Source organism: Thamnophis sirtalis, unplaced genomic scaffold (genome assembly GCF_051295495.1).
Source record: "Thamnophis sirtalis isolate CommonGarterSnake01/CBP01778 unplaced genomic scaffold, rThaSir2_p1.2 scaffold_1, whole genome shotgun sequence".
Taxonomy (NCBI): domain Eukaryota; kingdom Metazoa; phylum Chordata; class Lepidosauria; order Squamata; family Natricidae; genus Thamnophis; species Thamnophis sirtalis.
Window position 1 is genome coordinate 21,466,955 of NW_028261381.1, and position 112,500 is coordinate 21,579,454.

The 112,500-nt window shown below is 37.5% G+C and overlaps 1 protein-coding gene across 6 annotated transcripts; it reads left to right on the forward strand.

Moving 5' to 3' along the window:
* The first annotated feature begins 26,847 nt into the window (after window positions 1-26,847).
* LNPK (lunapark, ER junction formation factor) lies at window positions 26,848-87,691 on the forward strand. Of its 6 annotated transcripts, none has more exons than XM_087708733.1 (13): window positions 26,848-26,999; window positions 35,233-35,323; window positions 38,286-38,330; window positions 39,604-39,791; window positions 43,675-43,733; window positions 52,916-52,956; window positions 61,508-61,591; window positions 61,672-61,723; window positions 63,455-63,682; window positions 69,530-69,635; window positions 71,017-71,087; window positions 76,551-76,721; window positions 86,737-87,691. In XM_087708733.1, the coding sequence occupies exons 2-13, from the start codon at window positions 35,297-35,299 to the stop codon at window positions 86,934-86,936; spliced, it is 1,272 nt and encodes a 423-aa protein (XP_087564859.1). In that variant the 5' UTR covers window positions 26,848-26,999; window positions 35,233-35,296; the 3' UTR covers window positions 86,937-87,691. The 6 variants fall into 6 exon arrangements, with proteins under 6 accessions (XP_087564859.1, XP_087564873.1, XP_087564851.1 ...); XM_087708747.1 differs by having other exon boundaries at window positions 38,289-38,330; XM_087708725.1 differs by lacking the exon at window positions 26,848-26,999 and adding an exon at window positions 27,049-27,243.
* Window positions 87,692-112,500: the final 24,809 nt, after the last annotated feature.

A 112,500-nucleotide genomic window follows, 5' to 3' on the forward strand; every position in this document is an offset into this window, starting at 1 on the left:
TTTAACATTTCCTAAAATATTTCATTTCTCTAGGAGAGGGGTGGGTTTTAACTTCCAACAGTTTTAAAAATGTTTATGTAATTGTTAGATTATCAATGGGCTGTTATTACTGTTAAGCAGGGTGGCCTGCTTAAAAGCCCATTCTGACGAAGAGAATAGAGTGGAAAGAAGGCATGGCTATGGGTATGAGCCCTCCCACCCCTCCATTCACACATTAACAGTGACAGGAGTTGTACCTAAAGGATGCCTGCGATCCCTCCTTCATTCCTAATGATGCTTCTGCTTGCTGGTGGATCAGACTGTTAATGTGAATGAACAAAAGCAAATTAATGAAGTAGGGGATGAAATGAAAGCTATTGAGCATCAAATAATCTCTAGCTATTGTACGACTGTTTAGCTTGTTAACCTCATACCAAGCAATCAATATTTTGAATTATTTCCCTGTTGGCAGCTTTAAAGAGAACATCTTGAAAAATTGATTAGTGTCAAAATTACAGCAGCTCTTTCCAAACCACCCCAAAGCCTTTTCTTTCTTTCACAAACTACCCAAACGGTCAATTTCCCCCTCCATACAACATTATCAACTTAGCTCCAGAGATGGGTTCCTATCGATTCGGACCGGTTCAGCCTAATAGGTAGTAATTCGGCCGGACACATGACCATACCGGTTCTATCCTGGGTGCCGCCATCTTTATTTTCTGTTCTGCACAACAATCTTCTTTGAAAAAATGTAATTTCCCCCCCCTTTTTAATGGTGTGCAAATGCACAGTCTTTTTTAAGTGCAAGTGTGCATGCGCGCGGGCAGCAAACCGATAGTAATGCTGGCAGAAACACACCCCTGCTTAGCTCCCAATGCAAAGTCTGGAATTTCTAAACACCTTGTGGGAGAACAACTGCTTGTAATCTTTTTCTTTGTGTTTGCATATACAATACATATTGTATCAATATAAATTCAAACTTTTGGGGTTGCCTTATAGTGATCAACTTTTTTAAAAAATATACTGTATTTCTTCTCGACTACAACAGCGATTCCTAGCTATAAGTCGAAAGGACATGTTTGGTTTCTTTGCATTTTGTTTTCTTTCTCCATACTCTTGCTTGACGATAAATCTGCTTGAGATGGATGGAAGTTTGTTTGTAAGTTTGTAAGCATGCATAGGTTACATACAATAAATAAGAAAGGTAGGGATCAACCCCACAGTGGTCTGGTTAGCAAGATGATGCTTTCCCCCCTTCCATAGGATCATTATTATTAATTGCCCAGTATGAAGGTTCTTAGATAATTCTTCCTTATTTCCAAATATTATGTATTGTATTTGTATTTATTACATGTTGTATTTGTATTTATTTGTATTTTTATTTTTATTTACAACAGCTTATATTTTCGAAGCTACTTTTAGGTCCTGAAAGTCAAGATATTAATAACTGAAACAAACAAACAAACAAACAAATAAATAAATAAATAAATAAATAAATAAATAAATAAATAAATAGCTGCTGGTAATCGTAAGATAGAAATTCAGTGAATAACACTACCTTAAATAAGAAATGAAAGAATTCTTGTACATATTAGAATCACTTTAAAAAGGAGGAGATTAAGGAAGATTAGCACAATATTGATATGCATGTTATTTAGAAGGAATTATAATATTTAAGAGAATCACTTTGGTGCAGTGGTTAGACTTGCAGGGGTGTCAAACTGGTGGCCCGCGAGCCGGATGCATCACGTGCAGGCTACGCCCCCCCTGGCTCCACAAAGGCAAAAAACATTGTGATAATATCACATGACATTATGTGAAGCAACTGAGTTTGGCATCCGTTGTTAGAGCACCAGGCTAGAAACTGGGAGATGGTGATTCTAGTAGTACCATTTTAGCAATGGTGAAATTTATTTTTTTAACTACCAGTTCTGTGGGCATGGCTTGGCGGGCGTGGCAGGGGAAAGGATACTGCAAAATCCCCATTCTCTCCCCACTCTATTCCCACCTCACTCTGGGGCCAGCCAGAGGTGGTATTTGCCAGTTCTCCGAAATACTCAAATTTTCCACTATTGATTCTCTGGAACCTACTGAATTTCAGCCCTTAGGCACAATGCCAGCTGGGTGATCTTGCAGCCCTAGGAAAGAGGCAATAGCAAATCTCTTCTAAAAATCTGTTCAAGAAAACTGTAGAGACTTGTCCAGGTAATCTCCAAGAATTGAAGACAATTGAACGGAAGAAAAAACAAGTATTTAAATAAAAAGACTGTAATTTAAATATCAAGACAATATCTATAATGAGGAAGTTTGTATCAAGATGATTTAAGTTAGGTCTGCAGTCCAGGTGCTCAATGTGAACGGGACACTTCTAGGATTCTGTTCTCCAGCTTCATGACATTTTAAAATATTTGGGATACTATCTGGGTCTGAAGACAGCTGTTTTCTGGCATATTTGGAGGGCATCAGTCTGTTTACCTGTGAAATAAAGATCTGCTTTCTCACAACCTTTATAATTGGTGTATAAGTAGAACATATGGCCATCCTTTCATTTTTACTTCATTTCAGTTTCTCATTGCTAAGCAACTTTTTCCCAACAATAGATTTTCTACAAAATAAGCCAAAGTATTACTGAGCCATATTGATCACACAGAATGTTACATAAGTTAAACTGGCAATAGGTGGCTCTCCAAATGTTGTTGAATTTTATTTCTGAGCAATTCGCAATTAATTTAATTTTATTAATTGATTTAGATGCTGTTAGCGTCAGAGTGGTTGTTGGTAGGCTCAAAATACGACAAAGGGGGGGGGGAATGCAATACAAGTCAAAGAGACAAGGCCAACAAAAACAAATAGGATAAGAAAAAGATAAAGGACAAGATGGCAAATCCAGTGAACACAAACACACAAACACACACTCAAAAGCAGCCCCAACCACTCTAGCCCAGGAAGAACACGATTAACATGACCAACAACTATGAGGCACTCTACCTAGGCATTGAGAATACTTGCATTCTCTATCCAAGAAGATAAGATAGTTTTCCTTACAAGGTCATATATATTTTCTCATCTGATAATGAAAAGTAGGTAGCAGTTCATTGAAACCAATCTCAGAACACCTTATTTGCCTCTGTTGCTCTTCTTTAGAGAACTAGAGGAGTGGCTTTTCAAAAATGGAAGGTTTACTAAATATTTGTGTCAACCAATGTCAGCATAAATTGGGGTCAGAGTTCTAGCTAGAGCCCATTATGTGGTTACCATTTGTTTAGATTGGCTTAGTACCTCTACTGTTGTTTATGTTTTACACAATGTTTAGGTATTCATTCATTTTCATTCATTCCATTTATACATCTGCCTACCACAAATTCCTGACTCTGGGTGACTAACAACAGTAAAAAAATCATTAAAACACATAACTGTACTGAACTAATGGAAGAAAACAGTGCAAGTGTTGCTTCTCAAAGCCTAGAGCTGTTTTTGGGAGATGGACAGTTACATAAATCTAATATGTAAATAAACAAGCAAATAAGCTACAAAGCACGTTCTGTTGGACCCACCAGATTTGTTGAACATGTTTTCACCTACTACAGTAGTCACTTCATTTACTTGGAAAGTAATAAGGATTGGCAACAACAATATACACACCAATAGCAATCTAAATGCTTTAAGTGCTGTTTCTTATTAGTCAATAAAGGTCCCCCAAAATGTTCAGAGGGCACATGTATCAGCCGGCTTGGGATCTTTCAAGTTGGCAGATTCTGAAAAAGCATTAAACAACGGGAAGAGGGGCAAAAACGGTTCAGTGACAATTGGCGCTCTTCCATGCTGTTGGAAGCCTTGCCGATCGCGATATGCCTCTCTATTGTGTTACCATTGGTCCCCAGATTTGGAGAAGAAAAGATGAACAGATAGAAAGGCCTCCAGGATCACCAACCAGTGACCTATGCAGATATCTTCACTTTCATGGCAAAGAAAGGAAAAACACTATTGAACATGTGGAAAGAGCAACAAAATTGTCCCTGTGATTTGTCTAAAGAAAGGGAGAGGTTGATAAGATGCTATGGCATGTTGGCTTCAGCAAGAAAGAGGAAATCCCAAGAGAGCACTTCCCCAACCCTCAGCTTCAGTGGAAATATTACACAACAGCCTTGCAGCATTTTCTCTAGAGAAGGAGTTGAGTATATAGGGAATAAGGATCTACAAAGTTTCAGATTCAAAGCAAGAAGAACATCTGGGTACATGTATTGTATAGCCAATCTATAATTGCTTAAATCAAAAGCATTTTTTCCATGGTTGTGCTGCAGGGATAGAGAAGGGAGGTATGTTGTGGTGTGTTTGGTAGGTCCAAGAAGAAGAATGATTGTTGGGGTGGAAGATGTTAATGGAATTTAATTCAATCTGCAATCTAAAAGAAATTTAAAAAATACGAACATGACTTATATGCATAAAATGGGAATAAACACAACAATACTGATTAATATTTGAACTTGTCAAGTTAAGCAAAAATATTTACAGAGAAGCAAGCCGCCTTGATTTATTCTTCTAAATATGTGTGTTGAGATCACTGACTAGTTGAATCAATTTTAAATTTGAATAATACCCTGTGTAAATTGAAGAGACTAGTATTGATAGATCTGGAAGGTACAATAAATATGAAATAGGAGAAGAAGGAAAAACATGCCATTTCAAGAACTATGAGCAGTGGTGGGATTCAGCCAGTTTGCAGCACTTCAGAAGAACCCGTTGTTAACTTTCTGAGCAGTTTGGTGAACTGGTTGTTGGAAAAAATCATTAGGGCAGAGAACCGGTTGTTAAATTATTTGAATCCCACCACTGACTACAAGTGAACAGTTTTAATAACAGCTGTAAACAATATAACTATAAAATGACAAAACTTTTGATTCTATGATAATTGAACTTAAGGAATTTCATTGAAAGAAAACTTCCTGTTTCCTACACCTTGCTAGGTTCCCTAAAATATATCCCAGGACTATAAGGATCCCTTCCAAACACTATGGAATGGACTGCGGACAGCTGCTGGGAGAGTAAAGAGTCCTTAACTGATTTGGCCTTAATACCTTGGTTTTGTGACAATCTCCATTATCTTTTCTGATCTTCTATAAACACTTGTTAACTTCCAAATCAGTACTAAGTGGAAATCTAAACCATTAGGAAAGATTATTATTTTTCAAGAAAACTTTTCCCGATCTGAAACAAATTAGGTAAAAAGAATCTGGCCATAAAATGGTGCCGGATGGAGTTTGAGATCCAGCCACCATATCCTCTTCCAATATTCTCTCTTTCCCTCCAATAGCCAGCATTCTGTAGGCATGGAGGAGGAATATTCTGTCCTTGTCAGTCAATTCCAGGACTTTTGATCTTCTCCTTGTACACATAGAGAGGGTTCATATGCACATATAGTCCACTGATGTCTCTGGTCATCCTTTCTGCAGGAGTTTAAACTGTTTGAGAAAACTCTCAACTGATCAAACTTGCTTGAGATAGAAAGTAGTCCTACATCATATAGTCTTGTATGAAACAAGAACAATGCTAAACACTAAAAGGCAACTATATTATATAAAAATATGCATAATAATATCCCCCCTATTTCTTGTGTCTGCATCTATTCTAGTTCCTAGTAAAGCTAATCTTGTGCATAGCAATATTGCCTCCTTATTTTCTATCACAAAAATAGCAGATATATTTAAAATAAAAGATTTATTCTGCATCACTAATTTAGAGGGAACCTAAAGTCCTTCTATTCAAGTGGCGAAATGCTCAGTATCTTTCATCTTTTTTTTCTTACGGAGAAAATGGCTCTTAAATGATACAAGTTGTTTTAACATTTACATTTGCTTTTGATTAGCCTTTGTAACACTTCGATACTCTCATGTATGGCTGATGTTTGTCCAAGAACTGCAAGTAAAATGACACTCTGAGTCACTCGGGAAGAATTTATGGGAAAGATCATGGCAAAAATAGTATCCCTGTTGAGTGGGCAGGTACTATAGAGTTTATTGGTTTGCCAGAAATACATAGTTAAATTTATCTATAAAACTTGACTTTGATCTTGTTCTTCTGTTCCCCAGCCTTGAGCAAATAGGCTGTTCCTGTATTCTACCTTCAGAAGTACTTGGTAAGGGGTTTGGGGGTTTTCTTTGATGATGACCTAAACTAGACTTCATCAATCTGACACCTTTCAGATATGTTAGGGGTGCAACTCTCAGAAGTCCCAACCAATGTGTCCAGTAAAGACTATACTGATTGAGAGCAGTGGTGAAATTCCAATTTTTTACTACCGGTTCTGTGAGCGTCGCTTGGTGGGCGTGGCAGGGGAAGGATAGTGCAGAATCTCCATTCCCACCCCACTCTTGGGAGAAGGATATTGCAAAATCTCCATTCCCTCTCACTCTGGGGCCAGCCAGAAGCGGTATTTGCTGGTTCTCTGAACTACTCAAAATTTCCGCTACCGGTTCTCCAGAACATGTCAGAACCTGCTGAATTTCACCCCTGATTGAGAGGTTTGGGAACCACAGGCCCAGTGTAGCTGGAGGGATACCAGGTTGGAGAAGACTAATTGAAGCGATATTTCTTCACTAGCATATATAATTAATTATGCAGTTGGGTCCGCTACAACAATTTGACATGACGTTATAAGTTCATTTGACAGTTCAAATTTTTTTCATATGATTGGTGAATGGAGACCATTGTTCTACTTTTTTAAAAGAAAAGTTAGAATTTCTTTAAAAAGGAAACCTCCAAGTTTACACCATTCGACCATTGGAATATTTAGCTCTTTCTCAAAATTGAAAACCCTAACTCCTTCTGTGAGGGAGGCTGGTGGTTTGAAAATGTAAAATAATAATAATTAAAAAAAACCCTCCATGATTTCTGGCTACACCATGTTTCTCCGAAAATAAGACAGGGTCTTATTTTCTTTTGACCCCCCAAAATGAGAACCTTATTTTCGGGGAGGTCATTATTTTTGAGGTGCAGGAGGCAGTGAGCGTGGTCACCTCATGGCTGCTGTTGTGTTGCAATATTTTCAGGGAGGGCTTATTTTCAGGGGAGGGCTTATTTTAGCACATGTGCTCAAAAGCCTGATTGGGCTTATTATTTAGGGAGGTCTTATTTTCAGGAAAACAGGGTACTATAATAATGACTTTGAAAAAATTTACTTTTCCTTATGGTCATCCACTCTGGAGAGTCAGAAGACTCTGATCCTGTTGGCCTTCTGAAAGGCCTTTAAGACTAGGCTTTTTCTCTGGGTCCTGGTTGAGACTGTTTGTAATGATTGGAATACTGAATGTTTGTGGTTGGTTTTAATTTATATTATTTTTCCCCTCTTTGTTCTACTTTGTAGGTCTGCTTTTGGATTTATTCCTATGTAAGCCACTCAGAATCAGAGTTTATGATTCAGGCATCCATGTAAATGAAATAAAATAAACAAATAAAGCAATCAGGTCTGTCCCCACATCAGAGCACTGGATATATGCTTATTACAACTGCTTACTTCATTTATTTCTCATCTTAATTTGTATCGCTGTCCATTTCAAATTCATGACTCTGGTTGGCTAACAGCAAGTAAAACTACACATAAATAGGTTAAAAACATAAAACCAGAACACATATAATCCATAGCCAAGGTAAAAACAAAACCAACTATGACAAATGAATACAATCACCACATGGGCTCTGCCATGCACCCACATCCCCGGCCCAGTGACAAAACTAACTAACTAACTAACTAACTAACTAACTAACTAACTAACTAACTAACTCTCTCTCTCTCTCTCTCTCTGTGTGTGTGTGTGTGTGTGTGTGTACATACATATACATACACACACACACACACAGACAAATACATATATACATACACACACACACACACACACACACACACACACACTGTTTTCTCTTTAGATCATATACAACTTTCTTTTGTTAAAAAAAGAATCATGCAGTTTTAGTAAGGGTAACAGATCTTTCAAGAACAATGTAGGGAAGATTTGGAGAGAAAAAAGCTATAATCAGAATGAAAAGGGACAACAGTATCGATTCAGGTGCAGGCTAAATCTTCTTAGCATGAAATGCTATGTCATCAGCATTTTTACTTAAGCATTTCAAATCAACTGGATAATTGGGTTAGTTCTTTCCCTCTTCCACTGTAGCTGGTGTCTTGCCTTTTAAATCAAGGCCCCCTTTCTCTATTATCTGAACTGACTCCAACACTGAATGGTTGAAATGGAGTGCAGAGCCTCAGTAACAAAAATGTTCTTGCTGTTTTATGATTAGGGCTGTATGCTTTAATCAGTAGATTAATCAACTATAGCATTAGTTAATTAATCACTGGGGGCCAAATCTGAGTCGGTGTGGAAAAATGTTCATTGCTGAAGTCAAAGCTGTTGGGCAATCTGAGGACTTAAAAAAAGAGAAAAATAACTATCAATTGATCTGTTGTGGTTCATTCCTTGGGAAAATACACACATAACCACATGTATTGGTTGTGTTACATATGTTTGTATGTAGGCAGCTGAATCTATATCTATATATCTATCTAGCTACACACAAACACTTATTACAATGCCTCTTTGTATATTCATCTGTCATTTAACTCTTCCTTAGTTCAGAAAGCTATATTGTGAGTTTGGTAATATGAACTGCGTTCAATTCTTTCTCCTACCCAGCCATTTAACTAGGAAAGATAGTAAATAACTATATTTTACCTACTCACTTATTGTAAGTAAAATGTGTTGGTTTTGTGTGTATGCGGAGAAAAGGGGGTCGGAGGGAGAACAAAAGTATATAGGGCATTATGAAACATTTACAAATTCTATCCAAACCTGCTACTTGAAGCAACGAGCCCAGTTCAAAGCTTAGTGAACCTGCCTTGAGAGTCTTCCTATGTTCCTGATGGCAATATACTCATTTAGACGGAGAAGAGATTTCTGCTAGTATTTGCTCAGCTGAAATTTCAGCGAAAGTATCTTCAATTGATATAGTGAAGTCCCCATGTACACCTTGGTGCTTCCAGCAGCTTCCTAAAGTGCCCTTGCGAATGCTTTGCTGAATCCTGAGAGTTCACATATATGGAAAAATGGTTAGAAATTCATTAGTTATTTGCATATTTGAAACATCTATTTTAAGTCTTCTAGAAATCTGTACATGTGAGCAATCCATTATGTCCACTATATTAACTACATATGCAATTATAAGTACACAAATATGTCCAGAGATGTGAGCAAGATTACACTGCACTTCAGCCTCATGTATAGCGCTGTGCGGTGTGACAACAGATGGAGTAATGATAATATAATAACAATAATAAACAACAATAATAAAATATTTATATAAATATACATCTTTAAATAGAAGAAACTGGGAGAGTGTTATAAATAAGAATCTAGAGCAAGTGTATCTAATCCATGGCTCGTGGGTTGCATGGACCCTGATAGACCCTGCACAGCTAGTAATGCTGCCCCACAAGATCATAAACTTTTAACATTACTATGTGATTTATATACATTAACTATATTATACGGTATATGGATCAAGACAATTTCTCTTTACTCAATGCAAGCCAGGCAAGTCAAAAGGTTGGACACCTATGATTAGAGCAATCAAAGTATAATATTATACTAAGTATAATATTGTGTGTGCTAAGCCGATACCTACCATCATAATCCTAGTCATAATCTTTTTTAAGAAATGATTTTAATTAACAGAAAGTAAAGTAAAAATGAGTCACCAAGCATAAAATTGAATGAAACACAAAATGAACAATTGTATCCATAACGCTTTTTGAAATAAATCATTTAAATTCCACACTGCAATAGAATTCAGAATAGAATCAAAATGGAAAAATCTCCCCTCATAATTTAGGTTTTAAAAGTAGGGATCTGACTGGTCCTTAAAAACGTATATTTTGAAAGTACTCTCTGCTTTAAAGTATTTGACAGCATTTCCCTTTTTCCTTTACAAAATCTTTCACAACATGGACGTTTTAAGATTAGTATTTAATGCCAGAACATGGCCCTGCTGAGAATATAGAAAGCTTGTACTTTGCTGGCAGGACCAATAATGGCTGGAGGTGCTGATCTTGCTGAAGCCCTGACACTAGCTAAGCTGATAACATTGAAAGTGATTAATGAATGATTGAAAATTCAATCACTGCAGCTCCAGGAAGAATCTCTTATTTAGAGGCTGTGGCAGAAAACTAGGCAGCTTGTAAATGAGCCTCTGATCATTGTATTGATAGGTACGCTACTGTTTTCCAAGGCTAGATGGAAAAGGAAAAAGTATAGGCCAAGCTTCAGTAGGTAGCAACCAAGCTAAGAAATATCTTTCTTACTGCGTACAGAATGCCTGTCACTTTTCACCTCTTCGTTTCTTGCGTCCAGCTTTTGCTAAGAATGTTATTGTCTTAATACCGACATTCTTCACCAGCCTGAAGTTACTGCCGAGAATCCTTCATAGGTTTTCTGTGAAAGGTAAAATGGAGAGGGCAAGCTATGGTTTCATATGATGCCACACGAGAAATGTGAAAGGGATTGCAGATAAAGGTTAAACCAATTTACCATGTTTGGCTCTCAAATTGCAAATAGTTAGTCAAATGTGCAAATTCATTTTCAGTATTGTATACCACCTCTAAAAACATTCCCTTTCTGCCCTTCTAGAAAACAGGAACCATAACAATTTTTTAAACAAACAGTTCACTTGGCCCATAATTTTATTTTCAATTCCAATGACTTAGATAATTGTTGGGATGTTCTGGTCTCTGTAGGTAGGTAATGCTAAGCCCATCTATTGCAAATAAATGTTATAGATCCAATGAAGATAATTTCCAAGAAAATATATTTTGTAAGCAATTAAATACATTTGGTTGGAAATTAGCTCCACTGGATAATCTTATCTCGATTTTAAAATCCTAAACCTAAAAATAATTATTTATCGGACCTAAATAATTTTATCAATAAAACTTAATACTTAATGAGGATATAAACTATTTTGATTTCAATACATTTAACACCTCTTTCCTGGCCATATCAGAACTGAAATATGCAAACCTCATCCCACCATACTATTTTATTTCCAGCAATATTAGTTCCTCAGATTGCTATGTTATTTTTATCATTGTGTTATTCAAAAATTATGCTGCGGAGCAGGCAAGGAAGCATAATTCCCCCCCGTGATAAAAGTTAACATATTAGGAACAAAGTTATTTCTCTCACTGATAAATTAGTTTACTTCATGAAAGGTATAAATTTCTCAGATGTATGATTAGAGTATTATAAATCAAAATTCTATCAATTTAATAGAACCCAAGTTTGCATGCCAGATAAAACAAAGCAGTCCATGCTCAACTTGTAATAGTTCTCTATGATTAAACATTCCAGTAAATGGAATGCTTATACATGTAGAGAAAGTAGAACACTATAGCAGTAGCAGACTCCTTAGATTTTATAGTTTGAGGATTTGAAAATATGCATAGTATGCTAAGGTAATAAAGTGTTTTTTTTTTTACATTTTATAATGATTTCCCTCTTTTGTTGAATATTGTTTTCCCCCTTACAGTTATTGTCAATAGATGTTTTTTGTTTAGTTTTTATAATCTCCATTGATAATATTTATTACTGGGAAAACTGAAAACATACAGTACTTCTCCAAGGCATCCAGACAGAGAGATATTTTGATACATGGGTGCATCAACTAAGTTCATTATATTTACGGTATTTTGAAACAACACGGCTGCAGTAGAGGATTTAAATACACGACTGCCTGGCACGCTTGGATTAGCTCCGCTTGTCTGGAATCAATTCCTTCCCATGGCATAGATCTCATCTAATTCATTGTGGGTACTGTTCCATTAAGATAGAGGCAGACAATCATTTGGGGCCAGAGATTGCATTTTTCCTTAAAAAAAAAAATCTTTGGCTTCCAATGGTTGCAGCAATCATGGCAGATAACCTATCTCTGTCACTACAGGTAGTCCCCAATTTATAACCACAATTGGGACAGGAATTTCAGTTGCTGAGTGATGAGTTTGTTAAGAGAGACATCACACATGATTTTACAGCTATTTTATGCAAGCATTAAGCATATTACACGGTTATTAAGTGAATCACACAGTGATTAAATGAATCTGGCTTCCCCTTGCCAGAAACCAGCCAGGAAAGTTGCAAAACACAATCATGTGACCACAAGATACCGCCACCATCATAAATGTGAGCCCACGTGGTAACCACACGACCAAGGGATGGTATAACAATTATAATTTTGAGGCAATTCATAAGTATGGTAACTTTTTACAAGGCTGTCATAATTTTGAACTGTTGTTAAACGAACAGTTGTAAGTCAAGAACTACTTGTAGAATGGGCTGGGAGAAATGTTCAAACATCCGTAATGCTTATATTCCGTAATGAATATAAGGGGCATAATAGATACAATGAGCCCACAAAAATTGCAAAATCTTTCCAACATTTGAAATACCCCCCCCCCCTTTTTTTTTTTTGCCAAAAGAATCAGTTTTGATTTTTGGTTCGTTATTAGAAAATCACAAAAGATATCCTACAATCTACTCACCATTGCCTTAAAATAAAAATAAAAAAAATGTTTTGTTTTCACTTTTTTCAAAGAATAACCACATATAATCTTTGGGCTTCAGAACATTAAGGTACTTATCTTTTCATGAACACACTGGAGAAAAATCAACAAGCATATTAAGGTTATCACAGCCCTGTGTGTTTAAATAACCATAGGTGTTCACCATGTTGGAGGGCAAGATGGAGAGCTCTTGAACATTATGGTGGAAAGTCATCTTAGAAAACAGAGGAAATAGTTTTTCTCTGATGTACCCATTGTCTGCTTTGACCTTATCAAATCCTCTCTTGTGCCACTCATGTGGAGTGGTTTTTTTAGTGGTGAGTGGTTAGTGGTTTAGTAAACAAGGTATGCTTATCTCCTGATCGTGAAAAACTTGGACTTTTGTGGCAAACATATATTCTTCTCTTGTGAACTATAAATCATATTTGTAAAAGAAAGTCATGAGGAGAAAATAAACTAAAATTTAATTAAAAGAAACCTTAATGGAAGGGAGAGAGTGATCAGCTGTTTAAAAATAAGCTACATGGAAAAATGGTAGCAATGGGAAAAGTAAAAACAAAGAAGAGGTGAAGCTATCTCTATTCTTTGAAAAATGTGAGCATGTTATAATATTTATATCTAGTCATTATAAATAAAACAAGGTGGCATTGTTTTTAAGACATACAGACACTTTTCTATCCATTCCTAATCTTTGTTTACCAAATTTTACCAAAATGGTTTCTATTGTTCCTAGGTAGAAAGTAGGTTGGTTTTTATTTTTATTTTGAGAAGAAAAGTCTTCTGACTTTATTTGAATGTAGGTATATTAAAAGAGGCATCCCCAAACAAAAAAGGAGTCTTTTATTAAGGTTTCACTGGGAATCCCAAACTATAATCAAACATAAATTCAGATGTGGTTGTTTCCTTGTTAAGCTTTCAACATTTTACACTTCTCTAATGGCCTGAGGATATAAGCAAGAGTAAGTTCTCAATTAGAGAATTTAGACTGGTTGCTCACATGCCTGATGGCAAATTATGCTACACAGATGCAAAACGGTCCTTATAAAAGAACTAAACAATATTTCCTGTTTTTTCCCTCTATCTTTTTTTGGCAAGAAGTGAATGGATTATTCCATGGATTGAACATCTTAACACTTTATGATAACAGTTCTTTTTTTTTTTAAAGGGCAACAATTTGGTTTCCACTCTTCTACTATTCTGCTGACCCTTAGTTGGCATGTAGAAATATAAAAATATAAAATGGTTTTCAATAAGTTTTTTTTTATTAAAAACAGTTTCCCTTCTCTTGTCTCAAAGAGCTCAGACAGAGTGAGGTATCCTGTGTTATCATGATAACAGATACTCTGCGTGTGAGGCCCTTCTCAAAGTCCAGGGCTGTCTTTTATCATGGACTTTCTCCTCGGTTATTTCTTTCATTTAAAGGAGGAACTGTTTCTCCCAAGCCATAAACACCTATTAAATATTCCCCACCCTTTCATACTGGGGCTGAGGGGTCTTAACAGTCTGCAGCTGGGTGGATCATTTTATCTTCATTTCAAAGGCAAAGCGCTCCAACATATAAGCCAGCTTATTACCAACTCCCCTTAATGGACATTATCTTCAATAAAAAAAGCATGTGATTATGTCTGCGAAGAGAGAAAGGTTCCTGTCCTGTAATCTATATTCACAAATGGGGAAATCAAGTCCTGGCATTCTGGGGTCCAGGAGGAGTCTGAGTGCAATCAAAGTGGACCAGCTGGGAAATAGATTCGGTGTCCTGCTAAGTTAACCTCTTGGGTGGCTTACTTTTCACCGGGAATTTGCGGAAGGGAAAAGGCCTGGTGGATCGGGGTGGCCTTGCTTAATCCGATGAGAGGCTTAAAGGTGCTGACATGGCTGCCATCTCGTGATCTGGAAAAAAAGAGAGTCCTATTTCATTATTTCATTAAGGGTATGTATGTATGGGTGTGTATATGTGAATGGATGGATGTAAACTTAAGGGATCGCTTTAAGATTGTTTGACTTTTTAGAAAATAATGCCTTTTCTTTCTTCATAAACTGTTCAATTGGCATATTCATGTTTCTTAAAAAGGAACTGCAGTGTACCTAACAGTTTCAAGGAACAGCAAAAATATAGTAAAACTCTTGCTAGCATAACTCATATAACAAAATGGAACAGAAGTTTATGTTAACTAAAGTCCAATCGAGTTATATGGAACTGCTTGTCTAGTTTTATCTTTTAACAAATGATAAAAGTTCAGCCTGTGCAAAAGTCTGCCTTATTGGAAAAAAATCACAATTAGGTAGTATGACATTAAGTTATAAGCAAACAAACCCTGTTTAGAGTTAGTGTGATGGCTGAACCAATGAAATAACTAGAGTTAGCTGGGTGTAAGTATAACAAATATAGTGCTGAAGAAACTGTTGAGAAAATTCTTGTCCATATCCATGTTATCTTGATTTCTTGAGACGATAGAACAGGACCTTGTGTGTTAGGAATGAGATTTCTAGATTAGCAGGTATCTTGACATCCTGGAAGGAGAACCAAGGCATTAGAAATTGTTGGACACATTATCTCTGTTCACCAAATTGCGTTTTTTAAATGATAAGATATCACCTGGTGTCCTACTTTCCATTCCTATTCAGCTGTTGTTATATACATAAAAAGGATTAAATAACAATCAAAGGCCACTCCCTTTGGATTTGCCAATACTAATTATCCTCTCTTATTTGCAATGACTTTGGAAAGTTGTATGTTTCTTGAAAGAAATAGAGATAAAGATTATAGTATGTCATTTCCTGTTGGTTGTGTCTCTCTCATTTTCTATCTCTCCATCTGCTGGTCTTTTATCCCACTTTGCCAGTTAACTATTTTGGTAGTTGCTGATGGTTAATATATAAATATCACACTATATTTTTACTAACTGAATTCTCTAATTTTGTTATAAACTAAACAGAAAATTACTCACAGTAATTATTGAACAAAAGAATTATGGGCCCAGTATGGAGCAAAACTAAACTCTGATCACCCCAGTAATAAAAATATTCCAAATTTCTTTCCAGGCACTTGATATAGCACACAGCTCAACAAGGTCATAGATTGTTGATTTTTATTTGGACTTAAAAATCCTAACTGAGGAACGTTTTTTATCCTTACAAATATAACAAGAGTTTTAAAAATGGCTGTGAATAATGATCAGAAAATCTCATCCTTGAAAATGGGAAAGAATATGGCATCTGGAACATCAAATGGAATTTGAAAAGCTGGACCTCTCAAGATGTCAAGCAGCTTTGATGAATAAGGGTGGATTGCTGAAATCTGAAATAATTCTGAGGTTGAATTTAACAAACTGTAAGCCAATTGTTCAACTGTACTTCAGGAAAGAGAATAAAACAGATTGAAAATGTTTTTACTAAAACAACATTTCAAAGAGTAGATGCACAGTTCTGATAAAGGATACATCCCTTTTAAGTCCTCTAATAACATACCGTATATTGATCAGACTGATTACTATGGTTTGGCTAAAATAAAATCTTTGAGAGATTATAATCTTAATGGATTCAAATATTTTTATAGCAATAGGGAACCTTTCGATAAAGATCAGATTGAGTGACAAATAGATGATAAATTACCACGGCTTTTCTGGCATCAATTTAAATCTCTTTTGTGCAACAGCAATTTCACATTCAGCAACATGAAGCTACACCAATTCTGAGAATTTAATACTTTATTATTTAGAACCACCAAAAGGAACACTTTCAAAAATGTATAGGTTATTATTGCAATCAGAAAAAGGGGAGCCATCATATGATTTAAAGGAAGTTTGGGAAAGTGATCTTTGTAATTCCATGGAAGAAGTTGTGGAAACTGGACAGAATCGCTTCAACTTTGATTCAAAAATATGTAGTAAAAGATTATACATCATTGGTATTTGACTCCTGTTAGGCTGGCATGTATTAATCAAAATATTCTTCCCAATGTTGGAGAGGTTGCAAAAAAAAAAAAAAGATTTTTCCCCCCATTTGTAGTGATCGTACAATAAAGTTATAGCCTTTTGATATAACATTTTTGAGAAGATAAGCACCATCACTACTCAAAGAATTGAATGCTTCCCAGAGCTAGGCTCGCTACATTTACTTACAGAACCAAATCATAGGCTTAAAAATAAAGAACTCATAATTTATTTAATCTTAGCAGCCAAATTAATAATTGTGCAACATTGGAATAGCTCTCGATAATATAAGTGTAAGTATAATCTTTATTATCATAGTATTTAAATACAACAAAATTGGTTTTAACCTCACTGGTGCAAAATTATAGCAGAAATGAAAAAAGAAAGAAAAAGAAAAAAACTAGTGTGTGCATGGAGTGATTGCGGTTGTATTTAAAAGTCTGACAGCCCAAGGATAGAAACTATCTTTAAACCCATTTGTTCAGCTAGCTATACTTTGATGTCTTCTGTCCGATGGTAGAAGTGCAAAGAGACACTGACCAGGATGTGAATCATCTCTGAGTATTTTCCTTACTTTGCTAAAGCAGCGAGATCTGACGATTACAACTGAGTTGTGGATTACTAAGACCTTTTAAATTGCTACATTAGAAAAATATACAAAGTTAAATTAATAAGACAGAGGTAGGAACTATCAAGCTTGGATGTTTTTTATGGTTTAATTTATTAGCTATGGATTACAATCTGGTATTCTACACATACACACAAACAGAGCATTTTTTAAATGTATAGTACTTGTTCTTTTATTCACATTACAGTAGATCTCTTCGGCATTTTTGGCATTTTTTTACTTTCTGATTTTTTCTCTATTTATTATCTTGAATTTACACAAATGTAGTACCTGATTTTGTTTGGTAAAACTAATACAGATAATTAAAAAAAAAGAAATGAAAATGGTTGGTTAATCAGACAGGCATATTCCGAAATGAACAATCATACTTTCATCTTAAATTACTGGGGAATTTAATGGAATGTGCACCAAAATATCTCTCTATTCCGGAGACACTAAAAATATTGTGAATGTTTCTAGTTATTTAACCAAGAAAGTATTATTAAAATCATGACCAGAATATTACATATACAGTATGTATTAGAGTTAATCAAACTTTATGATGAAATTTCTCTTGAGAAAGTAATTGCAAAACTGGAGGCATAGAGCATAGTTTGAATAGTTTGCAATTGTACAGAATTCCTTAACATAAAGGAAAGAAATGGAACATCTCATTATTCTAATAAAAGATGACCTATTAAAGGAAAATGGAGATTTTATAGAACTAAGACTCATATAAGAGACATATAATGAGATCAAATATCCTAAAAAAAAAGTCAAGTCTTTCCAAGGATTGCAAAAACAAAGTGTAGACAAATAGAGTATTTATGTTCACATGCATGAAATTGGCTATGATTCTGAATTTAAAAGGATAAGACAGATTTTTGTTGGTTAGTGGTACATCATCAATTTGTCTGTAACAAATATATTTTTATGAGCATTGACAAATTTTACTGTGGAAAAGTTAATTGAGTAAATGGAATGTTTATAGACATATGTGGAAAAGTCAGCATTAAACTGCAATGCCTGATAAATCATAATGAAAGCAGAAATACTCTAAGAAGCATATTATGCACCTGAATCGGATGCAAATGATGTACGTCTATGTTATCTATGTAACATGGCTGCAAAATAATGCTTAAAAATAGATTTTGCATTGTTACAAAGGACTGTGAAATCATGTTGGTGGGAAGGGAAATTGAAGCCAATTTGCTAGAACTATGCAACCTGAAGCAAACAGCTCCAAGATGTATGCATAATAATAAAATGGCGTAGAATATTTAATCATAGATACGGACTATTGGAGAAGAAAGTCCAGTTTCTTAGCATTCTACTTCCTTCTCAGCCACCCAAGTGATAAGGTTCAAATATGTTCCCTTTATTCAATAAAAGGTACTAGATTTGTAAAATCTCTAGTACCTTTATTAAATGTGCAGAGTTTGGTTAAGCACACAAATAATATGTTTGACAGGGCCTTCTTGGGCAAGACCACAAGCATACATATCAGCAAGGTTTTATAATCATTTTCACACAAAGAGTTAAAGACGATACAATTGCATTGGCCAATGATTTCATATGTGATCATTTTCTAACTAATTTGGAAATTCGCTGCTTATAGTTTATCTAGCGCATGCATAACTATCTGTAATGCCCTGGAAATATACAGTGGATAACAATGGAAATTTTTAGATTCTGTGTTGATAATACCAGTGGTTTTCTATGACTGTGACCTTTTCGTGGAAGAGGGGAGCTTGCGCATGCTATTATATATGATATTTTTAAAGCTATTCCATTCCTTTCTCGTCCTAGTTTTGTATTTCAGAACAGTTACTTTAACCATCAGTGTCAGTGCAGTACTAAAACATTATGGCAGCTGTCTTGCCCTTTTATTCCATGCATCCTTTATAGGACCGGACTCTATATTTGTCCTTACAAGAAATAAAAGGAATCAAAATGTGATAGCTGCTTAAAAGAAAAAGAACAAAGAACAAAGTGAATTCAAAGAATTGGACCTTAGTTCTTTTGATGATCGCCAAAATCAAAATGAAGGACAGTAGTGCTTTGTAATGTTTATGCACTGTCATTCAAAATATGTCTGCATATCTTTTAATGAGAATAAAGTGTTTAAGAAACTCTGATTGCAGTACACTTAAGAGGAAAACAAGTTTCATAGAAAAATTAAGAGATCAAAGTCTAATAATGGAGAAGAATACTGCAATCAAGATATTTTGGGAAAATACAGCAGAAAATCATAGTCTTGAACAAAGCAGGGCTTCAGAAATAAAATAAAAAAGATTGCTAAGCACGAAGAGGTTCAGTTCAAGGTTACTAAACAATTTTGAGAGAAAGCAACACAGTTACTTAACACTACACCTGTGATGGCGAACCTTTTCGGCACTGAGTGCCCAAAAACCGGAACGAGTGCATGTGTACACGCCGGAGAGCCAGAAACCCGAAGATCAGCTGGCTGATGGACATGTGCGTGCCGGAAACCAGAAGAGCAGCTAGCGATGGCGCAAGTGCCCACAGGGAGGGCTTTGTGTGCCACCTCTGGCATATGTGCCATAGGTTCGCCATTACTGCACTAAACCATTTATGAACAAAATAACTAGATAAAATCCAACTTGAAATGGAATTATGGAACAGGAACCATTTCAATTATGGAATGGAAGCAAACCCTATCTCTCATACCTCAAGGTATTTGAGTGCAAAGCTTATACATATATCTCTAAAGAGAAAATGAATGAACTAAATTGTCTAACTCAGTTATGAATAATGCTGGGATAGCAAATAGGAACAAGAGGCTGTGGAGTTTTGTTTTGAACAATTAGAAATCACATACAGTCATTTGAATGAAAAAAGGATAACTGCAATATTTTGATATTAGAGCAAACCAGTCTAGTTTTACCAGCCTGTAGCACTTGACTCTATTCATGAAAGTTACAAAGGAAGCAAATAACAACATTGCATATTTGGAAGAAGTTATAGAAAATTAGTCTGAAGAACCTGAAATAGCAACAAATTCAGAAGGGACTGCTGACACACAGTATGACCCAGGCCCAGAATCAGGTTAAGAAGATCCAAAAGATCTAATAAAGGAATTCTTCCTAGGAGAATGGGTTGCACAGATAGCACAAGGGAGGTGTCAGATCTCAGTTGATGGAAAGTTGTAGAGAGATTGCCATCAGCCAAGGTACAGAAATAGAAGACAGCTGCAGGGGAAGAAATGAAAACCTTGCCTATACCTTGCCCGCTTCCACAAGATGAGAGAAGCGTTGGGACTCATTGCACAAAACAATGTGTGGTGGTACAATCCATTATGGCACACAGTTGAATGCACAAAGCTGCCAAGGATTGGAATGTTGTATACACCATCCCTGTCCATCAAATTCTTTCTTTAATGGTGCTGAACAGAGGAAGGACCACCTGGTGTCCTACTTTCCGTCTCTATTCTAAAGGCACTTTCTTTGAGACTATTTATGCTAATTACCCACTGTGTTCTTTCTTATAAATGTGATGTAATTAATGCACTGTAAATCCATGCTTGTTCTTTGTGTCTCTTTCTCACCAGTTCTTCCTGCTTTCCTTTTGACTTTGCCAATTAATTCTTTTAATGTTTGCTGATAAACATTAAAGCACATTTTTTTCCAGGTGAGTGGTGTGTGCATGCTTGCTTTGATCTGGATAAAGAAACTGACATGGAGAGTGTTGGTTACAAACTCAATTACAAATTACCCACAGAAATGAAGATCTACACAAGAGCCAAGGTGGCGCAGTGGTTAAATGCAGCACTGCAGGCTACTGCTAGATCAGCAGTTCAGCGGTTCAAATCCCACCGGCTCAGGGTTGACTCAGCCTTCCATCCTTCCGAGGTGGGTAAAACGAGGACCCAGATTGTTGGGGGCAATATGCTGACTCTCTGTAAACCGCTTAGAGAGGGCTGAAAGCCCTATGAAGCGGTATATAAGTCTAAGTCTACTGCTGCTACACTATAAAGTAGATGTATTCATATAACAATATACAAAATAGGACAAATCCTATTTTGTATATTGTTATATGAGTACATCTACTTTATAGTGTAGATCTTCATTTCATGATGAAATGAGGCATGATGAAACTGCTACTCAGGAAACAGTTTACCATAGAAAAAACATTGATTATACCACAAAAATGTAAGACAATATCCATGTTTCATAGTGTTTTACCAGGAGAAACATTTGCTTTAAGTTAGATGCACAAATAAGATTATCAGCTGCTGCAAGATATTTTATTTTATCTCCCTTCCTAGTGTTTCATTTATTTATTCCAAACATTAGTATTATTATCATCTAAGGCTATACTATAGTCCCCATTACTTTTCATGTTTCTCCATCCTTAAAAGGATTTCTTTTTCTCAATAATATTTTGAGTAAAACAGATCTGCTGATACAACCACAATATGCAGGACTGTTTGAATCTAAGAATTCTGTCCAAAGAAAATCAGCTGGTTTCCCCCCCCAAAAAAGAACATGATCTTTGTAAATAGCTTCTTTCAGGATTGAGCAAAATACACACTAGCATTAAATAATATAACTTGCAGTCTTACCTGTACAGATATTTTCATTCACTGCATAAATTATTTTAGAGGCATTAAACAATTATACCAATATTTGCTTTTTAAAAAGACTATATCAACACAATACAAAATCAAAACTAAATCAATATACTATTAGGGATTGTCTTTGTCAGGGGGTGGTGGTGGTTATTAATAGCCAAGGATGGCAATGGATTCTTGTTTGTGTCCTGGTACTAAAAAATCTGGTACGTTTGATGTTGACTAATTTTATGGTGCTCTAACTTTTCCTGATGGTTTCAATCGTAGATTGAAATATTAGGCATCAGACATTTTGGGGACAGAAGGAAACAACAAGGGTGTAGTTCATTGAAAACAGATAAGTCTGCTTTTTACTACATTTTGTTGGACACACATACAGTAATCTGGTTATTGTAACATTTGCATTGGCAATCTCAGAATCAGATTCATTTCATCTGATCTGGTATTTCAGTGGACCCAGAATAGTGCAGATGCTGACTAGCATACTATGAATATGAATGTGTTAATTTTATGTTTTACCGACAAAGAAATAAAAGTAAAACATGTTTAACACAAAAATAGTTTGTTATGAAAGTGACTGCTTGCGAAGGCCCCTGGATTGGGGCTGAAAGGCGAAAATGGAAGCAGTATGCTCCATCCCATAATTGGGTAGACCAGGTTGCCCTGAGAGACCTGTCCCACTGAGAAAAAAAACATATATCACCTGGCCAACATTACTATATGCTGAGGTGTGCAGAAGGCAGTTACATTCCCACTGAAGTGGTACCTATTTGTTTACTCAAATTTGCATGCTTTCGACTGCTAAGTGGATAGGAGGTGGAGCAGGTAATGAGAGGTCACCCAGTTGGCAAGCTCAGCATCTTTAACCACAAAGCCATTGTGCCCTCCAATCTTTCAATAAAGTATTATCTAAAGAAAGGGCACCGATTTTCTTCAAAACTGACCAAAATGAAGATACCTGCTTGTTGAACTTGAAATAGGGAGGGGGCTTCTTGTCAAGGAAAATAAGTCCTTTTAGGATTGTAAAACATTTTATGCAGTTTTGTAAAACGAAGGCCAATATATTTAGCATTCCAAATGTTAAAAGACTAATCAAAATGCAATATTTGATCTTTGTGTGTTCTGCATGTTGTGCATCCTATAATTTATATGTATCTTACTGTACATATGTATGTACACATTCTCACACACAGAATAAGAATGGTAAACTCAAAAGATATGGTAGAAAGTAGAATCTCATCTATAAAAAGTTTTTTTTTTTTACTGTTATGGAAAAGGAGAGACAGCTTTCATTTTTTTTCTTAAAGTTTTATGTTGACTATAAATGAGATGCTTTCTGAATTAATATACTTTTTTAAATAAGGAAAATATGTGGTACTGATTAAGCATTCTGTAAAAATTCATAAAACACCAAGAAAATAATATAAATATTTGGGGACTTATGATTTGGTATAAATAGTAGGGGAAAATACACAAAACCAAAATCCACAGTTTCCCCCATGCAATTTGATTAAAAGTTATTGGACTTAAAGCAGAGTTTTTAATTTTATGGACCTACTAAAGCTACAATTGAATTTCATATGCAAAGTACATACAATTCTGTTCTATATTTGCATTGTCCCCTCCCAAGATATATTTGCATTTTGTTTAACTGAAAAATGAAGCAAGTTAAATGCCCCTCTGCATGCCTCAGTCCTTTATGTGAAGCATGCTTATATTATCAAGATATTTAAATGGAAGAATATTCTTGGGTAATTTGTAGATACTTTAATACATATATTTTGGATCTATGAAAATTAGGCTTTGTGTTTTGGGCCAATTTATTACCAGCCCAGTAATAAAAAGTATGACAAATACCATTTAGATTGGAAGCCTTCAATGCAGGACCTACAGTCTTTTCTCTAATAATTACCAAGTCTGACTTCTAAAAAGCTTTTCCCAGTTTGTAAGAAATTAATAATTTACAACAATAAAAAGGTGAATACATCATGGCAACAATTTTATTGTCTTAGAATTCTTATGTTCTTATATTGGTGAAATTTAAGTTTTAAAGATATAATCACTAATGCATTTGGTGTAACAAATAATACAATGGAAGTTAGTATTCTTTTTTATTTTTTGATAATGCAATTACAAAAGGTTTAATCCTAGTGGTGAATTGTGTTAAACTTTAGTCTAAATTTTTGATATTACATACAGCATATTTTCCAATTCATTTTTTTTACCAGTGTTTATATTTGAAAAATTCTAAAAATTTGCTGCAGGAGAAAATATGTTATTCCTGTAAAGTATTAATGAGTTTTACCTGGGTTACATGGATTTTTTTTAAAGCACAGAACATAATTGAATAGATAGAATGGGGTTCATTGAATGGACATAGAGAGGGGAATTAAAACAGAAGATCGGAGCTAGGGGAATGGATAGACTTAAGGTTTGTGTGTGTGTGTGTGTGTGTGAGAGAGAGAGAGAGAGAGAATTGAATTGAATTATTTATTGCTCAAGTGTGATTGGACACACAAGGAATTTGTCTTTGATGCATATGCTCTCGGTGTACATAAAAAGACAAGATACATTCATCAAGAATCATAAGGTACAACACTTAATGATAGTCATAGAGTACAAATAAGCAATCAGGAAACAATAATTATAAATTGTGTTATAAGCAACAAAGTTACAGTCCTGCAGTCATAAGTGGGGAAGGTGGGTGAGAAGACTAATAGTAATAGTAATGCAGCCTTAGTGAATAGTTTGACAGTAGTGAGGAAATTATTTGTTTAGCAGAGTGAGGGCGTTTGGGACAAAACTGTTCTTGTGTCTAGTTGTTCTAGTGTGCAGTACTCTATGCAGTGTTTTTCAACCTTTTTTGTGCAAAGGCACACTTTTTTCATGAAAAAAATCACGAGGCACACCACCATTAGAAAATGTTAAAAAAATTTAACTCTGTGCCTATATTGACTATATATAAAGTGTTTTTCCCACGGCACACCTTACACTATGTCACGGCACACTAGTGTGCGGCGGCACAGTGGTTGAAAAACACTGCTCTATAGCGTCGTTTTGAGGGTAGAAATTGAAACAATTTATGTCCAGGATGCGAGGGGTCTGTAAATATTTTCACAACCCTCTTTTTGACTTGTGCAGTGTACAGGTCCTCAATGGAAGGCAGGTTGGTGTTTTTTCTGCAGTTCTAATTATCCTCTGAAGTCTGTGTCTGTCTTGTTGGGTTGCAGAATCAAACCAGTCAGTTATAGAGATGCAGATGAGAGAGAGAGAGCGAGGGAGGGAGGGATGCAGATGTCCTTACCATAAAGCTCTACCATGGTAGATCAAGAGAATAAGTAATCCATAAGCTATCAAAGATATTAAGGTAGATGGATAGACAGATAGACAGACAGTCAGTCAGTCAGTCAATCAATCAATCAATCAATCAATCAGTAAGTAAATATAGCCTTTAACATTTTCATTATTTTAATATTTTTTTACTCTTTGTAAGCCACCCAGAGACATTAATTAGAGAAATGGGTGGCATATAAAATAATAAATAAATGAATAAATTTGGTGATGACTTAAAAGAGAGGGGGTAGCACAGAAATAGCAAGTTAAAGCCAGTTTCTATTTCTGCCAATTCAAAGATGTCTAGATAGCACTTTATTTCAGTTTATCACTAATATATATGATTGTGTATGTAGATTTTTGTATTGCCTGATTGTTTTTAATTTTGTTAAAAAAGAGAAAACAAAAATAAAATGACCCACTTCTCCATCTCTCTTGTTCTTTCCACTCTTGGTAAGAAAAGTAGAGGGTTCCGAGAAAACGGGGAACTCTGTCTCTTCTCCACCCCTTTCTTCTTGTCTCCTGAGGAAGAGGAACTGCAGCAGCAGATAAATTATAGAAATGAAAAAAGGTGTTTTTTTTTCTGGTGCAATGCTCCAGTTCCATCCAAGGAAATCAGATAACTTAACAGTACCAAAGATGTTTTTGGCTCTCAGCACAAGTTATTTTGTACCATATTTGCTTAGGGGGGGGGGGTCCTAAGTATGATTTTCTTTCTTCTGGCCCCCATGAATAATAGCAGCACTGCTGTTCTGTCAAAATGTGCTGAGGCAACCGCCACATTGTTGAATGCCTTTGGTGGACAAGGTGGACAAGATACAATATCACATGTGAAGACTTGCATGTCCTCTCCCATTTAACCACACCTTATTATATTATATTATATTATATTTGTTTTGATCTTGGATTGCAAGCTGTGTCTTAATAGCTGTGTCCTCGTAATAACAGGAACGATTTTATTTATTTATTTTTTATTTGATTTGTCAGTCGTTTACAAGATAATAGATATAAGAATAAATGAGTATGAATGAAATGGGGACAGTAGGACAGGGACGGTAGGCACGATGGTGCGCTTGTGCACCCCTCTTACAGACTTCTTAGGAATGGGGTGAGGTCAATAGTAGAGAGTTTAAGTTTCAAGTTTCGGGGGTTTGATGTAACGACAGAGTCAAGTAGTGCAGCTGTGTGTCGTGATAGCTGTCCTCATAATGGGGAACGATCTTCCACCATTCCTCCGCCCACGCAAAAGCACGTCTCCATCTGTGCACAGACTTTATCAATCTATGCTCATCGGTTGGATATATGTTCTTTAAACGAACCCTTGTATCTTCAATGCTTCGGCAAACCAAACACAGGGTTGCAAAGCCAGGCTCTACTACTCCCTTTGGGTCTCCTCTCTTCCCGCCCTGTCTATAAGAGACACCGCCAGTTCTCTGCCTGTCACTTTCCGCGCTTCATTCTGATGGTTAAAAAAAACACGCCTAGGATTCTTTTTAAGTACTTGAAGATTTAATTATTATCTAGGTTTCTACGACCGCCCGTTCCGAAAGTCGAGTCTTAGAAGTAGAACTTTCTTCTCAAATCCAGTACTAGACCACTCTGCTTTCTAAGGCAGGGCAAAGAGGCAATCATCTCTTCTTACAGTTGGAACTTGAAAGCCCGCCTTAGCGGAAGAGCGGGCGAATCACCAACGCCAACAAACGTAACCATGCCCGAACCACTCGTCCTCTTCCAAGATGGCCGCGCAGGGCGCGGCGCCTGTCTTGCGTCATAACCGCCTCACTGGTGGCCTTGCCCTTTTCCAGAATGGCCGCGCCGCGAACGCCGCCAGCCTCCTCGGACTGAGAGGCAGCACGAAGGAAGTTCGACGGGAGGGGAGGGGAATCGCCTCCTTCTCCTCGTCCCGCGTCGAGCCCGAGCGCGGCGGAAGGAAGTTGCAGCGGGGCGGGGCAGGTGCGTTTCCACCTGGGCGGGAGGAGGGCGAGTAGGGAGGAGAGAGAGAGAGAGAGAGAGAGAGAGAGAGAGAGGGGCGTGTGCTCCTGCTGGCCGGCGGACGGCTGGCGATTAAACGAAGAAGGAAAAATAAAACTTTATAGAGAAGGAGCGACGAGACAGGGGAGGCGTTGGGGCTTAGTGGCGCCCGGAGGGACACCTGCCGGGGCTCTTTGAAGTTTAACGCAAGGGAGAAGCCAGGCAGGTGAGTGGCTTTGCGGGGTTGGGGCAGGTTGCCCGCCCGCCCTTGGCCTCTTATATAGCCCCCTTCCTCGAGGTCCACCTGCGTCCTGCCTTTCCTTTGTGAGAGGCTGCTGTGGGTCGGTTGGGAGCGCCGGGCAGAGGCTGCCTCTGCCTCCTGCGTGGGATGCCAGGCTGTTACGAGTGGCACGGAAGCTTCCCCTGCGGAGCCTGCCGCAGTAACCACTGAAGGATGGGCGGAGGGCGTGGAGGCGAGCATGATGGGCTCCCTTAGGCGCCCAACTGGGGGAATGTTGGTGCACCTAGTCTAGCCTTCTGGAACATATTAGGCCTCAAAGCCTGAGTAGATGTGTGGCATTTTTAAGCTGAAACTAGCACTTTTCAATCTTATTCCCCACCCCCTGTATACATTATATTAAAGAAGTCCCCCTCCTTTGTTTAAAAAAATGGTTGGTTGAGAATAAATGATCCTTAATAATAGGAATAAGAATAGGAATAGAATAAAATTCTTTATTGGCCAAGTGTGATTGGACACACAAGGAATTTGTCTTTGGTGCAAATGCTCTTGGTGTACGTAAAAAGACAAGATACATTCTTCAAGAATCATAAGGTACAACAATGATAATCATAGGGTACAAATAAGCAATCAGGAAACAATATCAATATAAATTATAAGGATACAAGCAACAAAGTCACAGTCCTGCAGTCCTAAGTGGGAGGAGATGGGTGATAGGAACGATGAGAAGACTAATAATAATAGTAATGCAGTCTTAGTGAATAGTTTGATAGTGGTGAGGGAATTATTTGTTTAGCAGAGTGATGGCATTTGAGGCAAAAACTGTCCCTGTATCTATTCAGATATGTCCATAGGAAGCCTGAGTATAAGAGTTGAAACTGTAAATTTTTGAGTTATGCCACAGATACATCTTAAAGTTGTTAAGAAGGAGGGGAGATGTCAAATAGTTCTCATTGTGGGAAAGTATGCAGGGTGAGCTGCCTCTTGTCTTACTTGTTTGTGAAATTGTCCGTCTAGTTTCGTTGTTGAAATCAAACAGGAGTAAAGTAACTCTGCAATTTTTTAAAAGTTCATAATGTTACTGTTGACCTTCTGCAAGAATCTGAAAATGTGGATTAGTGTATAATCTAGTTTTTTTCACTTAAGGTGGAGGGTGGGTGATGGAGGAACCAGTTGCATATTACAGTGGAGAAAGGGAATGTTGATTTCTGCCTAGGAACTTGTAAATATTATTCTGTTTTTTTCTTTAACATTATTTATTACAGAATCTGTTCTCAAAATTTCATTTTTGGTGACACTACATAATTAGGGTTCCACTTAAGATATAAACACGCAGGACCTCATTGCTTGTCAGTATTTGGAAATGTTTGGCAATCCAATCCAGACACTATGTTCCTTCTCTGGAGTTTTAACATTTCATAATTAAACTATTCTGTCTATAACCCTCTAGCTCCCGAGATAGCAAGAGAAACTAATAGAGTTTCATAGAGAGCAACGAAGTTCTTCAAGCTAAATGTCTGCAGCTGTTGCTTCTCTGTGAAGAGGTTAAAAAGGAATGTGTGGGGCCTCTGATAGGGGAGCTAGAAACAAAGTTCTATTTCCCCATCACTTCCATCCCAAAATAGGGAATAAAAGCCTTGAGCTCAGAAGGTTATATACTTTATCTTCTGACCCACTTGGAAAATGAGGCAATAGGAAGAGAAGAAACTAAATTAAAAAAAATCCATCCTACCTTTCAGCTTTCTAGTGAAATTAGTAATTTATTTCCCCTATCCTTTTTGGATTGCTCAGTTAAAGGCATATTCATCAGTCATTGCTTCTTTGCATTAGTCATTTATCTAGTTCACCATTTATTATCTAGCCAAAACATTTGGACAAGTTGTGGTTTGACAATGATTTAACTGCTAAAATATTTTTTCAGTGTCTCAAGAGTTGTTTCTTGATTAGATAAATATAGTTGCTCCTTGAGTTCTTGCTGAAATTGAGTTTTTTCTTGAGTAGGTAAAAACTGAAAGGGGTGTTATGTTAAAACAATTAACTCCATTCTCTGCCAATAGCTTTTAGTTCCAAAGTAGACAATATTTTTCTTTGCATGATAAGATATGACAAGAAATGGATATTTAGTAGAAATGCCACCCAGGGCTGTCTCTTTTATTTTGTTTGTGTGTGTGTGTATTTTGCATTGCTGAATTTATTTATGTTAGATAAACTATGTTTTAATGACCCTTGTGTAGAGTTAGGCTCAATAGATATTAGCTATTTTCTCTTAATTTAGTATTTTTCAATGAGGCAACTTCAAGATGTGCAGACTTTCAGAATTCCCCAGCCAGCATGGCCATAGTTAATAATGCTGGGAATGGAACTCCACACATCTTAAAGCTGCTCAAGTGAGGAAAGGTTACTTTAGTTCTTAAAAGTATACACTGCTGGGCCTAAATGACTTCAGATGCATAGGCCTCTCCAGGGAGAATGAACATGTGAGTAGCATGTTGCAATGACAGCATAGGGCTAAAAGTTTGTTCCCAGTTTAAGTCATTTTGTATTCTAGAGAGTACGCTATTTGAGATATATCCTGATAGTCATCTTATTTTTGGGGTGGGGGAAAGGTTACCCTGAAATTAACTTTTTTTTGCCAATTCTGTGCTCTTTCTAAATAGGACTTGAAGTTGTAGGAGATTTCTTACTTGGATATGTCTTTTTGCATTATTAGTGGTTCTTCAGAGAATGATTTTCTCTCTGGTTCAGCAACTGGGGAAGCACTTGGATGGAAAAGGAATAGCTGCTCAGAAATACTTGGTAATAACCATTCTAGTGGCCATAGCTCATGTTTTCCATGTTAAAGGCATCTGGATCAAACTGGAACATTCAGGTCTTTTATCATTTGCTTGACATCTGGATTTAGCAGATTTGAACCCACTTGTGCACTACTGTATATATTTGGATTTCATTTGAAACATAGTGTCAGAAGCATATTGTAATTGAAATATATTACTTTTAAAAATAATTTTAATACACATTTTAAAAATGATAAGGTAAAATTTAAAAAGATAAAAAGTAATACAAAATAATATGAAGAAAAAAAGAGCCTGTTTGATCTGATTAGGGCAAGGGTCCCCAGCCTCCAGGCCCTGGCCCACTACTGGGCTGTGGCTATTCAGAACTGGACCATGTGAGTGGCTAGCCAGAGTGTGCATGCACAGTTCAACTTGCATGAGCAGTGGGCCGGTGGGTACCTACACGTGTGTTGTGTGTGCCTGCTGCTCGCACAAGTCAAGCTGTGGCCAGCCACCTCCTTGGCCCAATTCCAAATAGGCCACATGGCCTAGTTTCTCTCCTTCCCCCAGCTGGGCCACCAAAATGCAAAGATTGGGGATCGCTGGTTTAAGGCACCAGGTTACAAATCAGAAAACTATGAGTTAGTTTATTTATAAAATTTATTGGCCGCCCATCTTACCACAGTTATCTCTAGTCCTGCTTTACGCATGAAAAACATCTGGTTGATTTTGGGTCAATCACTCTTTCAGCCCAACCCATTTCACAGGATGTTGTAAAGAAAGTAGGAGTAGGGAGGATTATTAGGTGGCGCAGTGGTTAGGGTGCAGTACTGCAGGCCACTTCAGCTGACTTATCTGCAATTCAGCAGTTCTAATCTCACCGGCTCAAGGTTGACTCATCCTTCCATCCTTCCGAGGTGGGTGAAATGAGAACCCAGACTGTGGGGGCGATATGCTGACTCTGTAAACCGCTTAGAGAGGGCTGAAAGCCCTATGAAGCGGTATATAAGTCTAACTGCTATTGCTATTGCTATTTATAAAAGTAATAACGGCATGATATAAATAAGGGAAAGAAAGAAAGAAAGAAAAAATAAAAGAGAAAGCTAAAAGTCAAGAAAGGAATAAAACTAAAAATAGAAAAGAAAGAAAAAGATACAAAGAAAAATATAAATTGAACTTTTTCAAAGCAGTTGTAAATAGACAGATCTGCTCAGAGACAATTTGGTATATAGTGGTTAAGGCATTAGGCTAGAAACCAGGAGAATGTGAGTAATCCTGCCTTGGGCACAAAACCAGCTGGGTGACCTTGGGCCAGTTAACCTGTCTCAATCTTAAGAAGTAGGCAGTGGTAAACAATTTCTGAAAAATGAAAACTTGCCAAGAAAACTGCAGGGGCTTGTCTAGGTAGCCTCTGAAAATTGGATACAATCAAAGGAAAGAAAACTAAATCTTTTGTTCTTGCTTGGAGAAAAAGCTATTAATTAAATAAGATGCTGAACATACATCCTTTCATTTTTTTTATAATATACCCTTTGCTTTTTTTTTTTTTACTAATACATGTTTTCATGTATTAGGATATTATGAAATAGCTCATTCTTTCTGCCCTGAGAAAAATCTTTTTCTCATGATACCGCAAGACCTACTTAAACTTCAAGAATTAGGAAGTGAGGCAGTCTTAGAATCAATCATTTGTAGCTGAGTTCTAAAAATCTCATAATCTTTTCTGTGAAAAGTACTTCTGGCTGCAGCCTGGTTTTCTCTGTTGCATTGTATCTTATTGTGGTACAATTGTGGCCATGTAAATTGCAAGGGGTGTGTAACTCATGGCTGTCTGTACATTACCACAGGTTGTCTGTGTTTCAGCAACAAATGAAATGATCAGGAACCTCTGGCGCATGTTGGTAAATATAGAAGGTGCTATTCCAGTTTCACTGAAGCATGGAGATGTTTTTAATGATTAGGACTCAATCAAGACACTCCCAAGAGCTTCTGCAAATATTCTCTTTCTTCTGGTTAGCTCCCTTAATACTTCCCATCATCTGATTAACTTGTAAAATTGCAGACGTTGCTGGAGGGGAAAAAGTAATCACCAAGTAATATGCTAATTTGAGCTTTCATATTTAAGCCAAAAGGGAAGAGGATAAGTGTGTGTTGTGTGTTTTTTGTGTGTATGTGTATGCATGCGTTCATGCATGATTCTCGTAAAATTCTCTTTAGTAAGATTTATTGAGGTAAGAAGTTCCCAAAATTCCAGAAACTGAATTCTTTTCCATTTATAACCAATGTGTGCCCAAGTACACTGGGCTGAAGACTTTTTTCTTTCTTTATAACAGCTCCCCTATGATCTAATGCAGTGATGGTTAACCTATTTGGTATCAAATACTGAAACTGGTGTGTGCACGCACAGGCCGAAGTGCCAAAACCCAGAAGAGAGCAGTTGGCTGATGCGCATGCGCCCGGCAGCCAGCTGCTCTTCGGGGTTCCTTCACGTGCATGTGTGCTCCAGAACCCAGACGAGCAGCTCATGACGGCATTCATTCCCACAGAGAGGGTTATGTGTGCCACCTCTGGCACCCGTGCCAGAGGTTCGCCATCATGGATCTATTGAATTTACTAAATTCTCTCAAGAAAAGTATAAGCCACTCAATAAATCAGAAGAAAACACAGCTTTCTTTTGGGAAATTCCTCTTTTTTTCTGTCCCTTTATCTAAAAGAAACTAAGCTATCACACCAAGCTAGCAAATAGCAGCCCAGTTTTGCATGGGAAGCTCACTTTTTAAAAAAACTTTCTCAGTTTTTAATTTATTTTCTCAAGAAAGCAACTTTTACATTAATCATTTGTTCTCTCTTTTTAAGCCAAGCTTTTCACGAATCTGCACTTTTAACACGCAAATGTATGTATGAATGCTACATTTCTAAACTTATTGATTCTTTGTTGTGACAAGAAGCTTTAATGGTGCAACTTATTTTAATTTTCCACTTTTTTCTTCTATTCCTAACTCTGTATGCCATTTCTTTAAATTCTCCCGTTCTTCCTTGACCTCTTTCTTTTATTTATTTTTTATCATTTCACTGAGTATATTAATTTTTTCTTAGATGATTAACTAAAATTTATGTTTAATTGAATTGTAACTGGTGAACATAATATGCTTATTTGATATCCAGCAATCCCAAGTTTTATTCAATAAATTGGATTGGTTACACTTCCATTTTTTGGATTTTCAACAGCTGTTTAATAAAATTTATTAATCTATAATATTCAAGGATACAGAATTAATACTGGAGGAGGTCCAAGCTTGTAGCAATAGAATTAATAGAAATATTGGTTCGTGTTTTTAGCCTATCCATATTTTTAATTCCTGGTAGATGAAAAAAGAAATAGAAGTTTTAAATGTTTATATTTAATGAGGTGAATGGGGGACGTGAGATGCTTTCATGGCTACTTAAATTAAGTAGAGTTAACTGACCAAGTGTCTATATCTATATCTCTATATCTCTATATCTCTATATCTCTATATCTCTATATCTCTATATCTCTATATCTCTATATCTCTATATCTCTATCTCTATCTCTATCTCTATCTCTATCTCTATCTCTATCTCTATCTCTATCTCTATCTCTATCTCTATCTCTATATCTGTCTGGGATGGCAATTTCCCCAGGGGGCCATATGAGAACTGGGACTGTTTTGAAACCAATAGGCTGTTGCCCTTTGGCAGAGATCTTATTGGTCCCTGTTGTGTTTGGAGTTGAGCTGCTTCTTGGTAACTTTGATGGCTGGCACTGGCATGTTCAGGAAGGAAGGAGGAAGGAGCCTCACCTCACCTCACTTCACCTCATTTTAGGCCAGCCAGACCCAGCCACCACTCTTCTGCTGTGGCCACCATGCTCCTGCTCATTTGCTAGCTCTTGGCTGTACTAGACCTTCTTGCCTACAAGGACACACTTTGACTGTATGGCTGAGCCTAGGTCCCCTCATGTGATGATCACCATCACTGCTTCCTCAGGTTGCTGTAGGTGAGGGGTGAGCGCTCTGAAGGTACAGAGAAGCCCTTTCTCCCCTCACCTTCCTGTGGCCCCCAGCCGACTGAAGGAGTGCACAGTGATTGCATAGAACTGGACCCAGCCCTGTGGCGTTCTTACTTACATTTGATTTCCAATTTCTGATTGACCTCATGTGGGCTGGATAGGGACAAAGGGCTTGGAGGTGCCTTGGGGCTGTAAAATGCTCAGATCTTACACACACACACACACACACACACACACACACACACACACAGACACACACACACAGTTTGTTGTTCAGCTTGCAGTAATTTTGCTTAGTCCATAAGATCTATTCCACAACTTGAATTATGTACCCTCACTTGATTTTTTTCTATTGTTGAAGGCATCTGTCAGCAGGAGAGAAAATGGAATTTTTAGTGATTTCCTTCCAGACTCTCCAATGGCTCCTCTCGCATATCTCTACAAGGATCTGAATCTTTGGAACAGATGAAAATGTAGGGAGTTGCAGTGAGGGAGGGAGAAATTGCTGAAAATTTTGTACCTCCCTCTTGATAGAAGAAGCAAACTTGCTTTTGTTCCTGCCCCAGATATTTTTGATTTATGCCAAGCAACTGTAACACCATTAAAATATTGGGGAGGGGGATGTAACCAAGTTAATTTGAATTGTTGTATCTTATACCATATTTGCACGGATGGAGGTCTTTAATTTCAATAATGCCTTTCTGGGATTTGAATGAAGTTCATAATATTCACATTGAAATTCTATTGAAATATTAATCAGCTCTCAGACTCTCCATTCTAAAACTACAGTTGCTAATGATAGTCATCTAATTGATAGTAAATGTTTTATTTTTATTTATCTAGTATTAATTAAAGAAGGGATGGAACTTTATCTAGTTTCCATGGCTACTTGAAATTTTACAGTGGATTTCTTTTGGAAAGCTTTACATAATAATTTAAAATTCACATACAAATGTATACTCTAGCACAAAACAAATGATATGTATGTATGTATGTATGTATGTATGTATGTATGTATGTAAAGTAAAAATGTGTAAGTGTATTTTAAAAGTATCCTATGTGGTTAGTGATGAGTCATTTGGATGACTAGAATATAGTTTGAAATATCCTAATACTTTTAGAGTTACACTGTGGGTGAATTTTTAATTAAAAACACAAATGCTTTACTTCTAGCTGTGAATTCCATTACAAGATTGGTTATAAGTTACCAAAGCAACCCATCTCCACAAATAAAGCAATGGGTGGAATGATTTCCAGATGGCGGGTAAGTAAATCTTCTCAATTGGAGGTATATATTTTTGTACAGCAGGAAGGAGGGTGTCTCAGATGAATTTTTAAGTTGTTCTGTAATGTAGAACAACTTGGTGAGTTTGGCTACAGGAGAATAATATTTTTCAGTGTATTAATTGCTCTTATTTCTATTTGTATGTTGAGTCTTCCAGTGAAGATAAGCAGCTGGAATGTTTGGGCTGCAGAATGTAATCCATCTGTTAAAATCAGAAGGCTATGCTTATCTTTTATACAGTATTAAATTGTGTCTATCATGGAATGAGATGCCCCAGGTCAATGGTCCCCAACCTGTCTGGGATCAGGGACATATTTCAGAAGAAAAAGTGTCTTCCATCTACTGAGAGGTTAGGGGATGGTTTCACATGCAACCTAGATCCTAGACATGTGCAAATGAACCTTTGCTCGCTTGCCCGCTGCTTGCATGGCTCAGTTCCTAACAGGCCACAAACCGGTAGTGGTCTGAATGTTGGGGGGAGGGGGTTGGACCTCTGCTTAGATGATGCTGTAGAAAAAAATATGTCGCTAATGACTAAGGTGCTGTCTAGAGAAAGGGTGACATTAAATCTGTTATGTTTTAGCATTTTGCAATACGAGTTTTGCTTAATGAAAGACCAGATATAACAGGCAACTTAGTTCATGGAGTTTCCACCTTTTTTGGAATCATTAACAAGAACAGCATTTATTTCCTGTTTCCTTGAATTTAGAATGCATCTCATGGAAAACTTTGATAAGAATGCACAAATCATAAATCATATCAATGAATTTCCAAGTTGGAGATGGTAGTCAAAAATAAGAATAGTAGATTGAGTTTGAAGAATTTTTTTTTGGTTTATAATGAACTCTGCCTGTTAAAATGTATAAATCACATACAGGGAATCATGTTTATACTTTAAACATAATTTAATAATCTTATTAGCCCTGCTTTAAAAAATGGATGCCATTAGGTTGTATTTATGTATAAGGAATATGTTTAGTTTTAAATGCAAGCAAATGTTATTTTTCAGATCTGTATAATCTAAGAAAGACCCTTCTATTTAAACAGTTTCTTTGTATATATAGAAAAAGGATTTTTTCTATTTATGTGCAAATGTACACGGCTGTGAAGTATTGAAGATAATACAATGGGGTGTATCTGCATATATTTTTTGCTACGTATACATCACATTTATATCCCACCCTTCTTTTTAAAAGCTCTCAGAGCAGCATTTATAGTATAAATGTAATGTATTTGCACATTAATCCTGGGAAGTAGGTTCGGGTTGACAGATATTGAGTCACTGAAGGCCACCTGCAAATTTCATGACAGAATTGAGATTTTGAACTCAAGTCTCTCTGGCATACTACACCACCAGTTTATTGCACTGATTGCACTGTTGAAGAAAGAACTTAACATTTACTGCAGTTTGATCTACTGCATTGTAACTGGAGAGACTGGAAATTTCTGGGACTGAAATTTGTCCTCAATCTGATAGAAATGCACAGAAATCTATCGCTAAGTAAGTATTGCAAATAGCTTTCTGTAATCCCTCACCTCCCTCCCTCCCTCTCTCTCTCTCTCTCTCTCGGATTCGGATTCACATATATATGTATGAGCCTAGGATACACGTTTGTGTGAGAATTTCTGTGTAAAGATGCAATGAACATAAATGTTTATTTGCATTCCCATCATTCTGAAACATTTCCTTTCCATTATAAATTTGTCTATGTGAATGTGAGAGAAAAGGAGGGAAACGTTTTCAGCATATATACCATATTATTTATGTGGTTGCATACAATATTTGTTTTTCTTAGGTGGTTAGAGCAACTTCTTGTCTTCTTTTTTGTTTTCTCACTATTGGAGGGCTGGTGTCCTATGGCTGGAGGGCCTCCTTCAAACCTGTCCTGGCATGACCCTTTTTGTTTCAGCTTCATTGGAGCACTGATAACAAGTGGAGCAGTGACAGTTTTCTTGAGACTTTTGGCCATATCCTATATTTATAGTTTCCAGGCTTGCAAAATCATCTTGCTACTAGTGTGTCCTGGGAGAGAGAGAGAGAGATAAAAGAGGACAGATTTTATCTTTAAATAAATTTATTTATTTCTTCATAACTAGACAAACCTGTTCAAGATTCAAGATGACCTTATCACAATCCTAACTGCAAAGTGGAATCTTCTGTTTGTATTTATGTAAAATATAGAAAGATAATTAATCTGTACATTGAAGTTTACTAAAATTTACAACTTGATTAATTAATTTTTTCTATAAATAAAAAGCATTTATTTTTTTACCCTTTTCAAAATTCTCAATAAACTTTTCCCCCCACTTCTTAAAATTTCTATTAAACTTTAATATATTCTAGTCAAAGAACATCTCTTTCTCTGTCTTTTCTTCTACCTCCCTCCCTCCCTCCCTCCCTCCCTCCCTCCCTCCCAGCATTTGCCAACATTTTAGATCACCCAGAAGTCAAAGTTACTTTTCTACAGACCTGGGCAACTGCTTCATTTGGGATAGTCTCAGTCAAGTGAAATTAGTTACTTCAGTGATCTGTTCTTTTACATTGTATTATTGATTTTGAGGGTATATGCTCAAAACATGCAGTGCCAAGCAACATGTTATGCAATTGGTCCCCCTTTCTTGCAGTTTCTGCTTCCTTACTGTATTGCATTTCTTTCTCATGTGATCTGTGCAGGCAGTTAAGGTTACAGGAAAAGTTACAGTGCATGTGCTACAAATGCTTCTTCGTATTTGCACTTTGGTCACTAGTAATATTCCACCTTAGCATGAGGTGGCTAGGGAAGTAAATTATATCAGCAGAGAAAGAATTTGCAAAGGAGTCTGCTATTACTCAAATTATTACATTTCTCTCCTCCAAATTTTTATTTTTTGTTTGTTTGATAGTATTTATTATCTAGTCTTTCAGGGTAATATTTCACAGCTTTTTCTTTTCATTCGTAAGCAGGCAAAACCTTCCACTGTAGAAGTGTTGGAGAAACTTGATAAGGTAGGATTTTCTTTTAATGCTGTTTTTAGGAGCCGAGAGGCTTTAATTATCTTTTTAGGTGTCACGTTATATGTAGTTTAAATTGGAGAATATGAAAAAAAATGTGGATGATTAAGTTAGTGTCTTATCTATGTCGCAGGCAAGCTATTTGAGAATAAATAAAAATGGAAATTTCTAAAATGCTGAATTTTAGGAGGAAAATGCTTTAGAGAGCGGAAATAAGAGAGACTATACATTCTTCTCTGTTGCCAAAGACTCCTTTTTTCCTAGAGTGGGACAAATGATTAACAAATTAATTCACCTATTAAATTTAATAAAAATAATTCCATGTAAGTAATACTTATGAGAGTCAGTTTGGTTCAGTGGCTAAGGTATCAGACTAGACAATGGGAGACCATGAGTTCTAATTCCATCTTGGGCCCAAATCCACCTTGGGCCAGACATAGTCTCTCTGTGCCTTATGGCGGAGGCAATGGCAAAATATTTCTGAAATTTTACTAAGAAAACTGAATGGATTAGTCCAATTGGTGACCAGGTGTAAACATTGACTTGGTGCCATAATGTAATAAAAAATAATAGTTAAGATATTAGATTAATGTATGTTAATGCTTATTCAGAATTTCAGCTAGTCCTTGTTTAGCAACCTCAATTGGTTCTGATGACATGGTCGCTAAGTGAACCACACGACTGAGAGACAGAAATGCTATGAAGCTTACTGATTGTTGGCATCTCATTTAGATAAAATTATTCTCACTCCAATGTGTGTTTTTGTCAGGTGCAAAAATTTAGGCGTAAATTTGGGTATTTGTCAGAAAATGATTTTTTTTTTACTAAAATGTATTACCAGCATATTTGCAAACAGTTGCTATCTGAGGCAGCTGCTAAACAAGGACTACCACAGTCAAATGCAGTTATTTATTTTTACATAATAAACTATATTTAAGAATAAAACTATACACTTTTAAGCTTTCTGGTTTCTGCAGACATGTTGGATATTCTTGAAGATAATTCTTTATAACTTATTCCCTTTTAATATAGGAGAATGTAAAATGTACCTCATTATTTTCATCTTCTTACACATATGTTTCTCCATACTGCCCCTCTCCTTTGTATGTGTACAAAGTGAGGTTATGCATATGTTTCTGAACACAAACCATAAACAGGTTTAGAATGTTGTTCAGTACATTATCTCATTCTTAATTTTTCAGATGAAAGTTTTAGAAAGTTAAAATGCTGCCATGATACTCAACTATAAATATTTTTATATTTACAGGATATCCAGTCACTGGAAGAGTTCAGGGAGAAAAATCAGAGGCAGCAGAAGCTATGGGTTGGAAGATTTCTCCTCTATTCATCTGTCCTCTATCTTCTTAGTTGCTTAATTATTTATTTGTGGTATCTTCCTGATGAATGGACTGCTCGATTTATTATGACTCTTCCACTTTTTGCATTTCCTCTGATGTAAGTACAATATTCCTGTTTCATAGCATTCCAGTTATATTTACACACATGTAGAAAGAGTTGAAAAGAATGCTATGGGTTCTCTTTGAAATAGAGCAGGGTTGTCAAACTTGCGGCACCATAGTAGCCTCATGGGATATCTCGGGACTTTCCCCCTCTTTGCTAAACTGAGCGTGGGCATGGTCAACATGTGATGCATCTGGCCGCAGGCTGCGAGTTTGAAAGCCCTGAAATTGAGTGTTATCCTGAGCTCTCTGCAGCTATCCAGAACTTGTAAAAAAGGAGTCAGGAAACAGGTTTTTTTCCATAGCTTATATGGAACAGCTTATATCCTCCGACGTTACCTTAACAGTTCCTAGGTCCTTGGTTAGGACCCGAGCTGTTGAGCTACCAACCAGCCCCAAAGGCTGTGAATCTCACCAAAGATTTAACCATATAATAATTTTCCCACCTAAATTAAATAATTCTAAAATTGCAGCTTTTTCTACATGATGCTACTCTGGACTTTAGAAATCTTTTTGATTTTTGATTTGAGGTACAAAATCCATGCTCTGCATACTTTTCACAAGATATTCACATCATAGATTTGTAAATTTCTGCTAGGAAGGAAATATTTGTTCGGGCTTAAAAAAAAGAAAATAAAGTTTCCTGAGACTAAGAAAATAACCTTCCACACAGAATGGGAAACTGTTTGGCCAGAGCATGTATATGATCCTAGAGAAGTCGCGTCCAATCTGTGGGCTGCATCCGTGGGCCGTGGAAAGCTAGTAACAGCTCTATAACAACATAAACTTTTAACATATTACATGATTTATATAGATTAACTATGTTGCATATTGTATGTGCAGCCTAAGACTATTCCTCCCCGCCCCAGTTTTTTTATTTTTTTATTTTTTTTTACAAACATATCAATGTGTGAAGAGTGGCACCTAAGTGTCTTACATTTAGTACAAATAAAATAATATTCATCATATTTACTATGACAAGCTTACATAGTTCTGGTATTAATACACATATTTTTGTTGAGTTATAATCTTTCATTATTTAGTTATTCAATATTTTAATATGTTATTTCTATGCCAATCACCATATTATTCAAGCAAGCTTAATACTATCATTGTTCAAGTTCTGATTTTCCCTCTTGTTATTACTTTACTTTATTATATAAAAATGTGCATTCCATTAATATCCCTCTCTCTAATTTCCATCCCTATTCTAACTTTTAATTATGCCAATATTATATTTAAAAATATTCCCTTTCTATCCACCGTATCTTGCCTGCTTTAAAGCTTTAATTGTTCATTTTTTTAAGCTTGGCTCCCATATTCCTCTCTTGGATCTTTATATCTATCTGCTTCCACATCTTGACTAATCATTTTAAACATTTCTCCCTTCTCTGACCTGTTTCCATTGTCTAATTTTCAAAATATCTACTCTTGCCCCTATCTCTCTTCCAAAAAATCTTACTGCTACTCCAGTTCCTTTTTAAATTCCTTAAAATTCACTCGCCTCAGCTTGTTTCATCAGTCATTATTATTTGTATTGTTATCTCCCTCTTGTCATTTTGTTTTATTTGTTGGTTTATCTGTTCTGTTTTTCATCTACTCTTTCAATTGGATCCTCCTCTTCCTAGGCGTCTTGGTCACTCCTTGTCCTTTGTAACATGTTTTCCAGCTCTTCATCTATGCATTTTATTCATAATCTCCTTCATAATCTAGTTTCTTGTAAAAATATCCTTAATACTTTGACTTATTGACACTGTTTCTTCCCAAATTCCACTCATTTCTTGCTGGTGGAGCATCTCGTTTAGTTTTATTTTGTCCCTCTTTTGTCCAACAATCCAAAAACCATATATTCAATTGCCTAAGACAGTGACGGCTAACCTTTTTGTTGCCGCATGCCAAAAATGCATATGCATGTACCCATAATGCAATGTGCACATGACCCCCCCCCCAAGTATGCGTATACATCTCTTTTAAAGCCTCTGGAAAGGGAAAGAACCCCCCCCCCCACCACCACCAAATGCTACTCTTTAGTTTTTTCTTGCTTTTGTGGTAGTAGGTTACCTACTTTGCAAGATCAGATAGAATTAGTCTCAGTTGTTTTTCCCCTGCTAGGAATGGCTAGCTGTTGTCAACTTGTTTTTTATTTCAGTCAAAATGTGAATCTATGTGGACTATGTATTTTGATCTGGTGCTAATTCTGGAGTCTTAAGCAAAGTAAATAGTGCTTGCCTTTCTTGGCCTGCAGTTCCTAGAAAAATGCTGCCTTGGGCTACTCTCCAGGGGTCTGATAGTGTTACCAATGCTGGCAAAGATTCCTGGCTTTCAGGAATATATTTGCTGCCTAGCTTAATGCATGCATTCAAATTAATTTTGAAAGTAAGATAATGAAGGCATTTTCAGTGATTTTGCTATTTATATCTAAAATATTGAGCTTCTTTTAAATTCAAAACATTTATAGAATTGCCAAACACAAATGAAAAAAATATAGAACTATCAGAAATATTTATATTCCTAATAAATTTTAATATGTAAAGTTCTTTATGTATTGCAAACAGGCTCAGAAATTATAGAGTAAAATTAGGGCTACTCAAAGATCATGGTCTAATCAAACTTCAGAAAAGTTTGACAGTTTCAAAATTATGTTATTTTTAAAAGTACTTTTATTAAACATTTTATATTTATTTATTTAGTATGGCAAAAATGTTTAAAACATTTTAGAAAAGGTGTACTATGATTGTATTATTTCTTTATTGTTGAATACCAGTTCCATACATTCCAATAAAAACATTCTTTCTCTCTCTGCAGAACCTTATAGTTACTTTGATTGTACTGTTTAAGCCTCATAATATAGGCTGAATTTAATTATTTTCACTTCAGATAATGTAGCCCAAGTACACAGTGTGGACTGTGGATGTTGAGATGATTATGCTCATTATACCTATTTACATAGAAAAAAATTCCAGAACATTTTCTGATGCTACATTTTCTGGAAATTGCACACTTCTGGAAAAACAATATCTAAGGTGAAAAGTTCAGATGGCTGCAAGATTGCAGCAAATATAATTAATATCTATATTTCTGCCATCCAGAGATAGACAACTGAAATGATTTGGAAAAGTATTGATTCTGAAAAGCTTAGTATAGTTTTTCTGTTAATCCGTCTGTATTGTGAGATGGCTAAAATGAAGTATTACATTTGCTGACATTGTATTGAAAGCTGTTCGACATTGCCACCTTGTTCATAGTTTCAAATACAGCACAAGGGTGAACCAGTTTTACTCATACTAAAGAGCTTGCTATTTGGTTCACCATTCACAAAAGTTTGTAACTGCATGTTTATAACATAGAAATTTATCTTATTTGTATAAATGTTTCTGTAAAAGAGAGGAAGAAATACAGAAACTGAATTATCCTCCACTTGTCTTAAATTCTGGTTTCATTTGACATATAGTAATGGAGCTTCAATAAAGCCAAGAATAAATGCAACAGTCCCAAAGTCTGAGGCAGGATATCTTCCTTCCATAGAGCACCTTAATTGGATGCAATTTTATTAAGATAGGGGATGGATCAGTAGTTGGTTTTTGCCTTCCAATTGATAGTCTGCGGTCTTTGCCTCTAATAACATTTTTTTCTGTCTTAATGCCCTTGCTTGAAACAAGCTCTCTCAGTGAACTTATAACATGAAACGAGGTGGTTACCTAAGCACATGACTTTCTTGGCATTAGTTTATTTTATTAAAATTGAGATAAGTTATGATGCATTACAGATAATAGTTAAATTCTTACAAACAGTGACAATATTTCAGTTTGCTCTTGTCTAGATTTTAATGCTGGATGTTCTTTCTCTCTTTTACCTTCTAACTTTTCTCTTCTCTTTAGTGTTTGGTCTATAAGAACACTCCTCATCTTCTTTTTTTCAAAAAGAACAGAAAGAAATAGTGAGTATCTTATTTTTCTTTTTTCTTTTCTAGATTATGTAAGAATAAGCATGGTATTAATAGAGTGACATTGTATACAGATAGTCCACATTTAATAAACCTAATTGAGATCAACAAAACTGCCCCAATGGTTGCTAAGTGGAAAATGGTGTGACTATGATTGTACTTTCTGGTTGGAAAGAGACAAGACTACTCAGTTAAACACCTTCAGTGTTTGTTTGCCCACTAACTACTACTCCACCCTTTGGATGCTCAAGTGCCTGCTAAGTCCACATCAAAAGCAGTGCAGTTGTGCCATCTTCCTGGGGCTGGAAGCCATGGGCATGCTACGCAAACAGCTATTCTCTTGAAACCTCTTCCTCTCCCATCTCTTTGCTCTGGGGAGTTGGGAGAGGGGGAAAAAGCAAGCAATATCTGTAAAAAAATATCTCCTTTACCTGACCTTTCTCACTGCTGTTGTGAACTCATTGCTTTTGATGTGTGAAAGAGCAAATTACTGTCATGAAATCCCTTTCTCTCCAGTATCTCTGCTGCGCTGTAAAGTTAAATAAATAATGGAAAAATATACGGTCTTGTTTCACTCCTTTGTCAACCTGAAGATACTCTGTTTTGCCGTATTCTGGATTATGGTTTACTGACCAATGAATAGATTTTGCATGAAGACAATGAGATTTTCTAGGATTTCCATTTTTGTAAGCAAATTCCATAACTTGATGCAATTGATACAATCAAAGACCTTTCTATAATCTATGAAGCATATGTTGACCTCTTTTGAGTATTCTTTGGCTTTGTCAATTATCCAGCATGCATCAGCAGTAATGTCTCATTCTCCTCAACCTTTTCAAAAATCAGTTTGAATATCTGGCATCTCTCTTCCCTTGTCAAGCTCTAATATGCTTTGAATAATTCTATTCATTATTTTGATAGTATCTGAAATTGAAGATATTATATGATAGTTTGCATATTTTCAAGATTCAAGATTCAAGGTTTAATTTATTTGTATGCCGCCCTTCTCCGGGAGGGACTCAGGGCGGCGAACAACTCCAAAGGGGAAAGGGGATACAAAAACAATACACGTAATTAAAATACACAAGAGTCATACAGCCATACAAGTCGAGAGGGGAGGGGAACTCATCAACCCCAGGCCTGCTGGCACAGCCAGGTTTTGACAGCTTTCCGGAAGGCCTGGAGAGGGGTGAGGGTCCGAATCTCCGTGGGGAGTTCATTCCAAAGGGCCGGAGCTGCAACAGAGAAGGCCCTCCCCCGGGTGGTAGCCAGATGGCATTGGCATTGGCATTGGCTGGTAGACGGAACCCGGAGGAGGCCGACCCTGTGCGATCTAACGGGTCTGTGGGAGGTAATTGGCAGCAGGCGGTCTCTCAATTTTGTTAAGTTTCTTTTCTTTACTATTGGAATAGATTGACCTCATCCAATTTGATTGGCAACTATATTGTTCTCCAGATTTGTTGTCATAGTTTGGTTACAATCTCTATTGATTCTTCTGTTGTTTGCCATATTTCTATAGCACCTCAATTCTTTTAATCTTCCAATTTGGTTATGACTAGAGGGCTGATTTGGTTTTGTGGACAGATGTCTTTGATTTTGAGATTTCTATTGTAGACAATTTCAGCATTTCCCATCTGAAATTTAAAGAATTTTTGGAAAACTTTTCTTGTTTTTCCATTTCTCTTTCCATCTTTACTGCCTTTATAGATATTGTTATAATACTGTTTCTTGTCTCTTCTAACAGTTTTTTTGAAAGTGTGTCCAATCACACTTGGCCAATAAAGAATTCTGTTCTATTCTAAGTTCCTTCCTGAAATCTTTGGCTTCATGTCTTCTTGGCAATTTCCACTGTTTGTTCTGATATCCAGTGTACTTTCTTTTGTTTTTTTTTAAAAATCTTTGGCAATCTCTTTTTACATTCATTTTTAATGACTTTTTAAATTCATTCCAGAGTTTCTCTGGTTCCCGATGAATGAGGTTTAAACTTCAAAGTGATTGTTGATGTTCTCCTTGAAAATGTTGGGTATATTGGGAGTCCTCCTGGATCCACAGCTATCCTTTGACCACCACCTGACGGCTGTGACCAGGGGGGCATTTGCCCAGGTTCGCCTGGTGCGCCAGTTGCGACCCTACCTGAATCGGGAGGCTCTCACAACAGTCACTCGGGCCCTTGTGACCTCTAGGCTGGAATACTGCAATGTGCTCTACATGGGGCTGCCCTTGAAGAGCATCCGGCGACTTCAGCTAGTCCAGAACGCGGCCGCGCGAGTGATCGTGGGTGCACCTCGGTTCACCCACATAACACCTATCCTCCGCGAGCTGCGCTGGCTACCTGTCGATCTCCGGGTGCGCTTCAAGATGCTACTAGTCACCCATAAAGCCCTTCATGGTAGTGGATCTGCGTACTTGAGAGACCGCCTTCTGCCAATTACCTCCCTGCGACCAATTAGATCTCATAGATTGGGCCTCCTCCGAATTCCATCTGCCAGCCAGTGCCGGCTGGCAACTACAAGGAGGAGGGCCTTTTCAGTAGTAGCTCCGACCCTTTGGAATGAGCTCCCCGTGGAGATTCGTACTCTCACCACTGTCCAGGCCTTCCGCATAGCCCTTAAGACCTGGCTAGCCTGTCAGGCCTGGGGACAAAGATAGCTGCCCCTCCCGAATGATGAATGAATGTTGCTCATTATTTTTACTTATGTGTGTCAACGTCATTGTTTGTATTCCCCTTTCCTGATTTTATGTGAGCCGCCCTGAGTCCCCTCAGGGAAAAGGGCGGCCTATAAATGTTAATAAACTATAAACTATAAACAACTATATGCTCAAGATCATATCATGGGAAATGGTTGGCTTTCTTCTTCTGCTTTAGCTTAACTTGGAAATTGCCCATGAGTAGTTTGTGATCTGTTTCACAATCAGTTCCTGGCCATCTCTTTGCTGTTATAACTAACTACTACCTCCTACTACCATATACATATACACATACATATACAATTTAATTTCTCTTAACTCCATCTGGTAATGTTTATGTTTTGGTATTGTTTTGGTTGTTTGAAGACTCTCTTGTTAGCAACAAAAATCATTAGACTGGCAGAAATTGTTAATTCATTCTCCTGCTTCATTTTGGTTTTTTTAGTCCATATAGTTCAAATTTCTGTGTATACCCTGTTTCCCTGAAAATAAGACATGGTCTTATTTTCTTTTGACCCACAAAATATGGCTTGGGCTTATTATCAGGGGACGGCTTATTGTTTTGGGGTTGCCGGGCGGCTGTTCTCTTGTGAGCGGGCTCCCAAGGAGCCGTGCACAGCCCCGGGGCGAATGGCCTGGCTCCTGTGGCTTGGCACCTTCGAAATGCCAGTGAATGGCGCTCTGCACGGCTAGAGAGGGGGTTGCGCAAGTGGCTGTTCTGCCCAGCTCTCCCTGCAGAGCCAGAACACCTCCGCTGTCGCCGCCGCCGCCTGCCACCGCCATCCCAGCATAGCTTTTTCGGTGGCTTCCAAACTGAGTCTTTTGGCAGTGGCCACTCTGGGCATACACTCTATGGTTGTGGGCTGGCTGCCGGCAGAGCATACTCCCAGAGTGTACAACCATGGAGCGTACGCCCAGAGTGGCCACTGCCAGAAGTCTCGGTTTGAAAGCTGCTGAAAATGCCATGCTGGGATGATGGCGGGGAGCGGAGGTGCTCTGGCTCTGCAGGGAGAGCTGGGCCAGGGCGTCGTGAGGCTGGGAGGTGTGTGAGTGGGAGCGGAATGGCCACTCACACAAACCCCCTCTCCAGCCATGCAGAGTGCCATTCACTGGCATTTCAAAGGCGCCAAGCCTCATGAGCCGGGTGGTGGAAAACAGGTGCTCATGCGGCTTGGCGATACCCCTAGGTCAGTGAATGGCGCTGTGCCCAGCTGGAAAGGAGGTTTGGCGGGTGGCTGCTCGTGAGCGTGGTCTGTGTGTTGTGCTGCGACAGCGCAACACAGCTGTTCACCCCTGAACTGTGCCCGGCTCTTTGGGAGCCCGTTCACAAGAGAGCAGCCATCCAGCAACCCCCCTTTCCAGCTAGGCACAGCGCTGCTCACCAACCTAGTGGCATCCTGAAGGCACCAAGCAACACAATTACCTTTGCCCCCAGTGATGTGCGGTGAGGTTTATAGCTGGTGAGGCACTGACACAGTGGTGGATTTCAATTTTTTTAGACTTGTGGACTTCACCTCCCAAAATTCCACAGCCAGGCATGCTCAGTTCCGATTTAAAGCGACAGCATTTGTTTTTCTCCATTGCGAAAAAGTTTCCTTCATTCTTTTTCTTCTCCCTCCCTCTCCTTCCTCCCTCTCTCCCTCCCTCCCCCCTCTCTCAAACAGTCATGCACACAGAGAAGTTGGATTGGACTAACTCCTTCCCTCTCTATCACTCATTCTCTCTCAAACAAACACAAACACAGAAGTTGAATTGGAGCCGATCCGAGCCTTTGATTGCAGGTGGAAGCCACGTTGCCTTTTCAAACTTGTAATCAGTGAAGGTGGGCTTGTATAGTTTTATTCAGCTGTTTGTGTGTGTGTGTGTGTGTGTGTGTGTGTGTTTGAAAAGGCAATGCGGCTCTGCCTGCAATCAAACTACACTCGGGGAGGGATCTACACTTGAGGATGAAGTTTGAATTCCTCCCGCTCCCTCCGACCCACACGTACCTTTTCCAGCTGTTTCAGAGAGGATTTCAACTCTGCTCTTGCCTGCCATCATGAAAAGAAAAAAAATGTAAAAGGAAAAAGGCAAGAGCTGAGGTCAGACTGAGCTAATTGCCGCCAGAGTCACCGTGGATGACTCTGCTTAGTGCTTAACTGTTTAAAAAAGCCTCTAAAAAGCGCCCTCTACAGGAGGAGGCAGGAGAACAACGTGCCTCACCTATGTCAGGAATTTTTAGGCTTTTAACCCTTGCTTAACTCTGCTCAAGTGATCATAAAAAGACTAAAGTCAGACTAGATGAGGCACGTGGTTCTCCTGCCTCCTCCTGTAGAGGGCGCTTTTTAGAGGCTTTTTAAAACAGCTAAGCATCTTAAATACAAACTTCACAATATTCACAAACTTAAATTGGGATTAATGAGCAATCAGTGTAGAGTATGAGTCACTGAATGTTATAAAGCAACCTGCTTGTTAAACATTCAGTCGTAAAACTGAATTATATTATATTTATTCAAAAATTAAGAACAAAATTAAATCCTACAATTATTTTTTCAAGATATTTGGGGTTTTATTCTTATATTAATAACAAAAAGAATGTTATTAAATTCTGCTTTATTTTTGAGATCCTGTTTATCCAAAGGAAAACTTGTAAATTTGTTTGGTATCAGAGTTCCTTATATAGTGTATGTCTGCATTGGTTCACACCAGCCTGTAATCATGGTGTTTTTTATGGAAATATCTTAGCATGGAACACTTGCTTATCTTTTGGAATATATGAGAGGATTTGCCAAGCTGTTTTCAGTCTATTCAAACATATTATTTACTAGTATACATGATCCTCCATTGCCCATTTGTTGAGGAACATGAAATATAGGCATTCAAATGCACATTATTTTTATTTTCCTGCACAATATTTTCTAATATCAGTTTCTTCATGCATTTTTTAAAATGTTCATAATGTGTGCTCTTTTCTGGATCATGAGATCAGTCACTTATATCCTGCCCATTTCTTGTTTGGATTACCACAATGTTCTGTATGCATACTCGAAGAGTATGCTCATATTTGTGACCCTGAGAGGTTTACGATTAAAACATAAACAGTATCAAAAATCACATAATAAAATAAACATACAAACTATACAAAACATTAAAACAATTAGAACCATGCAGTTCGGTCATCAGGAGAGCACAGTTGTTCATAAATAGGACAACTATTTTCATTCTGATGCTTATTTGTATATATTCTTATAGAATTGTCTCCTTGTATATGGGTCAAAACTGCAGATTTTAAGTTAAGGTTGAAAGTGATTTGCAATATTTCAGTTTGCTTTCCATGTTCAGTGTGAGACCAAATAAGCTCCATACTATATTATCAGACAGTTAAAAAAACACAACCCTGGTCTCCTTGAAGTTAACAGCACTTATTATTATTATTATTTTGACTGCAATTAGCAGACTGTGGAGAAGAAAGGCTGATGGTAGTGGATTAGAAGAAAGGCTAACTCTGATTGATCAGAGTTAGCATAATGTGAAAGGACTAACCTCTTGACAAGCCATAATGTAAACTTCAAACAAAGGAGTTGCTGCACTTTATTTTACTAGCCCTTCAGATCTGGTTGCCAAAAATGCTTTGGAGAAAGCAGAAACAGATATATAGCACAAATCTGTAGCATCTTAAAGTAACTATGCATTTTCCCAGGATCCACAGGAAAAGCAGTTTTTGTGTGAAGCATTTTTTGAAGATTAAATTTTATGTGCTACACAACTATTTTCACTATTACATTATTTTTACTATTATTTGCTATTGTTGGTACAGGCTAGCACTGGGAGCAGGGCACGGATGTCATAACATCGTAAAGATGACCAGGGTGATTCTCTCCCCCCACCCCAGTGGTGTTTTTAATGGAGTAATTTGGTATCCCCAAACAGTTTAACATATAATAAGCACTGAATGCATATACATATTTCCTCTTATGGCTACAAATTTTGAGAGTTGTACCTGACAGGCTGTTGCCAACAGGTTATCTGCTCTTAGATAAATTTAAAGTACACTAAAAATGTACAGCAAGTTGAAATAAAGTACTAGATATTTGAAGGATACTTAAAGGAATTTTAAAACATATTTAAATGAATTATTTTTAGAACAGTCGAACTTTACTTGTAATGTCTCTTAGGCTACACAAAATCATTTGGCCATATCCTGATTGTTTTGAGTTTTCTGTTGGAAGACTGCATTCTTTTCAGCGTGACATTATATATGTTGGAGAGCCAGTGTGGTTTGTTCTTAATATATCCAGCTAGAATAAGGGTGTCAAACTCAAGGCCCGGGGGCAGATCCGACCCATGGGGTACTTAGATCTGACCTGTAGGGTCACCCTGGAAACAGCGAAGGATCGATCCATGGTGCATCTGCCAGTGAAAATGTGCTCCTGAGCTCTGTTTTTGAATGCCACAGCCTCCTGCAGCCCTCTGCCAGTGAAAATAGAGCCCATTTTCACCGGCAGAGGGTTGTAGGAGGCCATGACAAGCAAAAACAGGGCTCGGGAGCCCGTTTTCACTGGCAGAGGGTTTCAGGAGGCCGTGGCAGCTGAAAATAGAGCTTGGGAGCCCATTTTCACTGGCAGAAGCACTATGGGCCACCACAGATGCCCCTCGACATGAATGACGTTTAGCTGGCATGCCCACCAGGGCCATGCCCACCCCGGCCCCCCAAGGTCAAACACAAACCTGATGGTGCATTCAATGAAATCGAGTTTGACACCCTTGAGCTAGAAAGTGGGACACTGTGAGTTCTAGTCCAGTCTTGCGCACAAACCCAGCTGGGTGATTCTCTCTTAGCCCTAATAAATAGGAAATTGCAAAATCTGAAAATTCAAGAAAATTGCAGTGGCTTGTCCAAGCAGTTGCCACAATTTGAAAGCATAAGTGTTATAAATGTTACTCTTGAACATGATTAATTTTTCCAAAGATCATCTTTGAATCCTTTGTTTTCTTGGCAGTACACATTTTGAGGTATTTAAATCTAATACAGGTGATGCTGAAAAGCAATTTATGCAACAATCTCTTCAGCCAAACTATGTGAGAATAAGGAATATAAAAAATATACTCCAAAACAGGTGTTTTACCATAGCACCAAATATGTTGTTTTAAGCATAATTTGAAATTGTTTCCACTGAGAAATGAGTCTGAGGCATTGGTTTCAAGTTGGTGTGTGTATTTTTTCTTTTTCATTTAAAAGATAGTGGAATTATTGTTGGCTGAGTTTTCTGCAGGCAAATATTTTAAGACATTGTTGACAGGAGTAATCTTATTATAGAAAGGAGTTTAATCTGAAAGGAATTCATTATGTTATTTAAGTTCTTACGATGTGTTCCTAATTTTGGTGGTTTAAAACTAAAACTAAAATCTGTTGTGGTTTTGGGAAAAGGAAGTTGTGGTATTTGTACAGTTCAGCTAATCAATAATTGAAGTTTATGCATAGAACAACTCTTTTCAAAGGAGCCTAAAATAGTTTGTAGTACTTTTGTGAGCTCATGGTTTACTCGATCCCATTTCTTGAACTTCTTGTTTAACTGGTGATGTGAAACTACCTTTCCAAATTTATTTAGCATGCAATAATTAAGTTATAGTAGCATTCTTTCTTTATAACCAGTCCACTGCACTTAAATAGATTGTAACAGCTGTTTATTCCAGAATTTGAAATTCTGTGGGTGCTCTTGGCATAAATCTTGCAGGCATTTGAGCCTCTCAGTTCAGTTCTATTTGTCTTGACATTAACTTTGAAGAGGCCCAGTGACGTTTTGGGGCTATCTATATTAGAACTCTGTTATTATACTTCAATATTTTTTTCAGTTGCTTGGAGTTAAACATTTATGTTGCAGGGACTTCATAAAAAATACTTCAGACATTTAAAGTTATTTTTTCTTTTTTTTTTCTAGAAGGGTTAAAATATTACAACATTATTATACAATCTGTTATATTGCTGCTTCTCTTGCATTAGAATTCTTGACAAATCTGTATTTCTTTTAAAAAATGGGCTTATTAATTTTGTATAGCATTTAGTATCTGCTTAATTCTGGGATTGCTTTTGAATATTTTAAAAGTATATTTTTATTTAAACTTAAGCTCATGTTCTTTTCCCAGTCTATAATGTTTCTGTGATAGTAGCTTCATATCAACTTCAATTTCTTGCCTTGGTTATAAAGATGTTATGACATTTGAAAACAATATTATTTTTAATAATAATTTACTTGATACAGCATTGCATAAAAACTCAGTTACCATATTCACTTGCAGCAAAATTGATAAGCTGCTGATTATGAATAATGATGTATCTTATTAAATATCCCATCAGTTAGCCAGAAGAGAATGGGTAAATACTCCATTAGAACTTTAAGCTGATCAGGGTGTGAAGAAAATACTTTTTGTATTCAATATTTTCTTTATTGTGGGTGTGGATATGCTTGTCCCATTAGTATTAAAATATTATTATAAATATTATTTTCTAGATGAAGCCTTAGAAGATTTAAAATCCCAGAAGAAAAAAATAGTAAGTCTCTATATAAATATGTTACTTGAAATTGTATCTCATGTTTTATAAAACATTCACTTGGTTGCAGATATTCTTAAAGGATATGTGAAATGCAGTTAATATGTTCAGCTGATTGAGCTGTTATTATCAACTGAACATGGAGGGAGAAAAATATCTTCTAATCCACAATATATTTTGATGGACATTCATCAACAGGATTGGAGTAGTGGGATAGAGACTGTACCATTTTTGTATTTGTGATTATTTAAGTTTTATTACAATCAATATAATTTTAATAAGATTTCTTTATCTGATTATTTGTGCATTTTTGGCATATCTCCATTGAAAGTTGTGTCAGTGACAAGTCAATTGTCAAGTACCAGGGAAATCAGAAGATCCAGGCAGTTCAAATGTGCATAAAGATTTATTGTAAACATTACATAAATCTACATTAATTTGAACTATTAACCATCAAGGGAAATTAGCAGGAGTTTAAGAATAGAAAGGAATTCAAGATGGGCTGGACTTAGATCTCTTGTGGGCATGAATGACTAATGATGCATTTGACTCCTCCCTCGGTCTCAGCCTGGTCATCTCCTACATCAATTGTGACATATTTCTGTGAGAATAAAGTCTTGATCTGGAGCTGTTTGTTCTTTATTCTTTAATGTTTATTTAAATGAATAATAAGTTATACAAATTTACCAACTTTTTTTCTAATGTATTCAGCAAATCATGTTTGTATTAGTAGCTTAGCAAGATTTTGCCTTCAGAAGTGGTTAATGTTGGTTATAGTCAAGGAGATGTGAACAAAAAAAAAAGAATAGTAAGCTCTTACATTTTATAAGTTGTTATAAATCCATGAGATAAAGACTAAATTACACCTATCATTGCCAAATTAGATCATTATCATCCAGAATTTAGTCTGAGATAAAAATGCCAGCCTGTGGTGTCATGGGCCTGACAGAGAGAAAGAATAGGGAGTTAATCTCTTCCAGGTCTGTCTTCCATGTGCAATACAGTAGGTTTGGTGGATAGGGAGGAGAATAGCAACTGTTTAGCCAGTTCCATTGTCCCATTTAATGGAGAATTTGAGCAGAGTGAACCAGAAGGAGCAACAGCTTGAGTGTAAATAGCGGCAAATTTAGAATGAATTGCATTGAACATGAAATAAAACACATTTGGAGCAACATCCTGTAGTGTGGCTACAGCTAAGAATGCGTACTTCGTAGATTCACTGTATATATTTGTGAAGTAAGTTTGTATTGCTTTTTCATACTGAGGCATCTATTCTATGAGGATGTGAGAAAGGGAAAGACAGAGGAGTTAATGAATTGGTATGTGCAATCTGTAGCATTCCTTGTGGATGAAGTAACTTGGATAGCCTTAACTCCACCTTAACCTGAATTCCAGTGTTGAAATAAAGTGGGAGGATACAGCAATAACCAGTGCTTAACCTATTGTTTTGTATTATTTCTAGCTAATAGACTCAAAGTTGTAGACAAGTGTCTAAAAAAATGAGGGCTGCAACTTTCTTGGATAAGCTTGCCCTTCCCAACTCCATTGCTTCCTGGAGAAGAGTGGGTTTATCCATCCTTATCTCAAGGAGACAGTAATAAAACTGTCACTTAATATATATTCCATTGGCAGATTTTACTTTGCTAGTTGTTGCCATCTATGGGGGCGGTGCTCATCTCAATTTCAAGGGTCATTTCTGCTGTCATATGGCCAGCATGACGTCACAGAGTGCTGTTACCTTCCTGCTGAAGTGATCCCTATTTATTTACTTGTATTTGCACGTTTTTGAACTTTTAGATGGACAGAAGCTAGGGTGAGGACAGGAGCTCACCCTGTCGTGTATTGTTTGGGTTTTGAACCTGGGCTGTGTCCTTTCCAGACAACTGCTGAGCCATTGTGTCATCTTAGGTACTATTAGCAAGTCCCAAATATATGTTAGAGATTCCTGCAGGTGATTTATGGCAAACCTCTGAATACTTTTAAATAAATGTGTGAGATTGGCGTTAACTTGAAGAGTGAATATACCGTAGTACCCAATAACATATTCTTGTGCAATTCCTCACTTGACATAGCCAGATGCATATATTTTAATTAGCAGATATAAAACTCAAGTCACTAATGAGTTAATAATTAGTATCTTTAAAAGTAACCAGAATGATTTTCTTCATTTATAATTTGTTGTGTACTTGCTGTTTTTACATCCTCTTTCTTCTTCATGCCCAGCAAATAAGCACCCTGTGTCAACTCTAATTTCATACTTTTCTCTACCTTCGATTGTTTTCTGTGCTTTGTCACAGCTTGATTAATATTTTGTTATCTATTACTTTTCTTTTTAAAATTATATATCATTTTTATTCAAAAAATAATTTCAGTAATATAATCTAATTCAAAGTAAATTAAAAGGGGTAATGTCATGAATTAAGGCAAATATATGTATCCAAGGATAATGTTGCAAGATCCAAACTGAGTTGATCACCAGGATTAGAGGTTTAGTCTTTCTGTCTTGTGCTGGAGCCCATCCTTGGGGAACATCTCTCTTTCCAAAATGGATGCAATGGGCTGCTCTATGCATAATATTTATGTGGAGCCTGGTTGTGCGTGGATTTTAGTTGTTAATTGGGGGATTGTTGGCCAGTTATTAAGTTGTTGATTGTTGTTTCCTTATGCTGCGCTGCCCTCAGTTCCTAAATTCCTGGTAAACTGATTTAAATCAGCACTCCTGTTGACTGGCAAGGGGCCCCATTTCCCCAGTTTCAATCATTAAGGGCAGGTTTCTCTCCCCCCCTTCCATCATCAGAAGAATGTAAAATGTAAGAAGTGCAATACCTTCCAGGTTGCAGATAATTTCTTCCATAATGCATCCCTTTAAGCAAATCCATAAGAATCAACTTTTCAGTCCTACTGTCAGCAAGGTGTCTGTAAAAAGTTATCAAAATTTCATTAAAATGACTTATTTTAGCTTTAAAAACCAACTTTATAGTCCTGTGATTTACTTCCAAAAATATTAATCTTAGTTCATTCGAATATTGTCATAGGAATTGATCTCTCTTCAATTCTTTTTTTTTTGTCCCATTGCATAGGGGACAATTACTCACTATTAAGCCTCTTTTGTAAATCCAATGAAAAGACCCAGATCATTCTACTGGTTTATCACTTGCATTTCCCCTTTAATTTTTAAAGCCAGTTCATTTGAATATCCAGTAAAGAATTTTTGAATGGGTTATTATTTTGGCCTACCACTTTAAATATCTTTGTAATCTTATAATTCCCATCTTTTAAAATCCAATATTTCTAATTTCTGCATTAACCAAAAATGTTTCATCTGTAATTCCGTTCTTAGCATCATTTAAACTTAGTGTATCTATAAAAGCCAAGATTATTACTATTTTTGTTATTGTTTACTAATTTCTGCTTCTATTCTTGGAAGTCTTTAATATAATAGTTCAGAAGTTATAGTGTTTTGTGTCATTTTATAAATCTCAATCTGAATCCAAATCAATTTTTTTTTAGTTTTTTCTAACATCCATTTTAAATAATAAAGCCTCTAATCTCTGTTATGATTTACAGTAAACAAAACAATTCTGCTTTCCATTCAAAAGCTATTTATTTTATATAGTTTATATAGTTCTACAATAAATCTTATAGTTTCAATATTCCAAATTTGTCTGGATCTTTAATTTATTTATAAATTACTCTTGGTTCAAAAGCTTATTTAGTCCTTTGCCATTTATTTCAAATTCTTTCTTAAACTTGTAATTAATTTTCTTTTGCTCAGAGATGAAGATAGACTCATCAGGTGGCTTTTTAAACTTATTGTTCTGAAGATCTCTGGTAGCTTCATAGTAACGTATTTTTCAAAGTATAAGACGCACCAAGATTTTGAAGAGGCAAATGAAAAAAAAAGTTTTTGCACTCTGCAGACCTCCCAAAAACGGTCCATTTTTCACGAAAATGAACCCATTTTTTTTCAAAAAAGGGGCATGACTAGCCTTTAGGAGGCTTGTAGAGTACTCCTCAGGGGTGGCGGGGCTCAAAAACGAGCAAAAAATGGCCCATTTTTTTGTCAAAAAAATGGCATGCATAGCCTTTAGGAGGCTTATAGAGTGCTCTTGGGGCTGGGAGGGGGCAAAATTGAGCAAAACATGGCATTTTACAACCTTTTTTGCCACAGTTGTTAAGTGAGGCTATCCAAGGCCTTATGTAAGGATGTGCAGATCTTTTCACATGCATTTTTAAATTAGGGACAATAAGGTGATTACAAAAGACACTAAAATACATTGGAGGGAGTGTGCATACTTAAAAAAGACATTAAAAATACATTGGGGGGAATAAAAGAAAAGAAACAAAGTGGATAAATAAGCTTCTACCCAGATTATCTGTTTCCATAATGCCTGTCAAATATTTTGAGAAGCCTTAAGAAATTTGATGGTTAGATAAATATAGGTGTCACTTTATATTTGTGACTTCTGATTGTATGGCCTTTTAAGAGGATTAGAGAAACAGTTAGTATAGCCTTTGATAAGAGGTTTTGAAAGGGCAAAAATGTTTTGTGGAAACATTCTCAGTAACTTATAAGAATAAAACCTATGTTAAAAGGTCAAGGAAAATAACAGTATGTGAGCCAATGAATTTTGTATGACCTTTCTTATGTACTGTAGGATTTGACTTCCAAGAAACACTTGCACATACTGGCTAACTTGAGCAATGTGTTCCTTTCTTTAAATAAATGTTACACTTTGGCATTGGCCAAGAGCTCCACTGGGTTGCATGCAATAGCTGTCCAGTGCTTATCTCGAGGTAATGTCTAGAATCCTTTTCTGCTTTCTCCTACCCCACATATGTTTGATGCCATCAAAGCTAATAAGGCCAGCTATATCTTTGGCAATACATGTTCAACATAATGCCAGATTTTAAAAAATGTGTCCATATAGGAAATTATAAAGGGACGTGGTGACTCCGTGGCTAAGACGCTGACCTTGTCAATAAGAAAGGTTGGCAGTTCAGCGGTTTGAATCCCTAGTGCTATGTAACGGAGTAATCTCCTGTTATTTGTCCCAACTTCTGCCAACCTAGCAGTTCGAAAGCATGTAAAAATGCAAGTAGAAAAATAGGGACCACCTTTGGTGGGAAGGTAACAGTGTTCCATGCACCTTCATCATTTAGTCATGCTGGCCACATGACCACTAAGCGTCTTAGTGCTGGCTCTTTGGCTTTGAAATGGAGGTGAGCATCACCCCTTAGTGTCAGAAACGACTAGCACATATGTGTGAGGGGAACCTTTACCTTAACTTTATAGGAAGTTATATTTTTTCTGAAGACAAAATCCATTCTTGCACACAATGTAATTCTACTTGCATGGAAAGAAAAGGAAAGGAGAAAGTTAAAAATACGGTCCAGGGGTTTGCAGGAAAAAGAGAAATTGGCAGAACTTACCTAGTGAAGAGCCTCATTCTACGTGACCCGTCAAAAGTGCGGACGACAAAAGCGCGATCGACAAAATCGCGCCTTTGACGTCATCACAGCGCGACGAAAAAGATCGAAAAATTCAAATAAAAATTAATAAAAATTAAATTAAAGCAAGCCGATTCACATAAAGGTAAGGGTTAGGTTTAGGGTTAGGGTTAGGGTTAGGGTTAGGTTAAGGGTTAGGGTTAGCTTTAGAGCGTTAGCGTTAGCGTTAGGGTTAGGTTAAGGGTTAGCGTTAGGTTTTTCGTTACTTTAACGGTTAGGTTTAGGGTTAGGTTTAGGGTTAGGTTAAGGGTTAGGTTTAGGGTTAGGTTTAGGGTTAGGTTTGGGGGGCTTAGGGTAAGGTTTTCGCTTTATTTTTACATTTTTCGAACTTTTTCGTCGCGCTGTGATGACGTCACAGTGCGCTTTTGTCGAGCGCGATTTTGTCCTACGCGCTTTTGTGGTGGAACCTCATTCTATTCTATCAATAGAAATAGCACTTCTGTTGGTAAACATTCAAGCTCTAACCTACAGTTAGTTGTTAATAATCTAGAGTTCATTCTAATGTTGAGATGCTTAGTGGGGTGAGAAATATAGTTATATATAATTCTTCACCAGACCTTTCAGCAATGAATACTACTTGAATGGCTTTTATTTATATTTGTCTTTGTGTTTTTTAAATTAATGTTATTTTTATGAAGTTCCAGTCTACAGTTTGCTTTCTGTATTTTAATTATTCATTGAGAATCACTTTGAGATTTGGAAAATTCAGAAACAGTGTAGAAGTACATTTAGTAGTATTAACTGAAAAAGAGATGCTTGGGGAATGGTTCAGTCAGGGGGAAAAAGATAAAACAGCTGAAGTATGAGAAAGAAGTAGAATCTTTGTCTAAAACGTAACTGCAACTCATCCGTATCCATTAAACTGACATTATTCCAAAATAACCTTCCCAAACTCCAGATGGTTTGTACACTAATTCCCATTATTCACAGTTACATTTGGGAGCCATGTTAGCTGAGTTGACTTCTTGGGTATTTAAGTAACCAGGTATGTTAATTTAAAATATTGTCAAGACCTAAAAATCTGGAGTTCTTACTCTGAAGTTTTCTTTATTATATAACAAATTTGTGATCTTAGCAAACAGAGATTTATAAACTTCCATTTCAAAATGTTTTGAGCACAATATTTCATGAAATGCCCTAATTTTGAGTGCAAAATGGGCTTTCAGGCATGCTGTAAATATTTTATAATGCTCAAAACTCCCCCCCCCATTTTTTGTTGCAAATTTGCAAGTTTAAAATGAAATATTGCATGCTTGTAATTTGCACTTTATTTTTTAATTTCTAATCATGTCAGAATTCACTGGCTATCATGTGTTGAAGCAAGAACTAGTCAAAGAATAATCAGATAATCAGTTATGTTACCTAGATGTACTAATTTGCCTTGTTACAAAATCTTAAATACTGGAAGGATTTAAACCAAACTTTTGGTTTTAAATTACCCGTTGGAGAATTCTGGCATCTACAGCCATCTTCTGCAAATTGGTTGGTCTTAATAATGTAGATAATTTTTTCCTTACTCCTTTCAATGTTAGCTGCATATATTATTTGCTAAATAAATCCTTGATTCCTCCTTTGGAATACTATCCATACATAATGTTTACATTTAAATAATATAATAATGTAATATAGGGCAACTTTTCCCAGGCTAGCACCTTCCAGAAATATTAAAATTGCTAATATTGCTTTAAAGCCTACTGTTTGGGAATCCTGTGCCAATGCTCCTGGAGAGTGCTTGTTTTGATAGGAGCCTTGCCAAAGGGTATCCGGTACAGGATCATCTTTTTCAACCTGCATCTTTCCAGTCACCCTTCTACGCCCCATAACAAAATAGTTTGATCAGTGTTTACACAGAGTAATTTTGGTGCAGCAGTGAACATGAAATAATAGCTTATTTGAGTGGGAGAGGAAAAAATACTGGATGTATAAAGGGGAAGTAAATTTTAACACTGAGAAGAACCTGAGGAGAGGGGAGCCATCAAAACGCACTGTAAAATGCTTCACATTCCTTGTGTATATTAGTCATCTGTCATAATTTTAGAACACAAATATTCATAGTTAAACTTCTTCTGATGCTGGCTATTAACTGCTAAAATGATATTTTACTAGTGATTACTTTTTTAATTAAGCCCATGTATTAGCCATAAAGCTGCTTGAGTGCATTGTAAATAAAATGCTGTAATAATGAAGTGCTTTAATTACATTCCCTAAAGTATGCATAGTACTCTGTAAATTTTTTATTTAAATTTTTAACATGTTCTATTTTTTTTTCCTGAAAGGCAGTTTGAATCTAGCCGTAAAGGCTGAAGCGTTAGCCTTTAAAGTCATTTGAGCAAATTCCATGGCTGTTCTCCCAGTTAGTGAGTTTTCATGGCATTTGCAGCAAGCTAATTGCTTCTGCTAATAAATAATCTAAAATCAATGCTGACAGCAGTTAATTGGCAGAGAGACTTTATTCTGTAAAGCACTTGGCTAACGACCTCCTTTAAATTAATAGCATTAAGTGCTATGAGGAAATAAATCTGAGGAATTGCCTGTCATTTGCTTGTCATGTCTAATAACTTCCAATAATGATAGCTGATAGATTTTTGCACATTCTATTATTGAAGTTGGTGCATGTAATTATTCTCCTCATTATATGTAAACAATTAGCAATATTTGGTGTTTCCTTGCAATAAAGCTGTTGAAGACAACTAGAGGTTAGAAAATTCTTTTTGAAGCTAGATTTTGTTTCAGCTGAGTGCAGACATATGCATGTCTGTAATTGCATGTATTCCAGGGTTTCTCTGGGTCCAATCTGTGACTGGAACTGTGAGACTTCACTGCTCTAATCTCTCCCGCATTCATTTTAATGCTCTCTCTCACCTATTCTGGGGGATTCCCCAAGTTTGAGGGATGAGATTTTGGAGGAGGGAGAAGCAGGACAGTCTGTTCTGCTAACGTTATTTTGTTGTACTCTTAATTTATGCACTAAAAGAAATGCAATGCAATGTAAAATCTAAAGAGGCCAATCTTGACTAACAGAACCAAATTTTATTTTTAGCTTGAAGAAGTGATGGAAAAAGAAACATATAAGGCTGCTAAATTAATCCTTGAACGATTTGATCCAGAAGCCAAGAAGCCAAAGGTAGCGTCTGATCTCTGTACTAATTTTCTAGAAAATGCACCATAGAGAAAAACACTTTATAATATTATTATAATTGACAGGATGTTGAGCCGCCATCTGCTGGAGCATCTGCAGTTCCAAGACCTGGCCAAGGTAATAGCTCTACGAAACTACTGCTTCTCATAAGGAAAATTATATTTACACAATGTAATGTTTATTCCAAGAGGTTTTGAATAATTGGAAACATTGCTCCGTCATGAAGAAGATCTGTTCCTCAGCAAGAATTAGAGTAGGAGTGGTTCTTTGTGGATGAGTGAAGGGAGCATGGCTAAAAGAAGCAAAAGATTCCTCTCTCTCTCCAATAGGCACAATGAAGCCATGAAGTTAGTGGACACAAATATCCAAGAATGTAGGTTTTTCTGCCTGGCTTGACCCTAGATCCCAAAAGGACTCAGACTCCAGGAACAGTAAACCCTTTGGCTGCAAATAAAATGACTTAAAATCTTTTTTCTATTAGCCATTTTTTCATATGTCCATATACTTGACAAAATTGAGAAATTGTTATACACAAATATAAAGACGACTCCTGTCTTTTCGGCAGTGAAATGATATTTTAAAAAAATATTCATATACACCCGGCAAAGAAATAAGACAAAGCCGGTTGTATTTTGAAGTCATAGAGAAAATATGTTTTCATCCTGCCTTTTCCTCTAGTCATTTGAATTTTTACATTGATAATTTTCTTAAGGAGCTCTAAATAGGATGCAGAAATTTGAAAATAAGTTGGCCTGAAGTAGAATAGTTCAAGGCAGAATTTGAATTGTGTCCCAAATGATACAGAAATAATATAAATTCCTGGACCTTTGAGTGCTAATGCAGTTCTTATCTACACTAGGAACATTTTGTTCGGAGATGGTCCCTCCATAAATAATGATACTGAATTCAGAGCTACTCATTGCAGCTTTGCTGGAAGGGCAATTCTAGCTCAACTTGTATATTCCCATGGTTGTAATTCTGTATGACTTAATACTTTATCAGTAACAAATGTGCACACTGTATTCAAGTTGGAGTCTGCTGAACTATCATTTTGGTCTGGTTTTGATTCAATTGGCTGACTCCCGTCTGATCCTCAGTCACACCAACAAAATGACAAGGTCAGAGCAGAGCAATATGTTGACAGTATTTCAACACCTACTTTGGAACTCATTATCTATGGCAAATTCCTTCAGAGCCAAAGGCAGTTTTATGTATTAAGGATGATTTAACAAGCCTCCCCTTCCCTTTGAATGAGAGGTATTATGATAACGAACAACTCATTACTAACTAGGTATCTGATCTTTTTCTGCATGGACTTGAAGTTGCTGTTCAGCCCTCCCCAACAGAAATGTAACCACAGCATCTCAGGGTTCCATTATCTACTCAGAAAAATAATCCAATATTTTTCTGAAGTCAAAAATTGAAGCAACCTGTTTATTTCTACACTGATCAGGTCTGATAACCACAGGAGAATTTCGCTGTATTTGGTAGATTTTGAATAGGAGTGGGTGGGTGATAATGTTTGAATAATTATCTAGTGGTCCAAAGATCATTTGATTTATACTTGAATATAAGAGATTTGCATTTAAACATAGGTTACGTCATCTGTACACTTACTCAAAAACGCCAAGAGATACACCATTGCTTCATTGTTGTTCAGGTGAGACCCTCTTGTACAGTGGTAGGATTAAGTGCAAGAATAGATTGATCTGTTAACTTTAGTGCACTCTTCTGCTACTTTTGGAGCGCAACTTTCTTTCTCCTGCTTTGGCTAATATAAATATGTTGCCGGTTCTTGAATCACGTGGAATGCTGTTCTCTAAATTAAGTGTATGAATGTTCTGTTAGAACTTCGCCATCGGACCCCAGTGCGAGAAAATGTGCCTCCACCTGTCCCAGTTACATCAAAACAGGGATCTCCAAAAGCTATGGGTCTAGTGTCACCACCACCTTCTGGCTTGCCAAGAGACATTTCAGCACCCGGGGGACCTCCAGAGAGAACTCTGTCATCAACCTCACCGCCGAATATGTTACCGCGACATCCTGGATCCCGTACTTCCTCAATGCCTGGAATGGGTAAACAGAGCACTTAATGTTGTTTACAGTTTATATTGTTTCCTCTAGTTACCAATAAAACAGGCCATTTTCAGACAGTATGGAAATAGCATTTTGTTGGGAAATAGAAGAGCAGTTATCTGATTAAGCAGGAGTTCCATATTCAATTAGCCATAACTCTTTACAGCTGGCACCTTATGATAGCGAAGCCTATTGCTTGAGCTCGTTTAACTGTTATGGCTTCTTTGTTTAAATGGCAATAAAACTTTGCAGGATTCTGTAGTCAACAATATAGCATACCTTTTTATGTTCTTGCTTTAGGCAAGCTCCAGGCTTATATAAATCAGGTACATAAGAAAACACTTTCAGAATACGTTCAGTTTCATACAAAGCTCTGGACATATTTTTAATGCATGTTTTGACATTTATTTAAATTTTTCTTCCAAGCAAAAAATACAGCGCTGTAAAGATTAAAGCATAAAATACTCAGCAACTGAAAAGGATTTTTCCCGGTTAGCAGAACTTTCCAAAATAACAAGCTGATAACTAGGAGTTAACATCACTTAGCATCTTATTTGAAACACTTGACCTCTCAATTTAACAACTCAGAAATTTCTGTTTTGTAGATGCATCTTTTTTCAGATGTTTATATAAAACTTCACAATGAGTACTTCTCATTTATTCAACAGCATCTATAGGCTACCTCAAACTGTGTGGAATTAGGTAGCAAAAACAAATCAGTGTACAATAAAATTAAAAAATCAGAAACGTTGCAGTATTTTTTAATTAATCCATGATGATTACCCAAACCATACTAAATACCAAAAACATAGCACCAATTTTTCTTGTGTTCAGAAAGCAAGGAAGTTTGCAATTGCCCATAATTCAAGTATTCCATGGAGTTGGACTGCTGCTCAGAGAAGTCTTATCACCTGATTCATATGCTTCCTGCATTTAATGCCAGTTAATTCTCAGGGTGCCTTTGTCCATCTTTTTCTGTTTCTGAGCAATGTCCAAGTATTAAAGCATGAGGTTACTTTCCAAGATGGACGGCTGGCTCTCAACATACTCTGTACCTTGTGTTGTTGTTGTTGTTGTTGTTGTTGTTGTTATTTGCCTGTCTTGCTTTAAATTATGATCTACTTTGAGTCCTCTGTTTAATTTCAAGCTGTGTTTATGTAACATACTTCCAGTATACAGCATGCTTGATTTTCCACATGATTATCCTGGAGACAAAGTTATTAACTTTACTATACAGAGGGTGACATTGTCTAAGCCTGTCTTCCCCTACATTGCACAAACTCAGCTCCACATCTAGACATGTTTATGTTGTCAAGCTAAGTGGTAGCTGACTATATCCAAAGAAGCTAAGTTAAACAGGAATTCTTGGTTCTTTATATAGAATGCTAGAATGTAATACTACAGTGGAAAGAAATAAACTGAAAGCACTTCATGCAAGAACATTTCTCCTTGAGAAATGAGAAGATCTGAATACCAAGTTCTTGCCATCAAGAACTCCGACTATAGAAGTATTTAGATTGGGTTAATTCTTTGTTTGATTCTACTATGAATAGGAATCATTTTACTGGAGCCAATTAGCAGATGCAAGTCTGTGTATCCACGGGAATGCATTGGTGCAGTAATGGGAAAAGGAAGGAGTTGAGTCTGTGCAGAACTCTTGCAGGATAAATGAATGATTATGAACCCATGCATCAGGAAACTTTATATTTGCTTAGTTGGCACTGTTTTGGGCTGTTGCTGATTTGGAATGGGGACATTTAGTTCTTAATTTATTTTTTATTTTTTTTTGTATTTGGTGGTGGTTCCGTTCTCACAACCCCAATAATCTCATAGGTCACTACTGGTTGGCACATACTTCATAGCAGTATAAAATTATTTTAACTTTTCTAACTGAACTGTATTAATAAAAGTTCAACCATACATTTAGAGAAACTGATTATTAATAATACAATAATCATTTAATATAACAATATAAATAGGTAATGCTATAACATTATCAATCCTAAATGTAGACTGTGAATTCTTTGAAGACAGCCCAAATACACAAGTGTCTTCCAGCAAATTGGCAGTCTTGCTTCTTATTTCCCAATGATTTTTCCCAGCATTCAGTACTAATTTTGCTGTGTGTGTGTGTGTGTGTGTGTGTGTGTGTGTGTGAAAAACAAATTGCTGCCCTACTATAAAATTATTTTTTGATTTGAATTTTAAAAAATCAAGCTCTGCCATAAGCAAGTGATAGAAGTTTTCCCCATTTCTCTGACTTGATGTACTGATCCTGTGATCCATCTAATGTTTGTCTGTGATAGACAGAGGTTAACCTATGCTTTACTTTGGAGGCATCCAGCAACTGGTTCTTTCCAGGATTCCATACATGTTTGCAATTCTAATGGGTGCAGCTTATCTTCCATGGATTTGGGGCGGAGGGGGGTATATGTCAAAGATACATTTGAGGCAGGCAAGAAAAAACCTTAAATGGAAGGGAATTGTTGATAATGTTGCTGGGTGGAATCTTTTGGTCTTTACTTTGTATGGGTACCTTCAGATGTCTCTAGCAGACAGATGTAAGACTTAAAACAATGGAGGGAAGAAACAATGCACTCTTCCTTTTTTTTAAATGACCCATCTCCATTAATGGTAATCATTGTTAATGATAATTGTTAAATGTGATCAATTTTAAGTATATCTTTTGGCAATTAGGAAATGAACACCCTCAGTTAATTCAGTTTTGTAGCTATACAATGACAATACTGGTGATGGTATTGGTACAGGAATTTCATTGATCATTAACACTATATGTAATATTTAACATAATGCATATTTGCCTGCATAAAAATAATCAGGTTTCTTGAGCTACAATTTCCTATCTTATGAGAAATAGCAGTCAAAGTCCATATGACTGCATTTAATTAGCTTTAAACTTGAAAAGATCATTCATTTTTTCATTACATTATACTTTGTGGAAGAGAATCAATTTAACATGTATTATTACAGAGCTTCCATATGTCTAAAAATTAATAACCAGCAGGTAGTTGAGAGTTTGCCAGCTTTGCAGAAATAGCCAGCCTGCCCACAATTATTGCTTTTGATGTTCCTATTAATTACCGTTGTCCATATCAGCATGAAGAATAAGAAGTGTGCTTAGATGGTTTGTTACTGTGCCAAGTAACTGGAGAGATTCTTGGGGCACATGAGCTCTTGTTTTAGGCTTCCTAATTATAGCTAGGCTTTACCTTGCAATAGGCAGTTCTAATTGAGGTTGCATTCAAAATGTGCATAATAATAATAATAATAATAATAACAACAACAACAACAACAACAACAACAGCTAATTTGTTTTTTGTTTGTTTTGTTTTGTATTCATTCTCTGCTCCTAAAAACTATTTATTTCGAAAAATATTCCTTTTTTGGCAATTGGACATTGTTGTACTCTTATTAATCTGTGTAAAATAAAATAGAGTCTTATTCAATTTGTCTAATAATTATAATAGAAATTAACATTTGCAGTTTATAGCCTTAAATTTGTTTTTTTCTATTTGTGATAGTAAAGTCTGGCAGAGTTTGGGCCTTAAGAATTCTTGTCCACAGTTCTCAGGAAGTAATTCCAAAATATATTGTAGTCTAACAGTGTCTAAGAATTGACATTGTTGCTAGACCAACTTGCAAAGGAATGTGCCTTCATAGATTTGAATGGAGAACATCACGAGGAACCTACTGGAAGAAAGTCTATCAGTATTGCTTTGCTTGTGTGATAAGAAATAGCCATGTAATTTAAACATAAATTTTTAAACATTTATTTACATGATATTTGATCTGAAGCCTGTTTCTTCTCAAGAAGTTTATGCACAACAAATTTCCATGTATTTCTCATTCAGTATCCATTGAGAAACATTCATATACAGTCACCCTAAATAGTTTGATTTTTCTGAATAAATATATTATGTGCTTGTTTGGTCAGTCTTTGGTCCATCCATCTATCCAGTTTATATTGTAGCCACTCACTTGTCAAAACTGCAATGACTGTGGTCAACTAAGATTAAAAACATCAGCTGCAAAGGAAAATTGTAAAAATAATAAGACATAAAAAACTAAAAGATACTGCCTTGGGAACTGGTCAGCTTACTCATAATTGCCACAGGCTTGTGCACCATCCTGGCTCAGTCTCTAGTTTGAAAACTATCAGGCTTCCATTTAAAACTGTGTATGTTGTATGTGTTACACTAGAGCTGGTAGTCCTTTGGGACAAGTAGTAAGGCAGATTGTGCCCCAAACCACAGTCCTTTAGAGAACAGCCCCACCTCCTACAAGGCATGGATAATAGCCATCCTTCACCTCTAAATAAGATGCTTGAGAACACTCTTGACATTACAATTTGATTATCAGAGCACAGCATGTTTTGCCAATCCTCAACAGCTGAGCCATTCTGTGGAGCATAATGGTAGCAATTGTAAATTAAGCCTCTTCCTTTCTGAATTAACATATTACACATTTTTGATACCTAATTGTTGCTTGATTTTTTTTTAAGTATTAGAGTAGGCAGATCTTGAACTGATCTAATGTACTTAAGTATATTCTTGCTTTTTAAAAAAAAACAAAAAGAGAGGACAGCTATACTTTAAATATTAAGGTATTTGTTAATGAAACATCCATTAGTGAGCTAGCCTTTCTGATTTAAAAAATCCCAAGGTTTAAAACCATCACTGCATTGGAGTGTGACACTGAAATGGAAGTTGAAAGCAGGGATTTATAAATATGCTGAGATTGTTTGTTAATATTAAAAATAATTATGTTTTATTTGACACAATAAACCAAGTTCTTCAGGCTGACTAGAAGATGAGCTGCATATTAAAATCACTAAAACAGTAGAACACAATAATAAATACTCTAGGGAGGGAAATAAAAATATATAAAAGCTACTAGTCTAATATGGGCAGTTAAAAATCAAAGTTATTTATAAAACACTTAGGAGAAGAAAAATACTTTAGTCATTAAGATTTGCCTTGGAGTAGGAGGGAATGGAGTCTTCAAGCTTAGCATCCTTCTGGATAGGCGAGAGAGAGAGCGCTCTTTGCATCCTTATGGGGATCTTGTCAATGATGGCTGGACTACCTCCTATGATAATATTGGGGAGCAATTGTTACCTGGCAGTGATTCTAATGTAGTACTGTTTAGACAGAAATAGATGCCAAAATAAAAGCATTCACCTGAGGCATGGTCAAAAGCAGTTGCAGTTCTCATGTGTAATCCAGTGCCTGAAGTGAAGTGTTTTTTCTGCTCTGAATTCTTGTTTGTTGACAGAGCTAAAGCTGACTCCTTTCTATGTAGCTTCTTCCTGTTCCAGGGGCTGTTTCCCATAATTAATGATAAGGAAGTGACCATAGGTCCATCTAGCTCAGTATTGTTGGCACTGATTGTCAGCTGCTCTTTAAGACCTTAAATTGGAACATTATCCATTCTTTCTGGAAAGGCCAGTACAGTGGGATATAATCAGGGTTCGGTTTCTGCCGCCATTACTGCCGGTTCGATGCACACGTGCAAAGCGAGCACACATGCGCTGTTGCCTGTAAATAGGACTGTGCATGCGCAGAACATTAAAAATGTCACAAATGCAAGCTGCGGTGACAGGGAACCAGTTCAGGGGTGTGGTGAGCCTGCCATCCCTACCGGTTCGGTGACCCAGACGCATTTTCCACTACTGGTTGTCCTGAACTGGTGCAAACTGGTAGCAACCCACCTCTGGATATAATGTAATTTCTAGAATATGTATGAGCCATGTGTGTGTCACATGGGCTGAAACATTTTTATTTCTAATGAAGTTATATTAGATTGAAAGCTACTTTTGTCTTCCAGGCCTTCATCCTCCAGGACCTCCGTTGGCAAGACTTATTCTTCCTCGAGAGAGGGGAGCCTTAGATAGAATTGTTGAATATTTAGTTGGAGATGGTCCACAGAACAGGTAAAATGTTGCTCATTACAATAAATGAATTTTATAGCCATGGCATGATATAGTAGCAGTCTATGTCTGCCTACTCCATTTGAAATGTCCCTGAGACTCCTTCAGTTCTTCAGTTAAATTCCTTAATTCCCTTGCCACCATGCCCATTATTGAGAATTCTGAGGATTGAGATCCAGATTTACAGAGAGCATCTAGATTGGTGCTCGGATAGACTGCACCCTGCCAAACAACAGATATTCTTACTGTGGTTTTTCTCCTTGGTTTTCTTGTCTCTTGCATAAATTAGGGAAATTAAAGAAAGCCATGTGGAATCCGGCTCCTTACGGTGTCAACCTAGATACTGTACAGATGGTTCTCACTTAACAAAACAATGGTTTAGTGATGTTTGAACGTACAATGGTGCTGAATGAGTGGCAATTACAGCTGGTCCTGGTACTTAGGGCACTTCCATTGTCTCTACGACCATGTAGTTGTAATCCAGGCATCTGGCTTGTAATTAAAATGTCACAGCATTTCATGGTCCTATGATCATCATTTGCAACCTTTCTGGCTGGTTTCTGACAAGCAAAGTCAATGGTGAAACTGGCAGGAGTGGTACATGGTAACCATGTTACGTTCTCGCTTAATGACTCACTGATTTGCATAATTATGGCAACTGGAATTTCCATCGCAAAGCAGTGCGGTTACATAACATTGTGCTTTATGACTGCACTGTTTAGTGATAAATTCCAGTTCCAGTTATCATAGTTAAGTGACAACTAACTACCTGTATACCTAGTTAGAAGTCAATGGTACTGAATTCAATTAACTTTAATTTGATTACAGCCATTGTGTGTCTTTCTAATAATATTTGTAAATAGTTTCACAGCAGTTTTTTTTAATCTGAGAAGAATAGCCCCAAATTGTAATAATATGTAACTGATGAGGCCAGATATGTCAACTATTGTTTAATATAAGCCTTTACAAAAATTAGTATTGCGGCATGAGTATGAGAGTTCAAAATAATGATACTTAAGAAACCAAATTGCAGATACCACACTAAAAATATTTAGATGGTCCCTGGAATTTGCAATTATTATTGTATATTTATAAAGAACAATCAGGCATATAAATCCAATAAACCTAAACCTAAACCTATCCAGGGTCCTATTTTGTCATCTGCAGACATGAATTAAAGGCAGGAAATGATGAGGAGGGAATGGGCACTTGAGCTTTCTTCAGATATTATACTAAATATGCAGATATTGTGGAGTGGAGTCCAGAGATCAGGTGCAATTTAGAGGACACATGGGAATAAGCATATTTCTGAATTTTAATGCTGTCTGATGTGAGACTACTTGAATTGTTAAACTGATAATTTTGGCTCTGATCCTTTCTTTAGATATGCCCTGATATGCCAGCAGTGTTTCTCACATAATGGGATGGCTTTGAAGGAAGAATTTGAATATATTGGTAAGAACAAATCTATTTAGTCCGCTATTTCAGTTCTAACCAAGGTGCACTTAGGCTTATATTTATATATCATATTGGTTTTTCCCTTAGATTAAAAACTTCATTCTGTGCTCTAAAAGTTATTGAAATTGGTTTAATTTTTTAAAAAAGCTTAAACAAAACTAATTATTCACCATGCACATAAATATTTGCTACACTGTTTGGGGGAGTAGGAGTCAAATCTATCTGGAAGGCACCTGATTGGAGGAGACAGTTTTTCTGGGACCTACAGGTATCCAAGTTGGCTGTAGAAATATAGTTTCTTATTTGTACTCTTAAGACTATTTTGGTATAAATAATTCCCTGAAATGTTTTGAAGTTTTAGCCCCTATTTTGCCAGTATTGGTGGAAAACACTAGAAATGAAACAGAGGCAGACTCCAGGGGTATATTTTAATTTTATATTAGTAATTTAAGGTAAGCAGAGCCTTCTGTAAACAGAGGGGTTAGTTTTGCTTCTTATCAGCAAACACAAATCAGCATGCAAATAATGCAGATACAGGATCTTTTGTCTTTTATGTGGATGTACCCTCCCATGTGCTCTTAGCTTTGTGAATATGTTCAAGACAATAATCAATGCATTTATGATGTTCCTGTGCTATCAAGGTACTAGAATATTTTGTTGAAATACACCCTCATTCTCTGTGCATGTACAGCCAAAATATTGACTTTTCCAACAGATTTCTTTTTCAGCTACATTGATGTAAGCTTATTAGTTTGTATCAGTTATACTCTGCATATAAATGACATATTAAATTTTATAGGCTGACATTTGCTTGCTTGCTGTAACTCTTTGGTTTGGGATAAGTGGTATTTTTCCAGGAATATATAACATAGTATTTTCCCAACTTTATCTAAAAAAACTCTTTATTTCATAAAATATTAACAGCAATGCTTGGAAACTAAAATTTAACATTTTAGAAATATTCAGAATATAGATGCATACTAAAAGATGTGTGAATCAACTTATTGTTGAGTCCATATCAATTTCAGTTTTTCCTCATTTAAAAAAAAGAGGTTCATTGTGATTGATAGAATTTATCAGACACTACTGCTTGTATGATTGAATTGATAATTTGTCCTAAAAGTATGTTGATAATCTGTAACCTGTAGTCTACAAAAATGTGTCATTTTAACTTTTAAAAGTTATTAAGTTTCAAAAAGATTACATATAATACTGTATTTCCTGAAAGGCACTGATTATAATATGTAGCATTATATATAAACAATATACAGCTATAGACAACTATCAAAAGGTAATTCTATTGTAAAAAACTACACAAAACAGAAGTTAGTAAATAATCCTAATGTTATTGTACAACTTCATGATATGCCATCATCATTATTATAAAATATATATAATACCAAGAAAGAGATCCTGGGTATTGAATCTTCCATAAAATAAATCAGTATCTTATTAAAATAAAAATAACCAGTATCTTATTAATCTCTTTAAAATATCTAATTGAAACAAGATAGATATAGTTCACATAAAGATGTTAGTTTTTATATTATTTTCATATTCATTTTGTATATAGTATACACACACAACATACACACATTCTCATCTACCTTTTAATAACAATTTTCATCTGGGCAATACATTTTGAAATGTTCTTAATCACTGAAATGGATATTTTCATGTCATGTAAATATTACATGCAGTCTATTTTGATTTCCCCAAATAGGTAATTTTTGAGCATAATTTTTAGCTTGGAAACAAGTTCAGATGGATACTTGCAGATTCAATTTATGTTCTGAATTTTTGCAGAACAGACTACTTGAAGAGAAATCTATTACAGGTGATTCCCACATGCCTAGTATAAATACCCCCACAAACACTCAGATTTGAATCTAAACCTAAAACTATAAAGTTACAGAATGTGAATACATTATCTGTTGTCTTCAAGATCTGATTTTGCTCTTCTTTAATCAAGAAGACAAAACAGATTAGTTTTTCTTCAGTAGACAACATTTCAAGCCATTAAAAAAACGCAGATCTTTTGTTGACTCAGTTTTTATGTGAGCAATATAAATATAGCAGTAGATGTGTTGATGAAGAATGTTGACTTACTAATTTAAGTCATCTTAAAATAACTTCATATAATGATCTTTTACCCTCGTGTCTTTATTGTCTGATATTGTCTCAAGAGATCACATAAATTCCCTTTCTACCACATCCAGTTGAAAGTTAACATATAAAGATTGATCAGTGCAATTGTCCTACAAAGTAGCTTTTACTGTTTAAGTCTTAAAATTTTCAAGCTGTGGGGAAAACCCCTATTAGGTAGATTGCCATCTTTTCCCCCCTTGAAGCTCAAAATACAGGCAACAGTAATCAGTATACATTTGGGAGGTAAGCTAGAAACAGAATAGGGTTTTCTGAATGAAGTAGAGGTTATTTCTTGGGACAAAAAGCACCAGGCCTCTAATCAAGCCATTTGTCCTCTTCATCACTATGCTTCTGTCATCAAGATGGCTCCCTCTGCTTATTATCATTCCTATTTTACTCTTTTCCTCTTATTTGCAGAGCTTTAACGAGAAGAGATGCATAACTTTTAAATTTAAAGATTAGTTAAATTGTAACTGCTTACCTATTTCTTCCCTCTGTTGGGACTACAGCCAACGACTAGCAGAGAATACTGATAAAAGAATCTTTACTAAGTCAATATTTCAGTAGATAGATGGCGTATTAAAGAGGTGGCCTCCAGACATATGGCTGTGCTCATTTTCTATACAAATGGCTTAGCATAGGCAAACCGGTTAAAACAGTAGGTAAAAGTGGCCCCAAAGCTGCTTTAAGATTCATTTGCCCTTCTTTTCATTCTCATTCATGGAATCCATACCCTTCAGTTGGGCAAAATTGGAAGGTATCGAGCAACAATTATTGAACCAAAATAACTCAGATTGGCTAACTTACAGAATGCTGGAATCCCACAACTCCTATGGAAAAGAAACTTGCGAAAGTTGTGGTCCCTTTAGTGCCACCACTGCTTCTGGCTACACTTCTTAGACGTCTAGGTTGCATGGTACAAGGTAAGATGGCAGGACTGTATGCCTGACCATCTTTCCTACCTCCCTCGGTCCCTGCACGCAGTTGGATGGTGGCAAGATCTGACAGGCAAATTGTCTATTTTGGAACTGAGGAGGAAATTTGAAATATCTTAATAGTGGTGGGCAGTGAGAGAAGGATGAGGAAGTGACTTGAATGCCTGATGGTGAGGTGGGGCTAGCTGGAGAGTGCCAGCAGTTGACAGCTAACTCCTCTTCTTCCATGGACAGCAGAGATGTTAGGGACATGTTGAGATGGGGAGTGGGTTGGGGAGTGGTGGTACAGTATTCCTCATGGTTTCTGGCTCCCTTTGTTTCTTTGTCGTCGTGTCGTCCCCCCCCCCCCCCCCCCCCGGTAAAGTGGCAGGCGTTCTTAAGTTGAGCCGAGAAGGAGGAGGAGTGCTTTTTGATGTTCCCTGCCAGCTTCCCACAAGCAAAGTCAATGAGAAAGCCAGCAGGAAGTCAAAAGTTTCTCCTGTTCCTACTGGTACACCCAGTTGGCTGGTGACAAAGCCTGATTGTGTGAGCAATGATTGGCTGATTTGAAATTGAAACTGGAATTTGTAATCTTTAAATGGTGGCATGTAAGAAAGAAGTGACTCGTATGCCTGGATATGTAGGCAAGTTCATTAGATTCATTTATAATTGCCTGAAAATGGATCAGAACATAATCTGAAGATCACTGCAGATATCCTGTTGAAAAACGTAGCTGATGCTTAAATCATTGCCCATAGGTCCAAAGTAGAGCACTGCTTACGCAAAAGTGATCAGCTTAACAGAAATGTCAGGAAACCTTTCATCTGACCACATCAGAGAAATAATTGTCTGAACTATGGAGGAGCAACCCTTGAGAGGTCTGAAATATTTGGGAATAAAGGTCTTCAGACTGATGAAACAAAAATTGATGCACAAGATACATTTGAAAACAAAAAATGAAGCATTTGAAGAAAATGCTCAGTATAGCAATAGCAATAGCAATAGCAGTTAGACTTATATACCGCTTCATAGGGCTTTCAGCCCTCTCTAAGCGGTTTACAGAGTCAGCATATCGCCCCACAGTCTGGGTCCTCATTTCACCCACCTCGGAAGGATGGAAGGATGAGTCAACCTTGAGCCGGTGAGATTCGAACCGCTGAACTGCAGATAACAGTCAGCTGAAGTGGCCTGCAGTACTGCACCCTAACCACTGCGCCACCTTGGCTCTGTTACGCTTTTTATGTTGCACAGAACACTTATTTAGAAGGAAGTATAAATTGAACTAAATATCAACATATCATAGAAGTTAATATAATATCTCACAATTAGTGAATTAATTCAAAATGAAAAAAAAGTTTCAGCAAGTTAGTAATCTAAAACATGCCTCTAAATAAACCATGAAATGCTTATTAGAATTAAAGATACTGAATTCACCTTCACAGTACCAGAGGTTTGAATCTGTATGAGTATCTCCAAAAAAAAAAAAAAAAGAAGACCTAAGAATATTTCTGGGCTAGAAAACTTCTGCAAGGCAGAATGGGAGAAAATTCCAAAAGAAAGAATAAGCATTTAGAAGAAATGTTTCTTATAAGAAATATTTGAAGGCTGTGATACCGTCAACGAGGTACTACAAAGTACTTACTGGAGAGGTGTCCAAAGTGCTACTCCTACCATATCTGCCACAATAAACTCTTTTCTTATGTTGAATTTGTAAATAATAGTGCATAAGTAGTAAAAAGGTATTCAAAGTTACAGAAAGATGTGTTTAATTTTGTACAGTGTAGATGTTTATTTTCTCTTAGGGGTTCATGGAAACGGTTCATGGAAACATATTATTTGACCAGGACTGTCTAAATGTTTGGGTGCAACTATAATATTGGAGCATGCCCAAGAAAAGCACTGAGCTCTGTCCTCCCCCTTCTTCTACTAATCTTACTTGAGTGAAGCAATTTTCAGCATTCCTATTCAGATGACAAGTTGCTTTACCTGAAATGGGAGGAGCTGCAGATACCCTGTTCTCAAGCTAAAAAGGCTTTATATGCTAAAGCCTGCACTCTGAATTGTACTTGGAAACTGAACGATAAACTAATGCAGTGCCTGCCAAATCATTCATATGTGGTATTGGCAATGCTCATTGCAAGCAGGTGCTGCATTCTACACTTTCTGAGTGTCTTCATAAATAGCAAAGTGCATTGCAGTCATCATTTGGAAAGGTAAATGAAGCCATGGGTGACTGATGTGGAGCATGATGCTCCAGGAAGGGCTTTAACTAGCACACTAACCCAAACTGGTGTTCTCAAGAGTAACATTAAGAATAAAAATAAATTATAACAAGTGTAAACAAGAGCTCTGATGTTCAGTTAGTTCATTGGATATGCCTATATAATCTTTTGTGCAGCCTTTCGGTGCGCCTACTGTTTTTTCCTGAATCCTGCAAGAAAAACCAGACCACAAGCTCCACGGCTTCCGGATTTCAACATTGAAAATAAGCCAGCTGCTGTGATGGAGAGCACAACTGAAGCTCTGCAGTCGGAGGAGGAAAATGTACAACAGCCTGAAACGGAAGAAGGTATGTATCTAGGAAGCCCGAGTTATTCAATGAAAATAGAATCAGTGTAGTTTGGTCAAATGATTTGGGGGATTTGCATTTTTCTTGCGAAGGTAACAACGAAAGATTGCCAATATGTACAGGGCGGGGCATAACCTTTTCCTAGGGGGTCACAGCAAGATCGACAGCAGTTTACAACTTCCGCGACACCTCATTTTAAAGCCCATAAAAAACTGAATTGAATGAGCTATTAAATGTTAAATTTGCTTTAAGAATGGCTGGAAAATTCGATTCGGAAGAACAAAGGATCATTGACAGAATAAAATGCATTGCCTTTCGAGAGGCTCGCGATGCTGGAGCGACGTTTATCAATCGAAAATGGATTGCAAACAAATTGAAACGTCATCCGGATTGGGTTACTGATAATTGGAAGTGGAAGCTCTGATGATTCAGGAGCAAGGTCAAAATCGATATTCGGTTGAAACTTTGAGAATGAATTTGGAAACTGTGTTGAAAAATCTGGAAAATCGAACGGAACTGTTTGAAGATTTGTTGTGTTCTTATCCACCTCGTTTGAATGCTGTTCGAAGGGCTAATGGTGGTCATACTGACTATTAAATCGTGTCAATAAACTCAGTTTTTGATGGGCTTTCGAATGGTGTATGAATTATTTGTGTTGTTATTACAAGTGTTGCTGTGACCCCCTAGGAAAAGGTTATGCCCCACCCTGTATGATACCACATATATATGTGGTTCTTTAATTTCTTTAAGAATTATATCTTGGATCATATATGTATGGTAATATACTGTATGTAGTTTTCTTTATTTAGAATTCTTTGTGGAGGGGGGCAGGTGATATTGGGAGGCAAAGTGCAGCTACAGGAACATCCCAAGCCATTTCAAATTTTTCAGAAATAGTTTCTCTTTGCTATCTGATATTTTACCCTTAAATTTGTTTTTTTAAAATAAATCTTGGGTTCTTCTGTTAATTAATTATCAATATTAAGAATTATATTCACTTTATTAAGGGGTTTGGGTCATCATGCATTACATCTCATAGTTTTGGGCACATCATCAGGTTGAGGTGAATTGAAGGTCCAGTTTTTATTCTAAATGAAAAAGTTGAAATGTTAATTTTGATGTTTCCTTAAAGGATAGAAAATTGAATAAAACAGCTTTGCTTAAAAATGGGACGTGGGAAGAGATTGTCAAATTTAATTTACCAAAGTTCCTTTACAGAAGTTTTATAAATTTGAAATGCGGTAGGCATCTTGTTTGTATTCAGCTAACAGGAAAAAGAAGCATTGTAAAAATATAACGTAGGGTGTTAACAATTTTTTCTTTGAAGAGCACACCTTCTGATGAAGGGATGTAATATGTAGAACACTTTTGTGAGGCTTTAGGCAGAAGAGTCTCTTCAGAATATTCTGGAAAACATAACGGGTGATGATTGATAGAAATAATGATGATAGCCAAAAATACTTTCGTAACCATTTACAATGCTGGTTGATATTTTTCCATGTGGCACAAACAAACAATTTTTCAAATCTGTAAGGTAATTTACGAGGACGTAGGAAGAGCCGTTTTAGATGAAATTGAAGGAGCATCTGACACACGAACAAGACATAAAGGAAACACTCCTTTCTTGCTGTTAATTTTTCAGTGAGTAATGTCCAGCAGCAGGTTTAATTTGGCCATAAATGAAAAAAGCTATAATATGCATGTTTGATTTTTTTAAAGCCTAGTCTGATAAGGAAACTTAATCCAAAGAACACAGTGATTTCTTTCAGGGCAAGAAAACATACTTTGAAACCATGATTTGCAGATCCTTGTTTATAAATCCTGACTTGCAATATCTCTACTCAGAAGTAATCCTTATTTGTGTTTGTGCTCTTCCCAGAGTAGGGAGTCAGTAGAAGAGATGAAGGAAAGAGAAACCAGGAATTGGCAAAAGAGTCCAGTGCTTATTCTTCAAGAGTGTCTTTGACTTCTTGGGGGGAACCATCATTAAAACAAATCCTTGGTTAGCGTATTAGCTATGAAAGCAGCCAGAGACGGCTTCTCAAAATAAAGTTGGTGTTTAACTGTAATGGCTGATAACCATCTACTTAGTTTTGTTTGGTGACTTTTCCAAGTTCTTTGGGCTCTTCTGTTCATGTTCACTGCAAACACAAACATGTGTTTATGTTAACTCACTTAATCCAGAACATTCTTACTTTTCTTTTGTACCTAAAATCTTCTGTGGAAAAAAATATACTGAAAGATTTTTAGTGATTTTAGTGATTTTATTAATATTTATAGGCCGCCCTTTTCCCTGAGGGGACTCAGGGCGGCTTACATAAAATAAGGAAGGGAGGGTACAAGACAATAAACGCAGAACAATACATAAAAGTAAAATAGTACACAACATTCATTCATCATTCGGGTGGGGACAGATTATCTTTATCCCCAGGCCTGACGGGCTAGCCAGGTCTTAAGGGCTGTGCGGAAGGTCTGGACGGTGGTGAGGGTACGAATCTCCACGGGGAGATAGTTCCAAAGCGTCGGAGCTACTACTGAAAAGGCTCTCCTCCGTGTGGTTGCCAGTCTACACTGACTGGCAGATGGAACTCGGAGGAGGCCTAATCTATGCGATCTAATTGGTCGCAAGGAGGTAATTGGCAGGAGACGGTCTCTCAAGTACGCACTACCATGGAGGGCTTTATGAGTGACAAGTAGCACCTTGAAGCGCACCCGGAGATCAACAGGTAGCCAGCACAGCTCGCGGAGGATAGGTGTTATGTGGGCGAACCGAGGTGCCAGTGTAATTCCATTAAAAAAAAATTGTTAAGAGAAATCAGAGGGCAATTAAGTTAACATTTGTCTCAGACAAAAACATGTTGAAAGCATTAATACAGAGAAGCAAACATACATGAATGAGATGAGCCTTGCCGAAAAGCAACTTACACGGCTTCTACAAACATAGATCTTGTGAATCTTCTACAGTTTTTTTGAGGCAGTCAACAAGTAGGTAGACAAAACTTCTCTCGAAGTTATTCCGTATTTCAGTTTTCAAAATGCTTTTAACAAACCCCCTCACTATAGACTCTTGAGCAAACCAAGCTGCCATGGCCAGTGCTCTCATGGATTGGCAGTTGGATTAAAAATAAGAAACTGCAGAAATAAATAGACAATTTTCACACTGGCAAGTTGAGCAAAATTTGGGGGGGGGGGGAGAAATTCTCTAGGAAATGTATTTGTATATATAAATGATCTGGAGTTTAGACTGAGCCGGAAAAGTGGCGCTGTGGTGATGATCTGAAGCTGTTCGGTGTGGATGGTAAAATCAATAAAGCATTGTGAAGAGCTCCAAAAGAAATTTTCCATTTTTTTCCAAAATGGCAAATGTGGTTCAGCATAAGTGCATGTATAACGCTGCATATTGATACAAGAAATGTATGTTATTGAGGTGGGAGTTGGCAGTCACTAACCAAGAAAGGGTGGTATTTTGCAGGACAGCTCAATGAAAATGCTTTAAACTGCTGTAAATTGCAGCTGCTATAAAAGGAGGCAAATTAAACACTGGGTGTCATTAGGGAGGGAATTGTACTGGATTAATGTCCTTGCCCAAATCTGTGTGAGATCACAATTAGAATATTGTGTACAATTCTGGTCTCAGTACCTTTAAAAAAAAATGGTATTTTAGAATTAGAAGAAGTGCAAGGAAGACCAAACAGAATGATTCCTCATAAGATACTATAGCAGGGTTGGCGAACCTTTTCGGCACCGAGTGCTGAAATGGGAGCGCATGCTCCCTGTCTGGGGCTGCAGAACCAGGTTGCCAGTGGGGATGTCCCGCCACCCTGATGGGCGGGCGGGCGGGCAGGGAGGTGTGAGGACCAAAAAGCCAGGCGGCATGTACACCAGAAACGAGAAGACCAGGTGGCCAGTGTGCTTGTTTGTGCTAGAAACTGGAACATCATCTGCCTGGTGTGTGCATGCACACCGGGTGGCTGCTCTTTCAGTTTCTGGCACTCCCAAGCACATGAAGACCAACTTCCTGGCACACCGGAACCCAGAAGAGCAATGGGCTCACGTGCCCAGAGAGATAGCTCTGTGTGTCACTTCCGGCACATGTGCCATAAGTTCGCCATCATGGTATTATAGTTTAGAGCAGCGGCCCCCAAACCTTTTGGGCACCAGGGACCGATTCTGTGGAGAGAGATTTTTCCATGATTGGAGGAGGTGTGGTTTCGTATGCTGCCTGCATCCTGCAGATGGGGCTTCGCTTATTTGCACGGCCCGATTTCTGGCATGCTGTAGACCGGTGTCAGGCAACAGACCGAGGATTGGGGACCTCTGGTTTAGAGTCTTCGGCTTGGAATGGAATAGGGTAAGATAAAGCAGGCTAGAGGTTCTGTTTTCTGTATGTAAAATCCTGCATGGCATGGATAGAATGTGCTTCTCCCTCTTTACAACATTAGAATTCAAGTTTACCTATAGTAAAGACAACCATTAAATGATCAAAGGCAATACTTTTCCATGCAAACATAATATTAAATAGGAATTCACTGCTAGTTTTAGAAATTGCTATGCGGATGCTTTAAAAAGGAACTAGAGAGATTTGTGGACAGGCTGTGACCAGCTACTGCTGTTGAAGGCTGTTGAATCAAGAGGCAGCATCCCTTGATAATGCTGGTTCCTGAAAAGCAACAGTGAAAGGGGTTACTGCCCTCCCCTCCATTAGTGATCAGCTTCTCCAAAACACCAGTTGGCCTAGGATGTGTCTCTGCCCTCCTGAACTACTGCAGACATTATTTTGCCCAACAAACTAATAAACCTTCCCATTTTCTGAGTTCCTCTTGCTAATTCTTCAGTGACTATAATTACTAGCCCGTGAAGGAATGTGGCCTGTGTATGTTCAGTGCAGGGAGCAGCACCTACGGAAGAGTATTAACGATTCCAGGAGAATTTCAATACAGTGGAACCTCAGTTTGCTGATACTGCCCTTTGTTGTTTAATCAGCATAATTTATCCAGCTCAGCTCAGGAAGACGACGAAGCTTCACAAAAGGATTAGTTCTGCAGAATACCTTTCTCCTATATTAGGCAAGGCTGGAGGACTCTAAAGAGAATACAAATACTCAATAGGCAGCTAAAAGCAGCAGTAGTGTACGGCAGCCAGCTTGGCAGCTGCTTTTCTTTTATTGTTGTCACTACATTTAAGGACGCGAAAAAGATTTCTGTCCTTTGATTTTAACTGTTCTTTAAACCTCCCTGCATTTCCCCCTCTCCCCAAGCCTCAGTTACAGTATCACCAACACAATTATATTGTGGGCCGTAAATGACACTTAAAAATCCCCTCTGCTTGGAAAAAGAATTTTCAAAGTTTGCTCTCCCCGTGTGGGATAATAACCATGATAGTCACATAATTTAGGCTGCTTGGTGTTAAATTAAGCTTTCATGTTATGATGATGACAACGACAACACCCAATCTATGTTGATAGTGTGATTGTTATTGATATTTTTCATATAGCCCTGTGTACAGGTAGTCCTTGAATTGTGACAGTAATTGGGACCAGAATTTCCATCACTAAGCGATGAGGTCATAAAGCATAATGTCACATGACCGCATCAGTTAGTAATGGCAAGTCTGGCAGTTGTTGTTGCCATTGTTAACAGAATGCCGCCAATTGTTAGGTGAGGACTCATTCTAAACCAAGCCACTCCCAGCTTCGCCCTCTCAGCCCCAAGTCTCAGTAAGGTAACGGGCTGCCTTCTCTTCAATTCCCCCTCTCATCTCTGCCCTTTTGACCCTCTTGCATTCTGCTGCCTCTGTTGGGCTTGTCACTCTGTGTTTGCTGGCCTGCTGCCCCAGTTGGCCCTCACCGCCTTCCTGATGAGCGCATGGCTTGGCTGCTGATGAGCACTTGCCCTGGCCCTATGCGAGGCTGATTTTCTTCCCAAGGTTGCTCATGCCTGTCGTTTTCCAAATAGTGTGGGTCACTCTTGTGATGTTTTGGAGTGCTTCTCAGGCCTTCTTGAAGCATCATGAGACTGGCCTGTATGCTTTGGAGAATGATGCATGTGGCCTTCTCATGAGATTTTTGAAGGCCTAATAACAATGGTGGGTTCCTACTGGTTCTCCCGAACTGGTAATGCTGCCTTCAAACAGCAAGCAAACCAGTTCTCTGTTTTTTTAAAAGTGGGCCAGTTCGCCTGCTCCTGGGTTATACTTACCTTTATTCCAGCTTCTGAAGCCCAGCTGGAATGCTGAAAGGAACCCATCACTGCCTAAGAAGTCTTCCAAAGCCTTGGGAGAACAGCCCAAATAGCCTTGAGAAGAAGGCCTGGTCAGCCAGCAGCTACCTTGCATAGGACCAGGCTGGCCTTGCTTGTTAGCAGCGGGAGGAAGACTGTGAAAATCCACTGGGTGTGGCAGGGCCTGCAGAGCATGCCTCTATGCATGTAGTGCTAGGGCAGAAGTAGCGGCCCTGAGGCAGTGATGACTGGCTGAAAGTGCAAAGGCCTTGGGCCTTTACCTCAGATCCAGCACCACCACCATCAAGGAGTACCAGAGCTACTGAAAGTGCAGAGACGGGGGGGTAGTTGAAGTGCCCTTGTGTTCTGGTTATAAGTGTGGGAGGACTGCCAAGTGCCCAAATTTTGATCATGTGATGGGAGGGGAGAGCTCTGCAATGGCTGCAGCTTTGTGGACCAGAATAAGTGCTGTTTGTTCAGCACTGCTTTAACTTCGAATGATTGCTGAATGAATGGTTGTAACTTGAGGGCTACTTGTAGTGTATTATAGGTATTACACTTTATGCTGTTATGCTGCCCCCCCGACTTCCCAGAGCCCGTACACGGTATAGATTTTTAACAAACACAGTCTAAAATATATTAAGACAAAGGAAATTTAAAAAAAAGGAAGTTAATAACATCTCTGCATTGAACTCAGCTTCTTCCTGTTACACTAACTTTGAGCAGTTTAGATTGTTCCTAATCTTAAGCATAGGCTATCTGTAATTTCTTAGTCCCATATTTGTTTTGTATATAGTCAATCAATTTTTTCCAGTCTTGTTTATATCTCTCATTTGAATGGTCTTTAAGATATGCCGATATTTTAGCCATCTCGGCTAGGTTTGTAACTTTCAATGTCCATTCTTGAGTTGTAGGCAAGTCTTCCTTCTTCCAGTATTGCGCCACCAACAGTCTTGCTGCCGTTATTAGGTGTAGAACCAAATTAGTCTCTACCGCTGTAAAGTCAGTACATATACCTAGTAAAAATAACTGAGGAGTAAACTTTATCCTTCTTTTAAAGATATTTTGCATAATCCACCACATTTTTATCCAAAATGCCTTAACCTTTTGACAAGTCCACCATATATGAAAATATGTAGCATCGGGAGAACCACATCTCCAACATTTAGGCTGTACATTCGGATACATAGAAGCCAGCTTTCTAGGATCTAAGTGCCATCTATAAAACATCTTATAAAAATTTTCTCTCAGGTTTTGTGCTTGTGTTACCCATATTCTTTCCCATGTGTCCAACATTATTGGTTCTTCAATATTTTGAGCCCACTTTATCATACAATCTTTAACTAGTTCCGTTTCCGAATCCATCTGTATTAGTACATTATATATCCTCTTTATATGCATTAAACTTTGATCTCTTATTTGTTTAAACAAATTATCCTCAACTTGGATAAAACCAGTTTTTTGATCTATTTTCCACCTGGCCTGTAATTGGCCATACTAGAACCATGTTTGAACTACCTTCTCCTCTTTCAATACCTCTAAAGATTTTAGTTGTAGAGCCCCCCTTTCCAAAGTGAGAAGTTGTCTGTAAGTGGTTCTATCCTGTTTTTGTGCTATATTCATATTTTCAATTGCATGTCTAGGAATTGCCCACATGGGTAACTTGTCATTTAGTTTATATTGATATTTTTTCCAGACCCGCAGTAAAGCATTTCTTAAGATATGACTTTTAAAATTCTTATCCAATTTTTTGTTGAATAACAAGTAAGCATGCCAACCATATACCAGATCGTGTCCCTCGATATTCAGTATTCTATCATTGGTTAAATGGGTCCAATCACTAATTGCGGATAGCGCCACTGCATCATAATATAATTTTAGGTTAGGTAATTTCAAGCCTCCTCTCTCGCGTACATCTTGCATTATTTTCATCTTTACCCTCGGCTTCTTTCCAGACCATACAAATTTGTTGATACCCTTCTGCCATTCTAAAAGATTCGCATCTTTTTTAAGTATAGGTAACATTTGAAAAAGAAATAAAAATTTTGGTCAGATGTTCATTTTCACTGCCACTATCCTACCCAACAAGGATAAGTGCAATTTCTCCCATTTTTTTCATCTCTATCTGTATACTCCGTCAAAGTGGTTCATAATTGTGCTTATATAATTTCCCGTTTGAGGCTAAAATATTAACCCCAAGATATTTGACTTTTTTGACTACCTCACATCCTAGCATCCCTCCTAGTTCTTCCTTTTGTTTAGTATTCATATTTATAGCTAATATTTTGGTTTTTCTAAATTTATTTTAAAACCAGACACTTGACCATATTGATTAATTGTATTCATTAAAACCATACTAGATTCCTGCGGTTGTTCCAATATTATGACCAAATCATCCGCAAAAGCGCGGACTCTGTATTCTTGCTGCCTAATCTTGATCCCTTTTAGACCATCCAAGCCCCGTATTTTATTCAACAATACTTCCAAAGTTATAATGAACAATAGTGGGGACAAAGGACAGCCCTGTCTTGTATCTTTTCCGATTTGAAAAGGGTCTGTTAAACTTCCATTGACTATGATTTGAGCTGTTTGCTGTTGGTATATTGCTTTAATTGACCGTAAAAAGCTATCTCCTATCTGCATTTTTTGCAATATCTTCAACAGAAATTGCCAATTAACTCGATCAAAGGCCTTCTCAGCATCCAGAAATATGAACGCAGCAGGAATTTTATTGTTCTTTCCCAAATATTCTAATGCATTAATAATTAGTCTAGCATTACTCTTCATCTGTCTCCCCTGTATAAAACCTGTTTGGTCGGTATGTATCAATTGTTGAATAACCACCATTAACCTATTTGCTAGTATTTTAGTAAAAAATTTATAATCTACATTAAGTAATGAGATAGGTCTGTAATTTTTTGGTTGGGTAGTATCTTGATCTTCTTTGGGTATCAAAGATATAAATGCTGTCTTCTAAGATGGGGGCACTTTACCTTCCGTTTGAATTTTATTGAATAGTTCTCTAAGAGGTTCTACCATTTCTAACTGTAAATTTTTATAGTAAACCGCTGTCAAGCCATCTGTGCCTGGCGCTTTCCCTAACTTTAGTTGCTTAATTACCTGCAAGATTTCCCCTGAGGTTATTGGTTGGTTCAACTTTTGCCTGTACTCTTCTCTGACTAGGGGTATTTTCTCTTTATCTAAGTATTTGTCTATATCTAAACCCTTAATTTTGTCCCCTTTATACAATTCTGTAAAAAATTCCCGAAATGCCTTTTGAATCTCCTCCTGTTGAAACACCTCCTTCCCTCTATAAATCAATTTGGTTACATTTTGAATTTTCCTTTTTTTCCTAATCTGATAAGCTAACCATCTGCCCGGTTTATTTGCGTTACAAAAAGTATTGTGTTTTGCATATGATAAACTAGTGGCTACCTGGTCAGAGATCAACATATCAAATTGGGATTTTAATATGGTAATTGCTTCCTTAACCTTTGTATCGCCTGGATTCAATGTTAACTCCAACTCTTTCCCTTTAATTTCCTCTTCCAATTCTTTTCGTTTTAGCCCTTGTTTATGTTCCCCCAGGAACTCTTTGAAAGCCTTCATAAGGGTATGCATGGACATTTTGGTGAAGTGGCAGGGCTTCGGGAGGCATAAAAATGCTGTATTCAGTGTATAAGATGCACCCAGATTTTCAGCCTCTTATTTGAGGAAAAAAGATGCGTCTTATACCTCGAAAAATATGGTATATATAAATAAATACAATTTGTATAATTAAAATATGTGTCTCCTAGGACCTTCAGAAGAACCTCCCCCATTGACAGAGACAGGCCAGGAAGATAACAAGTCTTCAACAGTCAAACAAGGTGATGAGATGGTTGAATCTGCGGAGGAAGAGCAACCAGCAAAGGAAACAGAAACAACGGAAACAACGCCTGCAACCTCCCTCCCTCCTCCAGGTGACCAAAGAGAAGAAACGCCTGAGGGAGAATAAGTGCCTCATTGTTTTAGCTATGTGTATTTTTTTTTAAGCTGTTACTTTTTCAAGGACTGATTCTGAGCTTAGACTCCCACTCCAATGAATGTTAAAAACTGTGCAGATAGTATTGCAAGAATATGTTTGAGAGGCGAGTGGGGGATTAAAGCATTTCAGTCTGGGCTAGTTAGTTGAAGTCTAACTCAAACATTGATTTGTATTTTTTTTCCTTTTTGCGTACTTACAAAGAAATGTAAACATGCTTAAATGGGTATTTTCCATAAAGTGATCTGAACTATAGTATTATTTGGTCTTTGAGCAAAGAGTGCTGTAAATGACTAAAAAGATGTCTAAGTTTTGCTTTAATAAATTAAGGATTTTTTTCCTGAAAATATTTATCTATTAAGCTGAACTAAATCAATTTAAATATCCAGATGTTTACAGGAGAAAGGGTGCTTGGATAATTACCAAAAGCAGTACATTTGTGTCATTGAAACTTAAAAACTTTGCCACTCTTCATATTTTCCCTTGAAAGAATACAGTTAAAGAGGGCAGACTAGAATACGATGCCCCCTGTTGGGAGGTTCTGGGCACAGCAGATGAGCTGAAGATAGCATGTGAAATAGAAAGCCTAGTTTGTGTTTACATGAAGTGTAGGAATTTCAGCACTTGATTGTACTTGAATACTGAGCATTATTTATACTTGTACAATAATGATGATAAGTGAATTTTGTGTATTTTGTTAAGAGCAAATAAAGATTATATAGCATTAAGGGTTTGTTCAAAGCATATTCTCATAATTGACTTAAATCGGGTCTCTTAAATGAATCGTTTTATTACACACATTCTTGAATGTAAAACTAGTACATGAAAAGGTCAATAGAGCAGCTACTCCACATTCTTGTATGTACTATTATTATCGGGTAATTATTTACCTAGATTCCTCAAGGTCAAAAGAATTCCAGATTATATCACAATACCACATTGTTTGTCGCCATAGGTTATGCCCAAATACCATCCAAATCAGAATGAATACAAACAGCTATCAGTGAAGAAGCCTGCAATTTCAATTGCCATGTCTGCACATGGTTTTTAACCCATCCAATTTTTTTTAAGGGAATTCAGGTAATTCAGAACAGGGTCAGCAGGAAGTAATCTGTCGACAGTGTAAACGCTAAGAAGAATTGCTGCATCACTACCGCTATACTTTTTCCACCGCTATATAGACTCTTACCAACATTTAGTCACATCTATTTTTGGTTTCCCTCTACTGTCAACTGGGCGGCTTTTCAGTCACTTCATCTCCCTTAGTTCTTAAGTAAATCTTTGGGGTTGGTGCCTGGGAGGAGACCTTGCTGGTAGAATTTTGAGATTTTATAGTCATTTATAGGCCGCCCTTTTCCCTGAAGGGACTCAGGGCGGCTTACAATTCGTGGGAAAGGAGTGCAAGACAAAACATGAAATAATATGTGAATAAAATAAAACAATAAAACACAACATTCATTCAACATTTGGGTGGGACGGATGAAAATCTTATCCCCAGGCCTGATGGGATAGCCAGATCTTAAGGGCTGCGCGGAAGGTCTGGACGGTGGTGAGGGTGCGAATCTCTACGGGGAGATCGTTCCAAAGGGTCGGAGCTGCTACTGAGAAGGCTCTCCTCAGCGTAGTCGCCAGTCGGCACTGACTGGCGGATGGAACTCGGAGGAGGCCCAATCTGTGCGATCTGATGATCTTAGTTCACCTCCAAGTTTCAAAGATTAACCAGGCAGATGCTAGAAGCCCTTGCCAAATTGTCAAGGAAATGCCCAAGCACGCTTTAGAAACATGAATCCATTAGATTTCTGGGGCAGATTATTTTAATTGGTACTCTGCTCCTGCAAAGGTTTGTAGCATCTGTGTATCCTAGTTTGATAAGCTCATGATTGACTCAACATGATAATGCTTTCCATCTATAGAACAAATTGTCTAGTTTGAAGTAAAGGCCAGAACTAGCACATGCAATCTTACATGTTTGAAGGTTTCTATTTGTCATAGCACTGGATCCACTAGATCCATCCTTTAGGTTAAAGTTGAAGTCAGCTAGGATTAAACCCTCAGGAACTCCAAATCCCAATGGTGTGGGGGACACTACTAGGCAATTGGTTAGAGCAGTATTCCTTGTCACACAATCACAGGGACTTGACTTCACTGACCTTGATGTTATACTGTTGTAGGATCTGAAACCAAGCCAGGCAGCTTTCCAACAGTTATATGTCCCATTGCCAGGCCTCAGTAATACACACCAAGTGCACGCACTCATCCATCACCATGTCATAGACAGAAGTGTCTTATAGTGCAATAAGGAAGTAGTGTTTATCAGGAGCACTAGGAGACCAGGGCTTCTCAAAGTTCAGCACACTTGGTCTAGAACAGAGGCCTGTTTCGTATCTTGCAATGTTTTGTCCAGTAGATTTGATTCCCCGTCCCCACAATGAAAAATTAATTCTTTGGAATTAATAGCTTGTCCATTAGTAAACACTCTTTAGTACATAAGTAGGTTTTTCTTTAACATGTTGCTCTATTTAGGCCAAGGTTAGACAGAAAATAGCTTGGGATCCGCTGATAAATGCCACGGTGAGTTGTCGTGGATCAATGCAGGATCCTACTTTCTAAGCATTTAATTATAGGATGGGTAAGTCTTTGACTTACGATCACAATTGAAACCAGATTTTTTGTTGCTAACAAGGAGGTGGTTAAGTGAGCCATACCTGATTTTACAACCTTTTCTACCACTGTTGTTAACTCACTGCAGTTGTTAAGTAAATCAGGTTGCTGTTCAGCGAATAGCAATAGCACTTAGGCTTATATACTTCACAGTGCTTTTTACAGCCCTGTCTAAGCGGTTTACAGAGACAGCCTATTGCCCCCAACAATCTGGGTCCTCATTTTACCCACCTCGGAAGGATGGAAGGCAGAGTTAACCTTGAACCTGGTGAGATTTGAATTGCCAAATTGCAGACAGCTGGCAGGCAGCACAAATAGTCTGCAATACTGCATTCTAACCACTATGCCACCGTGGCTCTTAGTATTTAGTATTTTTTAGTATTTTATTGTCACTTATAGGCCGCCCTTTTCCCTGAGGGGACTCAGGGCGGCTTACAACTCATGGGAAAGGGGTGCAAAACAGAACGTAAAATAATATGTGAGTACAAATAATAATAGCAATAAAACACAACATTCATTCAACATTCGGGTGGGGTGTATGAAGATCTTATCCCCAGGCCTGACGGGATAGCCAGATCTTAAGGGCTGTGCGGAAGCTCTGGACTGTGGTGAGGGTGCGAATCTCTATGGGGAGATCGTTCCAAAGGGTCGGAGCTGCTACTGAGAAGGCTCTCCTCCGCGTAGTCGCCAGTCGGCACTGACTGGCGGATGGAACTCGGAGGAGGCCCACTCTGTGCGATCTGATGGGACGAAGGGAGGTAATCTTATCCAAGTTCTCATTCCCCCACTGACTTTGCTTGTTTGGAGATGGTTGCAAAGGTCATCATTTGACCCCAGAATGCTGCAACTTTTTTTTTACCATATTTTTCGGAATATAAGACATACCGGAGTATAAGACACACCAAGGTCCTGAAGGTTTTGAAGAGGCAATTTTTTTAAAAAAAGGTTTTGCACTCTGCAAACCAGCCAAAAATGGCCCCAGTTCCCCCCCCCAAAGGAGGCATAAATAGCCCTTTAGGGGACTTGCAGAGTGCTCCTGGGGGGGTGGGTGGGGTCAAAAACAAGCAAAAAACGGTTCATTTTGTTTGTGAAAACGGGCCTGTTTTTCATTAAAAAAAAAGGGCATGGATAGCCTCTAGGAAGCTTATAGAGTGCTCCTGGGGGCTGGGGTGGGAGGTAAAATTGAGCGCTCATTTCTGCCCTCCCCAGCCCCCAGGAGCTCTCTAAAAGCTTCCTAGAGGCTATGCAGGGCCATTTTGGTGAAGGGGGCAGGGCTTTAGGAGGCAAAAAATGCTGTATTCAGTGTATAAAACACACCCAGATTTTTTAGCCTTTTTTGTGAGGGAAGAAGGTGCGTCTTATACTCCAAAAAATATGGTACATGCCAGTTGCCAGGCAATGGAATTTTGATCACATGACTATGGGGATCCTACAGTGATTGTAAGTGTGAAGTCTGGTTGTAAATAATTTTTTTCAGTGGCGTTGAAACTTCAAACTGTCACTAATGAAATGGTTGTAAATTGAAGATTACCTGTCCCCGCTCCATCAATAAAACTCAGATGAAGCTCTCACAAAATTCAGTGATAAAGTGACACAAACATTCAGAAAAGCTGAAAGGACAAATACTTCATAATCCTCTATAGCTGCATTTAGGAAAACTAATATTTATTTGACTACTCATTCGATTCTAGGTAGTCTGTATACCTTTGGAGCTTGTTCCTTCCATCTTGCCCATTCTATCAGCCATTTATTCCGTCACTTTTGGCCAACTCACTGTTGTGTTTTGCTCTTCAAAGCTGACTAGGGTAAAACCAAACCTTGTCCGTTTTATATTCGTGCCGTTAGAAACATCATTTAGAATAGTTCTGCTCAGAACAAGCTGCACCAACTTTGTGCTTGATAATTCTGCTTAGCATAAAACAGCAGAAGGCACATCAGATGTTTTAAAAGTTTCATGTATTCACTCAAACCCAAACCCATTGGGTTGGTACAAACCACGGAAAAGAGCACAGTGTAATTGGCTTAGTAAAAACGATTTTTTAAAATATCCCCATAAAATGAAGCAGTGAAAGTGATTTTCTCAGCTTGTATGATCTCTAAAGAGGGATTGGGTCACTTAAATATTCTGTACATCTGTTCAAGCTAAATATGTACCAGTAATAAGAGAAGGAGTAGTTCTGTAAGCAGCAAAAGAATTTCCCTATGTGGCATGAAGTCCGCATTTCTATCCCTTCCTTCAGAAGAGTCAGATATTTTAATCCATAGGATTTTTTCCCTGCATTTTCTTTTTGTCAAATGCAATGCCATTTAATTAATTATAAGTGAATTTAACCCTTTAATCCATAGGACACCTTGCTATATTTTGTTCTCATCTGTCAAATGAAATAATGCAATATAATAAAAACAATGTATGTCCCTGGGAAGGACTTGAAAGTTGGATAAAAATGCCAAATCCAGTCTAAAATTTGTGTGATGAATTACAAGCATGCTGAAAATTTAAATCAGTTGATGCCTCCCCTCCTCAAAGGAACACAAAAGAGAATTTACATGAAGCAAACCAAAAGATATTTGATGTGTTACATATAATTCCAACTATTCAATAAAGTTAAAGCCTAGTCCAGATTGATACGTGCAGGAAATATAGAACTGTAATAATATAAGCAATATTTCTAGTGATTAATTATGTGCCAATCAAGTCAAAATCAACTCTTACAAACCTACATAAATAAGACTTTTTCCATGATGACCCTAATTTGGTCCTTCAGGTCTTCCAAAGTTGCACTGTCACTTCCGCCCGTCCACCATCCAACCTCCACAGGTTGATCTGTTTTTCCCCTTTTTTTCCACCATTCTAATTATTATAGACTTCTCAATAGAGCTAGGTTTTTGCATAAGGTCCAAGGTATGACCACTGAGTCTTGAGTGAGAACCCTGGGTTGATTTCTTGGATAATCCACTTACTTGTTTTCTTGGCTATCCATTGTCTTCTTAGAAGTCGTCTTCAATATCAAAAGTTAAAATTATCAATACTCTTTCTATCCTATTCTGTTACATATTTTTGACTGCTAGTTCTTTTATTGTTGGCATTTGTTCCTAAAGGAGGAAGCTACCCATACTGAAATATCTTCACTGTCAATTCAAAGGTTGGTTGCTGTATCTGTGGTCATTAATGAAGTACATTTAATCTTAGTTCCATGTTTTCACTAGTTGTGTTAACTTTCATTACTAAAATTTGCAAGTCATATGCACTTTCAGCTGTCAAGAATGGTGCCATCAGCACAGCGGAGGTCATTGGAATTTCTAATTTTTAAAACACAATCATCCCCATGCAATCCAGCTTCCCTATTTAACATAAAGATTGAATACATAAATACACTCTACAGCCTTGTCTCACTCTTTTGCCAATCTAGATCCAGTTGGTATTACCATGTTCTGACCATACTGTAGCTTCCTGATCTGTGTATAGATTATTTTCATGAGGACAATGGGATATTCGGGGATCACAGGATCCAATCTGGGTTGGTCACCGAGACCAGAAGTTTAGTCTTCCGATCTTTCAGAAGCTTTCTGAAGACCATCCTCAGGGAACTTCCCTCCCACCAGAATGTGTGGGTTTCTGGGATTCCCATTTTCCCCTCAATGTAGGGAAACACAGTGGCTCAGGGACTAAGATGCTGAGCTTGTCGATCAGAAAGGTCCTCATTTGGCGGTTCAAATCCCTAGTGCCATGTAATGGAGTGCGCTCCCATTACTTGTCCCAGCTTCTACCATCCTAGCAGTTCAAAAGCACGTAAAAATGCAAGTAGAAAAATAGGAACCACCTTTGATGGGAAGGTAACAGAATTCCGTGTGCCTTCAGCATTTAGTCATGCCAGCCACATGACCACAGGGACATCTTCGGACAGTGCTGGCTCTTCAGCTTTGAAACGGAGATGAGCACCGCACCCTAGAGTCAGGAATGACTAGCACATATGTGCGAGGGCAACCTTTACCTATATTGACTTCAAAGTATGAATAATCTACTTCACACTTGCATTAAAAGAGACTAATTGTTCTAGTTTGAGAAGCAACTTTACTGAATCAGGGAAGAGACAATAGGAGCAGCTGCCCCCTCTATTTGCATTGAAAGCTCTTTTTAAGACCGCTCTGAGCAGTACACTCCAGTACACTGCCTTCCTTGGTGTGGACAAGAAATACCATCATCCCCATTCTAGACGTGACTTAGTAAAATTGGAATGATGTTTGCAGTACCTCAAGAAATGCATCCCGTTGGATAGCTAAATAGGTGGGGGAAAAACAAGATGCTTACTTCAACACTATAAATCATATTGATTTCTTTTTTTAAATAAATGTCAATGGGTATTTTAAGTCATATCATATTGCAACATAAGTAATATTTTGATAATGTACAACTATTTGCATGTCTATCTCATGATTGTTCTCAAGAAGATGGGCAACATCCAGCCAAGGTTTAAAAAAAAAAGAATTATATTTTTTAAAAAAAGTCACCTTTTTTGTGTCACCTGCTTCTCCCATTAAAATTCATTTTACTTAACATTAAAATTTAATTCCCATTAAAATGGCTTATTTTTAAAATGCAACACCATTATATCTGAAAGCAGACTTTATTGTTACAGTGCAGCGAAGATATTATTGTGCTATTATAAAAAGCCTTAAAGTAAGCTGAAGTTTTTATCAGTTCCATGCTGGTTTATTTTTGGACAAGCTGTAGAAGAACACAGGTGATATTTCACGTTAAAGATCTAATGCTACTTGATCCCCCAGAGCCTGTCTTGCTGTCATGCTAACTATCACTTTAATAATGCTTCCATGGCTTCTGGGTATTTTCGGTGTACAGAAAGGGGGTGTTTCTCCAGTCAATGCAGAAGCAAGCACAGCCACAGAATACATGGATAAACCATGCTTAGCATAGCATACATTCAGATGACCCAGCTAAGTGTATTGCGTGAACCAGATAGGATTTTCTTTTTCTCCCTATCTTGTAGCCAGTTCCCCCCCCCTTTCTCCCCATTCCCTCCCCCTTCAATCTGCTGGCTTTAACCTGTGTTATAATTACAATTCTCAGATTTCCATGCTGACTGGGAATTTGGTAGGTATATAGTGTAAGTAGCAATAGCACTTAGACTTATATACCGCTTCACAGTGCTTTACAGCCCTCTCTAAGCTGTTTACAGAGTCAGCATATTGCCCCCAACAATCTGGGTCCTCATTTTACCCACCTTGGAAGGATGGAAGGCTGAGTCAACCTTGAGCCTGGTGAGATTCGATCTGCCAAACTGCTGGCAGCCAGTGATTAGTAGAACTGCAGTACTGCACTCTAACCACTGCACCACCGCAGCTCTGAAAGACATCACATGGGCCAGAATAAATAAATGTGCTGCCATGGGGTGTGTGTTGGGAGCATGACTAGTGAATTGGCACGATTCCCTGCTTTTGGTTCCCACATGCTATCCCTTGAAATATATTGGAGTTTATTGCACTTGGAATGCTAGCAGTTGCAATATAGCAACTTCTAATGATGGGGTGAATCAGCCCTCTTCAGGTCCATTAGATTGGTATATGCTCACTCACAGATCAGCTCTACTCTTTCTGCAGCTTTAACTCGTTCAGAATCCACGATAATGGATCCCACACTCACACAGCCTATCATACAGAGAAATCTTTGTGACTGCCATTAAGTGACTGCCACACCTACAATTACATGGGCAAGTCAAAACTGAATGTGGAATGTCCTCACACTATTTAAATGTAAAGAGTGGAATAAAATAACAACCACTTAACTACAAGCAGCATCGTGACTGAGTTGCCAGAATTATTCATTGGAAACTTTGCCTGAGGTTTGGATTTGAATGTAGTAAAAATTACTGTGACCATCAACCTGAGAAGGTTTTGGAAAATGAGTGGGTTAAGATTTTCTGGAATTTTAAGATCCAAACAGGTATATTGCTCATAATGGGCCTGATATAAGACTCATTGAAGAAAGTCTGCTTCGTTGTTGTTGCTATTCTGGATGATGTTAGGATTGAGGAAAAACAATTGGGAAAAATGGCAAAATACTGGGTTCCAGATAGAAGTTGAATGCTTATGGAAAAAGAAATCCATTGTTAAACCAATCTGGATTGGAGCCTGTGGAGCAATACCTAAAGGAATTCTTCAATATCTAGAAATATTGAATTTATCAGACTTGAAAACCTAATTTTACACCCCCCCCATCCTGCTTGCAACTGCCTATATTCTAAAGCAATACTTTAATAAGAATTATTATGAATACGGTTCATAGTTAGGACTGCAACTATTAAATTTCCATCAGTTTTATACTATGAAAATGTCAATTACACACATAACAATATCTGGAGCAGCACCTAAACAGAATCAGCATTGGCAAAATAAAATACCCATCAGGCAATTACAAAAGGTAGCTTTAAAAACACCTGCAATGATACTTTTAACACCATCAAACATCTGCCTGTCCCAGGTCTTTTGGAAGGAGTCAATAGCTGGGTTAAAATGCCAAATCCAGTTTAAACATCTTGCTGACTGTGGCCAACAATAATAACTTCTGTGTAAATCTTGAAAGTTTCCTTTTCCACAACATTTCTGAATTCTATTGTCAGCTCTTATTTTCTATTATGTCTCAGATGACAATGATGAATATGAGCTTAGGTAGTTCAGCAGTGCAAACCCCCCTTTCAAATTGGAGAAAACTTACAATTTTGTTTATAACAATAAAAGGTTTTAATGCTGAAGTTTTGTACATGTAAATTCTAAGATGGAAATCTGGAAATTGCAGTCCTAATACAATCTGAAAGCAGCAGATTGGAGAAGCTTGACCTATAATAGTGTGGTCCCTGCAGCTTAAGCCATTTAAAAAACTAATCCATAGTAATGTTTTGTTTTATCATTCCCACTCTTAAAATATAAAGTTACCATATAATCAGCTCAGGGGTTATAATGACCATTAGTCCATTAGCACATTTAGTTTCCAACTGCAGAGTTAATTAAAAGCATGATAGCAATGAAACTGGATACCCACGATTAATGTGTGCTGATAATGACCCCATCTATCTACAGTTTCTGCCCCAAGATGAATGATCAAGGGTCACACATACTTTGTCAATTAAAAAAAATGAAACTTCTGTATTTTAGTGTTATTTTGGCTCAAAAATGATCATCTTTGATTTTTGTAGGTTTATTAAAAGTTGGAGTATATCCAGAGAGTAATACAAAAATCAAATTAACTCAATTGTGTTGCATGTGTGCACTGCTGCAATTCACATGAATAAATGTTGAATGATGACAATGAGTAGTCATTTAGTCTGTTGCAACACACTTAGCGGTGACTATTGTTGTCTATTAAAAATTAAGTTTTATTACAGCGTAAGATTTTGTCAGAGTCCATTTCATTAGATGCTTGAAATTTTATTCTCAATTGACATTGCAGAGGGACAGTCAAAAGAAGACTTTGGTACCAATGTTTGTTTCTTTTTTTAATATTCATTTGCTCTTTAATATTCATTTCCTCTTTCAACCAAATTCTTAGTCTAAGAAGAGTAAAGGATAAAAATTCCCTTAAATCAATACCAGGACGTTTCATGGAACAACAATCTAGATGTGTGGATTTTTTGAGGAGGGCCTAATAATAAGTAGCTTGCCATTGTCTTTTTTTAAGAAGCTGTTTCCGTTACTTTATCTATCCTACATCTCTGGCATGTCCTGATGGACTCTCAACCAAGTAATGAACAGGCTGATTCAGCTTAGTTTCCAATCATTGTTTCCAGGAGTTGTCAGATCTAACTGTTAACTGCTGAAGGGTCACAGAACTGCCCAACAATAACTAGTAGAAGCCCACATATTTCATGTGGGTTTTGCCTACAGCAGGGGTGTCAAACTCATGTCATCACGGTGACATCATGTGACTTATCGGGACTCCCCCCCCCTTCGTTAAACCAGGCGTGGGCATGGCCAGCACATGATGCATCTGGCCTTCAGGCTGGGAGTTTGACAGCCCTGGCCTACAGCATAAAGTAGAAAACGTGGAAGAGAATGTTTTGAGGCACACCCATAAGGAGAGCCTTTTCTGTTGCTGCCCCGACCCTGTGGAACGAGCTCCCCATGGAGATCCGCACCCTCACCACTATCCAGACCTTCCGCGCAGCCCTCAAGATCTGGCTCTCCCAGCAGGCCTGGGGATAGGCTCCTAATTACCCGCCCGAGTGTTTGACTGTTGAATGAAAGTTGGGTTTTTATTACTTTTCTGTTGTTCACATATTGTTTTGTTTTGACCTTGCACCTCCCCTTCCTTGTGGTTGTAAGCCGCCCTGAGTCCCCTCAGGGAAAAGGGCGGCATATAAATTCCAATAAATACCTATAAATACCTATAAATAATCTTATACTTGTAATTCATTGGTGTAGAATGAGCTGTTCTATATGGTCATAGGTCTATAATCACACAGTTATAAACACAAGAGTTGGCCTTCCTAATTTTGTTTTTTTACATGACTCTATTTCTTGTCCCTTTCAACCAGGACAACCCTATAACCAACAGAGGTCAAGTTCTGCTGATCTGAACTAGACTTTTAATTCCATCCTAACAATAAATTTGGCAGCTCAACAGTTCGATTCCCTAGCGCCGCATAATGGAGTGAGCTCCCGTTACTTGTCCCAGCTTCTGCCAACCTAGCAGTTCACATAAAAATGCAAATAGAAAAATAGGAACCACGTTTGGTGGGAAAGTAACAGTGTTCCCTGCGCCTTCAGCTTTTAGTCATGCCAGCCACATGAGAACAATGGAGACCTCTTTGGACAGTGCTGGCTCTTTGTCTTTGCAACGGAGATGAGCATCGCCCCCTAGGGCCGAGAATGACTAGCACATATGTGCGAGGGGAACCTTTACCTTTTACCTTTACAGATAGAAAACTTATTGGTCTTCAATAAATTCTGATAAGCCTGGGTTATCTATAGGCTAGCCTGTTGGCTCCTGGCATGGGCCATGAGCTATTCTCTGGATCAAGATGGAAAAGGACTCCTCAGTTGCAAAGGAGAGGGTGGATCGTGAGTCAAGATTATTTCATTTTATGTGCAGAATTGCATCTTTGGAGAAGGGTCCAAAATTGGAAAACTGTAGACTTTTGTCCTGAGATAGCTTATCAGTAGAAGATATAAACATTTCAGGCGAGCTATTATAGCCTTATTGTCTCTAAATAGTGATTTATGTCCTTATTTCTCCATTATTGTCCACCAGGCACAGCCCCATGTCATTTTTCAGTTGTTTTTATTTTCATTAGTATAGCCACTTTAGCTTGTGATCACTGCAATGCATTGTATTAGAGCCCAGCAGTGACATCTAAGCCCTCTGAGTTGACTGGTTGACCCCTCCACTTCCGACACATTGGTTTATCTCTCTCCCATCCTGGCCCATGACTTAAAATTAGAAAGCCCTCTATTTGTTTCATGTACAGTATGTTGTGGGCAGTTTAAAGGCTGATCAGAATCAAATATTGCTCTTTCAAATTTGATAACGTATGACTACAAAACAGTGACCTTTGATACCCAGTAATACATCAAGATGACAAGAGCTGTAAGTGCTGCAATTACCTTTGCTACACGTTGAGATTGGGTGTTAGCTCTCATCTTGCAAGCAATTATTTCCAAAAATAGGAGTGTGGGCATGTGCAGGTACAGAGGAATCCTCTCAAGAGAAAAGGATCTATCAGTTTCACGAGTAATGAAAATGCAAAAATCGGGCACATCTTCATGGCTACAAAATGTACCTTGATACCTAAAATAAATCATTCTCCATTCCCACAAATTCTCAAAACACAAGAATTCTATCTAGTTCAAACAACTGCTGTCATAAAATTCCTCTGTGAAATTCTGTTCTACAAAGTTTTCAACATAACAAAAACATACATTCTTCAGTGACTTGGCACAGTCTAATTTCTGCTGATAAACAGCTGACACCGGACTTTATATTGGCATTAACTGTGATGGGATAGGGGGAAAAGCCTGTGCTTGCAATTGGGTTAGACCAGGGGTAAAATTCAGCAGGTTCTGACAGGTTCTGGAGAACCGGTAGCGGAAATTTTGAGTAGTTTAGAGAACCGGCAAATACCACCTCTGCCTGGCCCCCAAGAGGGGTGGGAATGGAGTTGTAGTATCTTTCCCCCAGCAGTGGGTAGGGAATGTGGATTTTGCAGTATCCTTCCCCAGCGATGCCCACCAAACCATACCCACAGAACGAGTAGTAAAAAAAAATTGAATTTCACCACTGGGTTAGACAATGTCTGTCTGGGGACTGAGACTTCAGTCAAATACCCAAAGTGCTGAGACTGACTTCAGCAAACCTTTTAGGATTTGCAGACATCGAAGATCCTTTAGAATAGATTGATTAAACTTGAGAGTTCATGCTTATATGATATTAGTTGACTGAATCCTATCCTATGGTCAGTGCAGGAATTCAAACAGAAGAATCTTTGCTGTCTGCCCTCTGCTTAAACTCAGCCAGTGAATTTCTGTGTTACGAGTTTCACTATCAAGTTTCTCTTACTCTGTTTTAATAATATATTAATAGTATTAAGTATAATTATACTTAATAGTACTAAGTATACTTATAATTATATCACCAATAAAATCTTGTACAAACAATTTAAAACAAGAATAAGATAAATACAATAGTTATAGGATAAAATACAATATAATTTAATACATAAATATATAAAATAGAATAAAATGACATAAAATTATATTTTGGTGTCACCCTTACAATCTTACTGATTCTCTCCCCCCCCATCTTTGGACTATAAAAATATTCATTATCTTCCTTGAACATAAAGTTAGCCAGTTCTAATCAGTTTAATTCAGTGTTTTGCAAACTTGCCAATTTTGAGATGTCCATACTTCAACCCCACAATTTCCCTAGCTAATGTAGGAGTTGGTCTACATATCTTAAAGTTGCCAAGTTTGAAAATCACTCATTTAGATCTGAAACTGAGCTCAAAAATCCTGTTCTGATCTTACCCACTAGATCAAATTGTTTGACTGGAGGTATCTTTGTATAAAGATCTTTCCAAATATCATCTTGTTTTGTTACTTGTAGCTGCCAAGATTGAATGAGGGCTTTTCTTTTTAGTACACCAAGCTATAGTCCCACCACTGACAGTTAACTTCTAGTTGGTTAGGAGAAGACAAATCCATATGACTTTTGTCTGAGAACTTGCCCAAAGGAGGAAGTTAGGAATCATTTTTGACCACTAAATTTCTCCCATAGGTCCCCTCAAAGTGTTGGTCTTGGTATGTTATACCAAAGACAAAAGGACATGGGGAAATAAAATAATTTTAATTGCAAATGTTCTGTCGCTATCTTTGTGTCATAGCATCCATCTTTTGTCCAATGAAGGCAGCATAAAGTTAAGAAAGAAGAAAGAACTGAGATCTCTTTGAAGACTCTCTGAAGCTTCATAGCTTTTGTCATCATTGTTCTCTCAAGCCAAGAGGTAGACAGTGCAGGCTAGTCTTGCTGTCAATAAATATTTCTTCGGCTCAGTGAAGTTGTCCACTTAATCACCTCAAGAAGGGCCATTTTATGTCCACTTAAGAGATTAGTGACTTAAAAAAATAGATTAATCTCATGTCAAAGCCACTAAGTTTTTTTTACCAAGCTTTGTGCCAAAGCTACAATTGAGCTTTTTGTTGATGGCTTCTCTAAAAAAAAACCTTAATAGTGCCCCAAACCATGGAAAAGTGGAAAGTGGATGTTTTAGTTGGACAAATAGCCCATCTTTCCATCTGGCCAGCTGTTCTAGAAAGACTTCAAATGTCAAGATATACTAAATTATTAATGCCACCTGAAGCTGATCTCTACAAGGCAGAAACCCCTGCCAAATCTTATCTTCCCTAAGTTGGTGTCCTCCCAAGATGAAGTTATCACAACAACCAGAAAGCAGGCAATAGCATTGCCAGCACCTGTGATTCGGAAGTGCCAGGAAATCACAACCTAAGTCCTCCACACATCTTCAAGAATTTAAAGGAACTCAAAACAAATTTTCAGTCCCCAATTAATAAAAATTCAGCTGGACAGTGCAGAAATAATAATAATAATAATAATAATAATAATAATAATAATAATAATAACAACAACAACAACAACAACAACAACAACAACAACTCCGCCGTTGCCGGTCCCAAGCCCGGATGAGAAGAGGAGGGTTGGGGTCAGGTTGGCATCTGGTCCCGTAAAAAAACCCCCCGCCAACCCATACAATATGGTGAAAAAAACAAATAAGAATTCCATACCGCATCGGTCGTCGCGCGGGTTAACAAGGGCTGCGGCGGATGTTGGGGTCCCTGGACATCCGTCGACAAGTGGGCTACAAGTGGACCAGCCAACAAAACGACAAAAATATAGTGCAGATGAAAACCGTGCCATAATGGCCTGTTACTACAACTCAGAGCCAGAAAAAAGAGGTTATTTAAAGCGAATGTATGAATTATGGAAAGAACAATATCCAGATTCAAATGTTAGTGAACAACGACTAGCAGATCAAAGGCGATTTATTATATGGAATAAAGTGTTTAGTGAAGTTGAACATGAGGAAATTCAGGCAAATTGCAAAACCCAAAAAACAATATCACAAGCGGAAATAACTGATATTCAAGACACAACTAAAGACATTATAGTAGAACTCCCAGAAGAAGCTCTCGGGGAGGAAATAACATCACCACCACTAGAACCAGTTATCACTGAACCAACTGATGAACTAACTCAAAAACAAAAAGAATTGAAGGATAAGATCATGGAGCATTTTCTGCTTAATGAGGAAAGGCAACGTTTACCATCACTAAAAACTGTGCCTAAGAAAATTTTGGCCCCTATCATGAAAATGGTTAATGCAGTGTTTTCAACAATTGAACCGGGATCCATCTTGGAAACAAACCAGTTAATGTACAGTGCAGCTGTAATAGTCACTAATGAACTAGGCATTAAAATTAAAGTACCTAGTCACACAACAGAAAAAGGATCAAAGCCAAAGTGGAAAATCCGTTTAGAACAAAAAATCAAAAAATTAAGGGCAGATGCTAGTAACTTAAAGAACATGTATGAGCAACGGCTTAAAAACAACAAAACCATAGATCGTCTAATCAGAAGATATAGATTGGATACAAGAAACATCAATGAAGCTGTAGAGATTGTAAAACAGCAGATAACAGCAACAGCTAGAAAAATTGAAAGATATGAGGCACGAATCATCCAATGTAAACAAAATCAGCAATTTCGATCAGACCAACGGCGTTTTTATCAAAGTCTTAATGTGAATGGTGACACCAAAAGTGAAAAACCAGAAAAGCAGGCCACAGTTGAATTCTGGAAAGAATTGTGGGAAAATGCAAAGGATTACAACAAGAAAGCAAAGTGGATACATGACTTTGAGAAAAGCATTGGCAACAAACAAATGCAAGAATTAGAAATAACAACTGAGATGGTCAAAAATCGAGTTAAAAAGGTAAAGAATTGGACATCACGTGGAAAGGACCAATTACATGGTTTCTGGCTCAAATATCTGACCAGTTTACATGCAATATTGGCCAGGCAACTGAATGAAATTTTACAAAAGGGCCAAATTGATGAATGGTTGACAACTGGAAAAACATACTTGATTCAGAAAGATGCAACTAAAGGAACAACACCTGAAAACTACAGACCAATAACATGCTTGCCAACAACCTTCAAATTACTCACAGGCATTATTGCAGATAACATGATGGATTATTTGGAAACAAACAACATCTTGCCAGTAGAGCAAAAAGGCAACAAAAGAAGGAGTAGGGGCACAAAAGATCAGCTTCTAATTGATAAAATGATATTAGAAAATTGTAAGAACAGAAAAGCGAACTTGAATATGGTCTGGATTGATTACAAAAAGGCATTTGACTCACTGCCACATAGTTGGATCATAAAATGCTTAGAAACAACTGGCATTAGCAAAAATATTACATCCTTTACTGAAAAGGCGATGAAACAATGGAGAACTGAGTTGGCGGTAGGGAATGAGATCTACGGAATGGTTAATATCAAGCGATAGACTATATCTGCCCTGAAAATCAGGTGGCAGAGGATTATTACAAGTGAAGCAAACAGTTGAAGAAGAAAAACATGCACTGGCTGATTATTTAAAAGAAAGTCAAGAACATCTATTAATCGAAGTAAAGAACAAAAATCTACTGAAGGCCCAACAGACGAAACAAGAATACAGAAAAGATGTGATAAAATCAAGAATGGAGAGTTGGCAGAACAAAGCACTGCATGGCCAATTTCTGGAAAAAATAAAAGATAAAGTGGACAGTGAACAAACTTGGTTATGGTTAACAACAGGTACATTAAAGAAAGAAACAGAGTCACTAATCCTGGCTGCGCAAGAACAAGCTATCCGCACAAATGCCATTAAGGCCAAAATCATAAAATCCTCTGATGATGCCAAATGCAGATTTTGCAAAGAAGCTGATGAAACTGTTGATCACATACTCAGCTGCTGTAAAAAAATCACGCAGACTGATTATAAATTGCGTCACAATTCAGTAGCACAAATGATCCATTGGAATTTGTGCAAAAATTATAATATTAAAACAGCAACAAACTGGTGGGAACATCAGCCTGAAAAAGTCACCGAAAATCAGATGGTCAAGATCTTGTGGGATTTCCGTATACAAACCGACAAAATACTGGCGCATAATACACCAGACATCACACTGGTTGAGAAAAATAAGGTCACAATCATAGACATCGCAATACCAGGTGATAGCAGGGTCGCCGAGAAGGAACATGAAAAAATCGCAAGATACCAGGACTTAAAAATCGAAATTCAATGACTATGGCACAAACCAGCAGTGATAATTCCAGTGGTAATTGGCACACTGGGTGCTATTCCAAAAGCACTGGATTTACATTTAAAACAGTTAAAAATTGATAAAATCACCATCAGTCAAATGCAAAAAGCCACACTGCTTGGATCTGCACGCATATTACGAAAATACGTTACGACGTCCTAGGCCCCTGGGTGGGGCCCGACTAGTAACCAATGCCAAATCCGGCGAAACAACTGGCCGCTATGATACAATTGTATAATAATAACAACAACAACAACAACAACAACAACAGCCTTTTTTGTCATTGTACATCATATATACAATGAAATTGGTTTTGAGAAACAGAAAAGCAAAATGGCTGAAACAGTCTTTGTGATTTTATGACAGATATTCTTATCTTGATGTGATAATACATAATTATATAATAATGAAGGTGACTTTGGGAGGCAATCTTTAAAATAGGAGTCATTTTCTGTCCCTGCTCTTTCTGCGATGTCAGCACATCATTATTACTTCCCATCTGTTCCTTGGAGATGGGGGGGGGGGAGAAAAACAAATAAACAAACAAACAGGAGACATAGGCTGGTAATAGAATACCACCATGGCTCTAAATAAGTACTGAAAAGTATCCCAACATGAACTCTTGCAATGTTTCAGATTTTATAAATGGTTGAGCAAAAGTTTCATATGGCCCTTAAAAAAAATATTCTCGCCTTTGCTTTACGTACCATTTGTTCTACTTTCAAAGAAGATTGATAATCTTCACTGTGAATAATATGCAAAAATGGATAACTGTGGGTGACCACTTTGTCCATAACAAAGGAGAAGCAAGGAAACATATCTTAGCATACTGTTTCCTCAACTTGCAAATTAGTCATAGATACAGCTCTGCCAACTGTACCTTTATTAACTATTGCACTGATATGAATCTTATTTTCAGCATGCCCAAAAATTGAATACCAACTAGAAATTCTGCTGATCCCTGAAGTGGTTGCTACTCATCTAAATAATGTATATTGAATGTATACGAGGTGACTGGCCTTTGCATGACTACACACTCATCCCAGGAAACTGCTATAAGAAAAGGTATTCTTATCTGTGAAATTATGTCTGGTTTTCCTAACATTTTTCTACATAGGATTTGCAAACTGCTCACATGTAATTAAATGTTACAAAGTGTGATTGTTGCTGTTGCACACTAACTGTGTCCATAGACCATGTGCCCTAGATCAACCTATACACTGAGAAATGTACACAGTCCAGGACCTTCCAAATAAGGCCATCAAGACCAGAATAACGTCTACAACCTTTGTACGTTATTATTGTTGAATCCTTTCACTTGGGGTAGAATGGGAAGTGGTGCAGTTTTGTTAAAATGACCCAGACTGTTGGGGGGAATAGGATGACTCTGTAAACAGCTTAAAGGGGGCTGGAAAGCGCTGTAAAGCGGTATATAAGTCTAAGTGCTATTGCTAGTGCTAAAATACCTGGAAACAATTTATCTGTTTTCATTGAGGCCTCTTGGCTACCTGACTTAAATATATACTGATTGACGATTTATGTTTTGAAAACAGAACTGATAAGCAGCATAAGTGTTCTTGATATTATGTTTTGTCATATCTGGCTAAAAGATTGAAATCCCGAGAAACAATTTTCTGAAGAAATGAAACAATATGCCCTTCTGAACTCTGGTGGGAAAATAGCCTCTCCGTTTGCTCAGAATATGAAACGGTGAAGCAGCGTAAGTAAAATAGACAGCCTTGCCAAGCATGTCACATTTTTATTGGTCCCAGCCAGAACGACGTTTTTAAAAAAAGACTTTCTAGTTATTTTTTTTTTATAAATAAATGCTGCAAATAACATCTGCAAACTAACTCAGAGTTGGGGGTGATTTTTTCCCCTTCTTTTTGTCAAATTAGATTCAGGTTGTAGTTTTGTTGCTTTTTAGAGAAAGAGGCTCAGCAAACTGCCTTATTAAACTTGCAGAATTTCCAAAGAATAAGTAGATCGAACAAAAATAGATGATTCAGTTCATGGAACACTCTTAATTATAAGCGCCAAAGAAATAAAGTTGTTGTTATCATGATCCAATTCAGTAGGTTTTCCAAGAATGTTGCATAATTATCTCATGTAAGGGTTCTTAGTGGGCAAATGAGACAATCCTCACTGGGATATACTGACCACTGTTCTCCTCCCCACCTGAGGGTGGGATGTATTGGTTGAATTGCTACTTATCCATTGCCAAAAAAGAGAAATTGGCATAAAATTCTGCATATGCTAATTTATATGTAATATGCAAATACGGAAATGGTACTATAATTTTAAAAGAAATATATCTTCCTCTAATAAGGGAGGACACAGCCATTTGATCTTGTGGCTAGCCCAGCTCTTGTCATGTGCATAAGGGGCAACTTAAATGTCCTTCAAGATATTTCCTTTCTAAAGGTTCTTCAATTTTACTGAGTTGGTAGTCCACCAATATGGATTAAACCAATGCCTTTCAGATATGTGGACTTCAATTCCCAGAATTCTCAGCAACAACTATAGTGACTGGAGAATTCTGGGTTTGGAAGTTCAAATAATTTCCCAATCTTGGTGATTTCCAGGTCAGTGGACCTCAGCTCCCAGAATTCTCATTAATTAACCATACTGACTGGAATTCTGGGATTTGAAGTCCACACATCTGGGATTGGTCCAGATCAGAGAATACTGATGTAGAAAGTGCACTGATTGGAGAGGGGCAGTTCTACGTGGTGGGTGTATACTAACTAAATGGGTGGTTAGAAGGCCCAGATGGCTTCTGGGATTGGCTGCATTGTTTGCTTTGGATTTGCAGGGCTAACCTATGCTTTTTAAGTAGGCAGCATTAGTGGGTGGCAGTTTGGGACAGTGATGTCAATGAGTATAGACTGCAGTGGAAAGTGATGTCTAAAGCTCTTTCAAATCTGCCCTGGGGATGAGGGGATCAACCATTTGGCTTCTGCTGTGGGGAGCTGCACTTTTGGTCTGGCACTGCCTGTCAGTTGTTGACTGTGGCAAAAAGTAAAGAGAAAGGCTTCTTCAATTTGATATGGTGATACATGCATGTACCTTTCATTGTAACAACAAAGAAATGATTTTCCAGGGCCTTCTGCCTAGATGCTTTGTCCTCAGAGAGTCCCTTTGTCTGTCCAAAACATGTTGGTCAGAGGTATTCCATATGGATGCTTATGAGTAACATATAATTAACATTTTCCTCAAATATACTCTTTGGTTTTATCACTTTAAGAAAAACTGAATTGTTACTTATTTTTATTCTTAATTTTTGTTCTGATTATTTTTGTCTTGCAAAACAATAATATTTTTAAAATTCCTCTGTCACTCTTATAACATATAATATACCAGCAATACAAAGTGGTGTTACTTAACAGCTCCAGAATGACTGTGGGTTTTTCTGGAAAATCTATATACAGTATTATCTGTCTGTCTGTCTATATCTATATCTATATCTATATCTATATCTATATCTATATCTATATCTATATCTATATCTATATCTATATCTATATCTATATCTATATCTATATCTATATCTATATCTATATCTATATCTATATCTATATCTATATCTATATCTATATCTATATCTATATCTATATCTATCTATATCTATATCTATCTATATCTATATCTATATCTATATCTATCTATCTATCTATCTATCTATCTATCTATCTATCTATCTATCTATCTATCTATCTATCTATCTATCTATCTATCCATCCATCCATCCATCCATCCATCCATCCATCCATCCATCCATCCATCCATCGGTGGGTTGCAAATCATGTGACATTTCTGCACATGTGCAGAAGCATCCAGGCAGGTAGGCAGAGCCTCCCACCGCTGTCACTACCGGTTCGCCTGATCTGGGCTGAACTGAGAGGAACACCCCCCCTTCTCTCGTTAGCCAGCACAAATTGTCAAATTTGGTCTTAGGCAGACAGGACATCCAAAGGAGGGGGGTCAAATAGTAAAGATGGTGGCCACAATTGTGCAATCTTAAGTACATGCCTTTTCATATTTGTCAAATATTTATCATATTTGTCATGTGTAAAATGAAACATGGCTTCGTAGGCCCAGTTGTGACTGCCATCTTTCCTTTTCTGACCACTCTTTGGCTTTAGATCAATAGTGAGCTTCTCTTGACTTCAGGGTGTTGGCAACTGCCTGACAGGATGATGGTATTAATTTCTAGTTTTGAGTACTGGTACTTAGCACAATTGTATAAAATGGCATTTTTCTTTTTCTTTATTCATTGACTATAAGCCTGATACATTTTCAGTAATAAAATCAGCCCATTGTATTTATAAGAGGCAGTGTTGGGTGGAATGATACGTTGGTGTATCTATCAAAGTTCTAATAAATGTCTCTATGATTCTTATAAGACTATTGAATGGAAATAATAGAAGTCTCTGTAAAGGTCAAGAGTGAGAAATCAGGAGGGAAAAATGGTGATATTCTCTGTAGAGAATGGTTTGATGCTCATTGAGGCACATTATTTCTGCGAGTTGGACTGAAGATAGATACATGTTGAACTTTCATCTGCAGATTCAGAACCAGAAACATTGCTTTACAAAATCAGAAATATCAGGCTACTGGGGGGAGGTCAAAAATCTTAATCTCAGTCATATATGAACTAGTTCATATTCCTTGCAGCTGCTATGAAAGTATTCTGTTAATGCTTTAAAAATGCACACTTTTTAACCATCTTCCATTTTAAAAAAAATTATCTGAAGTAAAATTCTGTTTCAGTCCTAGGCTAGTTTACATAAAACAAGATCCACAGAACAGAATAGAATTTAGTTTGGAATAAATATTTATATGATTTCTTGGCTGTTCTCTCCCCCTCCTCCCCCAAGAAATCCTGGATAAATAAGGATGAGGCCTCCTTTGAAACAGAGTAGGTTAAAGAATCAAGGTCTCAATACATTAAGGAAGAATTTAGATATGGATGAGCATCTTTTTAAAGGCTGGAGCCTGCATTAAACATTTCTGGAGAGTAGTGGAGCAGCAGTGGATAAAATGATGAATCAAAGAGAGCGGGACTTATTTGCAGGGATGAGCACAGCAAGCATTTTGGTTAGAGTGTTGTTTTACTTTGTGTACTTAAAAAAAAAGGAAATCCACTTCTAAAAAAAGTGGATTAAAACTACTTTTTGCTCTAGTTTTGATAGATTTCCTACCACAAACGGGCAAGAAACAATGTTTCAAGTTATGCACTTTCAAGTATAAACATTTTTTAGGGATTAAAAAAGAGATTATCTTTCTGACCCTTTCCAATCACTGAACCGTTCTGGCTTGAGCTGGAACAATTTGCAGTGGTATTAGGTGAAAGTGTGAACTAAAAAGAACATGCTAGAAGAAGGCAAGGGCAACACACTTTTTAATTGTTGCAAAGGAAACTATATGGAAGTATTCATGAAATCATCAAGAGGCTTGACATTTCCTGTTAACTAAGATCATGCATAGGGTCACGGTGGCTCAATGGCTAAGATGCTGAGCTTGTTGATCAGAAAGGTTGGCAGTTCGGTGGTCTGAATCCCTAGTGACGCATAATGGAGTGAGCTCCCGTTATTTGTCCCAGCTTCTGCCAACCTAGCAGTTCGAAAGCGTGTAATGTAAGTAGAAAAATAGGGTTTTTGGTGGGAAGGTAACAACATTCCGCGCACCTTCAGCATTTAGTCATGCCAGCCATATAACCATGGAGATGTCTTCCGACAGTGCTGGAGCTTCGGTTTTGAAATGGAGATGATCATCGCCCCCTAGAGTCAGGAATGACTAGCACATATGTGTGAGAGGGACATTTAACTTTAAGGTCATGCATAATTCCATGACTAATTGTTCCCTTTCTCATTTTATGTTTTCCAAAGCTCTCTGTCTCCTATCACAGTGTATGTAAGCTAAATGGAATCTATAGCTAAAGGTTCTAAGATTCAGATCAAGAGTAACCCTCTGGCTCTGGTAAGAGTGAAACGTGCAAAGAATCTGGGAAAGCAATAAGAAAACGAATTCCAAGAGGGCTGGCTGATTCAACTTTTTGCATTTTTAAAGCTCATTTACACAATGTGCCTATATGGTAAGTCAGTGGGAAGGAAGAACAGCAGGACAAAGACTTAAGAGAGGCACAGAATTGCTGATGCATTTTATAATACTAATTATATTTGCTGGAATTAAAAAAAAAAGGCTAGATAAGTAAAATTAGCATTAAACCAGGAAGTGGCTAAATAGATTACTGGGACAAACAATACATGAGGTAATTTAATAGTGGTGGTCTCATCTAATCTCAGTAATTTCCATTATCTTGTAGGATCATTGAACCTCAATCTTTTTTTACTTTTCTACTTTTTTTGTACTAGAACATCTCACTTGTTTTTTTGGGAAACTTTCTCTAGCCAGCTTCTTCACAGTAGAATTCTGGTCCTGGTTACCTGATATCCTGGATTAATGAATAGAGTGGGGGTTACATTCTAGAACAGGGCTGGCAAACTCCTGGCCTGTAGGCCAGATGCATCACGCACAGGCCATGCCCGGTTTAGTGAAGGGGAAAAAAAAGTCCCGATACGTCATGTGATGTCACCATTATGACGTGAGTTTGACACCCCTGCTCTAGAGATACTTATCCAGAAATCCTGGATGAATTTTTAACAGTGAACCTTTGTTGCTACTGTTTTGTCCTTGAATACATTGGAATGAAAAGCATTGTTGAAAGCCATAGTGCAAGGAAGAAGGACAGATTTGGAATGAGAATCCAACCAAGTCAGACGATTCCTACTTGCTTACAAAGTATATTCATCTGGTAGGGCAAAATATAGGTGCCGATGGAAAAGAGCATCTTGGAAAACCAATGGGTGGTATAGAAAGCATTCTCGGTTTTGGCTGCCCCATCTCCCATATTAATGGGAAGGCTTCTGAAGCATGGCAGCCATTTTGAGAATGTCAGTTTGCGAACCAGTTAAAATAACTGACCAGGGATCTGCAAAGCCCCTGGTTCAATCTCAGTGTTGCCAAAATAGTACTTATATTTTTTAAAATTTTAATACCCCCATCCCAGAGGTGATGTTCAGAAGGTTCTGACCAGTTCTAGAGAACCGGTAGCGGAAATTTTGAGTAGTTCAGAGAACTGGTAAATACCATCTCTGACTGGCCCCACACCTATCTATTCTCTGCCTCCTGAGTCCCAGCTGATCGGAAGGGAATGGAGATTTTGCAGTAACTTTTCCCTGGAGTGGGGAGGGAATGGAGATTTTACTGTATCCTTCCCCTGCCACACCCACCAAGCTATGCCCACCAAGAGATGCCCATAGAACCAGTAGTAAAATGTTTTGAATCCCACTACTGCCCCATCCTCACCCAGATGTCAAATGGGACAGAGATATATAGCAACATTAAGGCAATTGAAGCAAGCTGAAATTGTACAGTTGATTACTGATTTTTTAAAAAAATATTTGAAATGTACTGTTATCTCTAAGGTTATTTTAAAAAGAAACCACAGAGAAAGACTTTCAATTTTCAAAATGTTACCCAAATGCAAATATTTTGCTAGCGTCCAAAATGCCCATTCTGGCCCTTTGTAGAACAGGATGAAAGTGGACAAAATAGATGTGGCTGCACACCCAGCCTTCCTCCAGAAGAGTCCAAAGAAGTAAGGAATAATTTATTCATGGTTAGAGATACCTAATTAGCCATAGCACAGTTCTATACCTATGGGTGCTTTGCTTCCTTCCATAAAAATGAATTATTGTCTTTTTGCAGGGTGAAAATGATGGGCTAATCTTCCAATGCCATATGAAATGGCGTAAGCTTGCTAGGAAAATGGAAGGTCACAATGGAAGTTTCTCCACCTGATCTCTATGAGTATATTGTCTATGGAGATTCTCAGTCATCCAGGTCATGGTTGTCCCACAGGTGCTTTTTCAAGAGACAACTGGACGTTCTGGTCACTGTTGCCTCTTGA

What these genes read in the sequence shown, in the direction of transcription:
- LNPK (XM_087708716.1), top strand. An exon ending in TGTTGGAGAAACTTGATAAG is followed by an intron (nt 38,331 to 39,603) that starts GTAGGATTTTCT and finishes TTATATTTACAG; the next exon opens with GATATCCAGTCACTGGAAGA. An exon ending in AATCCCAGAAGAAAAAAATA is followed by an intron (nt 52,957 to 61,507) that starts GTAAGTCTCTAT and finishes TTTTATTTTTAG; the next exon opens with CTTGAAGAAGTGATGGAAAA.